This window comes from Solea senegalensis, linkage group LG19 (assembly GCF_019176455.1).
Source record: "Solea senegalensis isolate Sse05_10M linkage group LG19, IFAPA_SoseM_1, whole genome shotgun sequence".
Lineage (NCBI taxonomy): Eukaryota > Metazoa > Chordata > Actinopteri > Pleuronectiformes > Soleidae > Solea > Solea senegalensis.
In genome coordinates, this window is record NC_058038.1 from 19054162 (window position 1) to 19198340 (window position 144179).

At 40.7% G+C, this 144179-nt stretch overlaps 5 protein-coding genes and 1 long non-coding RNA gene across 8 annotated transcripts in view; 2 read left to right on the forward strand and 4 right to left on the reverse strand.

The window, feature by feature from the left end:
• Positions 1 to 4361: 4361 nt before the first annotated feature.
• Positions 4362 to 29446, reverse strand: cpt1a2b (carnitine palmitoyltransferase 1A2b). The gene is made up of 19 exons (XM_044050843.1): positions 29293 to 29446; positions 26612 to 26754; positions 26065 to 26204; positions 23952 to 24129; positions 23439 to 23540; positions 21766 to 21903; positions 20813 to 20890; positions 20474 to 20581; positions 19480 to 19567; positions 19081 to 19276; positions 16749 to 16937; positions 15917 to 16022; positions 15027 to 15143; positions 9974 to 10138; positions 9600 to 9728; positions 9309 to 9464; positions 7814 to 7927; positions 7593 to 7685; positions 4362 to 6992 (listed from the first exon to the last, which is right to left on the reverse strand). Exons 2-19 carry the CDS (start codon positions 26750 to 26752, stop codon positions 6864 to 6866), a joined length of 2367 nt encoding a protein of 788 aa, XP_043906778.1. The 5' UTR covers positions 26753 to 26754; positions 29293 to 29446; the 3' UTR covers positions 4362 to 6863.
• Positions 29447 to 30392: 946 nt separating this feature from the next.
• Positions 30393 to 54783, reverse strand: LOC122785173 (serine/threonine-protein kinase BRSK2-like). The gene is given in 22 exon segments (XM_044050844.1): positions 30393 to 35706; positions 35828 to 35917; positions 36288 to 36396; positions 36603 to 36704; positions 36811 to 36934; positions 37586 to 37634; positions 38267 to 38407; positions 38410 to 38463; positions 38466 to 38535; positions 40948 to 41008; positions 41098 to 41248; positions 41522 to 41619; positions 42090 to 42254; positions 42738 to 42769; positions 47338 to 47484; positions 48382 to 48450; positions 48637 to 48670; positions 49035 to 49151; positions 49623 to 49763; positions 50064 to 50149; positions 52860 to 52954; positions 53339 to 54783. Coding segments are annotated over 22 exon segments (2238 nt in total). The 5' UTR covers positions 53427 to 54783; the 3' UTR covers positions 30393 to 35491.
• A 5823-nt stretch (positions 54784 to 60606) lies between these two features.
• On the reverse strand, positions 60607 to 73465 carry LOC122785576. 2 transcript variants are annotated; one of them, XR_006362303.1, is made up of 6 exons: positions 73451 to 73465; positions 73211 to 73376; positions 69371 to 69579; positions 67822 to 67951; positions 61180 to 61304; positions 60607 to 60916 (listed from the first exon to the last, which is right to left on the reverse strand). It is a non-coding gene; the product is annotated as an uncharacterized LOC122785576 (long non-coding RNA). The 2 variants fall into 2 exon arrangements; XR_006362302.1 differs by lacking the exons at positions 69371 to 69579; positions 73211 to 73376; positions 73451 to 73465 and having other exon boundaries at positions 67822 to 68028.
• On the forward strand, positions 71651 to 73656 carry prl (prolactin). Its single transcript, XM_044051444.1, has 5 exons — positions 71651 to 71691; positions 72055 to 72167; positions 72820 to 72927; positions 73202 to 73384; positions 73468 to 73656. Exons 1-5 carry the CDS (start codon positions 71652 to 71654, stop codon positions 73654 to 73656), a joined length of 633 nt encoding a protein of 210 aa, XP_043907379.1. The 5' UTR covers position 71651.
• Positions 73657 to 75318: 1662 nt separating this feature from the next.
• Positions 75319 to 80339, forward strand: LOC122784938 (dual specificity protein phosphatase 3-like). The gene is made up of 3 exons (XM_044050381.1): positions 75319 to 75461; positions 78247 to 78479; positions 78565 to 80339. Exons 1-3 carry the CDS (start codon positions 75340 to 75342, stop codon positions 78771 to 78773), a joined length of 564 nt encoding a protein of 187 aa, XP_043906316.1. The 5' UTR covers positions 75319 to 75339; the 3' UTR covers positions 78774 to 80339.
• Positions 80340 to 90890: 10551 nt separating this feature from the next.
• The window catches only part of LOC122784937 (thyroid hormone receptor alpha), a 99511-nt gene continuing 46222 nt past the window's right edge, over positions 90891 to 144179 (reverse strand). The window contains exons 4-11 of one of the 2 annotated variants that reach the window (XM_044050378.1): positions 118205 to 118412; positions 103756 to 103817; positions 102218 to 102339; positions 98356 to 98503; positions 96222 to 96427; positions 94799 to 94945; positions 93053 to 93311; positions 90891 to 92579 (exon numbers count right to left, since the gene is read on the reverse strand). In XM_044050378.1, coding sequence (XP_043906313.1) covers positions 92329 to 92579; positions 93053 to 93311; positions 94799 to 94945; positions 96222 to 96427; positions 98356 to 98503; positions 102218 to 102339; positions 103756 to 103817; positions 118205 to 118251 — 1242 coding nt within the window. In that variant the 5' untranslated portion in view covers positions 118252 to 118412 and the 3' untranslated portion in view covers positions 90891 to 92328. Of the gene's footprint in view, positions 92580 to 93052; positions 93312 to 94798; positions 94946 to 96221; positions 96428 to 98355; positions 98504 to 102217; positions 102340 to 103755; positions 103818 to 107272; positions 107678 to 118204; positions 118413 to 144179 lie in introns of those variants that run through there. The other variant, XM_044050379.1, reaches the window with a different exon arrangement.

The window sequence follows — 144179 nt, forward strand, 5'->3', positions numbered from 1 at the left end:
CATGTAGTCACGTATGGTGTCAGATTTGTGTCAAAGGTCATGAGCGACGTAGAACGTGCTCACGTGCTCCTTGTGGGTGTGACCACGCGGAAAGTGACCAGTCATATGAGGACCGGTGCCAAAGTCACACACAAAATAATAGCATAATGACATATGAACGACAAGAACTCCAATGTGTTCCCTTTGTTTCACATTTAATGAATCTTTCCACAAAACATGAGAGCCCAATGTGGTCCCAGTGCAGCTGTGACTCAGGTTGATCGGGGTCTGAGTGTTAACTTCTCTCAACACAGGCAGAATTATCACTATGTTAAAACACACAGTTTATACAGAGGCGATAAGAATGTGCAACATAGAGTGTATTATATACTTTTTTTAAGCGCAACCTATGGGCAATGTGATTTAAAAAAAATATATATATATATATATATATATATATGGAAATAGATATAAAATTTGGAAATACATCACAGTTTGTGTGACTTTTGCACAATTATTGCTACTTTATTTCACTACTAAAAATGCGAAAGCAATCATGACTTTGACTCAACAACACGTGCAAAAACACTCCTAATATTTGCTCGGACCGCCTTTAGCTCTGATTACGGCATTCATTCACTGTGGCATTGCTTTGATAAGCTTCTGCACAGATTTATTTCCTATTTCCGTCCACATTCTTAATGAGGTTAAGGTCTGGACTCTGTGGTGCTCAATCCATGTGTGAAAATGATCTCTCATCACTCTTTCACAATTTGAGCCCGATGAATCCTGGCATTGTCATTTTGGAATATGCCCGTGCCATTCACTATAGTCAGCTGACCTCGTTCTTTGGGCACATAACGTTGCTAAACCTAGACCTGACCAACTGCCAAGACTACCAACAATAAACGGCTGCTGTAAAACTGGTGGCAACAGATAGAAGGCAAGAAAAATAATGGCACTTTTTAAAGCCTGAATATGTGACCTATAAACACACATACACAACCCCAGGAGTTGTGTATTATTCCCATTGGTGCACCTGTGGCACAGATCTGTTAAAGAGTTAAAGGGCGACCATGGAAAGGTGTGTAAATCAAAAGAAAGGTCATGGACCATAAATGGTTAAAGACCACCTTAACCACAAACACGACACACACACACACACACACTGCTCAGCCAACGTTAACAAAGTTTAGCCACAGACAGACATCACCAACCAACAAAGCTGTAATATTTTATAATAGTGGTTAAAATGGGTGTCGTCAACTACTTTGATAATCGATTTGAAGCATTTTTCATGATCTCAGACTGTTGCAGCTTCTTAAATGTGAATATTTATGTCTGCATTTCTTTGCTTCATATAAACAAAAGAATCGTTTTTGGTTTGTGGACAAAAACGAGACATTTGAGAAAACATCATCATTTCCAGGTTGGACACGTTTTTGTGACCAAACGATTCATCGATTACGACTGTGTGTGTGTGTGTGTGTGTGTGTGTAGCCTACAGTGTTGTCCGGCGGTCAGACGAGTCTCTGCGCGTGAACACCACGAAACACTGTGTCGACATCCGCACACTCCGTTCACACAGACTCACAGACTAAAGAATAGAATAGAGTGTGACAGAGTCACGTATGTCCAACAAGTGTCTCACACACACACACACACGCGCGCGCACGCACGCACGCACGCACGCACGCGTATACAAGTGAGAGCATCAGGACTTACCGTGTCTCGCGGCGAACGTCTGCTCTGATCCAAGGCTGCACACATTCTGCTGCGTCTCTCCAGCACACTTTACTTTCACTTTCTCTATTACTACGTCTCCTCCTCCACCTTGTTTCGGCGCATGTCTTCAGCTGGGATTTACCCCAGAAAATCCCAATCGAACAGCGGAGTGTGTCTGTCCAGGCAGGTGAGAGAGAGAGAGAGAGGGGGAGAGGGGGAGGGAGATCAGAGGAGAGGAGAGAGTAAAGTGCAGACTTGCTCAACAAGAAGGGAGCGGCCCCCGAAAAATGACTCACAGGCCATAATCAGGCAATCAGTCAGTCAATCAATCAAACAACTAAATGTGCATTAAAAGACAATAAAATAATCAAAGAGAGCAACCAGCCAGAAATATGGCTGCTATTGTGAGGATAAGAAGAAGGAAGGAAGATAAGGAAACAAAGAAACAACCTTTGTTTTTGTATTTGATATATTTTCTTTGAATATGAATATGCATGTGAAACCCATGTGTTCGACTGCCATACTATAGTCTTCTTTGTGACCCAAATGCTTATAATATGGGACAAATACAACTTATGTCCAGCAACAATTAAGGACGTAAAATGAAAGGAAAAGGCGAGGGGGGAGGGGCAATTGCAATCTGTCACATCCTACCACACAAAGGACATTTGCCTGTTTGTTCATCTAAGACTGCAAGTAAAAGTACTAATGTGCAGATGGTTTCAAATAATACAATCAGTATTATAATGTACCAAAAGTGTTCTATTAAGATTGCACTTTCATATTCAAAGAGCCAGTTTAATAACTATGCTTTGGTTGATTTTTTAAACTTAGATTCAAGATTCAAGATTCAAAGTGTTTATTGTCATATGCACAGTAAAGAAACACGTTTCCCTGTACAATGAAATTCTTACTTTGCTGTCCACTCAAAACACCAGCATAAAGTAAAAAGTAAAAAAGAGATGCTTTTGTAAAAAAAAAGTGTAAATATACATAAGAAAAATATAAATATTACAAAGAGACTAAAATAACATAGAACAGATTAACTTTAACACCTAAGCCTCAAAATTTCCGCCTGGACTTTTTTGCTTATTTTGATAATCTGGCAGATATTTACAATTTACTGCATGTGAAAATAGTGTATTAACAATTCAAAATGAAGAAAAACAAAACGTTCTAAGACACATTTAAAATAACATTTGTTTGACAAGATGCTGATTCGCCGGCTTTGTCGCGTAATTGCAGTAACACTTAAAAGTAAATGTGTTCTATGATGCGCTCAGTGTTAAAGGCTTAGCTCAGATATCTAAAGAAACCTAACCAGCTTCTTAAATGTGAATATTTTATGCTTTCTTTGCTCCATGAAACAAAAAAAATGTTGGTTTGTGGTGCAAAGAAACCAATGAACTTTTTTCAACATTTACATTTTATTTACTTAAGACTTTTAGACGGATTTATTGATTAGAAAGTTTCAGTTGCAGTCATTCTTTTTTCCTCGAGATCAGAATATGAAACATGCTTCTAGCTTATCCCCTCAAGTATTTCATTTTTAATTTTACACAAATAATCAAAATGCGATTCTATAAAATCATGTGTTTTTTTTTACCTTAATTTCAAAAAGGGATCGAGTGATGCCACTTTCTGCTTTTATGGCTCAAAGGTGTGGCGCACCCTCCGTCCACTCCTCCCTGATCTTTTCCTCCCATGTGACACAAATCAGATATGACCCCAGTAAATTCAGAGATCATCAGATCAGAATCAGACCTCATTCAAAAGAGGCCTGACTCTTTCTACTGGAAAGGAAAAGACTGTGGGGGGGCGACACAAGGGACCCACCTAACCCAATGTGTCTAACCAGTGCCGGCCCAAGCCTTTAGGTGGCCCTAAGCTGAATTTGATTTGGGGGAACCTCCCTCCCACCACGCGGAGTCACCTGTGCTCGACGTTTATTGACACAAACGTCACACTATAATGTTACATTATCAATTGTGTTGATACAAACGGATAATGAACTACTGTTAACCACCACCCTATCTGTTCAAGAGTGGGTACAAACGGGAAAGGGGGGGTGTGGGTGTGGGGTTCCTCCCCCAGAAAATTCTGAATTTGGTGGATGTGATTTCCTATATTCCGGTGCATTTTTGAGACACCTGACTTGGACTTGGGCTTCAGGGCCCCTTGACCTCTTGGGCCCTTAGAGATCACAGATTTATTTTGAACTTTCATATTCAAATTGAAGCATTAAAAGCATTTGTATTTGTAAACAAATGATCAGTTTAATGATTCGTTAAAGACAAACGTTAATATTGATGATCTCAAATAAACTACCTCAGTATTCCACTTTGTTTTTTTTGAAACTTTTACTGAAACTTCTCAAAACAAATGATCACAAACATTAAATAAATGATTTGCAAATGTGCATTAAATGAGCAACTTTCAACTACAAAATAAAACCAAAATAGACGAGCGTTAATATAATCAAAAAAACTAATAATAATAAATAGTTCAAATAAAACGTTATCTAATCAGTTCACCTTGGAGTCTGGCTGAACATTAGCACCACAGCTCACCGTGTTCACGACGCACACAATGTCTACGGCATCAGCTGTGACAAAAAACAATACAACGAAACAGAAGAGAAAAAAGCAGAAGCACTGTAGGGTCAGTAAAGATGTTTTTATTGTTTACAGAACTACACCTTTAGCATCTTTATAAAGTCCACATAAAGTTTCACGATGAAAAACAATCAAATAAAGTGACACGGATGTTCTGGAGTCTAGTCATCAAACAGTCAACCACAATAACAATCAATGCATTTTAATTGTTCACCACTATGAAGCTAAAACAGTAGCTGTACCAGGTAAAGATCAAAAGTGTAACCCAAAAACAAACAAGAGTATTCATATTGTATCATAGATTCTGAAATCTAACTGTAACTGTGCTGCTAAATGTTGGCAGACTCACCGTCAACACTATTGAAAGTTCAGAGGTTTTATGCATTAACGCACCCATGACTTGATGATAATAATGCTAAAATAACGTATTAGCAGTGAAACGGACTGAGGCACAGATCCGGTTTAACCTGTTTTATGGACTTAAGGCAGGGTGAAGCATAAACGAGACATTAGTGAGAATGAAATCACATTAAGACGCAATCCGCCGACTTTTTTTGTTTCCATAAACAAATTTACAAAAATACCTCTAAATTCAAAATCCATTTTGGTGTGAATTGTTACACTGATGCTGTCTGTCTCTCTCTGTCTCTCTCTCTCTCTGTATACTGTGAATGTGCCAATGACACAGGCTTATCGAGGAATTTAGGGGAAACTAATCTTTTACTAGAAACTCTATTGGCTCTTTTCCAGACTCCTCTGTTAAATAGTGAGATTGTAGTCATTTCCCTGGTAATTGTTGGAGATTAACCCACGTTTTTAGGATTGTAAAGTCTTTTTAACTGATCTTGATTCTTGAGTCGGACTTTTGCTCATGGCTCTTCCTGTGACGGCACGGTCACGCATAGTACCGCCTCAGCTCGCTATAGTACTTGGTACCTGGTACCAAGTACTATAATAGTGGAAATGCAACTTAACCGTGCCGTGCCATGACGAGGCGAGGCCACGGCATTAGTCTGTTTGAGCAGGACAATGCCAGACCTCAGACTGTTTGACAAACCAAAATGATTATCTTTTAATGATTTGTTATCCAGAGCAAAGAAATGAAGAAAATATTCACATTTAAGAAGCTTAAACAATCAGAAATCTTGTTTTATTCATGAAAAAAAAGCTTCAAAATAGTTATCGATTAATTTAGTAACCGATTAATAGATTAATTGTTTCAGCTCTGTTTAATTTGGGGCCTTCCACCTGAAGGACATTTAAACACAAATACTAACAAATGGAGAGAGAGGGAGAGAAGTGCCTCTGTGACGGCTACTCTGGCATCCAACAGTTCAGAAATCAGGCACAGAGACAAACAGAAGCCACTGAGGTCTAAAGTTGCTGATATTAAGGCATCAATTTATCTAAAAACAGATCTAAAGTCAGAGTAGACGGACTGGAGGGCCATTAATGCTCTCTGTCCAACGTTGCCGTATTAGTAGACAAACATAATGGAAATGTATCATGAGGAAATCATTCTGAATGTTTGTAAATGTTTTAGATTATTTATTAACACAAAGAGAGAAGACAGTTCAACAGTATTTTGTTACAAGGTTTCCATTAGGAATTGCATTGACTTAAATGTTGCATTGAAACTGTTTCACTGAACCAATACTTAAATTCAGGCACACACACACACACACACACACACACAGCTCTTAAAAACCCTAGCTTTAAAAAAATAAAATAAAAAAAATATAATGCTCATTATAATTCATGTTCAGAAACATGGTCATGACCTTTGACACTTTCATTGGCCTGCACAGACTCAGTGGTGTTAAATGAACCGAGTTTTAACCCTAACCTTTCAGGTCAGTCTCAGTCTGAACCACTCTTCACACCGAGGCCTCAGCTTCCGTCTTTTCTGCTTCATCATGACATTTTCCATTTTTAACCTTGAACTACAACATGACACTCTATGACCCGGAAAACATTAATATAAAATTGTAGTGGACTGCGTGCGCGGGATCAGCTGTACGGCTTCATTTCACACGTAGGCCTACCAACTTAAAAACTAAAACACCATTTCCCCTTCTCTTTTATTGAGATTTATGAAGTGTTAAACGTTACTGCGCATGCTGAGGAAACGCGTCTCTTCCCTAAAGACTTCCTTCTTAAGTGGTGACTCTCACTCTCTCTTTTTTCAAAGAAAAAATCACCACTGACAGATGTCATATTCTCAGAAAAAGAAGGAACTGCAAGCGCTTCGTATTGTCACATATTCAAACTGAGGAACAAGTTTATATCTTCATGCTGAATAGATTGGTTTTTATTTAAAAAAAAAAAAAGGAGAAAGGCAAATGGAATAATGTGTTTGAAGAAGAGTTCAGTCAGTGATCACAACATGAATGAAAGGAACATGTGGAACATAAGCCGACTGAGCTCTCCCTTTAAATGATTCGATTCACTCACAGTTACGCAGCAAATGCCACTTTAAAAACTGAGGTTCTACGTAACGCGGTCTTGTGTTTCCTAAAGGATAATAGACGCGTCCTACTGTATTCAGAGGAGCTTCTTGGCCTGTGGCTTCACGCTGCCTTTGGAGGACGAGGAGGACTTGGGGTCAACAGTCAGGACAACCATGATGTCTTGGAGAGCTTTACGTATCTCAGCTCCAAACCTGTGGGAGTCCTGTTACGAAGAAACAAATGAAGACGGTGGGAAAAAGTGAAGAGGAGAGCAACTAGTGTACATGTGGCATTCACATTTATAGACAGAGGAAGTGAGGACAGGAAGTGCAAAGAGAAGAAACGGGTAAAATACTGCTGCAGTATCAGGAAAGTCCTTACCCAAGTATTTTGTTTTGTTATCACTAGTGCTGTCAAACGATTCAAATATTTAATCGCTATTAATCGCATGGATGTCATAGTTAACTCGCAATAATCGCACATTTTTCGCACGTGACGCCGTTAAAATGGGTTTGCGTTGACGCCGTTAATAACGTGTTTAACTGACAGCACTGTTATGACTTTAGGACCTTTTCTGGCATAAACGGCAACCTTGTCAGGACCAGTATAGAAATCTGGTTTAAATCTAAGTTTGGGCTGAGATTTTAAATTGTGGTTTGGGTTAGGGTTAGGCATTAACTGGTTATGGTTTAAGTTTGGGATAAAGCTTTGTTTAGGCTGTCCAAAAATATGGAAATAAATACAGTGTCCTGTGCAAACCTGTGTGTGTCTGTGTGTGTGTGTGTGCGTGTGCGATTTGGTGGATAAAGTAGATTTTACTTACAGTCTCACTGCAGGAGTGTTTGGATGACACGTGGAAGTTGATCAACTCCTCGCCCACGATAATGTATGAAACTCCATATCCATCATCAGCAACCTGACATGACCCCACACACACACACACACACACACACACAAGAGACACAGTCTGTGTTCACAACCATTCAGTCTGCCAAATATGTTAAATATGCAGATACGACTACAGTCAAATGATAAGCTGCTCACAGGTCCAAATCCTCCACCCAGTGAGATGAAGTCAGGGTGATTCTTGATGTCAAACAGCTCCATCTGCTGCACTGGAGTCTGACTGGTGGAGAGACGCCAAGGCTCCGACAGAACCTGAAGCGTGGAGGGGGGAGAGAAATTAGTATCCTGCAAGAAACCGTCAACATAAACTGTGATAAATCACCACATCACACAACCTTTCTCTCTCAGGTTTTCCCTTCATTAATGTACAGTTGAGGTAAATTCACAGTGAACAGACGGAGGTCCACTATGGTCCTTATGTGCTGAGAATAACATATATTACCAATGACGACACCTGGACCTTTCATCAAGTCCACCATCAGGTCAAAAGTTTATTTCATCTAGGGCTGCCACGATCAGTCGACTAGTCACGATTACGTCGACTATCAAATTCGTCTGCGACTAATTAAATAATCAACGCAATCGTTTATTTTTGCGAAGCTTTGTTTTTCTCCGCTGTCTTGTCTGCCTTTCTGTCCTTGACGCACGGTAATCGGGGGTTAGCCGTGATGTCACTGGAAAAATTATGCCCAAAACAGTATCACGGCTAGTCGGCAACGGAGCACGAAAGTTTGGGAGCATTTTACCAAAATAAAAGAGAAGAATGTGCAATGCAAACTCTGCGAGGCGATGCACGAGCATCTGAAAGGGAAGCACGTTGTGGCTGATTCAAGTTCTGACAAAGAGGGACAGTTGTCTCGGTAAGCTAATGGCTAGTTAGCTGTTAAAATTAACGTCAACAGTGAGCTACTTAGCTACAGAGACGTTAATATTAACGATGACGATTTCTTTAGCCTTAGCACACATGTGTTATGTGTTTGCTGTAAAGTTATAACAGGGATGTCATGTTTGAATAGGAAGTGTGATAAGGCTAATGTTTTATAATATAAATTCATAGTGCATAGTTTTACAGTTAACATTTACAGCTAAAAATGTTAAAGGCCAGAGTTGTGCCTTCATTTTATTTTATTTATCACATTAAAAAGCTGCAAAGTTCATTAAAAGTTGAATGAACTATCATCTTAATTGTCTTTATTTTTAGTTAGCACATACCTTAAACACGTCAAGCTGGAATCTAATGATGGTTCTATATAAGTGCAGCTGCATGCTGCACTTAGCATATGATCCGATTAGTCGACTAATCGCAAAAATAACCGGTGACTAGTCGCTTATCAAGATAATCGTTTGTGGCAGCCCTAATTTCATCATATAGTTTTTATCATATTACCCGTAAATTTAATGACCGTGACAAAGCTTCACAAGTTTGTGTTTTGCACTCATTTGAAAACGCTAGTATAACATGACAAACTGAAACACTTGATTCCAACACAGAATAACTTCACTAATCCACCTCCTCTGTCTGGGTTCATGTTAAAACCATGACCTGGATTTGGATCAGTAAAGCTCAAACTGACAGGTGACGCTATATCTGAAACACCGACGACGCAACATGGACAAGTGACTGACAGCTTACCTCTTTCAGGAATGGTGACTCCACCCCCAGGTATTTGGAAACCACATACAGGCAGAAGAGGTGTCTGTCAATTCCAGCTCCAGTCATAGCCATCCGATAAAGGTTCTGGTGCTTCTCTGAAGCCAGTCGGAAGAGATGTCTGCATTGTTCCTCAGCCTATCAAAACAAATCACAACTTACACTTTTCATTCAATCACTTATTCATTCGTTATCCATCTAGCTTTTAGCGACAGGGTCTACAACACTTGACACACAAACGTCTGACTTGAAACAGACGACACTATTTAGTACCTCGCCGCCATCCAGGGCTTTGACAAAGGCAGAGCTTTCATTGGAGCAGGATCGCACAGTCTCCGTCCTGCCCTCCCTGAACAGACGTGTCATGGAAGCCTCGTAGGTCAGACAGAAGCCACCGCGATCCTGGGGGAAGGAAGAGAAATGAAGTTTTAAAAGGATGAAAGAGTTGAAGAGTTGTCGTAGTCGTAGTTTTGGAGGTTGAAATGTTGGTATTGTTTAGATATTCTGCAGGAATGAAGATTATAGTTACTTTAAAGCTCCAAAGTTCTACTTTGTGCAAAAGAAAAATCTCCCAAAAAATAAATTTTGTGTGTGTGTGAAAGAAAAACAGAAAGAAAGATTGAGAGGCACAGGGAACATTGTTTTACCCTGAAGTAAGCCAGCTGTAAGCTGATCTGTATAAAGGCATCCGGGCTGACGCGCAGCTTCTTGATCCGTCCTTTGCCAAACTCTCTAAAGGGGAACACATGGCAGTCCACGTCGTCTGCCAGCGTGCGGGCAACAGCCAGGGAACTTTCCGCCTGCGTCTGGACCTGTCAGAGAAAAAGAATTTGAAAAAAAGAGCAAACAGGAGCCATGAATGAATTAATTAGGGAAATATGTTTGATCTCCAAAGCTAATGTCCAGTAAGTCATTGTCTTTGAAGAAACAAAGCAGTGTTTGGCAGCTGCAGAGGAAACAGAGCCATTAAATAAGCTTTTACAACATAAGTAAATAATGAAGTCATATTTGGAATCAGAAAAAGGGGGATGCTGACAACGTTAGTGGAGACAGGAAATATGATAACAGGAAAATGGTTTTGCGGTCCCTCAGATCGAAACTGAAATCAGTCAAATCTGTCGATAGATTTGTAATCAGAATACTTTATTAATCCCTGGGGGGGAATTGTTTTTGTGTGGGGAAAACCAGTGACAAGAAATTCAGATATTCTGCCTCTGGTTCATTTGTTTCTACCTCTCAAACATTATAGAATGCAAACCCATAACTGCACTAAAACAACAACAATAATTTCACGAGTCAGTAGCTCTGATGAATGAAAGCAGCTAAAAACTCAGTCAGAGGTGAACTAAGCCCCTTCTGAGCAAACCTTCTTTCTATACTCAACCTCGGGGGGGTTTCATCATTTCCTAAAGAAGACTACAAGACACTTGATAACAACATCCTGCCAAGCACAGGTTACCTCCGTTTGGAGCCATTTCCTGTGGTTACTTTTGCAAGTCATTACGATGAAAAACAGAGGTCAAAACAAAGATTTAATATTATTTTCCTCACTCTGCAGCATCTATGACAGTTTGCCCAAACTCTACCCAATGAATCATCTTCTATTCCGTCTACAACTATCCACTTCAGCAAGGTTCAAGTGGATTTACCCACACTGGTGGAATGACCTAACAAGCGCTACCAGAACTCCTCCTTCTGCACTTACATCCACCTCGACACTCTCACCCTCCATCAGTCCACTGTTCCTGAGTGGAGTTCTTTCCAAGACTTCTTCTATGTAGCTTATTCCTCTCTTTTAAGTCGCTTTGGATAAAATTCTTAATTGCAAATTTTGTTAAATTGTTCACAGGAAATCAAGCAGCACTATAGAATCAAACGAGCAAAGATACTGATATAGTTAAAATTCATGTGATAGTCTAATGGAAATGAGATGAGATTTTTTTACGAAACAGAAAGTGGTCCACATAATTGTCCTACTTACTCTAAGCTTTTCCTTTCTCTTTTCATGTGCAGTACTTGTATACAAGGGAGCAGGGAAAAGCAATTATGAAACTACAATCTTGAACGACTTCAACCTTCATTTAAAAAGGAAGAGAGCACAAAGAAATATTGTGTGTGTTTTGTGCAGAAGCATCACTGAATTCTCTGAGCCTGAACTCATCTGAGATACATGTACCAAAGATGCCACAATACGTATGCATGCTCCACTTGCCTGTCTGCACTCCATACCTTTAGATTCCACTTGCAAAGCTGCAAGAATGATTAAAGAAAGTCTCATCTTTTGAAGTTTTTAAATTTCAAAACAGGAAATCAACAGGAATCTCTCTTTGAGGAGCTTGAGTGCCTGAGCAAAGATTTACGGTAACAGCCGTAAAGATCAAGGTAGTGGACCAAATCATGGTGGAGGGTTCCCAGTATAACTGAATGTGTTTTTCTTTAGCAGGGGCACATGACACAGCTGTAATGCACTGACGTAGCAGGTCATTGTTCACTGACTCTGTCTGTTTTCCATGATGTGCAGTGACAGTAACACAGCCAACATGACAAACCCAACGCCAAATAAGAGCTCAATCATTTTGTTCAAACCCATATGCACTCTACACGATGATATGAAGCAAACACTTCAAATGTTTAATTAAAGGGTATAAACTGTTGGTTAAGTATTATGGAATCATGTCAGTGACATGTGACATTTAATGAAATGTCATCAGTTTATCAGATAAACCTTTGTACCTAGTTTGACTAATTCATGGTCTTCCTGAGGATGTTGCTGTTTAAAATAGTGTCTGAACAGTTGCCAAAGCTATTGTGTTTCCATGAGGAATCGTACCATAATAATCAGCCCCAACCGCTCCATGCTTTAGTACCCTTCCCTTGGAGTACCACAGTAAAAATGGTACAGCACGGCCGGTGTGAATATCCCGTGAAGGTTGAGGCAAAAGCCCGCGGTTTATACCTACAAAAACCAAGCAGGACAAAAAAAGAGTTGCTGGAGACTGTCAATGCCATCGCTCATCGTTCACCAAGTAAAGGAACTGTTCTCAGCCCCAACACAAGCCTTGAACTGGGGTTTTACCATCCCAAACCGTACTGTACTGTACCACATCGAACCTTGCCATGATGGAAACACAACATTTATGGCAGGAAGGTGGGATCTTCGTTACTTGCTCTGCAAGTCTTTCCATTTTTAACATTTGTTTCCAGGGGTTGTGATAATGAAACCAACATTGGTTGGAGAAAGGCCAAGGAAACCTCACCCTTTCCCCTCCTGGGTGTTATTATTAATCTCAACTCAGCACTGAATAGGTGACATGTCACATCATTGAGGAGGACCACAGTATTTTGCAATGGGAAACCACCTTGTGGTTAATGTTTATACTAAGTGATACTCTCACTCACTCTCACCTCAACACACCAAAGTGTGTGCAGCTAATCTTCTACCTGATGAAATACATGTAAAAGGGTGAGAGCAAACAACAACATGCCGGATTCCAGTTGCCGAAAATAGATTAAATTCCTATCTTGTAGCCAAGGGGTGAGATCAATTGGTTTTAGCCCATTTTACACATTGAAATACCTGTAGATTGCCATTGCACACAATAACATGCAGTAATAAGTTGCCAAAAAGGGATTTGGGCTCCTCCATTGTGGCTGAGGGGATTTCTTGTGTGTCAGATTCACTTGGTTTCATTAGTTTCCTTCACTCCTCATTATTTTACTACTTTTTGTCTCCTTGTAATGAAGTCTTTATTAAACCCATATGGTTTTAAAGTCCCTCCGATGTGTTTATTTTATCTAAAAGCCTCTTCCAACAAGAATGTACTTGCTTGATGCATTTATTGCTGCTTTGCACCTTCGACACTACACTGTGTGCTGCTGCATCTAATGTGATGATGGTGCAGGAACTGAGCTGTGATTCTATCATCAGGCTGCGAACAAACTAATGTTCACCAGATGACTGACCTGTTTTTCTATCTACTGTAACACAAAATGAATCCTTGTTTAATCCCACATTACCTTTAATTAGTTTGTGCCCTCTTACTTACATACTAGATAGAAAAATACTGTATTGATGAAATTCACATTGTCTAGCAGCTCTTAAATATGAGTATAAAACAAGTATGAAACAAAGAAACGGATAAATCGTGGAAGGTGGAAACTAAATAGAAAGGACATTGTTAGTGGAAACGAAATAAATACTACACAGAAGCGAGTATTATGGCCCTTTTCCACTATGGTCCAGGCTCGCCTCGCCTCAGCACGGCTCGGGTTGCATTTCCACTACAAAAGAGTAATCACTGCACGGCTGTGTGAAACTGTGGTGACTTTCGTTTTACGTGTGACACACACAACCGAGTGACTTGTAAAGCAGTTGTTTACAGTGTAACTGAATCAAATCACTAGAATCAGTTCATTAAAACTATTTGTTCAGTACTTCCTCCGTGACCGGAGCGCACAGACTCAACCGATACGCTCAGCAGCTACAGACGAGAGTAGCGCTGCTGTTTACAGGAGTGGTGAGATTTGCCAGTGACGTTTATTAGTCAACGGAAGTGCCTTGGCGCTCTGTACAGCTCAGGAGAACAGTAAAACCCTGTGCTCTCAGCAGTGGCTGAACTGATTGTTATGGATTGTTAGGGCTTCATCGACGAGGTAATGGTACAGATATACTGTACACCCAAACGCAAATGGCCTCTTTAAAGAAATAAAAGCTTCCACTAAATGAAAAGGAAATTTCTATTTTTTTGTATGAACACCACTTGTGGAAGTTGATAAGGATTATAAATATTTGGCTCTCTGCATCAGGAAGTCAGACAGTGAGGCGGGGAGAAAAGAGACACACAAAGACATTCTGTCCCGGTTCATTTGTGTTGGTCCCAAAAGTAAAAGAAATGCTGTGAATGCATGATGATGACAGTGATGTTATTGTATATGGATCTACCCTCTTTACCACCTGTGCCCCAACAAGACTATGATATTCATGAAGTTGATCACCAAGGTTAGTCTTAACACTGACTTTAAAATGCAGAGATTGAAAAATGTAAAGCGTTTTTCCCCCGATTCATCTTGTTATTGTGTTTCTGTTTAATAGTTTATGAATAACTTACTTGCTAACTTACAACTAAATGATACATTAGCAGTAAATCACATTTTTAACTCATCAAAAAAGGGACATGTCTACTGGTCACAGCAGGAAATAAATAATGACATTTTTAATGATGGCTGAGTTCCAATGGGCTCATAGCACAGCAGCCATTTTGACAACAGCACTCATGCAAAAGTCGCTTGTGATTAATTACTGTGACCAGTCGGAACGGCTTCTGTGTGAACGGCCCATTTGTTCCCTAAGTTTAAGGGCACATGTCACTGTCACACGCTCCTGTCCTGACTTACTGGACAGAGTCACCATTAATGTGATAGTAACAATTATGCTTTTCATGCTACAATATGAAAGAGGCCTAAAGCACGATCAGGCATTTTCACAGTAATACAATGACACTCACTTTATCATAAACAAGGGGATCACAGTCACATGGAGTCCCTACATACCGTAGGCGTGGGACCAGGTACGAGCGACAGAATGAAAGCCCAATCATAAAAACATGGTATGTCCCACAACCATCATAAAACCATGTAGGTGGTAACAGCATCACATTTCAACAGAGACACATGTACACAAACTTTTCAGAATGCAAGTACCTCAGAGGAGATGTCCCAGAGAAGCCTCTGAGGGTGGGGTAGTGACCGGTCCACCTCGCCTTTACAGTGTCCATCCTCAGTGTAACCAAGCTGGAAGGCATCTGTGGCCAGCGTGAACTGAAGAGGAGGAAAAAACATTCTCACATTTACATCCAAATACACAACAACATCCATCAAAAGGCGGGGTCACACCCTGGACAGGTTGCCAGTCCAACAACAACATTTTTCATAAATAAAAATAGATAGTGATTGTGTTGTTGCATTATTGTATCGTGTTTTCCACAGGTTTCATGATACTTCTACATGTGCGTGTGTCGTCTATGGGCGACTTGGAAGAAAACACAGAACATATGAAGGAGCTACTTTTCACTAGACTGGGGGTTATTCTGGAAACTTCCCCCTCCCACCACCCCGGCAGATGTGACAATGTGTCTCTAAAAAGCGGTGTTTCATTAACCACTCAAACTCACAGTTCACAAAGTGGCTGGAAAATCAACCCCACGGATTAACTGGTGAACTTTCCGTCACAACTTTCACCCACAATATCAGCAGCAGCAGCAGCAGTCAGAAGAATGACTAAAAAAAATAATCTTCAACCCTTCTTTCAACTGCTCAGAAAACCGCTGTCTGTGTTCTTTACATCAGACATAAAAAAACAAACAAACAACCATTTGTCTGTATTTACTAAGTGTGATATAATCAATCAAAATCTTCAATCATACCACACTGTCCAGCTGTATCACAAGCCGTTATTTTATGCAACAACAGAAACAGTGGTGGCTCTATGTGGTTTTGGAGCTGTGGTGATTACACCAGTGTCTTAATTGTCTGTGCCGTTTCCGTTTCTGTTTTTTTTTTTAACCTATTAAGACAGACAGAGACAAACCCACCTCCCAAAGATGAGCAACAGTGGGTGCATCAGCCCACGAGTGCTCTGCGTTCAGTCCATTCTTCCCGTTCTTGTAGATCACAATGGAGAATGATTTATCAAACCACCTGGAAACAAGGCAACAGCATTACATCACAACTCTGCTCTAGGTAATGACAATTACAATGGTCTACCATCAGTGGGAGAGATTAGAGCAATTTAACCCATACTCAGATAAGCAATATTCATTTATTCATTTCCATCTATGCACATCTATTTTAATAATAGTTGGAAAATGTCCATTGAAAACAACAAATGTGCATCTCATGGTGGTCGTATGCCTAGATTTGTCATCATAGCTGAATGTTGCCTGTTGTTGATGTGACAATGTGCAGTATAGTCATGCGGGCCAAACACAGTTCTGCAGAACAAGCCCACACAGTGTCAGTACCTCACAATAAAAATGAGGATTGAGGACCGACAGTGATAAGACGGTTGTAGCAGTAGTGGTTTGCATATGGTGCAAACTGAAGGGAAAAAAGGCAGCATTTGTATGAATGCATGCATGTCAGTCATTCAGGCCTTCACAAAGACACCGAATACTGATATTTGTAGCTGTAACACTGCAAATAAATAACTACAGAACATGACTTGTTGAACTGAGACGCAGTTGCTTCAGGGGATTACAATGGAGAATGATTGACAATGTTTCAGAGGGTGAAAGGAAAAGTATGACCGAGTGAAAACAGCTGTTGGTGACCAAGAGAGACTTCATTTGTTGCATCTCTTTTTTCCAAGACACATTTTGATTAGTTACTATTACTGGGGCCAAAGATGCATCACTTCCTTCTCACCTGTCGTAACATTTGCCATGGAGCAGGGACTTGGCGTAGCGGTCGAGGTTTCCTTCTGGGTCGTCCCCCCTCATGCCTTGCTCTTCATCATCCAAAGTTACAAAGAAGGCTGCCCTCTCTATGGCATCCAGTGATCGCTTGTTGACACCAGAGCTGAAGTGTTGCTTCCTCGTTTGGGACCAAGGGATCCTGGGGAACGGAGTTGCACAGTGTTATTGCAACACTCATTTCCTACACATGGAATTGTACAGAAACGCTGCTAAAATCTAACAAGACATTCTCCAATTGATAAATGTCTTGAGAATACAGAGTCCATTTCAGAGGAGACAGCAGCTGTTACAAGACATTCCACCCAACTGAGAGAGCATCAGAGAGGTTACAATAGTGTGTCCTCTATTACTTTTCGTTTCCTTTTTGTTTTTTTACTAAACAATTCATTAGTAGGGTTCCTCCCTAATGTTAATACAATCAAAGAGGACTTGTGTTATTCATAGTGTCCAACCTCTTGATGTTTTTTGACAATGAAAGGAAACTGGAGTATCCAGAGAAATCCCACATACACATGGGGTTCAAACCCTGACCATGCTGCTGTGAGTGCTAGCCAAAATCCTGTTCCACATATGGTTTGTTAGTGTACCACACACTGGTTGTAACTCTGCAGGTACCATAAATTTTGCTTCTAGAGGCAGAACAATTCATTCATTGGGCCGATAAAATGTAGATTGGGGAGATGGATGGTTCAATAACTGGATAATGAAGTTAAACAATCCTGTATAAGTTGTTATCATTAAAAAGTTACTGTAATCTAACCACTAGGGTCATTTTTGAGTAATTATTGTCTTTAGAGCTGAAACAATTAATCAATTACTAAATTAATCGACAACTATTTTGATCATCGATTAATCAGTTTGAAACTTTTCTCATGATTAAAACAAGATTTCCGATCTTTTAAGCTTCTTAAATGTGAATATTTTCTTAATTTATTTGCTCTGGATAACAAAGAAATCATTAAAAGTTAATCATTTTAAACAACAAGACATTTGAGAACGTCGTCATTTCCAGGTTGGACGAACACAATCAACATTTTTTAAGATTTTCTGAGATGTTGTGGACCAAACGATTAATCGAGAAAATAATGGACAGATTAATCGATTATGAAAATAATCGTTAGTTGCAACTCTAATTGTCTTGATCTATACAAATCTTTTTCTACAGACTGAAGAGAACATCTTTGTTTCTCACACATCTGCACAAATATCACAGTTTTCAAATTAAAATGATAATAATGAGGTAAAAATTACCATTTTATCTGATATTGCAAATCATATCACAATCGCAATTCCTGTCAAAAATAATTACAATTAAACATTTATTCAAAATCATTGAGCCCTATGACATCGATATTTTCTGTGTTGGTAAAAGAAATCACATTTTGTAAAGGTACTCCACTTAAACAGACATTGGCTCTGTAAACAGAAAGCATGAGGTGAGTGTGTTCTGTGTACTCTGGTGCCACCCAGTGGCCACATGCATCTTGTGTCGACAATTCAGCAGTGATTTTTCCACACATGCATCTTCAAAATGGCTCTAATGTGGTAATTTATTCTCTTTCAATCTCAGGCAAAATTAGAAATAAAAAAAACACTGACGCAAGGACATATCAGGCTCAATATCGATATCACTATGCAATATTTGGAAGAGATTTCAGAATTATTTTGTTTGTGTTAAAGACAAAAGACCAAAGATCAAACCTAAGTAACAAATGTCATTCAAGTGAGAGGAACTAACTTGCACAGAATGTTTTACTTGCTGTTTTTTGTACTGAAAGCTCATTAAAACTTCTGCCTGGAACCCATTAGACTCTGATTTTTCTGCATGCTTGTCATTTCCAGCATTCACTTTTGGGTTCTTTAGCTGATTTTAATCAGAGAGCAAATAAACTTCTCTAAATAAGTAGTGTCCATCCATCCATCATCTACCGCTTTATCCTCCACCAGAGGGTCGCGGTGGGTGCTGTGCCAATCTCAGCTACAAATAAGTAGTGTATATCGATTTATTTCCTGAATATTTGCTGTAATTGTACAATTATTTTTTATTGTGGGTGTATTTTGATGAAGGCCCACTTGCAGATGTCTATGTTTAGTGTTTATTATATACTTGTTCAAAGTAAAATGATAAAAAAAATAGTCCACTTCAAAATGACTAACAGCAACCTCTTTAGTTTTAGTATCTGCTCATGCATTTAGCCACAGATGTCACTGATAAGAGATGTCATGCATCATTTAAATAAAATTCCACACTGGAGTTCATACACCCACACCACTCTTCCTACCTTTCACCAGCAGTGAGAGCCCCCAGTTTTTCCTCTCCAGGTTGTGGGGGTGAGGAGTCATCCAGGATCCTCTGGACCTGGTACTCGATCTCCCGAGGAGAGAGCAGTCGGCCCGCCCGGTACACCCACAGGCGGAAAAAGCGCCCCTTATGGTACACCGTCACGAACTCACTGTCCAGCCAATGCTGCAGTACATCTGGGGAGGAGAGGAGGATCGTTCTCATGGCTCAGCAGACATTTCATTCATCTGCCCTAACACACAAATTTGAATTCAGGAGTCAACTGTGCTGTTGATGTTTGCTAGTTCCCGATTGATTTCTAATTCTAACGTGCACAAAGATCTGCGGACACAATGTTACCTAATGAACGATGAAGTCTATATAAAAAGGTGCGAGTTACCCGTCTCGTCTCCTGGCGTGCGCGTTGTGTTGAACATCCTCTCACACTGAGCAGCACACAGAGGGATAACCGTACCTGGAACACGACTCTTGACACACAGAAACACAGGCGTTTCTTTTTAATATTTACACATTTTAAAGCTGGTGTCATTTTGGCAGTAGACTTATTTCCAAACTGGAAAGCAATACAGTGAGACAAAGGCATATACAATAACAGTTTTTGTCTGAATAGTTAGATAAAATATCTAATAATGTGCCATTATATGCTTTCTACAGTGTGTTACGTTCCAATTTAACAAGTTCATGTCATGCTATTACTGCCCAGTGGAGGTGGTGGACTATACAACTGTCTATAGTGTACCTTCTACATTCTATTTTAACTAATTTTTTATAGTCCAAGTGTTAATATCTTTTATATTGTAATTTATTTCGTAATGTATGTTTATTATTTATTATCTTTACTGTTTTCGCTGCTGTAACATTGTAAATTTCCCCACTGTGGGACAAATAAAGGACTATCTTATCTTATCATCAAATTCGACAAATTGGTTTCCATGGTGTTACCCTGACGTGGGATAAAAGAAAAAATTGCTAAGCATCAGTTGCAAAATTTAAAATCTACCATTATTCAACAGGGGGGAAGTTATTGAAGCAGAGTTAAACCAACTATACTTCCAAATGTGCTCATTGTTCAACTTCCTTTGGAACAGGGCACAGGAAATTCCTGAACAGACCCTTTGTTACTGACTGTTTATACAGATATCAGATACAACTGGACCTCAGCCATGTGTCCTTTGCACCCATGAATCGACTCCAAGTGTCCACTTATGTGCTAATATAGACATTATAGCTGTCTACTTCTGTCTGTCTACACCATTGTGTTTCAAACCCCTTTGTTAAACATCCATCTTACCAAAAACAAACAAAAAAAAAAAGCAAAACAAACAGTTCAACCCCCAAATCCATCACCTCTGCAGAAAAGCAATCAGTTTTACCGGTTTGAGTTCCTCTCGGTTTAACTTGCGGCGGTAGAGGAGCAGGGCAGTGATGGTGTTACCTGCTCTGGCAGCCTGCAGCGGAGTCGGGGTCACATACAGAAAGTCCTGGAAGGGACATCAAACTAATCAAACATAAACATAAACATAACTCAGGTAATTATTATATGGCTGCAACAATAGCAGAAATAATAAGAGGGATGAGGGTCAGGAGGGGACTACAATGCACTTTGGTTTCCATGGTTAGTTGGGAAAATAATGTATTTATGATTTGATATGCTTAATAAAAAGATTCTGCTTTTTTTTCTTCTCAGTGTTATAAAACTGTGCAGTAGTTACCATGCCATAATAGTTACTGTTGACCATGATTGGACTTCGGGATCTCAAGTAGACATATTCCTCCCACCAGTCACTCACCTGCAACAAAAACACAACATAAACTTTGTTCTTCTATTCATTCAAAATTAAAAATGAAGTACAAAAACATATATATATAATTCTAACTACTAAGGCCTACTAAATACAGTGTTTTAAACATATAATGCAGACAGAGTTCTCTGTTAAGTGGCGACATAAAAAAGCTCCAAATATCTAAATATGCTCAATATGTGAACAATGGAGCTAAAGGAATTAGATTAGATTAAATAAAGACTTTATCGATCCCACACTGGGGATATTCACATGTGGCAGCAGTTAAAGGACAGCCAATAGAAAAGAAAACAATAGAAAGGAAATCCAGAGCAGTTTGTTAGATTGTAATTCAGCATGTGTGCTTCTTCTGCCTTTCCTGTGGGTTTACCAGTCATATTTCATTTTATATGCATACTTACAAAAAAAGAAATACTGGTATAATCCACCACCTAGTGACTAATCCAGGGTTGTTGTTTTTTTACCAAGTATAATAATAGAAGAGGAAAGACTGAGGGGCATGTTTAAGGACACTACCCAGTGGTAATGGATCAAACTTGAGAGTGGGTGATGTCTGAGTCACACAATTGTATCCAAATACACAAACACTGCAAGAAATTTACACCGAAATCATTAAACATTGATAGTTTTTTAACGCTTTCCAACTACAAAACTTCAACCAGTGTGGATGACAGTGGATGGTCTTTTTATTAATTGTTGGTCTTTGTTTATTTGTGAGTTTTGTATGTGGATACAATGAATCCTTATGAGGTCAGGTTAAGATGAGAGAATATGGTCTGATATGAAGTGTGGTGACATGGTTTGCAAAAGTGTGAGTGTGTCCATGTGGATGCGTGTGTGTGTGAATGAGTGAGTGCCCTTACATAATTTGTGGCCCACAGAGCTTTAAGTTTCAAGTAACGTTGAAGACGGTTTCCCAGATTAGATTCAAACTTATTGGTCAGTTCAGTCATTCGCTCAAACTCTGGATCAGTGAGCAGTGGGCGCACGGACTCCAGGTGCTTTGGGAAAAGAGAGGGAGGAGAGAAAGAGAATTTACAATATGAACAGTTTAGACATGGATTTTGATTTAAAACAAACAAAAAAAAAGGATGTACAATGACCCATGATTTGTTCGAATAAGTGTAACACACACACACACACACACACACACCTCCATGAGTGCAGTTCTTTTTATTTACAAAATTACCTGTTGATAAGAACAAGTGCTCACAAATGTCACAAGCACAAGATACAGTACTTACAGAGAGTTCCAGGTACTTTGTGCACCCCCATGTATCTCTACCATAGCAGCTCAAACTTGAACTTCATACATTATGTTCAAAATGATTATAAATAAAATATTTTAAGACATTATGGCCACTTCAAGCTGTAATCAGAGGAACTCATCTGTTGCAATATATATAAAAAAAGCCTCCTGGTTGTTCTCAGCAACTGGCTTCAAGCATTGCTGAAATTCAGGGATCTCCAACCAGAAGTCCGCAAACTTGATCTTGCAGGGCGAGCATGCCTGCGCGACGTTGTTTTTAACAAATGTACATTCATGCATACTTTTTGCAGTCAAACTCTATGGACACAACTGAAAACACGATTAAGACTTAATACTTTTTAAGGGCCTTTATCTATCAACTTTTAATACTTAAAGACCCCACGGACACCCTGGAACAAGATCGTGTGTGTGTGTGTCTGACTCTCCACCCGCAGTAAGTTCAGTTAGATGGAACTTGTGCGGCAGAATTGTGCTTTTACGTCTCAGAAAGTATGTAGGTTTATGACAGAAAATTGGTAAATTTGTCGCCATTTGCTTTTTGGAAGGAAAAAAAAGTGGCCGGGGTCTGTAAAGTAGCTATATATGAACATGAAAATGGGACGAAAAGGGTTACACAACCATCAGTCAACATTCAGAGGTACCTCGCACAGAAATGTTCCACCTGCAGCTCTAGAACGTGAGCCTCTGACAGCAAAACAAGGAAGTGACCCAGAAGTCAATCAATAACACATGTGAGTATAGTATACAGAGTATACACATAGAAGTCTATTTTCCCTGTTCTTCCTCTAGAAGAGATCAGGGTCTAAGACAAAACTGAGCAATGTAGGGATTGTTTAGTCACTCTCAAGTAAAGCCACATAGCACTCATCTGAGTGCTGAAGTCAGACTCATTATCATATACACATACACAACAATAAATGGGCAGTTTGATGAGTTGTATGATGTGGTAGAGCAGAGCGTGTCTAATTTAAAGAAAGTTTATTCTTAACCTATTCCAGTCCTATGCCTATGTTTATTGCTCATCTTCAGTGTGGTGTGTGAGGGACAGGATGTGCATGGGGGGGAGGGGTTGATTGTGAGCTGACTGTTCAGAGAGTGAGAGAGAGCGCAGAGCAGAGATGATGCTCAAACGATATATCGTGCGGCCCTATTCAAAAAATAATATAAAGTTTTGACTCAAAGTGACAACCTTAGAAGATAAGCGAGACAAAAGGTGTGAAGTGAATGTGAGAATGTGTACAGGTGTGCTCATGTGTGTCCACTCACCCGGCTCAGTGTGTCTTTAATGGCAGGAACAGGCAGGTGAGGTAGCGACGTTTGATAGCTGTACAACAAGGGCTTCCTGCTTGACAGCAACCTCAACAGGGTCTGTGAGAAACAAAGAGACTTTTCTAGACGGGTCTATACACTCCATTATCTGTTCAGTTAAAAAATAAAAAGGATCAAAGACGTTGAGTTTTTTTAAACTCTGCTATACAATTCTTTGCAAATATACAGCTTGGAATTTGTGCCATCAGAGCAAAGCTGGGAAACACGTTCTATGCCCTGGAGCAGGAAAGAACACACGGCAGCCAACTGACACAACAATTAGGAGACTTATTATTAGCAGCAAACTGCAGTGATTGCAATGCGTTTGCCTTTTTTACAGGCTTCCTGAGAACTTTGTTGACGATAAACAATATTATATGTACGTATTTTGTGTCCAACCGAAAACCACCACTGCAGAGTGATGATGATGATGATGACAAAGCGGTGATATCATGTGGAAGCATATCTTACCACCCAGATTTTAGTGGTGTTGGAAACTCTGCCATGCTGTTCGAACATCCACTGGTGGTAGGAGAGCAGCAGCTTGAGGCAGAATCTGAGTGCGAGGATGAGGGAGAGCCACAGCAGCGTGCTGAACACCAGCGCTGACAACATAGTCTGGCCCTGGGCACTGAGGGATACGTGGAGACTGGACAGAGGATGGGGAAGTACATGATGTTATTGATTGATTAATGTTAATGTTGTAGGGATGTCACGATTACTTGATTTCACAATTAATCACGGTATTAAACGCTATGATATATTAATCATAACCTTTCTTCAATACCGTCAGAAAAGATTATGCCGGCAGCCCGGGAACCATAAAGGTAGTTACACAACCACCGTGTGTTACCGTTGTTTGTTGCTTGTTTTTGTTCCATGCAGAGTTGCAGAATAGAGCCGTTCCCGATTGTGAAAGTATGGCAGAAGAAGAGTTATTCCCTCCAACAAAGAGCATCAAATGCCATGTGGGAGTTTTACGGCTTCAAAACAAATGACCAAGGTGTCATCATGTTCGGCTTCAGTGTAACGTATTATAGATAAATTATCAAAATGATTCAAATAAATTTAAACATTTGGTAAAGATGACCATTGATGACTTAAATAATTTAAACAATTTTTCCTATATAATAGTGTAGTGTATTTGCCAAATTATTTTATTATGTTGGCATCAAAAGTAAATAAATAAATTAAACTTTAACATTCTGACTATAATCATACCAAGAAAAACTATAATTGTGACATCCCTAGTGTAGAGTCCTAACTCGACACTGTATATGTACATACTTATAAAAGCTATGGACAAAGTTCAGGAGGATCAGGTTTCAAATACCAGACATGCAGCATCTGTATCCTGTCCAAACCTATGCACAGTTGCAACCAGCAGAGGGCAGATAAAGCACATATTAATAGCAAAGAGACCAACACCTCTTACTCATACTGTATGTACATGGTCTAGTTAACTACTTGCTGCAAAACCTGTAATGTAAATGAGTGCTGTAATGCAGGCTGAGGTGACCAAGTCTCGATAACAATACTAACAACCAGAGGCCTCAACGCCCAAAGAAATAATTCAGAGCAGGAATGTTTTTTTTTATGAAGTTCCCCTTTTAGTTTAAAGTTTTCTTGCACAAGAAAATGGGTCAAATAAAATGCAACTGTCAGTTTCCATGTCTTTATGTCACAGACGTGTAAAGTATTTTGTTATGAACCCTGACACCAGGTTACACTGTTTGGTCCCAGTGTTCAGTTCCACGTTTTAAGTCAGTGCACTACTGTGTTAACTTAAGCGATGCTGCCGCTTTACAGTATCTACACAGAACCCATTCATTAAGAGTGAGAGTGATAACGAGGCTGCAGAACCCGTTTTTAATGTGGGACAACTATGATATGTAGATTATGTTAAGTGGCCATGATAGACTTATTCTCTCAGATAATTCTACAGGGGTTACTGGGGTGGCTGTGGATCAGGAGGTAGAGTGGGTCATCGCCATGAGTCAGTGATTTGTGTGATTTCATATGAAGAATATGAACTGTTCCATGTCTGGTTTCACTACGACATTGTACATCATTAACACAACAATAAAACACATTTTATTTGCATTTGTAATCACCAATTTAGCTGTGGGTGTACAAGGTAGAAAGTGTCGTAAAATATAAAAACTAACAATTAGACAATAGACTGGGAGGGAAGTCGGGTAAAGGTAAATTCCAGACACCGCACCCACCCTGAACAGTGATTCATCAGCTGTATATTTTCTGTGTGTTTAGATCAGTCAAACCCTTTTTACTGGTACTTACAACACTGGCCTAAAAAGCAGAGTTCAGATATAAAATAACAAATAATGATAAACCTAGACACTTCATAAGTCATGTAACCAACTGATGTTCAACTATCAGACACCATGGCCAGGCAACCAGACCAGGATTTACCGAGTCCCATTTTGTGTCCAGGTAGCACTATCCACATCCACCTTGATACAACTTAAGCAGCCAGTGTATAATGTGATGAACAAAAAACTGAACTGAAACACTGCTCTCTTGAAAAGTGCGTGTGTGTGTGTGTGTGTGTGTGTGTGGGTACCTGAGCGGCAGGTGTTGCTGTATCTTGGCGATGAGACCCATGCTGGGATCAGAGCGCATGTACATGGTGGCGAGGATCGCTATGACAACAAACAGCCAAGAGGAAGGGCTGGCGGGGTACACTCCCTTAATCACCCTGTTCTGTTACCACAGAAGAAACAGCAGACAACATGTAGTTATTGTTTGTTTTCATCTTTAAGGATGTTTCTTGATACGACAAAATCAATACATGTCTGGTACTTTAACAGTCTGTGACCTCGCCACATTCACTTGTATGTAATCATCGTGAACGCAGCACAAAAACACTGCACGTGCTCATATGAGCAGCCGCCAGCAGGAGGAAAACATGCATGTCAGTGCATGTTAGTAAAGACTCATCATTCCTAACCACTACACCTGGGAATTCACAGCTTATAATTATGGCACCTGCATTCAGGCCTCTTCACAGCTCACACATTACATTCCCTACACATACCACGCAAAGCTTAAAGCTAAAGCTTAAGACAGGTGTCAATATCAAATATGAGAAGTACTGGACTCGGGCTCACCCGTATGCGGCTGACTCGTTTCTTCCATGACCGTAAACCGGACAGATAGATCTGGTTCAGGGCCTGATAGGACAGCTGCAGGTCAATGCCCTCTGGTGTTATGGTGAACTGGAACGCCACGGCCTGGTGGGCTTCTGCCATAGCTGTAGGAACAAATGGTAACAAATATTTTAACAGTCACACTTCAACTTAGTTTTTTGTACATTACTTAAAGCCTAGTACTTCAAAATACTCATTAAATAACACCTAATAATGTGCAAAAACTTCCCCGTCACCAACAGCTGACGAACAGTTCATCGTGTTTGTCTTGAATAAACGATCTGTGTCTGTGAAGATTTCTGAAACCTGACAGAAAGCGGTCCTGCAGGCTTGGTTTATTTGTCCCTTCACTTCCTTTAGGATGTAGGCGAGTGAGAGATAAGATAAGTGGTCGACTGATATTGGTTTTTCAGAGCTGATATCGATGACAACTGATATTTTGAACAATATGCATTTACAGTAAAAAAAAAAGTCTTTTTCTACTCCACTTAGCTTGAATGCCTCTAATTTTCACATGACATTTAAATTAAAATTACTACAATAAATTAAATGTACATGGACACTGGGTAACAGATTCTAATAAGCAGTAAGAAACTCCAGCCACAGAAACACACTTGAATGACACAATCATATCGGGGATCGTTAAAATAAAACGCAGACACAGATAACAAATGACAAAATCCCTAATACTGGACCCCAATAATTGATCAGCCCATAGAGAAAAATCCTATTCTTGGGCTCTGAGAGAGAGAAACTGAGGGGTAAGGAGCTCTGAGCCCTGCACCATTAACAGGCATGGTACAGTATAACTGTTGTAGATGAATGAGGCCTGTGACAATAAAGTTACCACCAAACAACCTATAAAAAGTAAATCAACAACAATCCCTGTGAGGTCACTGAGGCCAGTGTCTGTGTGTGGATGTTTGTAGACCTATGTCATCACTTCTGCTTCTCTCTGCACAGCCAAGCAGCTGCTTATGTCTCACTTCACACACTGCTAGTTTATGTTTTGTGCACAAGTGTTTGAATGAGATGGAGGAAACGAAGGTTGGAGGAAAAGTGCAAGCAGCTAACACATACTATTGTGTGTGTGTGTACTTAAGGTCCTTTGAATCTTTAATCTAAACTATCACCCAATTATAACCAGTATGAGGACGTCATCATGCAGCAATGATTAGCCAAAACAACTTCCCTTTTCAAAAGATCTACACTGTTGCTAGGGAAATGCTGGACACATTCCAGTCTAATGCACCATAGACTGTCTGCAGATCTTGTAAAAACCTGAGATTGTTTCACAACGCTCACTGCTCCTCTGGCAATGTCATAGCAGACATTTCTGTCCTTCAATATCTGTATGCACAATGAATGACAACCAGTCTTTCAAGCAGGCAACAATAGTTTAAAGGGTTTTTTGAGGTTTCTGTTTAAATGCACAACTTGCTATTTGATTGTTTCTGTCATCAAGTCAAAGCCGGCAAACAGGTTTTACCTGCAGGAGCAGGTGAGGACACTCACCTGCATTCTGTTGCACCTTACCATAACCACCTCAAATGAATGTCAGACCCCAAGGCTAATGTTAACCCTAACCCTTGATCCAAAGCTTGACACTAAAACAAAACCTCTTTAAGTACTGTTCTCAAGATTGTGCTACTGAATTAACCACCAATAAAATAAATAACATATACGACAAACATAACAATATACATAGCAGCATCATGTTGAATATTGCTATTGAGTATGATTGTACTGCAACAAATAGTCTGATTTAATTATAGCTTAGCCATACCCACACACACACACACACACAGAGAATATCTGAAATACCTTGGTGTTGTGCAAACGTAAGGACTTGATCAAAGCAGACATTTTGGCATTTTAGCACAGGTGTAAATAATTCACGTAATGACTAGCAGTCATTAACGTGGTCACGAACACCTGTGTCAAGTCAAAGTGCGTGCTGTTCAAAAAAAACAGGTATATTGTTTACACAGTTCAGGATATTTACCTTTAACTCTTTTCGCTAACAAACGCATGCTCCAAAATAAACATTATACTTGGACTGAAAAGTGCGTGCTGTGCCATAAATGGCTTTTTCATTCTCTACCACTGTTGTTTTTTGCAGTTGTTGTTGTTGTTGTTGTTGTACGTACACGCTGCTGGGTACAGCAACAGGCTAACCTTACACGGACTAAAACCACAATATTATCCAAAGCTGGTTTCTAACAACGACGACAAAGGGAACTTTAACGAGCACAGACTAAAGGAGTTGTTAAAAGTGGGAATCAGTCCAAACCAGTTTATCAAAGAAAACAGTGTCTACGTGTGAAAACCTCTCTGCTCTCCATCACTGAACAGTCCGTGTTTGTGTGTGCGGGTGTGGGTGCGGACACAAACGCGACCACATCGCTACCGGACTCAATAATAACGCAAGTAAATCGTGTTAAAAAAAAGTGCGGTGTTTTATTGACTACGTCTCTTCCCATCAATCACTCCATGTTTTTTTGAAAACACACTGGTGCCCATTCGCGCTCACAGCACCGCGCGTTTCACGCACACATACGATGGATAAGCGTCACACTTATGAAGCCCGGGAACTGACACCCAAAGACGGCCAGGTTAAATGAAAGTGGGATAAAAATTACCTGGTGCGTTTTCCGAGCTGTTCAGACGCCGGAAAATCTGATACAGAAACAACTATTTGGACCAAGACCCCTCCCTGTTCTTCACGTTCGCCACGCAGAGCGTTTGCTCACTGAAAGCCAGCGCCGGTCTGCAAAGATCGATGGAATGTGACAGGATGAGTCACTCCACGCCCTGTTTAAAAAGCCGAAGGGGCCGAACGGTGGAAATGCAGGCGTTAACTTGGGAGTCTCGTGCTGAAGCTAGTCACACACACAACCACCTGTTAAATGACTGCAGCCATCTAGAAGAAGAAAGTGTACATGTTTACACTTCCGTGTGTAAACAACATACATTGAAATAATATCCTAATTATAGTCAAACTACAACTATGACGCATGAATAGTTAGGATAGCAACACATATACAACACAAGCAACACACTAGAATATCGTGTAGGCTATGTTGTATATTTATGTAGTAATTAATAACCTATATTTGTTTTGTTTGACTGAGCACTCGACTCAATTCTACTTAAAAAAAGGAAAGAACATTTGCTGACCCGTTATTAGATACCAGAGTAAGACATCTTACTTTTTGTTATACTCTCCGTGAAGGAAGCTGTAAATGACGTCACACACGGAGACCAGCCCGCTTTTTAAACATGGAGAGAGAGGGAGAGAGAGAATGCGTTGCTTTATTTTAGTTTTTTGTAGATACTGTACATTTTTAAGATATTGTGCTTCTCTTTACAGCCAACACACAACAAGCCGTCATGGTTACCTTTTCACATGGCCGCTTGTTTAATAAAATTAAACATAATAACAAAAACAAGTGTTTTATTTTCATAGAAGTAGTTATAGTCAGTATACATATATCTATCAGCCATATTTTAACCACTGACAGGTGTCATGTTACCATGGTACTATGGCACCTGTCACGGAATATATAGGCTACATAAGCAGTTGGCAAAGGATTTTGATTAAAAACAATGTGTGGTGACCTGGTGATGACCCTAATGCTAAATAGTTTTGTCATTAATATAATAATCTGCTCCATAACTTTAAAAATTGATTTTTGCTCACATTCCCGTGTATCATGAAACAGAACAGAAACAGCCAATGCATATTTCCATCGTTGTTTATTGGTCAGTATTTGTCACAGGCAATAATAATTGTTGTCATAATAGTGCACTTTTCCTTTTTCATAATTATACTACAGACATTTCTCTGTGTTGTCGTTGTTGTCATCATTATTAACTGTGTTAGCTGTATTCTCAACCCACCCTCCCCCTCCCACACACACACGCACACACGCACGCACGCACACCTCCCCCCCGCTCCACCGCTGAATATTTCCTGACATCATGAATTTCTTCAGAGTGAAAAAAAGAAAACTTCTTCTGTTGTGTGGAGTGGAGGGTCACAAGATGAAGGAGGGGGTGGTCATGGATGGATGGATGGATGGATGGAGGGGAATATGAGACAAGAGATTATAGTCATACAACTCCATCTGCAGAAGAAGAATGAGCAATAATGATGAGACGTAGAGTGGTACTGCGGCTATAATGCTGATAAAAGATAGTGAATGCTACGTAGATATGAATGGCATACAATGGTGACAGAGACAAGCATACAGTGTATACAAATATACAGCATCTGCATTGAAGTATATGGTGTATAAAATGTATACAAGGAGGGGAGGGGGTGTTGATTATATAAGGGGGCGAGATATGTGCGATTGGGACAAGGATGGGCGTGGCGCAGGATTCAAGAGATACAAAGAGATGATGGCGGGGGGGTAGCAAAAGTGAATGGGTGGATTGAGGGTTGATGGAGGGAGGGACGTGTGAGATTTCTTTCAATAGGAGAGTTTAGCGCACAGGGAGCATCTCTGTCACAAATGTGCTGAGGGCCCTGCTGTGTCTCAGACTGGACTGAGGCAGATTCTTTTCCTTATTCCATTTTTCCTTCCATTTTCTAACATTTCACTAGAATATGTGTCTCTAAAAGTGAATGTGGGTGACATTGTTGGCTCCGATCTTGTGTTAAACAAAACATGACATTTGATTTGTGTGTGTGTGTAAAGGTGTGTGCGTGTGTGACTTTAAAGTTACTGTATGTAAGGAAACATGTTATTCTAAAATACTAGTTTCACTGGTATCAGTGGTACAGACAAGTTTATTCATGACTTAAAGTTTAATTTGAAGCCTGCAAATTCTGTTTATCTTCATGTTGTGGAAAAGGGAGTTTGAGTGTAGCTCCTTGAAGCCTGTGGAATTGGTTCCTACAAACTACCGAGTAAACTTGAGTCCCTGGAGAGGAAGGGGAGGGAAGAGGGACAACGCTCTCTGATGAATTTCATTTAGATTGCAGGGGTTTTTAAATTCTAGTTGCATATCTTACATAAAGCCCATTTTAAGCTCCCTGACCTGTTTCTAATAAGTAGATCTGGATTCAAGATGTCAAATCCCAGCACACACAGAAGATTTTCCAAATGTCCTGTGCCACCAGATACCACGAAACTGTGAAGGGAGAAGCAAATAGTTTCTCCAAAGACTTCAGAAACTCATCCCAGGGCACAAAATGACATTCAGAACACATTACATTTGCATGTTTTGTCAACTGAGACCAGGGTGTTTCAGAACACCAAACACCAACCTATTCATTCTTGTTCTGAGTGTTAACGTTACGTGGGCAGAAAAGGTGAAAAGACGACCGAAAGTCAATCACGAAAAGTGTAATTAGGTGGGTCGGCGTTGGTTTACGCGAATAAATGAAACAGACGTTTGTGTTTACAGTTCATGAATTATTTGTTCTTTCTAACCAGGACTGAAAGGCTTTGAGCTAAAACACCAGCATGCTAACATGCCCACAGAAAATCATTAAGATGCTAATGTTATGCTAATACACTGTCTTAGCTTAGTGCCTTAACATTTGCTAGTTAGCTCCTGTGGCTACAATGGAAAATGTAGTTTATTAACAAACTCAATCCTTAAGTCAGGCTTTGCATCTGCTGGACAAAGTGGATTCTAAATTCCACTTGTCGATATTTCACTGGATATTGAGAAACGTTGGCCTGCTGATGGATTATTATTATCTTTTTTAAGTTTTTAAAATGTTACAAAAAGGGAGGGGGAGGGGGAGAGCTGCTTTACCCCCACATCTCAGAAGCAACGTCTTCCTCCTGCTGTTTTTCGTACATGAAAAGAAGTCACACCTTCAACAAACACGTGGAACATAAATAAATAGATAAATAAATACATTTTCAATAAATATGTGGGACAAATATATGGCTGCACTCTTGCAGTGATTTCAAAAAACCTTTTTTGACATTCACATGGTTTGGCCACACTTCCTTTTGTTTGTGCTGGTGGCACATAGAAAAACATTAAAAACAAGAAAAACAAACGGAAAGAAAAGAGCAGAGAAGAAGGAAATGGTGGCCAGCAAAACAAACTAAATGTCATTCTTTACATGTGGCTTGAGTCTTTCTTTTCCCCTTGCAGACATGTGTGGACAATTTGTATGACCAACGACACGCCCATTTTCCCCCCCCCACTTTTCTCTCTGTTTACTCATTTGTCGTCTTGTGAGTACAGTACTTTTGTTCATCTGTCCTTTCACAGCGGACTGAGGTTTTGTTGGGGTGTCGCTGAGGCCTGCATCACTCTGCATCTATTGTCATACTAAACGCAACACTGCAAGGGTTTTGATGGCCTAATTGTGGGTCTATAAACATTAAACAATTGGCTGTCGTCTTGAGTTCTACATTTCATTGAAGGGACAGGTTTGGGGTTTTTTTTCCAGGTCATTGTTAATATGCCTATATACACTGTACAAGCTTTTGGTCTCGGTAATCATTCTTCTCCGCATTTGCTCTTAAACATCCTGTAAGATGCAAAATAGTAACACATTCAAATGTCTAGCTGAAGGTAAAGAGGTGGTAATAACCGACAACGAGGCACGGGACGAGCCTCTTTCATGGCAGATATTTTGACAGATGACATTTAGGTGGAAGTAATTAACTGAATGATGTCTGTATCATCGTCACATTTTCACACTGTCCTGATTAAGGAGGGACTTGCTCGTACATGTTGCTTGGCGGCGAGGATGCATAGAGGCAGCTATCAGAGCACATGGTCCAGTGTTCCGGTTGAGAAGACGGAAAAAACATGGACGCAAACACGTCACATTGTTGGCGACACCTGTCAATAACAAAAACGAGTGTCTAGTCTGGTCAGTAGGGGGCGTTCAGGTAAAGCAACTGTTCAGTAGAGGTGAGCAATATGAGTTTAAAATTCTTATCTTAGTGTGTAGTGCTCCGACTTTCTAAGACTTTGCTGTAAGACAAAAATCTATTTCTCTACTTCTACAGCACACAACGCCATCACAGCAAAGCAACAAGCCCACAATGCAGTTGGGCAAAAGGTGACGCCTTCACTGCACACGTGCAAGTCCCTCTTTACAAAACCAAGAAGAGAGCCATCATTCATGTAAATCAGTGACACCTCCTGCTCAAACATGTCAAAATGGCCGGTGTGAGAGAGCCCTGACTCATTTCTTTGTACTTTTTAAAAAACAAAAGAGAACAAAAGCATGATTCTCATTTCTAAACAACAGTTTTTTTTTTCCCCGCAGTGAAGCTGGCAGATTTTATCATCCGTAGAAAAGCTATGATTGGACAGCTGCTTGAGAGAGGCGGGGTTTAGCCTTATGTTAACTTCAGCTCATTGATTACAGTGGGGGTTTTTTGTCTTTCACTTTTGTGGATTTTGGATGGTAATACTTCACAGCACACAGAGCGAACTGGAGCTCTGTCACTGTACAACATCAGTGTTGCATTCAAACAGAATAATCCTGACCAATGCAAAATAAGACTTCTATGACCACCACAGCTCAGGAGCACTGACCGTTGTAGATGGATTAGATCGACACGAGCAGGGAGTGTTTTTGTACCTTCAACCATGAAAGAGATTTTTTTTACTGTATCTGGGTGTCCTGCTCTGACTGACAACACTGAACCACATTTCTTCAGCTTTTGAAATGACATAACAAAAATGAATAATTTAATTTTCTGTTAGGGGGGGGCGGGGCCAGACTCGGCGTTATGAGGCACAGGCCCCCTGTAGGACCACGCCTGCTCAGGATGATTTTTGCAACTTTTTCTCTATTCCTTCCTTTTCAACCTAATGGGAATGTTTCTAGCTATCTTTTGTTCTGTGTCTATCTATTCATCACATCTCTCTTCAGTGGGAGTATTTACAGTCTACCTGTGGTGAGACTAGTGTCCTAAAAACGAGGCTAAATCTAACTAGCTATCCACTTTTTCTCCTCCATTAAAGGCAATACGGTATCATAGCTTTATCAGTGTAATTCAGGAATAATTATGGAAATAAATGTTTCTCATACACTCAAGGTCCCGTCCTGACTTTCGCCTACATGATGTAAACCACATCACACCCATTTTCCATCACTTCTCAGCTTTTTCCCCGTGTTCTGTGGTGGTGGTTAAAAAGGGCTCTGTGTGTGTTTGCTAATTGTCATTTTGTTTCCTTCACTGGAGAATTCGGATTTACTGCATCTGAGTGATTTGGCGCCAAGTCGAGGAGGAGGGCATATTTCTTGTCACGTGACTCATCACGTTGGGTCAGGTGGTGTTGAGGAGACTTGATGATCCAGTTGACCTTTGGCTGGCCAGGATATGAAAAATGAGAATGCTTTGAGGTGCATCGTTTATTGGCCAGTCTCTTCCTTAATTGTTTTGACTGACTGATGGGAGGTTTCCTGTTGGATTTGAACCACGTGTTGCATGTGATTTCTTGGTGGGAAGGCAATGTGCTTTGTTAAATCGTCGCATGTCGTGAAATTTCCATGGCTGTAAGCTTTTCCTATATTCCTCCGGAAAGATGGAAATGTTCTAATTTCCTGTCTTTACACTCGTCCCTCTGAGGCAAAGTTCTCCTTGAAGGCTGACTAAAGATCAGCACAACCTGTCCCCATGTCCCCACAAATATACATTTCTGCTGAAATCAGCCATTTGAGGGGAATTCTTCGTCATATCCTTAGGTCAGCTTCAAGAAAAAACCTCCCCCCTCCTTCATCCCATCGCTGAGGAGTAATGGCAGAAAGCAAAGGCAGAAAGTAAGGGAACGGGAAAGGAAACAATGTAGGAAGGACAGAGGGGAGGAAGAGAGAAAGGCCTCTCTTCCACAACATTCTTTTCAGGGGTGAGACTGCGTCCCATTGGACGATGAGAGGAGTCTGGTCTTGTCTTTCCCCGACCCTCGCCTTTGTAAGACAGTGCTACTGCTGCTGCTCCCACTCCCGCCGTCTGCCACGCGCTCCTTCTCTCCCCGATCAGAGCCACTTTCAGAGCGCCGAGAGTTCTGACGCGATGGAGTGCTGGGCTGACGGGAAAGCTGACCGTTCTTCTCGTCTGAGCGAGTGAAGGGAGAGAAGAAGTGAAACGAACAAAGCACATGTGCATGCAGCCGGTGTATGAACCAACGAGACAGAAACACTGTGTGTGTGTGTGTGTGTGTGTGTGTGTCACTCACCAGCCAGTGCCTGCACAGAAGGCTGATCATGAGTACTCAGCAGCTGAGCCTGAATGGTTTCCACCACTCGTTTGAATCTGCGACTGGGCCCTGAGAGGAGAGAGGAAACCGGCAATAACGTCTGTTTAACACTTGGAGGCAGTGTCAACAAGCTACGTGCTACAGTGTCACGCAACATTGTGTCCTAACAGGGGTAAATATAAAGGCCACTACATATATATATATATATATATATATATATATATATATATATATATATGTATATATACATATATATACAGTACATATATATACATATACATATATACATACATACTTGCATTCAAAAGTGCTACATTCACTCTCTATTTAGCAAAGAATTCAAGGTTTATTGCATCCTCTTTGGATGAAGTATATATATTTATAAATATCCAGTTTTGTGTCTCAATCTATTTATCTCCTTCAAAAGATATTCTTCTACCTGTTATTAGAGTGAAGGTGACGCTATAGATGCCCATTTCTCTTCTTCCTTCCCTCTCTGCTCGTTCTCTCTCACGTTCCCTCTCTCCTTCTGAAAATGCGATGTCCACCTGTGGCAGAAAAACAAATCAACCAAAAGCATTCTGCTTTTGTGGCAGCAAATCTGTATTTTCTCTATTGTTCACTTCACTGAAGCATTAAATCCTACATGCAATCTTTTAATAAAAAAACAAAAACACACAGTTTTTACAGAGAGTACAGAACTGTACACCACTCTGACATTAAATTCATGATGAGATGGAAAATGAAGTCATACTTGGAACTTGACAGGCTTCTGGAAGACAGAGGGGCCGCCTGAGGACTTGTACTCTGCCCGGAAACTGTTCTGAGACACAACGCTGTGGCTGAGGGACGGGATCTGCAGAGGCAGCAGAAAAAGGGTGACGCTCACACCAGAAGGTACATTTCTCAAAGATGTCATAAATGGAGAACGAAGTCATGCTGGTGGCCACTGAGGCACTCACAGAGAGAAAGGCGTGAACGATGTCAGCCTTGATGGAGCTGAGCGGCTTGTCTCGGATCATAACAAAGATCTGCTCCTCTTTCTCCAGGCTGATGAAGTTACCGAACCACGACCTCTTGGCCAGTCTGTAAATAAATCAGTTTTTCATGTAGGATTATCTGCTTGTAATAATCTAAAGTTATGCTGCATTTGTGTAAAACACTGCACACATGATTACGTCCATCCTTTAACCCTTAACCATTGTGTAATTTAACAGTGTCTTCCGGATGAGAGATTGCACTGATATTGATGTTTTCATTCTTTCACATATCTGTGTCTGTTTTTAGACGAGAAACTGAAACTTGAACCAGCTGAAAAGTAAACGCTAACTGCAGGTTGTTCAGAAGACTAACTTCTGTCGAGACCGTTGGTGACTGTTGGCGCATCAACGTCAGATAAAACAGGTCATCGCTTTAATTTAATCTGCCACTAGAAAACACAGTGAAACTGAAAGCTGCAGTAAGTGCTACAAACTCTGCAAACAATGGAATGTTACACATTTGACTCACTCACAAGTCACTAAATCTACTGTGTCTATATATATATATATGTATATATATATATATATATATACATATATATATATACATATATATATATGGTTTATAACTCCAGAAGAACTACTGAACTAATCTTGCTCTGAGACTGTTTCGCCAATTATCACAAGAAGCTGTTGAATTTTTGTTTTTGGCATAAAAAAAACATTCAAAAGGGAAGTGAGTCGTGTGTTTACTTACTCTGGACTGGACTCTGGAGTCAAACTGGACATGTCCTCTGATGTAGGGACTAAAAGACAAAAAGTCAATCTTCAATTTGACCGCGCTAAATGAAAATGATCACAGAATCTCACATTTCTCTCAACAAAGTCACGCTTTAACAGGAAAAGTCTAAGTCGATGAACTATTTTTCCTCCATATGTGTTTAAATGTAACGTGAAATATAAAAGCCCATGTGTAGGGTGTAACTTTACTTTACCGTGATTAATGAGGAGGACTCACAGTAAAGGCTACATCCACACTACTCAGTGTTTTGTTTGCTCTGCTTTGTTTGTTTTTCAGAAATCCTGCTGCATATACACCTGCCTGCCCGTCTGTCTGCCCATCTGTCTGTCCAAACTACCATGACATTTAAGAGATTAAAAAAACAAAAAAAACAAAAAACAGAGAAGTGTGCAAACACTGCTGGCTCATTCTCATTTGAAAACTCCAGGGCTGCATTTTAGTCTGGATGAGCAGAAACAACGGCCGTTGCCCACGTTCACTTTCTTGTTCCATTACCACTGAATACAGAAATCCCCATTGTTTATTTTCCTGGTTTTCCGATTCCTACTCGTCTGGATGCAGATGGATTTTTATCACAAAACATCATTTTCAAATGAAAAGTTAGTAGTGTGGATGCAGCCGTTCACATATAATCACCTTGTAGTTTGCGCCGATGGAAGCGCGGCGAGCCCAGCAGGTTGTTTTTGAATGAGTTGAGCCTTGTTCTCCAGTGGGCGGAGCTGGAGGAGGCCAGCCCACCACTGCCGCCAGGGCTGGAGGGCGGGGTCAGCGAGGCCCCCCGGCTCCGTCGGCTCTGGAAGAAGAGGGCGAGGAGGAGGAGGGAGGAGGGGTGTGGAGGAGGGGTGGTGGAGTTGGTGCACAGGTGTGCCCAGTGGGGTGGGCAGAGGTGAACCTTGCGGTGTGACCTGTGAAACAGGAGGAGGGGTGGGAGAGGAGTTAGAGGACGAGTGGGCGTTCTTGGACTTGAAGACAGATGGAGAGGGGAAGTTGAAGAAGCGCGGGATGGGGGACAGGAGCGGGGACGGAGACGGGGAAGGCGAGCGAGGGGTCTGAAGAGGGAGGGACTTCATGGAGTGAAGCTGGGGCCGGTCAGCCTGGCCCTTTGAGGGCAGGGTCTGTGTTTTTGGGTCAGGTGGCGGGCGAGTGGGCCGAGAGGTGCTGGCACTTCCTGGTTTTGAATCTTTGGAGGAGGAAGCGGTGGAGGAGGTGACTTCTGATTGGCTGAAAGTGAAGACCGGGCTCTGATGGACAGACAGAGAGATATGGGGAGGAAAAGAGGAATGGGCAGAGAGCAATGGTCATGAATTATGAGTCATGGACACAATTCTTCAACATGCCTCGATCAAACGCACCAAATGGAATCAGGATTATTTTGGGGTACAGTCCTGTATGTGTGTTCTGTCTAGGGCTGCAACTAATCGATCAATCCACCGCTTGTTTTGTCCATAAAGTACAATTATTCAGTTTTAATGATTTCTTTTGTTATTTGGAGCAAAGAAACCAGAAACTACTCACATTTAAGTAGCTGAAAAACCTGAAAACTTGAATTTAAACTTGAAAACGATGAATACATTTTCAAAATAGTTGAATTCATTTAGTAATCAATTAATAATCGACTCATCGTTGCAGCCCTAGTTTCATCCTTTCATCATTCTGGTTCTTGACAGCTTGTGTAGAGTGACTTCAGCAGGAGGTGTGTCCATGAAATGAGAATGTACATGGTTGATAAAGTTGATAAATGGCAGAATGATGAAGAGGCGTGACTAACGGTGACAATCAAAGTTACTGTAGAAAAAAGATCATTTTTTTGATGGCCAAAACTCATGAGTATATATTTAAATTGCTGAAAATAAAAAACAACAGACTATGTGACGTTTAAGAAACAGGACATCATTTCCATATCATCATAATTTAAAGGATAAAGCTGGAGCTGTTTTTTGAGTGTTGCATCATTTCATATTAATAATAATCCACGACCTTATCAGCACCATGTATCACAAATTACTAATCAGATTTAATGCTGCTTTTTATCTGGGACTATATTCAGCTGTGGACGACACACATTTTGTGTGCTACCATGTAAATGTTGTACATGGGATCTTGGCAGGACAAGTAGTCCTCATGGAGACCAAAACCTGGTCCTAATGAGCCAGAACCTCATTTCTGAGGAACTTGTTAAGTTATGGCAGGCATGTCCAAAGTCTGGGCCAATAATGTAATATTTATGGCCTGGGACAGAGTCAAACAGAAAATTGTGTCATCCGCATGGGTTCACAGCCCAGCTGTGACAGGCAGATTCATCCATTCACCTCCTATTAAGTTATTATGATATCTAACTCCAGAAGAGATGGAAAAGCACACTCTTGTTTGGCTTAGTTTTAGTTAGATTTCCATTTAAAAATGATAATTGTGACCATGAAAATCAGATCATTATAAAACAGTGCATTTGTGTGTAACTTTCACTGTTTCCCCTGAGTTAAGGGCGGGGACTTGAAGTGTGGTTAGGTTAAGGTCAGTTTCAGCACGTACACACAATAATAAGTTTTGCATCATTTTGGCTTTTTATCCACATGAAATTAGCATTTTGGGACCCGTAAAACATGTATCTTGTGACGCAACGCCTGTGTTTTCATGTGTACACAAACAATACGTAGCTTTGGGAGAACGCTGATGTCATAGCATCACCACTCTAACCGAACCCTTAACCGTGCTAGCTTTATGTACATGCTCCATAGGGGTGAGTCAACATATCAATTTGGTGATAAATCGCAGTCCTTTCTTGTGTAATATGATAATAGATACGTTAGTGCAAATATCAATATTTTAATTAACAAACGAAGGCGCTCTTAAGTAGTTTCACTCGCCGGGCGTCACTACTTCATGTCTCCTCATGGTGGCGCTGCTCAAATAAATGAGGGAAACTTGGGCAAGAGGGAGTCTACAGCAGGATAAAGGTGGAGAAAGCTACGCTCCATCCACGTTCAATACATAGACTTTATGCACTTTGTTCTCTATGTTGTGAATAAACAGAGAAATCCTGCACTTTTAACTTTTCACCTTAACGTTTTCTTTTCTTGTGATGTCGTCATGTATCACGTTATGATTTTCATGCAATATATTGATTATTACAGAATCCTTCAACTCCATTTCTAAAGTATTTATGTGGCAGCGTTACAGCGCCACTCGCAGGCCTGACATGTACCTACATGCCATATACTATAGGCGTCTGAGGACATTTCTTGAAATGTGAATTATTATATTACCTTATTCTTACAGTTCATAGAATTATGGATTTAAAATACAAATGAAGATCTTACCCTGGGGCTGCTGAGAGGACTGGAGGACAGACCTGTGGACGCTCCACTCACTGAACGGGACCTTTGGAAGACAACAACATGCAACATGAGTCCCTGAGGTGCTGGCTGAGAAACAGATGCCTGCTCATAATGCATGAGTTTTCATTAAACCTCTGGCTGTGTGCATTAGTGTCCAGGGCCCTGCGAGGCGGGGTGGGAGACCCCTGCTCTGTGACACTGAGGACTTCCAGGCTCTTCCTCTCTGGACGACAGCGGCCATGGCGCGTCAACATGGGGGAGTCCACACGCTTCCTGGGTGGGTCTTTGAGGAGAGAAATACAGGTTTAGGATTTTATTTTCTATTGTGCAACATTTGATTCCTCAAACATCTATGATATTTTGTTGTGTTTTATATTTTCTCTGTTCTTTCGTTTTATATTTTTCAACTGGCTACATAAATAAACTTAACATTGACTTGAGTTTAAATATTTTGTTGTTAAATAAAAACCTTTTTGAGGTGAAATTCTCAATAGTGAATAGTGCCATTCAAACGGAACATTTGTTTTTATTTGTCACGTTGTTTCTGTGTTCTCACCGACGTCATTTCTGGGAGGCAGGTCCTCGTCTTCACAGCTTGGGTATCTCTCCTTCCTGTCCAACAGGAGGTAGTAGATCATTTTCTCCTGGTTCTCTCTGCAGAGGAGAGAGGAGCAGAAGTCAAAGGTCGCGGAACAGCAGCAGACGAGAGTGAAGACGTCGATTGGCAGGAAAATGTCGTCACAAACCGGTAAAACCCTGATAACTGGTGTATTGTCTCACACAATTCTGAAGGTGTAAAATGCAAATAACATTGTATCGTCTCATTTTAAAGGGGATCCAAAGTCCAAAAACCAACATGTTGAATTCCAATGCAGTGTCACCACTGGTAGGGATGGGTCTAAATAGAGATTTGGTGATATATCGTCTTCATTAATCAATACACCAGGGCAAATAGAGATATTTTAATGGGCAAATGAAGGTGCTCATCACTTAGAGAGACATCGTGATATATATGATTGTCTTGCAATATACTGATTGTGACAAAATCGTTGTATCGTGACATCATGGACCATGGTGTGAGTGTGGCTGAATGTAACATTGAAGGCGATATTGTTTTTACTCACTCCTCACTTGTAAGGTCCTGTGTGAGTTTGACGCGGTCTCTGAAGCAACCTAAAGAGTACATGCTCTCCAGCACGTCGGGGTCCAGCTCCGTTAAGGACAGAATCCTCTTCAAACACACACGGCGAGGAGGCGGCTGCTCCGGGCAAGGCTCGTTACGGCCACCTCTGTCGGGGGAAGATGTCATTGTATGTCGTCAGCACGGGCAAGAAGAAACGTCAGACAGGTGTCAGAGTTTGCAGCAGGCGGTGGTAGAAAACGATGACCTACTTTAGATGGGATTATATCTTGGTGATAGGGATGGAATGACATGACTTTTTAGTACAAAAAGTCTAGCTCGCCATTATACAGTCCTAGGGATTTAGGGGGAGCCTTGCATCTTTCCATTCATTCCACAGCCTCGTGATTTATAATTTTCCAAATAAATTTTTTTTACTAAAATATTCAGTTTTAGAGCGATTTTAAGGTCTTAAAGAATATATTAACAATCATCCCGACAACATTAACATTAAATGTTGCTGTTTACACTCTTATTCTACCATTTCATTGGGAGACTTTATGCCTTTTGGTATTTATACAGATACATATATACAGTATACAGTACATGCATGCACACACACGTAAAATATGTAAGAAGATGTTAAACTTACTGGTACCAGTTGTGTTTCTGTATTGCTTCTAGCTGCAATCAACAACAGAAAAAAAACACACATTTTAGGATCATTAACAAGCGACTTAATTATGCATTCATCAAATAAAACCAAGCATCAAACATTAACCGATATACAGTAATGATTAAAGTGACAATAGGGTGATCCGATGTCTCCTGCTTAGGCTGCATTCACACGGCTACATTTTCTTTTTCAAATACAAACAAAAACAATCTGCATCCTTACTAACTAACTAACCTACAAACACATATCATGTGATCATTCAGGTACAGTGAGTACGACTGTGGGTGCAGCTCAGCTGACTCACTAGCTTAGGGCCTCCAAGTTTTTGCACTCTTCTTTCTTGTATTTTTAATTGTGAAATAAAAATCTTGACTTTTCTATATAAAGCTAACTGAAAACGGTGTAGGTGAAAAGACTGTGTGGCTCTAAAGTCCAGTGGCTTCTGCCCCATTTTGCTGGTGCTTAAGCTTTTATATCAATCTTGTTGCCAATCAAAATGCGTTATTTTAAATGCCATCAGTCACTGGTCAATATTTCCTTTTCTACGTCACATTTGCAACACAGTATGAATTTAGAATTTAGCAAAAATTTGAATTTGCATAAAGTTAAATTGTGTTCATAGAAAATGGCTGCAACAAAGACCATGGCGTTCTCTTATGAGACGACATGAAGCTGAAAGTAAGTTTTGATGCAGCTTTTTGCTCAATTGTTGAGCTCGGGACATTTTTAGGTTTGTTTGGTGAAATAAAGGGGAATTTAAATGACTTTTTTTATTGCTTTACTGAAAATATGGTGTAAACATTAACTAAATCGACGTCTAATGAGTAAAAATAAGTGATTATAAGAAGCCCTGTGATGGCTGTACACTGCCTTTTCACCCTATGTCAGCTGGGACTGGCACCAGCCTCATGTGGATAATAAAGCGGGAAAGATGGATGGATGAAGTAGAAACTGGAAAGTGATTGACCATCAGTGAGTGTTTTTTTGTTTAGAACTGATAGAACTTTCTATTTAGCATCTCATGAGGACACTTCATTGCGATATGATTCGCGACATCAGAGGGAATGGTCATTTTTACGTCCTTATTCTCATTTTAATTCAAAAAACCTATTTAAAATGATTACTGTGTGATATTAGTGCAGATCTGTGAGAAACAAAGATGTAGAATAAGACGTGTATCAATCAAGAGAGTTATTAATATAAAGGATAAGGACATTTTGGCTTTAACAAATATTGCGCCGCCTGCGATTTGAAAAATGCAGTAATGCAGTATTGCAGTATTGCAGTATTGCAGTATTGCAGTATTGCAGTATTGCGGTATTGCGATTTTGATAAAGTTTCGATGAATTGTTCAGCCCTAGTGTTGGGTGTGAAAAATGTGGCCCGAGCCACACTGTAGTCCAGACTAACTGTTATTAAATGATAATTAATTGACAGTGAATACAGTAAGTACACATCAGTGCGTTACCAATGCTAGGAATTGCCGTCATTACACAAGAGCAACGAGCTATCGGCTGTAGAATACTGTGCAGAAGTCCCGCCCCTGCATAAGGACGTCATGGAGAGACATGAAAACCAGGTGCAGATGTGAACACTGACTCTGCACACGAGCTCATAGCTGCATGAAGCCACAGCTGTGCATGTGAACACAAAGAAAAGGCCAAAATGTGAATAAGTCTGACTTCATTTTTTCCTCCTGTTCCGCTTGCTGACTACAAATATAGCAATTATCACTCCTGGCTCGCATGGTGGCTTGGTTTCCATGGAGGGAACAGGCAGACAGGCAGAGGCAGATAGAGACAGTCTGACCTGGTTTCAGGCTCCATTAATCAACAGCTCATCACACAAACCCACAGCTTTGATTAAATCTGCTGTGTTTTAGCTGAATGACTAACTGAGTGACCAGACTCTTCCGTCTTCCTCGTCTTTATTTCCAGACCGACCACATCATCCCAGCTGCCTCTCTCTTTCTGCCTCATAACCACGAGCTCATTTCTCCCCCACACGCCTGCTTTAGCTCAGCTTCCCTTCATAAGCTGAGTGCAGTGGAATTTCCTCCAACGGTCCTTTCACTCAGTCATCCTTTTTATTCATCCACTCACCCTCCCCTCTGTCTCCCTGAGCTGCCAGCCTCTTTTCAAGCTCTGTTTTCAGTATGGAAAGCTGGCATTTAGGTGAAAAGGAAGTGGCATCTTCCTCTCCCTCACCCTCCGTGCCTCATTGTGTCCTTCTGTTCAGTCACTGCTGGACACTTCATTTCCACTCATTAATCATTAATATCAATGTGCCATTGATAATTATCCCTGACAACCGCGCACAAGTGTGCACCAAAGAAAACATGAAGAAACTAAAGCAGTGGTTCTCAACCTTTTTACACCAAGTAACACCTTAGGAAATATTGCGCTCTCACAGTAACAACATTATCACCAACGTTAAAATACAGCGGTGTAAATAGAGTCATTTCAGACAAGATTATATATATATATATATATATATATATATATATATATTTTTTTTTATTATTCATTCAAACTTCCCTGGTATATACAGTAAAACAGTATTTCTGATTTTCCTCCAAGTACCACCAGAGGAAGTCTGCGTACCACTGGTGGTTACACAAACCACAGTTTGAAAACCATGTGTAACAAAGAGGCTGAGTCTGTTTTTATGTTCCTGGTTTAAATGTGTCAATCATACGCGTGTAAAAGAAGAAAAAATGAAAATTCATGAAACGAAAAGATAAGATAAAAAGTCTCTCTTTAAAGTTCAGGCTGGGTAACGGCAGTTGTGGCCAACCTCGGCCTCACGACGTGTGTCGCACTACTGCATACACAAACGTGTATTTATCATCTATGTGCGTCCTTACACTTATTTACATTGCGCTTCCACTGCAAACACACAAATATTTGCTCTGTAGTTTTTGCTTTGACACAGTTTATCTTCCAAAACTCTTCCTCACAACTCTTTCACAGTGTGTAAAGTTTGACAGGTCCCGTCTGTCAAACTAATTGAATTGAATTGAATTGAATTGAATAGAATATGTTTATCGCTGCCACATAATAATAATAATATTATAATAATAATAATATATGCACTGCATATGCTCGCTGCTCTTCCTCAGTCAGGTGTACACCAAAATAAATAGGACTTGTTTAAAGTGTCACGCCTGCTTTAGTCTTGTCCCAGGGATTACAAACAGAAGAAACAATGCTGTTTTTCTTCTGTGTATACACTGACAAGTGTTAGCTTTGACAATAGCATGTGATTGCTGTTCAGTGACGGTGCGTCCAAAAAGAAGACTGTGTTCCCTGTTTCCATTTATGATGGAAACTTGAGGAGAAACAAACATGGCTCACGGAGCGTATTTATGTTTGACTGGTGAGAACATGCTGTGAGGGACGAGCTCGTCGACGCACTGATTGGCCTTTAGAGCGACACCTCAGCATGAGGACGTACAGTATGTGGCTATGTTGTCGTCCATGCATACTCTCTGTTGTGGAGGACGTCGCGCTGCCATCTGTGGAGTTAACCCGTAGAACACACTGCTTTTTTTTCTCTGTTAAAAAGTACATACAGATACTTCTACTTATATGCTATAAGAATACATGTGCAACATAGTATCTTATATTCTTGTAACAAAGCCTGAAGACCTGTAAACACACACACACACCCCAGGATGTCCATATAAGGAGTTGTGTATTATTCCCACGGCAATTTGCCTGGGTTTGATTCTTGGTAGGGAAAGATTTAATTCCCAAAGTTTATCATCGATTACTAAATGAATCGACAACTATTTTGAAATCGGTTCAAAGCTTTTTTCATGATTAAAACAAGATGTCCGATTGTTTAAGCTTCTTAAATGTGAGTATTTTCTTTGTTTCTTTGCTCTGGATAATAAAAGAAATCATTAAAAGTGAATCATTTTGGTTTGTGGACAAAACAAGACAGTTTTCTGATATTTTACGGACCAAACGATTCATCGAGAAAATAATCGTCAATTGCAGCTCTAGACTATAGGATCAAGAAAAAGATACTACTAAAAAGATGAAAAGCCCTCCTTAGAACCAACATACTGGACCTTAAAATAAGGATTTGAAATAAACCAATAAGGATTAGAAAATCTCGTGACTACGTTCCACTGCTTAGGAATTGTGTACTATTCCCACGGCAATTTACCACGGTGTGTGCCTGCGGCACAGACCTGCACCGCGCGAGCACTAACGGTTAACTTTAAAGCAGAAGCTGAGAGTGATGTTCCTGGAGAAGGAGTGAGGAGTGAGGAGTGAGGAGTGAGGAGTGAGGCCACATACGTTTGAGCAGAAAGACAATTCCATGGAGCCGCTCGAGAGGGAGCGACCAGAGAAATGCAAGCTCATCTAAACATTGAAGAGAAATCCCACAGCACTTGGATCGGATGTAACTTAGCGTACAACCCCGATTACAAGGTGAGTGATCAAGAATATCAAAGCAGAATTGAGGACTTGAGACATCTGAAGCAACTTTAACATGATTGAGGCACTAAAATGGGGATTTTCATGTTACGGGGACTTAATATTTGAATCCTCCCTCTCCTCACCGTGAGTCTCTTGTCAGGATTGACCTCGATCATTCCCTTGAGCAGAGCCTGGCAGTCAGGAGGTATAAAGTGGGGCATGTGGAACACTCCGCTCTTCACTTTCTCCAGAAGCTGCCGCAGGTTGTCGTGGTCGAAGGGCAAGGCACCCTGGGAAAAGGATGGGAGGAGAAGGAGAGAGAAAAAAAATGAAAACTGAATACTCGCTGAGTTCAACACACAGTTGCTCAAGGAGTAATTCAATCCTTTGGGACACACTGAAGGCCCCTCCTTACTTCTTTATCTGCATAGCACTACACGTTTCTGCTGACGTGTACGCGGCAGCAGTGCCATTCACGCTAAAATGAGGGTCCACGTCAGTCGCTCTCACATTTCATTCCAAACAGCAGCGATTTCTCACCAGGTGTTCCCACTCATTCTTTGAGCGACGGGCTGAACATGCATGGAAAGCGGCGGATCTCCTCAAATAACCTCTCTGATTATCACCTCCTTCGCTGCCGTCGTCTTGTTCTTTGAACATAACAAGGACCGGAAAGTGTCGTGCTGCATGGAGCAGGCTCGGTCTTTGTCATCATCTGAATGCACGTCGTAGTTCTGCTTTGATCTAAAACCTCCATAAACCTTTTACTGAGGAGTTAATGGTCTAAATCACTAGTTTCAGGTCTTCTGTAATAGAACGTGATGTTGACTTTGCAAACTTTGTTCCCATTTAGAGGAACTTTGCAGGTGACGTCCGTGAATTTCCACTTGCACAAACCTCGAGGCTCTAAAATGTGAGTTTGTTTTGCGACAGGAAGACGACGTCCGTTTTTTATGTGCCGTCTCTCCGTCCTCAGTCTCTTGCGCGCGGAGCACAGGATACAAACAAGACATCAATTATCAAAATCGTTGCTCTGCGGTGCCACTGGTGACCAAAAACTCCATTAAGTTCCTTTAATACTTGATAATGACAAACGGTTTTGGCTTTCAGAGGAAAAAAAAAAACCAACACACAGCAAAAAGAAAGTGCCAAGACAGAATGGAGCAAAAATAAATGGACATTCTCACCACAAGAAGAGCAAAGAGGATGACTCCACAACTCCAAACATCTGCCCTGCGGCCGTCGTACTTCTCCCCCTGATACATGAACACAAGAAGGGCAGCGGGGCATTATGTACATGTACACACACACACACACAGAAGACATTAAGACATTACATTGACTTGTCCCCATAAGGAAGACAAGTCCCCATAACGTGACTGTGTAAACAGATTTAGGTCCCCATTGGCACACACACACACACACAGAGAGAGGTTACTTACCCTTATGACCTCTGGACAAGCATAATGTGGGGATCTGTAAGGACAGCACAGGTATATTATTACACCGTTTAAACAGATGCCAATGTACAGGTGCTCTATCTACGTGTTCTTATGTTAGCAAAAGCCTGAGAGCTTTTTTATTATTATTATTATTATTAAATATATATTATTATATGTTATTGTTATTATTATGCATGTATTTGACTGAGGTGAATCCAGGTGAGTGCTACATATTTCATCTGTTAAATCCAAGCTCCTCCTGATTAAAAAACGGTTTAGCCTCTAATCAGCAAAGCCATCGATTGCGTAAAAAGAGGCGCGGCGGGGGTTTGCGGCAGCTTTGTTTCGAACGCATTAAACGTACAACTTTAACCTACTGGTTACTTTCATCGACTCACCCACAGCTGGTTTCCAGCAGGCTGTCCCCGACTTGCAGCGAGGCCATGCCGAAGTCTGCTATCCTGATGTTGTTCTTCTCATCCAGGAGAAGATTCTCTGGCTTCAAGTCTCTGTGACTACAGACACACACACACACACGTATGTTAACTTGCAATACAATGCAATCTTGTAGCCTTTACATAAATATTCCTCTCTTAACTGGCGACATGTTCCGCGTGTACCTCTCCTTTCGCCCCATATGCCAGCTGAGTTTAGCTCCTTCCTTCCCTAAACCTTTCATGGGAGCCAATAAACATTAAACTCTTTTTTAAAAGGTTTAAGACTATAGGACTATAAGCCCTCCTTAGATTGAGTGTTTGATTTGTCCATTCTGGGCTACTGTACAAACACGGCACACTCTGCAGAAGAGGAACTGCTCCCCATTAATTAATGATAACATAATAAATATTGTATTCAATTTCTGAATCCAACATACTGGACCTTAAAACAAGGATTTGAAAAGCTTCTGACTCTCAGTCGTAGCAGAGAATCTCGCGACAACATCATGATATAAAACCACAGACCAAGATAAAAAGTGTCTCACGAACCATATGGAGTGGCTGTGGCAGAAGTCGAGGGCGGAGATGATTTGTCTGAAGAATTTCCTGGCCTCTTTGGGGGTCAGCCTGCCCTTCTTCACCAAGTAGTCAAATAACTCTCCGCCCGACACATGCTCCAACACCAGGTACCTGGAGACAGGAGATCACGCAAGTCAGAGAGGTGACGTGCGGCGACAGAAGCCATCTCCATCCACGCTCATGAGTCACCGCCGCCTCCTCTAAATATTAAGGCTCATACACACTTAAACACACTCTCACCACCTCGTATATCGTCGATGTCACACGGCTATTTAACTTCATCTCATCACTGTATGTTTCAAGGTTGTTTCTGCTCTGGCGGAGATCCAGAGGCAGAGAGGAACGATTTGGAGGAAAGAGGCAGAGGAGAGGAGAGGAGAGGAGAGAGACGAAAGATGAAGAGATACTCACAGGTATTTGTTATTCTCATAGACATCGTGCAGCTTCAGAACATGAGGGTGCTCTATTAGTTTAAGAATAGCTATTTCTCTCTCCACCTGGACAGACAGAGGGAGGGAGAGATGTGTGGAAAGGTTAAGAGAGAGAGAGAAAAGAGGAGGAGGGAGGTTAAAATGATGCAAATAGAAATGTTAGAAAGAACAGGAAGGTAAATATGATGCGGAAGCAATGACAAAGGCAGCGTTATTTATGTTTGTTTTAATTCTTTTAGTAATAACGCCAACCTTTTCTCACTTTTAAAACATATTTCTAATCATTCCATTGAAGAAAACATGCAAATTATGGCCATTTCCATTAACTACTATGAGTGCGACCACATCGTATGTAATGCCGTAGCTCAATGAGAGCCGAAATCTTCAAAACACAGGTGATACAAGGAGCTCTGGTGGATTGTTAGTGTGGATTCCACGAAGCAACAACATTTTTGAGCCACTGACTTTCTGTGCGTCATAGATAAAGCAGATACAGCTTTAACACTAGTTTCTTTTTGATGCGAGTCATCATTTATTCCAAAGCTGCCAAGTGGATACACATTTACTGCAAGATTGAATGCAATAACTCCTTATGTATATTGTTCAAACATAGTTACAGTAACTTTTTTAACTTGGGTTTATGTAAAAGTTTGGGTTTTGACTACTGGCTCACACTTGCTGTGATCTATTTCACGCCGTAGTACAAACTTCACTGTTTCTTACAGTTTCCAAACTGATGGCATTATCTGCTCTCCTTTATACACAGCAGACATTTTGACAAGGTTTCTGATGACGTTTTAGTTAATAAGTCAATAAAGACAGTGTTAGAGTTGGTGGGGGTTGTGTTCACCAGATAAACCCATTCGAACGTAATCTCTTGCAATCACGTAATCACAACCTTGTGAGAGGAAAGTTTCTGAAAGCTCCGAGTCACCAGTTACAATGTTCGCGCTGACGCTTCCCAAAAATTGTCGAGCCCCTAGAAGTGAATATTTCTGGTAGATTCTAAGTTAAAATATTCTTATTTTATTAATATAAAATTCAGAATTATTCATTTTGTCAATTCCCCAACTGACTTTTCATCGAGCAACATTAGCCTGCTAACCGTGTTCTTTTTCGCTTTAAAAACACAGGTTCACAAGTCACATTTCAAGGCCCTGTTGGATTATTCACACCTGTACTTTTCCTACTGTCACATGTCAAATTGTCTGCCAATAAAAAAAAAGAAAAGGTCAAGAGGAGCTGGTAAACATAGTGCAGCTATTAGCACATAGCGTGTCCTTCAGGAGCTGGTTCAGACCAAACCAAAGCTAAAAGATGAGAATATTACTCTAACATTTTAGTGGTTTGTCAGAGAGACACATTCCATTGCATACATATTGCATTTAGCTATACATTAACTTGCTGACATTGTATTAAAGTTGTTTCAGCCTCTTGTTTTAGCAAAGAAATGAGCCTGGTGTGGGTTTAAAGTTACGTCAGTTTGAAGCATTAGGCCACGCTAATATATCTGTGGTGTGATGTTGTGGCACCAAAAAAAGAAAAAGCCGCACAGGAAGTGCCAGCGTTAAAAAGCAGCTTCAGTTCCATGCAGTTAAATATGCTTTCGCTGTTTGGCCCTCGCAGCTAAAGCTAGCAGACAGCAGCCAGCAGCACAGTTACTGCCAGTTAGCAATGAGCAATGGGCAACTTTCCAAAGCAACACAACTGAGCAGTACAGTACGGTATTTATAAACCGGGAGATTTTTTTTTAGTAAACTTTAAGTTAACTTTTAAGTTAAAGCTGCAGGATGTAACTTTTTTGTTGTCGTTCTTCCTCTGTTTGGTCTCCGTGAACAGAAATGATGGAACAGCAGCTTCTTTCTTCTGAAAACGGGCTCTGTCAAGCAAAACTATCACATCTGACTTTGGGTGTGTGTGCAGTGGCAGCTCAGTGGCAGTAATCCCATCTAAGTGCTGAATTATGGGGTGAGCAGAAGACTTCGCTTCTGAAACAGGGCGCGTCTTTTGGCTATTAACTCTGTCTCTCTTGACATAAATCGAATCATTCACTCATTCATTCATTCATTCAGCTGACCGGTCGCCAGTCCATCACAGGACCACAACCATTCACTCTGGCACCTGTCAATTTAGGAGTGTCCAATTTTCCTAATCTACCAAATCTACATGTTCTTGGACTGTCAGAGGAGAAACCACACACGACCTCAATCTAATCTGTGTTTGAATGTAAGAGGCAAATATTGTCAAAGTTACTCAATAAAGTTTAAAAGGAAGAAACCAAAACTTGACAGATTTAGGTCAAAAACCTGCAGACAGTGGTTTTTAAAACAGCCTGAGCCTGGTCCTCCACAGGTTTCTGACTCTTATTAAAGAGACTTATTAAATGACAGCTCAACACAGCCTTAACTTTTCCCCCGAGCAACCGGCTGTAGTTTTAAAATGAACACACTGCACAAAGGCTTCGAGGAGTCAGACGTAACCGAAGCACCGGCGTTTCCTTTTAATATCTGTATTATCTCAGACCGGTGTGTTTCAGCTGCAGTAGCTTTCATCGGAGAGCTTAATTAGCAGACTGAAATCATCTCCATTGTTCAGCGTATAGATGCAGTGCCCACACACTCAGCACCTCTGAATTACAACAGATTGACACTGGGCTTTTCCTGACAAAAATAAAGAATCTATTTGTGTAGGTAGGATACGGCCACAATTACAGGCCCAGCAGGTGCAGTTAGTACACTGTATACACATATGCACACGGACGGAAGAAGCGCTGTACCTTCATGAGGACAGATTCAGACAGTTTCTCTCGGTTCACAATCTTTATGGCCACCTTCTGTCCCGTTATACAGTGGACACCCAACTTCACCAGTCCTGCAGAGGCACAGAGAGACAGGGAGGAAGCAAATGTTTCAACATCACAAATCATCAGTGTGAGAACTGGAAGGGGGGGTGTCATACATAATTCAAGAGGCTTTACTGACATTGTCACAAACAATGAAAAATCTCAGGTTTAAATATGGATTGCTGTTATGTCTTCTCCCTCCTCCCGGTATTAGTGTTGCCTTCTAATGGATTTCAGGACACTCCTTAAGAAGATTGCAGCACAATAAACACCAGTGTAGATAAGAAGACATGCAGTGAGGATTAAACCATGAGCTCTGAACATAATAGGGATTTCAATGGGTTTTAAAGAGGGGTTTAACACCGTGGAATAAGCATTACTGCAAGGACTTGGACATTTCTGGAGGTCCCTACCTGTCTGTCCCTTCCCGAGGGTCTTCTCCAGCCTGTAGGGCCCCACATACTGGGTGGACTGGCCCCCCGTCAGCTCCTTGCTGCTCATCCTTCCCGAGGTGAAATTCTCTCCAGAATATAAGGCCGATTAAGATAGGGCTCGGTTCTGCTCCGTGCGTAATCCCGTAACGCACATCCCAGGCGGCGGCACGGCGGAGAGTGGAGAGGACAGAGGAGAGAGGAGAGAGGAGGTGGTGGTGGAGGAGGAGGAGGACTGGTGTGGTCGTGATCTAAAGCCGGGCCCTGCAGGCTACTCCCATACACTTGTTTGTCATGCGGTCAGGTCTGGGCCCTGTTTCCTCTCTTAGAATAAAGTATTCTCCAGGATGTGTCTCGCTCTTAATGCAGCAGCATCATCCGGACAGAGAAGATGAGCAAGAATGGAGGCGAACGAGGTCTGTTCACAACTGAGTGAATAGTCACTTTCAAGCCACTCCTGCTACAAATACCAGTGGTTGGAAGATTCTGCTGAGCTTATGGTGGTGGCCCAAAACAAGTGGAGCAAAGGAGAAGAAAAATCTCCTCCAGACGTGGACAGGAAGGCTACACTTGCCACAGGATTGATTTCTGTAAGAGCAGAGTCTCAAATATCCGAAGTCAGAAAGCCCTGATTGCGTCCCTGCTCTGATCGATATCAAGGTCCCCCCTCCAGCGCCACCTCAGTCCCGGCCACTGCTACCATCCAAAAAAATGTTTCCACAATAATCCTCCCAACACGACACATTCCCCTCCTGTGAAGACCAGGCCTCGCTTGGTCAGGATGTGCCTCCCTGTGCAGACGCGGCGTTGTCCAGATAGTAATCTATTATCGTAACAGCATCAGCAAGAAGAATGGGTTTTCCAATATCCGGTGCACACTTTGGCTCACCCCCTCCCCGGCCCTGCATCAGGAAATAGAGGAAGAGGGGAACGAGCATTAAAAAAAAACACACACACACACACACACAGGCAAACAGCCTCGGGAAGGTCCGGGCCGGGAGCCGCTGCAGCAGCAGCGCGGAGCGGAGCGAGGAGCGGTGCGCACGGTGTGTGTGCCGCAGGAGGATCAGCGGCCGCTTCGGCCCGGTGATTAAATCCTGCTTCTAGAAACAACAAGCATCCTCAGCTGGCTCTGTGGAAGCTGACTCTCCCTCCCTCCCTCCCTCCTTCCCTCTCTCTCTCTCTCTCTTTCTCTCTGTCCCTCTGCCGGCTGAGCTCATCATATCATCGCATCCTTTAAGGTTTGGTCAGTGAGCGCAAAAAAACAACAACAAAAAACAGCCACTGAGAGAAATAATCATGAAAGAAAAATCGCCTTTCACTTCTGAATGTAAGGTGTCAGCCTGGTTGTCAGAAGTGAACAGTTACGCTTCTCTCTCTCTCTCTTTCTTCCTCCTCTTCATCGGGCAGCATCAGCATCCGGGTTCCTCCTCTCCCCCTCCATCTCCACCTCTCTGAGTCTCTCCTGCCCCCACCCTTTTTTTACTACAGCAAAGTTCCATATCAGGTGATTGGCTGTAACTATGGAATGGGACAGTATGTGATCATTTTGCGCATCGTAATAAAAATAAACATATTATTGTGATGAACATCCATGATTCTTCTGCTTCTGTAAAGAGAAACAGGCTCATCATGATGTGTCCTTCTGTCAAGCTTTTAAACCGCGTTGCCATCGAGTGGAACAGTTCAGTTATATACAGTATATATATATATATATATATATATATATATACTATAGTTTAGGTATATTACTGTATGTATTTTTTTGTGTTTCCATTAGAAATAGTACCAAAATAACCAGCAACAGCAGTTCCATTCTTTGGCACACTTCCCGGTCTGTGTACTTAATGGGAATTTTCCTTTTAAGAAAATAAAACCAAAATCAGAAGACGAGACGTTTCTCGATTCCCATTTACAAATGGGAACATCCATCCAGGCGGCGGGGGGGGGGGGGGGGCGAATCTCAGCTCAAATGGGAAAATGAAAAACGAAAATCGACAATAATTGAAGAGGGAAAACGACAGAATGATGTGCAAATAAACATAGCTTACTTTGTTGTGACCCAGAAACTTCTCGTTATGACACTGTTGCACTGAATGGGCATTTGCCTGCAGTCTAAACACGTCTTTACACCAATATAGTACTCCATAACTGAATGGAAAGTGTTTCCCGCTATAAAACTAGTACATTTGTGTAAAGACAGCTCGTTTTCTGCTCCTCCCACGACAGTCAGCTGATAGGGTGAAAAATGTGTTTATCCCATGGAAGTCTATTCTCACACAAACTTGACGTCATGTTGAAACAAACGGCCACAAACCGCACAGGAGCAAATATAGCTGCTGGATCTCTGTTGTTCGCTATCGTCGCGTCAGTACGACGTCACGCTACGCAGCCATCGGGCACAGCCCACAGTCCACAGCCCGCCTACCAAGCAACGGTACTGTTCTCAGTCGAAAATACAAGCCTGACGCCAGGGCTCTACCGTTCCAAACTGTACCGTACCATGATAGAAACACAGCATTTCACCTGACTGAGGGTGTGTGTAGACAGCAGTAGCGCACGGTCGTGGGCGGGGTCAAGAGGCATTCATACAGACATGGGTCGACCCCCGGCTTGTGTGGCTGAAGAAGGCCCTGGTTCGTCCCCGTTGGGGGAGTGTATGGGGGAGGACTTTGTTGTCTCCAGTGCGTGATGGGCTCTGTGGGGGGGCCCTGGGTATATGAACTTTGAGCTTTTCAGAGTCTGTCCGTGCTTCGATCATCGCTAATCCTCTTAGGGCTGGCCCTGAGTGTGGGGGGCCGCCCGCCTCGTGACCCTCTGCTTCGTCTGTCTTTTTTGGGGGTCTCTGGGATTGGTGGCCTTGGGTCTTTCCTGCTGGACAACCAGACATTGAGTGAATATACACAGTCTGCTCTATGATGTAGGTTAGTTTGCCTTTTCTTTCTTGTCTATAATGTTGTAAATGAGTGCTCGTGCTCTCACATAAAACAAACTGAAATAAAAATACACAAATAAACATCAGCGGGGACGTGACAAATGACAGGAGAAACAACATAATTACTTTCAAACATTTGCCACCTTCAGACTACAGGTTATACCAAACTAAATGCAACAAACTGCCTTGAAATGAGCAAATATGTGTTTTCCTGCTTATGAATCTTAAGGTTTTAAAGAGGAAACAAATAGGCTTAGGCTTAGGCTTAAAAATAAACACATAAAATATAGTGTGATGATGAATAAACGATAAACTGACTGAACCCAAAATAAGCGGAACTCCAGATCGTTTTAGGAAAAAAAGGAGGAGCTAATTCATTTACAAAAACAAACAAAATCAAGCCAAAGGGAAAAAAACACAGCTCTCCAAGGAACACTTTCTGTGGATCCAGAAAAATATCAGAAGTAAATGAGGAGATGAGTTGCAGGTGAGTGGCTCAGAAGCCCCGCCCCCAACCAACCAACCAGCCCGCCTCCTGGCAGAACACACTACACAGGGAGACAGGAAACCAAGAAGTTTAATAAAATAAAGGACAGGAACTGACTCCATGACATACAGGTAAGATAATTATTATTAATAATAATGTGGTGTCTGAATGACTAACTCCTGCTTTTTAACGTCTTTGAAGGGTTGATGTAGCTGATAATGTTGTGTGTCCACACATGACAATGTCTCGTTAACTCTTACAGCATTTATATGAAATCAGAAACATGAACATGACTCAAGAACATGTTAAAGTCTCTGGTTTGTTCAGGTCAGTAAAGTTGTAGTGTGTGAGATGTACTGTAACACCACATGATGGTGCTGTTATGCTTCCGCCCTGGTGTTCACCTTCAGCAGGTGCAGATGAGTTCTCATCTCAAGGACAGTGACAGTGAGACGTACACGGCATTAACTCTGACATTAACGCTGCAGCTTCACGTTCACTGTCAGTGCAAGAATGAAATAGTTTTCTTACAAATGTACTCTCTCTCTCATCATACATGCTCAGTGTAAGCTCCTCCTACCAGCAGTGCTTTTAGTTGAGATACGTGAAACTTCTAATAAGATACCACACTCGATTATTAATCAATTACTAAATGAATCTCCAACTATTTTAATAATCAATTATTCGATTGGAGTATTTTCTAAAAAATTAAACCCAGTTTCTGTGGTTTTTCAGCTTCTTTAATGTGAATATTTTCTTAATTTCTTTGCTCCAAATAACAAAGATATCATTAAAACTGAATCATTTTGGTTTGTGGATCAATATTTTTCAGGCCTTTCTTTTCAATGATTACTCGATTAATCGAGAGAATAATGGACAGATTATTAATCGATTATGAAGAAGACACAGAAGACACAACTCATGTTGTTGTACTTCAGGGAGACGTTTGTGCATTAAAGGTTTAACTTCCTCATGTTTCTGTACCAGAGGAATCACTACACTTTGTTCACTGGCTTACAATCATGTGAAAACTGAAGTTTTCAAACCATAAACATAAAATTACGCAATAGAGGTGGTTGAGACATGGTTTGATATTGTTAGCAATCATGTGTACGACACCGGGAGTGTTTTGGAGGCAATAAATCAAATCGAGCATTCTGGAAGGACAGGAGAAACAGTTTGGGAGTCATTTCAGATGCTGGATTTGGAAATAGGAGAGAGTTTGATGTAATTAAAACGACAAAAACTGGGACTGGTGTTTATTTATTGCACTCAAAATCTGTTTAGTTAAGTTTCAAGCACCGTTACTCGTCAGTTCTTGTCCAGATTTCTACTGGCTGGTCTTTCCAGCTCAATGCTCCCTTCTGGAAAGGGTGACCAGAACAAGTACGGCGGGCACAACTCGACTGTCTTTCTGAAGGTTTATTCCACATACACAGTTAAGCAGACGTCAGTTAGCAGTTAGACAGTTATCAGCTTGAAGTTATGTAGTTAGACAGCACCTTGTTAGGTTGTAAAACCGACAAGTCGTACAGGTTCTGATGATAGATACATTTACAAAGCTGCATACGAAGGCAATATATAACAAAACATGGCTTTGACAATGCACCTTAAAGGCTCTTTAAAGGCAACGGTGCTTTGATACCAATTACAACAATGAACAAATAAATAGAATGAAAGACAAGTGGCTTTGCCTGATAGAAAGTTCTACAGTTCTGACAGCTCACTTCATACAACATGGGAACTTTCATCTCAGAATTTAAGATGACCGTTGAATTTGATCATCTATTTTCAGTGTCAGTGGCTGAACTGATCTCTCTAGAGGTCAGAGGAGTTGAACTTTCACCTCCACCACCAGCGAAGACCTCTTAAAATGGGATCAGTCACCTTTGACCCTAAATAATGGATATAACTGCATAAATAGTGTATATACACATTAAAAATGCTGTTTTTTTTAGAAGTGTCCGATGTGTGTCTCGCTATCAATAGTTGTAGTTATTCTCTTATAGATTGCTGTGTATTAAACACATTGGAATAATGACGTGTTGTGTTTTCATGAACAACTTCCTCCTGCTTGTTACTCACACACGCAGAACCCTGATAACCACACAGTGGTTCAGTGCAATCCAATTCCTTTCAACCCTTGGCCTTTAAGCTCTGATCTGCAGAGTCAGGCAGGAGAGCTCAACACCCTCCCCCTCTCTCCCTCCCCCCCTCTCCCCCCCTCAGTGGAATCTGCCTCAGGCATTTACACAGTCACCATGTGAAGCAACTGGAGGTGCTAGTGTACTGTATATCTGCTGAGTGTTGACAGATGCCGAGTCGGCTCAATGTAACCGCAACATGTGCTGCCATGTGCAGCTCTGTACTGCATGTCTGTGTCTGTGTGAATGAATGAATGAATGAATGAATGAATGAACCGGAGGAAGGTGGGAAGTGTGCAAAGCTCCACCAAAGCACCAAACATTCACTCCTTTATCTCACACGGTAAAGAATGAATTAAAAATGACCAGAATCAGCATGTGAATCATGAAACATTTGAATTAGTTCTTCCTTGGACGATTCCATTTGAAATCTCTCTTTTTTTTATTTATTTTTTTGAGTTATGCAGCTCATAGACAAACAGATTTGGATGGATTTGGATGTATGGATTTAACGTGTGTGTGTGTGTGTGTGTGTGTGTTTTGGGAACATGGTTTCTCCTTTCACATGTTGATACCAGTGGAACATTCCTGGAACCATATCACACATGTTTGCACCAGTCACGTATGCTCACACACACACACGCACACGCCTCCATTGATGTTTAGGGAACACATTGTTCATTAGAACTGTATCATTCCAAAAAACTAAATGTAAATGAAGACTTTAGCTCTGGCGCCCTCTTGTGTTCACTACTGGTGATTTAATAAAGTGTGAGATAAAATATTACAACTGTTCTTTGACAAAGGTAAGGAGAAAAACTAGATCTTAAATACAGTTGTCATGTTACTGGGTTTATGAGTTTTAATAATAATAAAACCTTTCAGTACTTTACATTACGAGTGATTGATTATTGAACCGTTCCAGGCTTTAAATGCACAGATCTGACAGCAGTGACAGTTTGTGTAACAGTCGAGAGCAGACTCATGTGGGTGTGAAGACAAAAACTGTCCCATTTCACCCCCCCGGTGCTGAATCCGAGCAGCCAATCAGAGTCCGTCTGTCTGTATCTAAGGTCAGCCACGCTCTATGTTCACATAGTAAATTCCAACCACACCTATTACTAAGGCTATTGTGTAAAATACATATAAAAAGGCTTATTCTAAGACCATAAAAATGATTCTAATTTAAAAGCAATAATAAACATGCAAATACACAAAGTACATTAAAGCGTGGTGTCAACCATTTTTTCCCTACTTGGTCAAATAAAGAATACATTTAAAATCATTACAACTCAACTGTTTAATTAACATTCTTTGACCAATTTTATTAGATTTTTTCCAGATCTTTTACCCATAAAACTTGACAGAAACACAGCAAAGAGCAGAGCTTTTATTTTCTTTGAAGGAAGTGACTTTGACATCAACTTTGTCAATTTTATTTATTTATTTCAATCCTAACATGCTCCATTTTTGTGGGAATGAGACATTCATCTCAGGAAATTAGTAAAAAACTGTATATTTTTTGGGTGAAATGGTCCTTTAAATTAAATGACATTAAATCCTACTAAATGTAATTCACTGGACCAAGAAAGGAGGCTTCACTGAGCAGGGTCAGAGTTCATGTTCAAACGTCATTTGTCCACATTCCAATCAAACACCAAGGCCAGAAATCACAAAACATGCATTTATATCAATATTCACTTTTATTTCCATTTATAAGATTTCATTTCAAGTCGACAATTTACATCACAGCCCATCGGCTCTCTGGAAATGTCACCCATGGAGGAGAAGGGTGGGGGGGGACAGAGGGGTAAGACTGAGGAACACGGGGTAAGTTTAAAGACAGAGGAGGAAACTGGTTTACTGCTGCCAGATCCCAAACACCATGTGCATCACTATCATCATCAGCATCAGCGTCATTGTTGTTTTCGTTCAGTCCAGTGCTGTTGTGCAGAAGGGAATGCTGGGAACTTGGAGGACTCAGTGCAGTGGACCTGGAGGTGAGCGGAGAGGCGTGTTAGAGGTTTCATTCATTCATTCATTCATTCATTCATTCATTCCTACAAGTGTAACACTAGTTCATTATTTCCTTATTCATTTGCTTCTGTTTTGGAGGTACAGGCGCTTTAAGAGCTTCTTTTCCTCCGTATCAGACACGTGTAGCAGAACACGAGGTAACCGAACACAAACTTCCGCGGCAAATTTAGCTTTTTGAACAGAGGTAACAGCAAAACAATAAATAGCATCAATGAATCACCAAATTGAGGGACATCGGAAGTTGTAGAGCAACTTCCTCACGACGTCGCCTCTGCTGCGCTCTTCACACAAGCAGCGAAGGCCTCCATCAGATCCTTGCAGCCCTCGGCTCCCTTCTCTGCCACACTGCAACAAGAAAATCCACGTTTAAATATGTCATTAATTTAAGGACAAACAGTGTAACGTGCTACTTATTATTAGTCAGACCCTCGTCGTAGTCCGACACGGAAAACATCAAGTATGGAGAGACTTTAAAAAGTCAGCAAAAGTCAGTGTTGGTCATGTTTGCTGTGGCAACACCACATGCACAAGAGCTCCACGGTGTTGCTTTAATATTTGTGTAACCCGACCTGGCAGACGGACAAACCTGCTGACAAAACACATGCTTGTTTCGTGTGTAAACAGGTTTTTTTAACATCATTTCAGTGACAGTCAAAAAAAAAAAAAAAGGAGTGAAAGAGTGGAGGCTGCAACACAACAGGATGAAGAGTGAAAAAAGAAACAGAGCCGAGGCTGAAAACACTGTCACACTGCATTAGGGTGATGGAGTGAAAGAGGGAGAGAGCGAAAATAGGCAGAGGAAGACGGAGTGAACGCGAGGGGAGAGTGATACAGAGACCGTTTGATAGGACACTGCATGATAACGTAACAACACGTCACAGAGGCAAGAGTGCACAGGGAGGGGGAGGGGTTTCACTCTTCCACCGGCTCCACCCGTCCACATCATGACGTCTCTCTGCTCGTCCTCCAATCCCCTCCTCAGCTGAGCAGAGGACCGGAGAGCAGGAGCCTTCTCCTAGAATAAATACATTTGTGGTGATTTCCCACCACGATGGTGGAGTAATCTCTGTAGCACATACCAGCGCATGAGGGATTTAGAGAGAATAAAGCCTGCACCGACCATCACTACTCACTGTTACGGCTTTTTATTTGATCTCATTTGACATCTGTGCAGCTGTAACAAGAGATCATTCAAACAGAATAGTCCTGGTTGTTGCTGCCTCACACTGAAAATTCACCTGATAATAGAATTTCCTTAACTGTAATAAAAAAGTTGAAATGTACAGACTATAATCTTTCATCAAAATGGTGTCTGAAAAGCCAAAAAAGGTTCTACAGCCTGCATGATTATCCAATCCACTTTAATTATAAAGCACATTTATAAGAGATTGCGGAACATAGGAAACTAAAATACAGTAAGACATTAAAATACATGAAAAGACATAAAGACTAAAAGAGACAGAAGTCAAGGAGAAAAGGTGAGTTTTAAAACTAGACTTTGGAGTCATGACATGAGAAAGAAGCTCATGCCACAGTTTGAGTGGCAGGTCCGAGACTTTGTCACCTCTCAATCTTTCCACCTATTTTAGGAACGACAAGGAGAAGCTGATATGCAGACCTCACAGTCCTGCAGGGAGTTAACCACTCCAAGGAGGTCTGAGACGCATTCAAGGTGTCGGAGGTGTGCCATGTTAGCAGATGCTAATGTAGCTCTTCTACCAAGAGAAATGATTTATCGTCACAAAGAAAATCCATACTTATGTCTTTGTTATCTTGAAATGAACCTTTGATATATATTCAGAGAAGTATATTCTGAAAAAAGATGAACTGAGTCAAAGATGAGTTTTAAGACCGTAATCTCTTAAATGTGACATTCTTGTCAAGAGTGACTTGAAAGATTAGAATAAAGTAGAAAGAAAAACCCTGGTATTGGCTGATGATGGGATGTTTTGGTCCAGTAGTCAAACCTTTTTAACATGATAAACTCGGTCACCTCTGCTACTTCATCTCTGATATTGTGGCTTAATGCCCTTCAGTGATGTAACTCACAGCTGGCAGCTGCAGATTATCTCGAGGCTGGAGCGATGAAAAGTGGGAGCCACCGAGTGTGTGTCACATCATCATGTGCTTCTTGAGTGAATAATGCACCAACTTATTTCTGCGTCTGTTACGTTATTATGTCGTTACATCTTCCGTTTACCACGTGCAATACCATACAAGTGTTATTTATATTTATCATAACTATCAATACCACAGAAAAGTAATCGCACCACTTCATTCTCCTCTTCCATGCATCGAGCTTATATTTTTTTTATTACATTTTTCCCCCTTCATTGTTTTAATTTTAATTGAATTTATTTCTTATGCACCAAAGGAATTGCACTGCAATTTCCTTGTATGCAATCAAATGACAATAAAGGTAATTCTATTCTAAATCTGAGCAACTGGAAAAAAAAAAAAAAAAAAAAAATCACTTTTTGCACAAACGTATGAATAAGCTACATGATAATAAAATGTACATTTTTATTGTCTATCATTTTATTGGTGTGACAACTTCAAAAAAAGTCATTCTATTCTGTTCAAAAACCTAAATGATATAATTGTATTGAAACAAATATGTGAAGTAAAATGTCACTTTCATGTGGAGGAAATAAAAAAAACACCTCACCATCTGTAACTTATAAATAATTTTCAGTTATTTTTGAGTTAAATTGTGCCAAATTATGTTGCATTGTAACAGGGGCGAGTCGATTTGTTGCTTCACGTACTGTTTGTTGCTAAAGCATCAATATCTGTCTCACATCAGCCTCACTGAGGGAGAAGCACATACGTGTACATCACATGTAGACGCGTACATCACATGCAAACAGAGCGGCGACGCTCGCATGCACAGAAGGCGGGGGGCGGGGCAATGACATCAACACTATTAGAGCCATCACGCAATATCCCAGGAGAGAGCCCGACTGAGCCAGGTCATATTACAGGGTCATGGGGTGAGGCCCAGTTGTCATGGCAACCATGAAGCGGGTTCTCAGCTGGAGCCTAATCATTTGGCCAAATCCAGACTCAATCTACTTTATGTTCCATTTAAAACAACGATGATTCAATATTAACACATACAGTCAATTCTTCCCGTTAACGGGTCAAACGCACGCAGCGCGACGTGGAAACGTCCGCTGATCTAAGACGGTCGAGCACCATCGTGCATCGTCAGCACATTCAGCTCGGATTAATGACGTCATCGTCACATCATCGTCGTCAGGAAATGAAGGCTGAATTATTTAGGCCTGAACGAGCTTTAGAGTCGATCCTCTGAGACAGACATGCATAATAGATCACCGAGCAGGTGCAGCACGATGCAGAGGCCAAACATTAGTCAAGTGATCATGTGATTAAGGCCGAGTGGGCCATAGTGCTTGGTAACTAATAATCACTGATATAATCTATCCCTCTGTGCCTCAGTCAGTGAGTCCATGTTTCACTGGCCTGTTACTGCACCTGTGTTTGAGATCATGGAAGGTTTTATCACCTCCAGCCAACACGTTAACTACAGAAGAGTAGAGAGAACATACAGTACTGTACGAGGTAAACATTAGCTCAACAACTTATATATGGCACTGTACTGTATACATTTACACTTTGGTCAGGTGACTCATTAGAAGATGAGTTCAGTGCTTCCTGCATGACACAGACACTTGGGCTGCAGCATCATTTGCAGTGTCAAAGGGAATGGGAACGTTTTTACATCATTTTTCTTATTTTCATTCAAAAAAACATTTAAAATGATTAGTGTGTGATATATGTTGTTCCCTTCAGTCTGTAGAATGAGATGTTTACGACTAAAAGTCACTAAACGCACCAGACTTCTGTTAAATATTGAGATTTTAGACGTTTCGTTGAAAAATATTGGAGATTAACTCGTGTTTTCAGGTATTTTTCACTGCCCTACAGTTCACCATTGTTCTTGGATTTTACTACTAGAAAACTACATTCACTGATTCAACTCTACTGCATTACATGTGAAATGTCTAAAACTAAAACATGCATTTATTCACTTGTACAAAGAAAAGAAATCAAAGACACACGCGTTACCCTCTTGCAAAAGCTCACTGTACGGCCTGGTGCACACATTTACTAATGTGACCTTGACAAGGTCATTACTACTGCAACTTTTTAAAGAGAACAATAAAAACAAAAATGTCAAAAATGGATCACGTCTGAGGAAGATGAAGACATGAATGACCACGACATGAGGGCCTGAGGCACAACATGGCCGTCACTATGTGTGTGTGGCTGGGTAACAGTAGCCGGTGTGAGGTGCAGCAGTAACGTATCTATAGCAGGGAACATGTCATGGTATCCTGCACATACAGTCTCACCCATGGACTCTCCTGTCTGCGGGGCTTTTAAAAGGTGTCTATATATACTGTGTGTGTGTGTGTGTGTGTGTGCGCGCTGGTGTTGATTACACAGCGTCAGCCATGTACAGTTTGACTGGAATTAAATACAGCGTGTCCAGACTGAGCCGCCTTCAAACATATGTACAGGCATTCATCATCACACAGGTGGTGAGAGGAAGAAACTGCGTACTGTACAAGAATATTTGAAGAGTTTTGACTTGAATAACGAGACAGGAAACTTGCATATACAGTAGTTCACTATATAAAACTTAAAAAGGAAATAAACTCCCAAGGGTGACTCAGTTATGGCTGTCATTTAATGTCTTACTACTACACTTCTTAAAGAGGAAGTAAGTAAAGTAGTGTTCAGGTTTGCAATGATAACGATCACAGCGACACAGATCTTACTTTACATTTAACTGTTCGTGGTTCTGAACTGCTCGTTTGATACTTGTTTGACAAAAGTGTAACAATAGTGAACGTTATTTGCTTTATTCTGCTGTTTTCATGAAGTTCAGTGAAAACAAATGACAATTATACAAAAATAATAAGTAACGGCAAACAGATTATAAAATAAAGGTGATTTAACATTTTTAAATCCAGGATAAAAACACTTACGACTGAGCTCTTTCAAAGCACTTAAATTAGAATCTTTCATTTTCACTGCATGTACTTTTAATGATGTGGAAGCAAATCATTATTTTGTGCTGCAACCTTATTTAATTTCACTCTTTTTCCATTGTTCTGTAACTTTGTTTTTTATTTCTCAATTGTTTTTATTTCTCAAATTGCATGTCTTAATATTATTTGTTTCCAATTCTTACTATTACATGTTTGTTTCATGTAAAGCACATTGAGTATGAAATGCACTATATAAAAAAGCTAATTTTATAAGTAAAGTTAATAAAATAAGAAAAGGAAACATCAGTGGAGACTCTTGAAAATCACCATTATTATTTTCTATAATAACCTGACAATTGTGGTTTTGGTGGCTTAGAATGAGCCTTTACCTTTAAATATACAGTAGGAGTTTGTTTCTACAGAAGCCCAGAGTGGACAAACACACACACACACTGTTGCTTCTACACACATGGAAAGAAAGGACTGTCCGTTATGTAACGATGCAGATACATGCAACTCAAACCATACACACACACACTTATAGAGCCTATAGTGTGAGGGGCCACTATGGCCCTCAGCTTAGCAGCTGCCAGCAGTTTAAAAAGTGCTGTGAGCTCCTGCTTGTGCAACCTGTCAAGGTCAGTTTCAGCTCACATGATCAAACCATGACACACGACACGAGTGACAGGACGCCTTATCAGTGAGAAGCCACTGTTGTGCACTTCTTTGACAACCTAACTGTTGGTCTGAGGTCTCAGTGGAGACCAACTTAGACTTAAACAAGCTGCAGATTAGACACATTAGTTTATGTCAAACTAACAAGTCTGTGCACTAAAAATTAAATACGAGTGGGAGAGTAAAAGTTAGAACATGCTGAGGCCCCGCCCTCCCTCCCTCCACCCACTGCCTTATCGACAGGTTTCACACTCATGACGACACCTTATCAACACTTACACACACGCTGAGAGGACAATCACTCCTCCCCTAAACCTGACACTAAAACTGAGCAATAATTTAATTTAATATCAAATATGTTAATATAACAGAGTTATAATCAAAATACTGTATCACAGTATGTTAATGCACTAAATATTGACTGACTGCTGATGAGATCTGAGGCCATAACGGCTCAGCTCTGCCTGATTCCAGCCCAAAAAACACTTTAATATAGAGAAAGGTTTAATATTTAAAAACACACGCACGCACACAGTGAGCGCGAGTCGTCATCCACGAGCTGTTGACTTAACACCAGGCGATGGGAGATGGCGGGGGACTGAGGGACCAAGCCATCGCAAGGTATTGTGGGAAAAAGGAGGCTAGTGACGCAAGCGGATTCCCAGACTTCATCCATGCGTGCGGATGAGAATGAAACATCGCCCTCCTGCCACTAATCATTAGCCCTCACATCATTTTTTTTTACCCCACAAAGAAAAAACCCTGGTTTTCATAACCTTTGCCCTCTGCACCAGGATTCAAAACATCTCAACAGTTTAGGAGAAGATTTTCCTGCTCTAACCTCCAACAGTCACCAAAGAGACTCCATTTTAGCGTGGCGTATTTGGGATGCTGTCGTCCTCCAGTTTAAAAACCGCTGATCCCTCCCTGAAAAACCTGTGTTTTAAAGTTAAATCTGCTCAGGACTTTAAAAACAATCTGAGCTCCAAGCTTGGACCATGACGCCGTCTTCATTTGTAACGCTGAAGCTCCTCACTGCTGACAGCTTCTTTAGAAAGAATGAATATTTTAAAAGCCTGAGAACTTGTGACACATGCAGTGATGGAGCTCCCTGAGAGTCACTCTTTCATTCATTCATTCATTCATTCATGCACACCATCACCCACCATTTGTCCAGGTCGGCCTTGATGCTGGCACAAGCGGCAGGGACGGGGGCCTCGGCGGGGGCGGCGGCGGTCTCAGAGTCCGACATGACTGCGGTGCTGCTGTGCGTGCGTGCGTTGAGGGTTGCGTGTCCTGTCCGGTTCGAATGCCAATGGATCCCAGCGCCACCAACAGAGACACAGAGAGAGACAGTGGAGATGAGAGTGAGTTGGTGGGAGGAGAGGGGAGGGGAGGTGGGAGGAGATAAACATGTGAGAGGGCAGCACACGTGCGTGCAGAGCCTGCAGGGGCTGCAGGAGGAGGAGGGGGGGGCAAGAGTGAGGCCAGTGACCTGGACTGAAGGTCAAAGGTGGGAGATTTTTTTGAGGGTTAGGAGAAAACAGAAGGAGGGACGTGTGTGGACAGGTTTGTTGCTTTCAGTGACTTCAAACAGTTGGTTTAAAAGAAATAGAGCTGCATGTTATGTGCAGGAAAACAAAAAATCATTATTTTAACAGATATCATGAGAGAGAAATGAGCCATAAGTGGTACTGTTGTTTTTTTTTAATCAAAACTGACATGTTATATAGTTTGAAAAACCCCAAAAGTCTCACCTGAAGAGCAGTGGATTCCTGCTGCTCTGCATAACACCGTTTTATCTTTATCAAATAATTCATATCACAATTTCAGTGATGTAATATCATCTTAAAATTCTGTGAAATAAATAAAATTAAAGACTTCAGTTTACTTGATCTGGGTGGTTTAATGTGTGTGTGTGTGTGTGTGTGTGTGAGTGAGTGAAAGAGAGGCGACATTATCAACCGTCCTCTGAAGTCTGCCACCTAGTGGCAACATCTGGGTACAACTGTGACAGCACATGGCAGCCAGCCATGCATCAGAGGTCAGGGAGTGGAACTCACAGCAAACTAAACAAAACCCAGTGAAAGTACAACAGTCACGTGTTACTGTTTCTTATAGGCAGTACAATATAAATTTATATATTTTTATCACTTAAATATAAGTGAAATAGTGGCTGCACTGAGCAGTTTGTCCTTGAAAACAAACTTGAAAGTCACACTGAAAACTTTTTTTAAAAAAAGAAAAAAGTGCGATTACTTTCACTGATTAATTTGCTGTAAGACGATATTTTAGTTCTGCTCTTACAATTTAAGTTATTTGTTTCATTAAGTTATTCATGTTCCATAAAGAAGGAAAAAGTGTGCAGGGCCTAAATTACATTAGCATCAAAGGTCAAGCAATTAACTCCCTGCAGGAGGAAGAAAAAAAACCCCCCAAAAAACTCTTCGTCATGTTCATGCATAAAACAAAAACAGCAGGAAATAATAATATAAAGCACTAACACAGTGTCTACATCAGACAGGTTTTTATGTTCAAAAAGCAGATTATCTGTCAAGTTAATGATTGAATGGGAAAGACAAAGTGAGTCCCATGTGCTCTGGGACGAAAAGGAACATCATGTCCTTTCAGAAGCAGCAGTAGCTTTCATGTGCACAAACCCCCCCAGCACATGAGTCTGGATCAGTCAAAAGACAAAGTTTTAGTCATTCCTACCGATGTACAGGTGCAGGTGGGACGTCTCGGTCCTGGTCTGGAGTCTCAGTGTGTGCAGGAATCACCAGAGTGGGCTTTCAGGGTCCTGTGAGCTGAGTGTGCTCTCTCTCTCCTTGAAAAGGGGGTGTGTAGCTCCGCTTTACAGCTGTGTGTGCGTGTGTGTACATGTGTGTGCATGTGAGCACACTATGTACGCACACATGTATGGGCTGGAGGTGAAAGGCAGCGTGGGGGAGGGGAGGGGAGGGCCGAGGAAAGAGAGGAAGAAATAGAAGGAAGTTTGAGGCAGGAATGCAACAACTATAGTGTTGAATGTATAGTGGACACAGTGTGTTACTGTGTGTGTGCCTGGTGGAGGACTGGGGGACATGTCTCAGTGTCTCAGCTGATAAAACACTGACTATGCACAGAATTGTCCCCTGCGTGTCCCATTTCTTTCTCCTTCGTCTTCTTCTTCTGACTCTGCACACACACACACACGTTTGCCCTTCATTCATAGTGAGGACCCTCATAGACATAATGCATGGTTCTCAAACATGGTTCCCCGACTCTCACAGAATTGTAATAATGTGTCAAATATTACATTTATTGAAAGAAACATCAATATTAGAACAAATGTTTCACTTTTCTGTCAATAATTTGCTGTGTAAATAACATGTTTGCTTTAGCAATACAGATAACCTCAATACTGCTTCCTGAGAAAGCAGTTTTTAAATAAAAATGTCATTTTTTAAACAATAAATACATTTCAATAACAAAGAATACCTTAACAAGATCAATAATGTGCTGTGCAAATAACATTTTTTCGTTTTAACTCCTCTTGTGACCGTGTGTGGTTTCCTTGTAGGAAGCTAAGAAGCTAGATTTATTTTGCCAATGTTTTGAGACACAACCGTGAATCCAAGACTGAGCTATGCGTCGTCGTATTTTCTACGTCACTAAAATGAGTCTGGGTTACCACGACACCAAAAGTTAGTTAGGACTTAAAAAAAATCCAAAATAGAACTCGCGCCCCCCCTGCAAAGCCTCCATGCCCCCCCAGGGGAGCCTGCCCCACAGTTTGAGAAAGGCTGCCCTAACCTTAACTATCACAACTAAGTGTTAAACAGTTCTTAACCTCGTTAAAAAGCCCTTTAAAAAAAGGGAGGAACCAGCCAAAATGTCCTCACTTTGACCAAATGTCCACTTTCCATATGATTTATACCATTTTTGGTCCTCACAAAGCCACAAATACAAGAACACCAAGTTGTCTTTCAGCAAGTGGGGATTTAAAAAGTTCATCATCATCATCATCATCATCATCCATGGCTGAAGTTGTAAGAAGAAGAGGAAGAGGAGGAAGTAAAGTGTGATCAAACGCCTGCGTCACAAGCATCAAACCGTCGGACTCAAGTGATGCGTCTTCACATTAACGTTGCGTGTAATCTGCTCGTGCGACAGATTTTAATCAGTGTGATCACATGGTTATGCATGAGGAGATTACACTGGAGAACGTCCAAACAAGACGGACAAGTTCCAGACCTTTGTGTCCTCACATACAACCTCTGTCTGGCCTTCGGATGGAAGGATGGAAATCAACTAATAATGTAGGAGTCAGCCCTTTAATTCCACGTTTAAATGGTTCAATAATGAGCTAAAAGCTGCAGTAATTCTGCCTCTGTTTGGTCTTCATCAACAAACATTCTGTAACGTTATTTGTACACTGTGTCCTTCATCTGAAAACAGGCTGTGTCAAGCAAAACTATCAGACCTTGTGTGGGAACAAGACACATTTATCAGCATCTAAACCCGGCTACACTGAGAGACACGGAGAGAGTCAACATAGTTCCACACTACAGCTGAAAATAATGTCATGTGTCGTACACTTAAGATACAGATTTATATGAAGGAAAAGTCTTGGAAAGAAAAAGTGATCAGGTGTGTCCTGGAAATCAGCCTTCAAATGATGTTGTAATGAATTCAGTCACATGGCGCCAAGTCATTACAAAACACTGAATTTAGGTATTTTGATTCATCCACTCTATTAAGGAGCGGAAGGAACTTTACACACACACACACACACACACACACACACTGCTGCATCAATTCAAGTGGACTTGATCATGTTTCTCATTAAGAGAACATGTTCAAATAATTAGCGCAGCGTCATCCCACTGCTATAAAAACAGAGGTAAACTGGAACAGGGGAACAAAAGAGTGAGAAGGAAACCAAGAGAAGACAAATAAACATCAAAGACAGACAGACAGACAGACAGACAGACAGAGAGAGAGACAGAGAGAGATGGCTCACAGGACCAAAGGAAGCAAACTCTTCATCACAGGTGAGATCATCCACTGAGCTAAAATTTAAAACATTTAAAAAATACCTTTTTTCAACATGAATTTCTGAACCAAACTCCTTCAATATGAATTCAAATTTCAAACCAGAATCTAAGTCAATGTCGTTGTGTCAGTTCAGCAGTATGTTCATGTAATGATCCTGAAACAACAGATAATAAAGTTCATCTTCAGCGTTGTTGCATTACTTCATTATTATACCAGAGAGTATAGTGTCGTGACTTCGGCCTGTTAGCGCAGGTCAGTGCTGTGACCTGCGCTGTGGTCACTGTCATTCTCGACAGTATGTTAGCGTTTTGTTAAACTGTTGCTGAAATGATGGAGAAACTGATGTTCATGTCCTGCAGTTCTCTATGTGGTGACATCATGCAGCGCCGTCCCCATCAGTGACCTGCTGGACCGCGCCTCTCAGCGCTCTGACAGGATGCACTCACTCAGCAGAACCCTCACCCACGAGCTGGTCAGTACCTCTCTGTATTTATATATATATATAATTTATATATATATATATATAATACATATTTATTCTTCTTTTACGTGCAGGTATTAGCCAGGGCAGGGAAATGTGACGCACGTCTTCTCATGTCTGCTTGAGTCCAGCTCTGGTTCCATTGAAAGTAGACTCCCAATCACATGATCTGGACGTGATAGTCTGACTTTGATTCAGCCAGACTAACATCCCTTTATTTTGTACCCATTTATCCTCCACATGAGGGTCACTGGGTGTTTGCCCGTCCGTCACAGGGTCACACATAGAGACAAACAGCACGGTCAATTTAGAGTGTCCAGTTGACCTAATCCCCATATTGCATGTTTTTGACTGTGGGAGGAAGCTGGAGAAAACCCACTCACACCCTAACCCTAACCCTGCCAGACTAACATGTGCAGCTCCTTTTATCTCTCTCTCTCTTGAGAATATACTGGCTGGGATTATTAATATCCAATTAACAATAAACAAATGGCAACCCTCCCCCATTTTAAGTCAGACTAACAGAGTAATTCATTTCTTAATTAATATCATGTAAACATATTGACTGTATAATCTGTGTTTTGCAGAAATGTTGGTATCTGAGTGTTTCAGAGATTATCTCGCTCTCTCTCTTCCCTCCCAGGACTCTCATTTTCCTCCCATAGGTCGGATGATGAGCCCTCGTCCCTCAATGTGCCACACCTCGTCTCTGCAGACACCCAGCGACAAGATGCAAACGCTTCAAGTCTCTGTGAGTGACTCTGTCTCACTTCTCTCGTATTCTCACACGCTTGTGTTTTCAAACGTCTTCACGGCCGCGGTCACATGACCGATCACGTCTCATCTCCAGCTGTTTGACTATTGACTATATTCCCTTTCGAATAAATGATCAAACAAGTTCACACCCGGCTTCGATTACAGCACTACGGTTTTGTATAAAAACAAAGTTTATAAAGTTTAGAAATAAATAAAGTTAGAAACACTGTGTAAAATCTGTAATATTCACTGTTCGACTCGTCCCTCAGGAGTCCGACCTGTTGTCTCTGGCTCGCTCTCTGCTCCAAGCCTGGCTGGACCCTCTGGTGGTTCTGTCGGCCTCTGCCAGGACTCTGCCGCACCCGGCACAGAACGCCATATCCAACAAGATCCAGGAGCTGCAGGAGCACTCCAAGAACCTGGGAGACGGTCTGGATATCCTCTCTGGGAAGGTAGAGATGAACGACCTGTCAACTGATTTTTATTTAACATTCAAATTACAAAATAAAAAGACGTACTTCCCTTCCACTTTCAGATGGGTCCGGAAGCTCAGAACCTCTCCTTCCTTCCCTTCAGAGGAGGGAATGAAATCGGCCAGGACCGGATTTCCAAATTAGTCAACTTCCATTTCCTGATGTCCTGCTTTCGACGGGACTCCCACAAGATTGACAGCTTCCTGAAAGTCCTTCGTTGCCGAGCAACGATGCAACCTGAGTTGTGCTAAAGACAGGGGTGGTGGTGGTATTGGTGGTGCAGGGCAGGGGGGGGGTGGGGGGGGCGACCAGTTTGACTCTGGGGGGAGATTAGTCTGAAAGCTTGTACTTGCTACCAACAGCATATTCCAGGAATCGACCATCTGAGCTAATGTCCTGGTTGATCAGTAGAAGGAGATAAGGATGGTCATAGACGGCGGTTAATCTGTCTTGTGACTCCTCCTCCTCCTCCTGAAAGCTGCGTCCTCCCAAAGTCAAGCTGCCGTAGGATCGATTGATGCAATACCACAAGGTTCTCTTCATGTTGGGGATCCGGGGCTGTCTGGATAATAACTTTCTCTTCCTAGCTTATGTGACCGTTCGCTTTACCGACGACAAACTGCAGCATTTGTACTCGATACTTGCTCAAAGCATTGTGAATGCAAACTGAAACAGTTCTGTATGTCAATAAAAAATAATCTCTTGCACAACTATTCTCTCGAGTGAACCCTGGCTAATGCAAACGTGCACGAAAATGTACGAATTAAAACTATTTCCAGCCAAAAATGAGATTAATTTAAGTAATATGTCAACATTTGATCTACTTTGTTCCTGTGAGTTTGATGCAGAGACAGATGCTCATCCCAAGTCTGTCCTGGATCATGACTTTTAGGGTCTGGTTTGTAAGAAATGGTGACATCTGCTGGTGAGACTGCAGATTGTAACATGTGCCGCTTTTCCACGACATGGTCTGATATCAAACCGAGTAGAGCTGAGTCGTGCTAGAACTGTATCATGGAAAAGCATCATTTTATTTACATAATTTGGTCATACTGACAGATCTATATATACTACACTTTACGGTAAGAGCGTGCAATTTCAAAATAAAAGTGACAGATGTGGTATTCCAAAATAAAAGCCCTCTGAAATACAAGAATTGACCTATATTCTACCTAAATTTATATAATTATAAAAAGGAAACTACGTGTTTCCACTTCACACGGATAGTAGACCACCTCACAAATATCAGACCATTCTGATGTGGCATTTCAAAATAAAAGCCCTCTGAAATAGCAGAATTGACCTATATTCTACCTAAATTTATACAATTATGAAAAGGAAACTACGTGTTTTCACTTCACACGGATAGTAGACCACCTCACAAATATCTGACCATTCTGATGTGGCATTTCAAAATAAAAGCCCTCTGAAATAGCAGAATTGACCCATATTGTACCTAAATTTATACAGTTATGAAAAGGAAACTACTTGTTTCCACTTCACACTGATAGTAGACCACCTCACAAACATCATACCATTCTGATGTGGCATTTCAAAATAAAAGCCCTCTGAAATAGCAGAATTGACCTATATTCTACCTGAATTTATACAATTATGAAAATGAAACTACGTGTTTCCACTTCACACTGATAGTAGACCACCTCACAAATATCAGACCATTCTGATGTGGCATTTCAAAATAAAAGCCCTCTTAAATAGCAGAAATGACCTACTTTTCACATCATCTAAGTGACCTGAACCATTGACTGAATATGCGTTCGTTTTGTCCACCACCGAGCAGTTAAAGGTACAGAACAAGTGTTCTCTTCTCCTCTGCTGGTGAACTGGACACCTGTCCACCTCCCTCCTCCTCTGTGTGTGTGTGTGTGCGTCACGTCTCTCTCTCTCACACACACACACACACAGACTCCGACATGTCGAGCTTCGAGGTTTCTCTCCAGCAGCTCAACGACCTGTTAACAGACGACAGCGGTTTTTACAGCTGGCCCACCAAACACTTCCATGAGGTTTACCCGAGGATTTACGTGGGGAACGCGTGAGTCTCAATGTTTATGTGTATGTCATAATAAACATTGTTTTTAATTCTCATTCACTCGCAACAATGTTTCTGTTTACCTTCACTGTCACACTCCCATTTAAAAACAAGTGTCATGACGACATTCATCACATTACCTCGTTACACACTGTTGCCATGGTGACGTGTGGATTCCCAAACAATCGCATCAAATCGATAGAGTTATGAACAGATGAATAAATATTAACTATATGGAGCCTGTTCTATTATTAATGCCATTGAGTATTATTTTAATATGGGACATTTATGTTTTGGGGCCACACGGTGGTGTAGTGGTTAGCAAAGACCCGGGTTCGAGCCCCGGTTGGAACAAGGGCCTTTCTGCATGGAGTTTGCATGTTCTCCCCGTGTGTGCGTGGGTTCTCTCCGGGTACTCCGGCTTCCTCCCACAGTCCAAAAACATGCAATGTGGGGATTAGGTGAATTGGACACTCTAAATTGACCATAGGAGTGAGTGTGAGAGTGAATGGTTGTTTGTCTCTAGTTGTGTGTGGCCCTGCGATGGACTGGCGAACTGTCCAGGGTGTACCCCGCCTATCGCCCGATGTAGCTGAGATTGGCACAGCACCCCCCGCGACCCTCTGGTGGAGGATAAAGCGGTTAGATGATGACTGACTGACATTTATGTTTGACTTATATATCAAAAGCAGTTAATTTGGATAAATGTTGAGGAAAAAGGGTGAAATTGAGCAGGAGGAAAAACAATGGGGACGACGTAATAACCTAGCTGACAAATTTTGGTTCCCAGAACGTTCTGAGAACGATCCCTGAAAGAATACAACCTTTAGAGAACGTTCTCTCGAGGTTCCCAGAACGTTCCCGTAACCACTTTTGGCACAATCTTCATACAACAGTTTAATAGAACGGTCTATGATTGAAAATTGGGACAGATCTGCATGTGAGAGACAGAATAATGACACGGAAGAAGCATCTTCACTCGCCCATTATTAAAGAATAATGATTCTTATAAACAAGTGCTGCTTTCAAACACTGATGATATCTGATATATGCAGTATAGTAGAGGTGGGAATCACGATACACGATACCAGTGACATCACGATACAACGGTTCTGTGATAACCAATATATTATAGAAGACAATCATATAACGACACATGACGATATCTGTGTAAGTGAAGGAAACAAAACGTTAACGTGAAAAGTTAAAAGTTAAAAGTTAAAAGTGCAGGATTTCTCTGTTCATTCACAACATAGAGAACAAAGTTCACAGAGTCATGTATTGAACGTGGATGGAGCATCTCTTAACGTGGCTTTCTCCACCATTATCTCACTGTAAACTCTGTCTTCTTCAGCCATTCATCAAAGTAGCAACTGGCAGGGACTGTTTACTTTAGAGCGCCTTCATTTAGTAATTAAAAATTTAAATATCTGGTGTATCGATTATTGTTTAGCACGAGGAAGGTCGGCGACATATCCTCAAATCGATATTTGACTCACGCCTACAGTACAGTGATGGTGATGGTGATGAAGATGAGAAGATAAGGTGATGAGGTTTCACTGATACATTGACCTGAAGCTGGAGTTGAACTCTTGATCTTCCATCTACTGTCCTCGTGTCTCTGCAGTTATGTCTCAGACATGTTGGTGAGCCTCAGTACTCAGGCTTCAGAAGATTCATATCCCTTTGTTGTTGTTGTTGTTGTTGTTGTTGTTGTTGTTGTGTATGCTCGTGTCCTCTCTGTCCCTCTGTGTCTGTGCCAGACACTTTCTGTGGAGGTTGCGTTCAGATTTAGCAACAGTGTGTATCAGCTCTATTTTTAGCTCTCTACGTCTGAAAAGGCAGGATGTGCTCATCGCCACGTGCGCTTCCAGGCGAACTGTGTGTGTGTGTGTGGCAGAATAACGTCTTTTATGTCAAAGCAGAGATTCTGCTGTCGCCAAATTTAGATTTCTGTGAAACACTTTCATCAGCAGCTGAATAATTAGTCAAAACATCGCTATTTTTAATCAGCTGGTAAATCAACTGTTTGACTCATCACAGACTTGCAGGTATAGTATATTATTTCTCACTGACTGCTTGTTTAACTTCTCTGAGCTCTAGAGAGCAGCTACTTAAAGCCCCAGTATGTAACTTGTGTTGCCAGCATTCTGGTCTAGCAAAGATTCACAACATCAACACACACACACACACACACAGAGTTTTCATTTCTCTACCTGCTACTGTGTGAGTCCTGGAGTTCCACAGTTTCAAAGATGTGAGTAGTAGATTTCCAATGTTTTTTTTTTCCTCCTTCATCTGACAAAATATCACAGTTAAATAATAACAAATGATTCACAACATTTCTTAACTTGAACATTAATTGCACAACACGTATCGTCTGTCGCTCTCATCTGCACTGCAGCACACACAATACAATACACACAATAACACAAAATAAACAAACAAGGCAATCAGAGATGGCAGACTGCACCCCATTCATGCAACAAGCCTCTGGCGCCCTCTGTTGGTCACGTTGACAAGTGCAGACAGACAGACAGACAGAGCCACCAAAAACAACTCTGTGGGAGTGAAGTAATAAAAAACAACTAAACTTTGACAAAAGGTGCAAACTTACATGTGTAATAATTCCCTTTAGGGTAATTAATTGATAATTAATTCATTACCTTTAATCACAATCGTTCTGGATGATATTAGAATATATTTTCACACTAAAGATCAGTAAAGATCTGTTGATTTGAGTCACAAAAATGCTGAAAATTGTATTTTTCTTACCAACCTGACGCAGGTTTGTGGCGACGAACGCGCTGCGTCTGCGGCGCCTGGGCGTCACGCACATCCTGAACGCAGCGGAGGGAAACTCCTTCATGCACGTCAACACCAGCGCCGAGTTCTACGCCGGCACGGGCCTCCTCTACCGCGGGATCCCAGCCAGCGACACAGACCACTACGACCTCAGCGTTTACTTTGAGGAGGCGGCGGACTTCATCGGGAAGGCGCTGGCGTACAAACACGGGAAAGGTCAGAGATGGAGGCCGAACCCTGGCGCGTGAATCGCCGTTACTAGAATCACGAGACCATGTGCTTTCCTCCTCCTCCTCCGCAGGTAAAGTGTACGTTCACTGCAGGGAAGGCTACAGTCGCTCACCAACCTTAGTCATCGCCTACCTGATGCTTCGCCAAAACATGGACGTCCACACGGCTCTGGCCATGGTGCGGCAGAAGAGAGAAATCGGGCCCAACGACGGCTTCCTCCGGCAGCTGTGCCGGCTGAACCAACGGCTGGCGGCCGAAAGAAAGTCCTGGAACAAGTGAGGAGTGAAGAGAGAAGACACGTGAGCCACGTCGCCTCCTTTGTCTCGGCTTTAAGCCGCGGGGCTGTGAGCGGAATGTTCCACAAGTGAGGGAAGAGGATCACCGTGCTCGTAATGTGTAGTTTAGTTTAGTGTGTTTACATAGTGAACATCATGAATGGTACATTTTGCAGTCTTAGGACCAAAAAAGTTGTTTACTGATACTTTAAAATAATACGATTTAAATGTTTTTAAATCTCACAGTGTCACTTTAACACTCGTTAAATCTGTTTAAATCTGATTGTTTTAGTCCAGTTGGAGCTGACGAGTTCCTCGTGTTACCGTGGACCTCACGTCGTGTCAGGTGTTAAATATTCATATTTGTCCGTGTCCCGCGTCGGTCGGTGAGTTTTGGTGCTGTTCGCTAAAATATAAAGTGGATATTATGACACATATACGTGTATGTAAGTCTGTGTACACTGGTGATGCTTTTTGTCTGAGGAAACTGTCGAAACTGTGATGTCTAATATGTTGAGTTCAGTTCAGAGACCTCTCTGTGTTGTTATTGGGTTTATTTGGACATCGCGTGGTGTTTAAATAGCTAAACCTGTGATTATCCATCATCAAATAATCTGGTGACTAATTGATTATTATTTTTTTTTATATTATTAGAGATGATTCACAAAGGTGAAATCCGGATCCAAGAAACCAGAGCATTGTGTGAGTAATTTATCGAGCTTTAATTGATCATAATCATTTCTTAATTGTTTAATAATGGAACAGTTTTGAATTTTTAAGGACCACAATTAACATATATGAATGTACCATCACTGAACATGAACTTTAAGGCTACTTTCCATTTAGCTTTAGGACACATGCTGGCCCAAGCGTTTCCTGCTAAAGTCAATCAAATCAAATCAATCTCTGGGAGAAGATTAGTAGATAGATTTGGCCTGACACAGGATTTATGCTGATGGTAAATAATCTGTAACTCTTGGTCCAAACAGAAACATGTGACCTCACCATGTTTGGTCTCAGCTGAGTGTGATATAAACACAGTGTTTACAGTGTTGTGTATCTGCAGTGTGTGTATTGTTAGTGTCGTGCACGACTCACGACTGAGTGTGAGTCGTCGTGCGTGCATTTGTAGGATGGGATGGAGCCTCAGATTATGACTCTGCTGCTTCTACAAAGTGCACTTTATCTAATGACACTGGTGATTGTCGTTGTTTTTCTCTTTTCATACGTTCAGTAATAAACTGGGAACAAAAGACATCAGAGTAGTCCACTGTGCCAGGTGTAACCATGTTGTCCTGTAGAGGGAGTCGTTGGACTGTTAAAGTGACTCCATCTGCATCTCAATACTGTAAAAACACCAGTGTTTCTCCCACAGACTTTGATGATGTCATCTGTCAAGTGTAAGACGCTCAAAATGACATCAATTTTATGCTAAATATTGACTTTGCTGATTCCCAAAAAGGTTTCTTTCTTTGAGAGTTTACGTTGTTTCCCGTCCGCTAACTCGTGCATGGAATCCTCGTCCCTTGAATTTATTTTAAAAGTGGAATAAAGGAGGGAGTTACTGTGAGCTTGCACAAATACAAATAATACAAATAAATGCAGGTACATGTACATTTCTTACAAAAAAAAGTTTTAAAGTCTTATCATTCATCTACATGAATGAAATGAATACAATCTGGAAACTACAGTATGTAAAGTAGTGTATAAAGTATATGAGGAGTGGGAATTACCAGAGACTCCACGGTATTTTTAAGTCACGATATGAAATTATTACAATATTGCGATGTACTGAGTATTTGCAAACTCATATATTGCGACATACTTACACAGCAACTCCAGGGGGAGTGAGCACCATCGAGTGGAATGACAAAAAGTTTAATGTTTATTTGAAACACAAATCAAAAAAATTGGTATGCTAAATAAATTTTGGTGTCTCAAAACATCGCAATATTTCACTGTATCGATTTCTCCCATATATATATATATATATATATATAAATATATATATATATATATATATAATATATATATATATATATATATATATATATATAGGGTTAGGGTTATATATAGGATATATATATATATATATATATATATATATATATATATATATAGGGTTAGGGTTATATATAGGCTATATATATATATATATATATATATATACATATATATATGTATACAAATAAAATACTTAGTTCACCATCAACACAAGAGAAAACACCTCTGAGTTTACAGTAGTACTCGTCCCCTGTTGCCTCCTTATTTCCTTTCCTCCTGTAAACCCTAACCATGCAGACAGCGGACACAGACTGATGTAAGTGTGTGTGTGCACATTCCACAGGTTTAGGAGGCTGAGCTCCATGGCCGGGCCTCTCTCTCTGTCCCTGATGTTTTCTCTGTCTCTTTTGCCCTCTCTCTTTGTGTGTCCATCCTCTCTCTCTCTCTCTCTCTGTGTGTCTTTGTATTTTTGTCTCTGTCCTGGTCTGACACGTGGAGTTGATGCAAGGACATGTCTGTTAGGAGCTGAGGGTAAACTCTTACATAACAGCAGTCTGCATGAATGAATCCGTGGGGGAGGGTAAGCCATGTGTTTCATGTGAGTCAGAGGCATGTGTGTGTGTGTGTGTGTGTGTGTGTGTGTGTGTGTGTGTGTGTGTGGTGAGGTATGAATGAAGCATCGCGCTCCTCGTCTCGCTCCTCAGTCTTTCAAACTATTTATTTATACCGGCGCATGCAGTTTTAAACTCTAAAACCCGAGTGCATGTTGAACAGCTACCGTACATTTAAATTTAAGCATCTGAGCATTCAGCAGACGCTTTGATCCAAAGTGACTTACAGAAGATGAATCAGCTGCGGAGAAGAAGCCTTGGAAAGACGTCCACTGGATAGGAACAGTGGACTGACCGAGGGTGAGAGAGCAGGAGTGGATCCAAGTGCAGGGGAGGGGGGAGGGGGGAGGGGGTAAGGTAAGTGCTAGGACAGAAAGATGCTCTTGGAAGAGCTTCTTGCAGACAGACAGGGGCGCCCCTGTTCTGGTAGCGCTCGGTAGGTCGCTCCACCAGCGGGGAACGACGCGTGAAAAGAGTCTGGATCGTCTTGTGCGGGTCTGTTGGCACCGTCACACGACAATCCTTTGATGAACGGAGTGGTTGAGGGGTAACACAAGCCTTTAGGAGGGCATTTAAGTGGGTGGGAAGCACTTTGTAAACTAGCATCAGTGATTCGAATGTTATGCAGGCGGCTAAGGGTAAGACAGCGGAGCTCGATGAACAACGTGACCTTTCAGGCTGAGTGAAGACCAGGCGCCGCCGCCGCCGTGTTCTGGACCATCTGTAGTGGTTTGACAGCACAGGTTGGGGACGCCTGTTAGCAGAGCAGAGCAAAGCCGCCGCTACTAGGAGCTGGGTAGACTGTTGAGGCTGCCGAGCGCTAACAGAACGGCGGTCTGCAAGAAGCTCTTGAAGACCCAGCTCTTCCAAGAGCATCTTCTGTCCTAACACCTACCTGGACCATCTCCTTCTGCACTTGGATCCACGATCTAATGGAGTTCTTTCCAAGAACACTTCTATGTAGCTTACTCCTTGCTTTGGATAAAAGCATCTACTAAATACTTAATACTAAATGAAAGAAGACGAAAAATGTAAGATGCCCAAAGCTGGGTAACCTGTTGAGTTAGGTACGGCCTGATTTTTCTCAGTAAGGGCCCGACTACACGGAAACAGGTTTATTATATCTGCAATGTTTACGTCTTTTTCTGTTTTTGGTGTAAAGTTATATATGTACTGCAGCCCTTTGAGTCGTTGCGTGTGGACGACGGCGTCTTTACGTTTGGTGCTGCAAAGGCAAGAGTACAGGTTGGAGAATGACGGAGTTAAATTCTTCTGCTGAATAAAACCCTGGTCATTCAGCAGTTTGAGGCGGTAGATGCTTCTCGACTCCACACAAACGTCAGGGCTGATAGTATTGCTTGACAGTCTGTTCTCAGATGAAGGACAGATTCTAAAAACGTTATGTATTTTTTGTTTATTTAAATAATTATATCAAATTGATTAAATAATAATATTAAATATAATATTAAATATTAATATGAATACAGAGAAATCAACACAACTTCCTTTGTTTAGGGCTCGAGTGAAAAAGTGGATCTGAGAGGGTTTAAAGCCACTAAAAGCATCACTGCTGACAGCTTTTGTCCTGACATGGACTCAGTATTGATCTCAGAACATGATGATAAATGACATATTATGTAATCATGCCACACGCTCTGAAAGCAGTGACATGTGAATAAACAATCATTACTACTTGTGTGTGTGTGTGTGTGTGTGTGTGATTTTTGACAAACGTGCAAAATGATTACAACTGAAAATAAAGTCAGTGAAATATTAGCGTCATCAAAATAATCGGGACAATTTTTCGCTGCGAGCACTTTTCCTTTAGTTGAGGGGAAAAATCTGTAATGGATGTCCCCGTCTGTCAGTCTGTCCACACACACACACACACACACTATCCATGTCAGCGTGCAGCATGTCTGCTCTGCACCAGCTGTGTCCTTCTGTGTGTTTTGGACGGGGGAAGGCGGGGGCCGAGCGGCTCCAGATTGGTCGAGAGCAAAGCTGCTCATTGTTACATCATCGCCACTACAACAGCGCTCCAAAAAATGTGGACACTGGCTCTCACGCGTCTCAGAGTGCGTAATAATTTAGTGGTTTGTTTCCAAATTTAGCAGCAGCGCATCAAGCAGTCGAGAAGCCATTCAGCCTGTGCATGTGCATGTATGACTCAGCGATCCAGGCTTTTAATTACAGGAAAAATGACCCGAAATGTGCTAATAATCAATCACAGGTTAAATATCGATATTGAAATATCAAAAATATTGATATTTCAATCACTAAAGGCTCTGTAAAGTAAACAGTAAAGCGTTTCACTCACCAGGTGTAGCTACTTGATGTCTCCTCATGGTGGCGCTGCTGAAAGAGTGTACAGCGGGATAACGGACGAGGAAAGCTACGTTAAGAGAAGCTCCATCCACGTTCAATACATAGACTTTATGCACTTTGTTCTCTGTTGTGACTAAATAGAGAAATCCTGCACTTAACTTTTCACTTTTTGTTGTCTTCAGTTACACAGATATCGCGATGTAATCGCTGTATGATTGTCTCGCAATTTATTGATTATCAACGAATCGTTGTGTCGCGATACAACGTGGTACGGTCCAGCTCTCCTGCAGGTTTTACTGGAAATAATGAACGTCTGACTCCAGCTCAACTCCAGTGTCGTGTGGAAACAAGCCTCTGTCGTCAGTGATCATCATCTCGATGTTTGATTAACATGACTGATAACTGTTTACATACAGGATAAATACAATATATATAATTAAAAAGTAATGGTAATAACATGGTAGTGAGGTCTGATTCATTCATTGATTAATCGCCGTGTTGCGACATTAACACACGTAGCTTTTACTGAAAATCTACAGATTTGTGATTCGTGAAAATACTCGGACGTCACCTGCAGCGCACACCATCGCGTCCACTCGTACACGCTGTGCTTTATCGTCTATTTTTAAATAGGAACATTCACTCATTCATCGCCTACTGCTTTAGCCTCCACATGGGGCCTGGTGCCAATCCCAGCTGACATAGAGTGAAAGGCGGGGTCAGAACCTCTGCATGTTTTTAGACACGTGGGAGGAAACCGGAGCACGCGGAGAGAACGCACGCACACACATACGGGGCGAACATGCAAATAGAAAGCTATGTTAAGAGAAGCCCCGCCCATGTCTTAGACTCAGGATTTAAATAATTGTTCTGTAAAAGAAGAGCTGGAACTCGAGACTGAGATGATTAACAGAAAAATATTCAATATCTTTTTAAGTCAAGAAAGAATAGAATTCCATTGAAATTGAACTCTTTTTGCAAACATGAGCGTCGCCCCCTGGTGACGAAGCGCTTTTTCCCTACAAATGCGTGCGACGCCACAGAGAAACACCGCGCCCGCGTCTGCACGCGCGTCACAAAAAAAACAAAGCGGAGCCACGTTGATATCAAATCATTTTTTATAATGCTGAAAATGAATGTCACATAGCCACAAACACAAACAGCTTTGAGCCACTGAGATGCCATTCTCTGATTGTGCCATGAATGATTTGTCACAGAAATCAAGACAAACAACAACTGTGCCCGTTACAAACCCATGACCAGCATTTTTTCAAAACACACCGTCAAATTCTCCACCCGGGGGTCGTTCAAACTACATCGCACTCTCAGCTTTACATTCAACACTGTGCTGCGCCAAATATTTATGGCTGCTTTCGCAAGCAGGAAACGGCCGACTGCTCGCGCAGGGCCTCGAATGATGTCACTCTGATTGGCTAATTGGGGCCGACTTGTGTGCTTACTGCATAGGTCAGTGGGAAGGGGAGCTGCAGGGAGCAGCAGTATAAAAAAAGAGGGGACATTTTGTATCAGGGGAATAGTCGTCCGGGACAAAATGTCCAGAATCTCTCTCTCTTTCAAAAGGCACAATTTACTGGCCTGAATTTAAGTACAATGGTCATCAATACAAGTGTGTAAGTGCATATTTGCACTTGAGGAGATGTGAAGGCTTGAGGAGGCAAATGGCTCTCCTCAGAGCTTCAGGGGAGCGGGAGCAATTTTTGAAATTCCTTTCCGCCGGTGATTATTTTGAGAGAATAATTTAAGCTTGCGCTGCATTCGTCGTTATTCATTTGGCCAAACTACATGTCATCTGGTGTCCGGATGAAAGCGTCAGTCCTCTCTTTGTTAGTCAGGGCAGAGCACACATAGAGAAGGAATAAATATCTTTTAGCTGATGGTAAATATTCAAAGCATGGCTTCATATTGCATGCTGTCACTTGCTTATAGATATAACATAGTAAGTGCTGTAGTTTTTTTTTTTTTACAATACTGTCATCACAACGTGGACAGATCATGTAAGCATTTCATCGAGTTGATGCACACTTTTTACATTTTCAATGTATTTTTTTTTTTTTCCTTTTTTTGTGTGTGTGAAGTATTTCATTTCAGGGATGTGGAGAGGATTTGGCCAGAAGCGACTAAACTTTCAACTTTCTCTACAGAAACTCTTCCAGCCACCAGTTTTTAATTCAAAAAGTTTGGGGCCACGTTTTTTAATCTTCCTGTGACCACAGTAAGGTCCATATTCTGCCAACCACTGAATTTCCATGCTTGAGACTGACCACTCCCCCTCCCTTCCTCTGGCACAGATTGATTAGATGAGGTATGAACAGTTGTACTTTTTTTTTTTTTTTTGGTTTACGATTTTGTGATCTTTTTTTTATTATTATTGTATAACTTAATGTCTTGAGGCTTATCTTCCATCACAAGCATATTTCTTGTTACAACACTGAGATTAATATATGGCAGATTTATATATCGCAGGATGAGCCCTGATCTAAGGATCAGGATGTTCTTCTTCTTTTTTTACATTGACCCAGATCAGGGTTAAGAGCAAACGCCCAGCTTAGAAAGTGATACAGCCCAAGCAACTGTGGAAAGCAGGATTCAAGTTCATTCACTTTCAGTTCAGATTTGAAAACACACCCGGGAATTTCAGGGACCGGAAAAATGTACTGAGGAGGTGAAAAGGTTTTTCTTACAGGGAGGGTTGTCTGGCTTTTTTGGAGATTTATATTTTATTAATAAATGACCTTGTTTATAGATGACAGAAAAAGAAAATAACAAAGTAGAAAAAAAAAAAGACTTTAGTTAATAATACCTAATTTTTCTGCGAGGTAACAAAATATACAGTCATTTTTGAACAGTCCCTTAGAAGAAACATATTGTTGGATTTTCAGCCCATTGGTGCGACAAACAAATACGAGAGTGGCAGCAGACATCAGATCTAAGTAATGTGCATGCTCGGCATTTACTGTGCATTTACTGTACATAAGTGATGCAGAATATATCAAAAATAGAAGTAAGTTTTGGGCTGGCGAAATACTGGCTGCGAAATGTGCTAACAGAAAAACCACATAATCATTTAGTTTTCGAATTTACACGATTGTATACTAAATACATATATATGTATATATATATATATATATATATATATATATATATATATATATATATATATATATATATATATATATATACAGAGAGAAAACTGTGTCACATTAGCCGAATGCTAGTCAGCTAGCTGCAGTGAGTGTTCTCTGCGTTCAGAATCTTTGGTGTAATGCTAATTACTGAAATGTGGGAGCAGATAAATTCAGCTAACAACTAAACTAGCCTACCACATTCTGTGTTTGACGTGACAACACTCTACTGGGCTGTACTGTGTTATTAGGTTGTCAAGACGTCAGCTAGTTAGCCTTTAGCTTGCATTTCCTCTATTAGGCGGGAAAACCCAAATGTAGGTTTAAAATCTTGAAAACTAGCTAGTTGGCTAATAAATAAAAATAACATTTCATGTAACTAACTGCAACTGTTTAAATATGCCAGTCAATTATAATAAAATTAAGATAATGTGCATAATTATATCACAATGATGCATATTAAAGTGCCAACATGCACACTACAGAGCCACAACTCGCAATGAAATGTGACCAGTGGGCCGGTTCCTAAATCTTATACTTACGTTGTGTTTTTTATTACCAGAATTAAGCAAGTTGAACTGAAAGTGAAATAAAACCTGACCCTTGGGTGATGTTATAGCACTAGCTACCACTGCACTAATGATGGTCTGAAAAGTGCATATACAGCCATTTTCTCACAGTAAAGCATCAACACAGATAGACATTCACTTACCAAGAACATCAGATGCAACTTAATAATGACATCAAACAATAATCATATAAAACCAGCCTTTTCACCATCCAAAAACAAAGTCGCTTCATCTTTACATCGCTCAGGATTTTCAGTCCTCACACATAACAAGTCTTTTACAACCACACTAAACAAAAACAGAAAAGAAAAGAAAAAAAATAAAAGACATATCAGTAGCAGTCTATCACACGATTGGAGTTTTAACTCCACCAGCAAATTCATCCACCCTTGAATAAGCAGAACAACATACACTTGGTGCACAATTAAAGTAACATCAACAACATCTAAAACATAAGTGTGGGACGTCACACCGTGTCTTTAATCGTACAATGTCAGTATTTTACATTCCACATGTGGACATATTGCTCCAGGGATTGTCGACTTTCTCCACCAAAGACTGCTAGAATGAATTAGGGTAGGTTTGTCTGTGTGTGTGTGTGTGTGTGCGCGTATATGTATATGTGTGTGTGCGTGAGGGAAGGGAAGGGAAGGGAAGAAGACAGCGCACACTACTGAGAGGATAGTGGGATTTTAAGTTCTAAAAAGAGAGTGGAATGGGAATGACGGGGGAATGGAAAGAAGAAGAAGAAAGGACGGTGAGAGAGAAGTGAGGAGGTGAGAAAGGATGCTTCCCTGGGTAATTAATGAAAATAGTAGGAATATCTCATATAGAAGAGGTAAAACGAGTTGTTGAACTGTTTTTAGAGTATCTGTTGGAATTTTGCTCCATGTTGCAGTGGCAGAGCTTAGCATTAAATTCACATTTTGAATTGTAAACGTAACGTATATGTAAAGAAAAATATTCTGTCTTTGACTAGGAAGTACGAGAGGCGACAGGGCAGTAATCCAACTTTAGAAGAGCTTTTATCAAGCGGCAGGTGGCTCTTCTGTTTAGCCTGCAGAACTGCCCTGTGTACCACCTACTGAACCATGCAAAACATCCATTCTTCTAGTACAAGTATGGATAAAAGTGACACAACCAAGGCCATGCGAAGAGCAAAACGTGTCCAAACCTAAGCGTAAATCTGGTCAATTAAAACGTACACAGTTAACAGAATTTTTAAGTAGTAACTCTGCCTGGTTAGGTCTGAACATAGCGTTACCGTAGTAACACTAACGTCCAGGTAAAATGGCTATTTGGTGAGGAGAATGTTTCACGGACTATACTGGTCTGTCTCTCAGCTATGCTGGTGCAACTGAACTGAAGGCAGTGTGCTCTGTGGTGCTGGTGTGGTTCTCTTTTTTTTTTTTTTTGTTTGTTTTTCTTTATTTTTAAAAGGACAGCGGGAGGAGTTCTCCGTTGATCATTTGGCTGAGTGTGAGAGAGCAATAGAGACGTACAAAGAGGCTGTGCTTCCAGCTCAAATCCCAGTTCATGGAGCCGTGCGGACCGGAGACCAGATCCCATCTTTGTCTCGCATACACATATTTCTGTTTCAGGTCATTCTTGTGCTCCTTGTCGTGATCTCGAGGTATGCAAGCAGCAGCTAGACCAGGATGGTGAGCTGGTCGATCACCACAAGGCAAACACCTGAAAACTACTGGTAAATATTACTTTACAGATAGTCACACAGGTGCGTAAACTTGAATTTCCGACACCATCCGCTACATGACCGAGCTGGAAGCGTTATATTCAGCCACTGGTCGCTCCAATGCCACATAAAGTGACTATAACCTTTATATATTGTATATACTTTGTATTATTCTGTATTTATATAGTGTATATTTTGCATTACTAACCTCTGTGAGGCACATTGACATGTCAGAATTACTAAGCCAGTGTTTCCCTGTCTGAGCCATGACCTGGTTGCAGCATGGCTTTCATTCACAGTGATCGTGAGCGGAGTTCGTTACAAACGCAGCAGACCTGGATAGGGTTTGGTGGGTGTGAGACTTTCCTGCTTGTGCCTGCACACAATATTGCTGTGTGTGCACGCTGCTGCTTTTTGTGTGTGTGTGTGTGTGTGTGTGTGTTTATATCCCTGTATAATCAGCGCTTACTGTTCTATTTAAATACCCTGCAACTTAGATTAGTAACACTGAGAGTGGCGGCACCTTTCGGCCATTGTCACAGTCCAGGTAATCAAGAGATGGAATAACGGACCGCGTGTGTTTCCATGTGTGTGTGTGTGTGTGTTACATATTTTAAAAAACTATAGTTAAGACTACTTCAGACAGGCAGAAAGAGGAAAAGATGTGGGGGACGGGGCTAAAGGAAGGGTTCTGAGCTACTAAGGGATACAGACATTGTGGTTTTAGTGCAACAGAAAAAAACCTGATCGTTATTTTAAGTGGATGGCAAGTCGGGATATGGTTGGTGGAGCTTGTTTCATGTTGCGTCTGGGATAGGACAGTCAGTCACAAAGTCTTTTTAAATGGCTTGATTGATGTCCATTTCTCCTGTGACGGTGAGGGAAGGATCCATTGTTGAACTGTAGATGTGAGAAAAAGGGTCTCTTTCTTTCTTTTTTTTTTTTTTTTTGTGTGGTGGTTTGCTATTGGCTTGGCCTGAGTCACATGGTTACCCACCACAGTTGTCCGTCCACAGTTTCCCTCCCGTTGGCCCAGATGAAACTATATCCAGAGGCAAAATACTGCTGACTCACTTGCTTCTTCTTTTTTTTTACCTCTCAGTCACCACCAACATAGTCCGTTGGCCAAAATGTCTTCCACTGGAGTCCCAGCGTGTTTGAATTCAACGGGCAACACCACAAACTCACCACCGCCCTTTTTGTCATTTAAGGTACCTGAATAAAAAACAGAATCCCAAGTGATGGTTGGTCCCATGTGGCGTATGGTACAAATGAGACCGGGGGGGAGAACATGACAGAATCTGCCAGGTCAGCTGACAAATGTTGATCCATGGCCTATTTTTAAAAGACCTGTTGTACACCATCGGTGGAGCAGCACACTCAACAGGTGCACGTTGGCAACTCTTTTGTGCACGTTGTCCGTATGTGTGTTCACCTATGTCGGGAGGTGCGGCTGCACTGAGACGAGAAATGAGAGGTGAGGTAGAATCTGTCGGTTTTAAGCGGGACACGGGAGGGAGGGAGGGAGGGGGCCTGCAGGAGTGAGTGCCATCCCCTCCCACCACCGTCTGCGAAAACTGGACAGCAGGGAGGTGGGGAGGCGGGGCAACAGTTTGGGACGCACGGACATGAACACGCACAAAGGCAGGAAGTGTGGTACAGTCCAGCAGTGATTAACTCGTGAGGAGGAAGAGAAAAAGCAACACAACGACCGAGGTCATACATATACATATATATATATATATATGTATATATATAAAAAAAAAAATATCATAAAAGATGCGTGAAATATGTATGTGTGAGGTAATAAAAACAAGAGGTACGTGTTGAAGAGGTATTCTAGATATAAATAATCTAGATAATATATAAATTATTTATATTATATGCTATTATTGACATTTAGTTTTGTGGATTCCATAAATTTAATCTCCAAGCACAGTGGGGCGAACATATAAGATGTTAATATAAGACTCCTTTCTGTAAACATATGAACTTACACTGTGTAATCAATGTTTATACACAGTATACATGTAAATAAACACAGTGATTATTGGTTATACTGACACAGGCTTATATATACTAATATATTAATAAGTTTCAAACACTCATCACAAGTGAGGTTGATGGTAATACAAATAAACTAAGATAAGCTAAATTAGCCAGGCTAAAATTACCTTCTCTAATTCTAGTCTTTGTGCTAAGCTAATCTAATTGGCTGCAGGATACGCTTTACAGTATGTTTACAGAAAGGAATACAATCATACTATCTTATAACTATATTACTATTAATATGAAACACACACGCAGGTGTGTGTTTGTCAACAATATTTTCAGTAAAATAAATCCCACTGTAGCTTCTATCACGAGCTGAGACGTAAATGGACAAATGAGAATGGTTTCTAAATAGACTACAATATGATAATAATTATAATAAGAATAAAAAAAAAAGGACATACGTTATACAAGGTATGAGGTAAACGTGTGCGAGTGTGTTCTGTGCATGTTCAGACGGAGATAGAGAGGTCCGGCGTGTGAGGGGAGGTAGGTTGACAAACACTCACAGTGACCTCGGCGGACTGAAGGGGCGGGACTGCGCGTGCAGATGATGGCCGGTCACCGTCGCAGCGAAAGAGACGCAGAGAAGGAGAGCTGGCTGTGTGGACAGGGTGGAGCTCTCTGAGGAGCAGCTAGTGGTCAGGTCCCAGAGATTAGAAGGACTACACTGTTCTATACTGAAGGGTGTGAGGAAGGAGTAGAACCATAACCTTAGTTTGCATGAGTTGCAGGAACAGAGTGCAGCTGTTATTTGTTTCCACACGGATGTAAAAAGGAGTTAAATGTTGATGATACTTTGTGTTTGCATATAGATATTCTGCAGTTTCATGGCACTGTGTTTGGAATTGAACCCTGTGAAAAGGCTGACTATTATGCCCCCCGTGTGTGTATCATAGACCTCTCAAAATGACAAAGAGTAGCAGTGTGTTTCTCTCTGGTTATGTTAATGTGTTTGCTGGTGGTAGGTGGTGGGTCTTGTAGGTTTTGATAAAAAAAAAAAAAGGGGACAAAAGTTTTCAGTTCTCACTGAAGACGAATAAAAAAACAAAATCTGGTTTGTTTTCTCCTTTGAACATTGCCAAAACATTTCCTCCGACACCACAGCCACCCCTTTTTTCTTTTACTTCTCTGTCTTTTCTTTACTTCTGTGTCTGTGTTACACTTCCTGGTCCTCAAACACCTCAAGGAAGAGCGGGGGAAAGAGTTCGCTGGGACACTCCACCTTCATGTGGAGGAAGCGACTGGCATGGCACGCTCCGATCATTCGCAGGTCTGTTACCTTCATCAGCAGCTTGGGCCAGAAGTGGCGGATGTTGTGCTTGCGATGGTTGATGTAGTGTTCGAACGCCAGCAGGTACGCCTCTTGGCACTGCTCAATCTTTTCTATGCTGGTCAGCCCCGAGCGATCTGAGTGACAAAGGAGACGGAAGGAATTCCAAAAAACAAAAACATTTATTCAAATGAAGTAATTTTCAGCATAAAAGGAGGATTAAAGGCAGATTAGAGGAGACTGTTTTCAAACAAAAACACAATACTGGATTTACTGTTCATGTCTTGATTGTTTATATCCTGTTGTGATATGCGTCACTTCCTGTCACAGTTTGATTTGGCAACTCATGTGACTCAGGCGTCAACAAAGTCGTGCAAATTTTGCATAACATGTTAATTGTGGATGGAAAAAGGTGAATTCCATGAAGCTGTTCAACAAGTTGAGTGATTCGATTCATTCAGGAGCAGCAAAGCCTTTCAAAGTATTATTCCTGTGCAAATTATGAAATATTTCACTAAAGCAAAACATCTGTGATGCAGTAAAATGAAAACTTCAACAGGTTTTTATTGTCTTTCCACAAAAGAAGCAGCATTCTGATCACTGTACTCACCTGAGCTCATGAGTAGCACAGCCTGCATCAGCGCCACCTCCGTGTCATCCAGGTTAAACTGAGCCAGACTCTTGCCCAAATCAAAGATGGCGTCCGAGACCACTCCCAACCCGCCGTTCTTCAGCTGCTCGCGCTTCACCGCCATCTCACCGTTCAGCGTCAGCGTCTCGCTCTCTGGGTCGTAGCGCACGGCGGCGCGCAGTGACATGATCTCCATGCAGCAGCCTTTCAGCAAGATGATCTGGTCTTCACAAGGCAGCTGGTAAACACCAGAGAACAGGAAGTGACGTGAAAATGTAACCACAACAAGTATAAACCAAATTAGCATTTTTAAGCTAATTGTTTTGGATTTATTGCTGGATTCCAGCAGCACAGATGAACGTCATGCTGTCCTGCTAACGATGCTCCACATGTTAAATGCAGAGAAATAGGTTGTAATTCACACATAATTATGTAACTGTGAACTCTCTACTACATATACATATATATATACGCAGTATATATGAGTTATCACATCATAGAGAGAGGGCAGAGACAGAGAGAGATGGAGGAAGAGGTTGATTATTGTTTGACATAATGACAGCTAAAAATAAGCATGACAAATTGCTCCAGACAGGAAGTATCCCATCAACAGGCAAAAAAGCTCCTCAGTCATTTTACACTGTTTATGACACAAGTTTGGAGTTAACAAGCAGGAAGTCATGCACCACCGACAAGTCACACAAGAAGCTTAGTCCATTTATCTCTCGTCTCCATGCGGCTTTTACTCGCTTCACCTTTTATTCATGTGTTCAGCGACAAGGACAAAAGGAAATCACAGAGTATATAAACTATCTTCTCCTGGCTTTGACAGAAACTGCAGTATTTACAACATGCACAACAAATGTCAATATACATACAGATGTTATACGTAAAGGGTTAGGATATATAAATGAACATCAACAAGTATGTGTGGTCATTAATTAATAAACAAGTGCTGATTTTCGACACAGCCTTGAAGAGATTTTTTAATATTATCAAATGAGATTATATAATGCAGCAAAGGATAGATTTACTAGACTATGCAACTCTTTTACAGTGAAATGTGGACTAGAACTTTAAACAATGGCTCCTCGATTTACAGCAGAAAACCAGAATTTCTACCCGTGCGACGGTAAATATTGCTAACTGGATTAGCACTGTTAGCACTAGCTAGACGGATAATCCAGCTAACGAGATGGTTGAACACAAAGTCAGGGGCCGACACAAAAACAATACTGTAAAACTAATAAAAACTAGTTTTACAAATGAACTTAATGGCTACAAACATGTTATTGCACTACAAAACTAGGGGCTAAAGCTAAAAGCTAACAAAGCTTTTTTCAGTTATCCATGAAGGATAAAAAGAGGAACAGAACTTTCACTGCAGCCATTTTGACACGAAATAGAAAGTAAACACATGTGCTATGAATCTAATTAACATCATTAGTGGCAGCTGTGAGTACAGAGCAATGTCAGACATATTTCAGGCTAACATGAACCTGCTTCGCTGCTTAATAATGTGGAAAAGACGTTGGTAAATTTATGTTTTAATTTGACCATTAGCAGGGATCAATATCAGCGCACTTGGCAACAAAGCCTATATGCTTAGTAATACAAGGTACTCTGGATTAAACACCACATGTAATCTTAATCCACTATGTACACAAACAGGAACACACACATTTATTTGTTGAAATAGATTTGAGGCATGCAAAATGTACCCACCTCTGAGAACATGGGCAATTTCTTGGCAAAGTCAACGACACGTGTGATGGCGGGTGTCATTATCTTGGTGAACTCACTGAAAGCTTCCAGGTCCACTTTATCACCATCGGAGGTGGGAACCATCGGACCTTGGCCGATATCATCCGGCTAAAAAAATACAAAATAAAGAACTTTACAGGGTAATGTTCGGATAATTGAGTCATGAATGTGTAATGTGTTATGTGGCAGTGTGGCAGAAAAATTGATTCATAAATGTGTTCTGTGATTTTTTTTCTTTTTTCTGGCAGGTCTTTAAAAACTGTATTTTGACAGATTGTGTTGCCTGGTAACAGCCGTCTGACTTCTGTCTCAAGGTAACCGGCGACAACGTCGACACGTGTATCTGCATGTGGCTCCGATCACATGGGATGTGACGGAGCGCGGTGCGGATGAAAAGGAGCGCTGTCAAAGCGGTTTCTTTGACTCTTGATAAAGGGAAACAACTCTCACACTGTGAACACAATGTTTTTGAAATAACGACAGATTCAACACGTAAAACTAAGATTCTCATGAATGAAAATATGACTAAATGAATACGTTTATTGGCACAGAGTTACCCTTTAATTGATTTATTTTATATGTTTACATTTTGCATTTAACCCATGTCAGTACAGGACATATTACCAGATCATTTATATCTATTTTAAAACTGCATGTTTTCTGTATTTTCGGGATGATATATATAAATAATGATATTTTAGATAGCAGCCTCTAATTAGACCTTCGTACAGTGCTGTACATCAATGACAGCAACTTAAAAATTCTCAGGCAACTTCTGGGGTTGTAAGGAGAGTCTTTTTTCTTTTTATTTCTTTGACTTATATGCAGATTTATCAGAGTTATTTGAAATGACTGGAGAGATAATGAGACTGAAGACAAGCCCCCTGGGAAGGCAGTCGGCCAGTTTTGAAAAGCTCTGATGTGCAGAGAGGAAGAGAATCTGAGGCTCGTGCACTATGGAGATGTTCATTCTGTAAAACTGATGAGCTGAAACAATGAATCGATTATTAATCGACTAATAAATTAATCGACAATTATTTTGATAATCGATTAATCGGTTTGAAGCTTTTTTCATGATTAAAACAAGATTTCCGATTGTTTAAGCTTCTTAAATGTGAATATTTTCTTCATTTCTTTGCTCTGGGTGACAAAGAAATCATTAAAAGTTCATCTTTTTGGTTTGTGGACAAAACAAGACATTTGAGAACATCATCATTTCCAGGTTTGATGAACACCGATCTACATTTTTTAAGGTTTTCTGATATTTATGGACCAAACGATTAATCGAGAAAATAATCGACAGATTAATCGATGATGAAAATAACACAGAAGAATTGCATACATTTAATACCTACACACACCAAAGCCACTGACATTGACTTACCATGAACTTGCGCTTCTGTTTCCAGCTGGATCCCTGGGCGTTGGTGTGCCGGTGGGCCTCGGTCGCCATCCTGATCAACTCCCACTCCGCTGTGTCCGGCTCTGGCCTCACCTGCAGCGTCCGAACCATCTCCTCCTTCTTCCTTTTCTCTCGGTTTTCCTCGATCAGACGCCGCTTGGCCACTCGCTTGGCCTCATCCAGCACCACTGATGGGTAGGAGGAGAGAACGCTCGTTTAGCTGAATTAAATGTGCACAGTGTGTAAGAATTAATTCCACCGGCTCGCCTCGCCTCATCCACGGTTTAAGTAGCCTGGTGCCAGGTACTATGCGATGGTGAGTAGAGTCGGTGGAAATACGTCATTAGAGACTGAAGAGTGCAACAAATCGACCGTGTCAGGAAACTACGGTGGCCTTTGCGTACTACAAAGCATGGAAACACTCCTCTACTTTTCCACTCTCTGCCATTTCCTCGTACCAAGCACATGTCCACGATAACGACGTTCATTTGAATATAAAATTGGACGACATAAACAAACTCAACTAGAGCTTTTAACCACTCTCCTGTAACACGTCATCTTTTATTATTCACTTTAACCTGACATTTATGAAAAGGAACGAGGACTGAACATGTGACTCTCGGCAGAGTCGTCCCTGAATGAATGAAAAGAAAGGAATACTTGATTTAATATTCTCAGAAGTGAAGCTGGATGACCTTGAAATGAAGGTTACGAGAGAGTTTATTACCCGTGTGTGGCAGAAAACCAAAAAATTCAAAGCTGACAGGAAGCATATGTAAGTATTATGGTTAGATATTCTTTACTGTACCGCCGTAATTGCTGCAAACATGTTTCAAGGGGAAATGTGGTAAATTCAAAAACTACACGTTCACTTTAAGACTATTACAGACACTGTGTAATGCCCGTGTAAGTTTGCTGGCTATGTGTAAAGTGTTTGGTGTATTATATTTATCTGTGTATTCATTAGCCGGCATCCACGGCAGAATATTACAGCAAGACAACGGCAGCTAAATCAACATAATTAAAGTGCTGTGGGAGAAACACACAGACGCTTTGTATTCAGTAAAGAAAACATTTCCTTTATCCGGGAAAGCAGACGTGCTGCTAAATGAATATTACTCCCAGAACACGATGAGATAATGTAATAGAAAGGCACTGCGCTGTTTTGAGTGTGACCGTGCTGACATCATCAGTATGCTCACATCGTGGCAGCACTGATGGTGATTAAGCCAGAATGCTGATATTTGGAAAATACAATTTAATGTTTAATTAGATACGGCTCCATTAGAGATATGTAACTGCAATTTTGCTGATGGATATTGCAATTTAATTGTAATTATAAGACTATAATTTCTATACTACTATAAAATCTGATATGATCCATAAACACAGATTAACAAGTAAATGCTTCACAAAAGCATTTACTTTACATGCCATTGACTCCTAAAACATGAGTTTTTGTGGACGAGACAAGAATGGACGTAAATGTTAGTGGGTAGTCTGTTGGACGTTCCAAATGCAACACATTTCTGCTTATTGTGCGTTTAATCTGTCAATTAAAAACCAAAAAATTCCTTCCTTTTAACTAAAACTAGACCTTTTTTTTTTAACTAAAACTGACTAAAACTAGAATCTTTTTTTTTACTGAAACTTGACTTCATTTTATGAAAACTAACTAAACCTAGACTTTTAAAAAAAAAAAATAAAACTGTCTAAAACTGCCCTTTTTTTTACTGAAGCTTGACCTTATTTTACTAAAACTAACTAAAGCTAGACTTTTTTAACAAAACGGACTAAAATTAGACTTTTTTTTTACTAAAACTGACTAAAATTTGCCTTTTTTTTAAAGCTAATTGTCGATCTAACAATTGTAGATGCTTGTTTGTACAAATGTATAAATAACCTGGAATAAGCCTCTTACATGTACAGTCTTACACTGCCATCTCCCTACAGCAGCCACAGCATGGGTTAAACGACACTAACACAGGAGAACAACTTCCTTTCTGACATGTCAAGGCCACCGTAGTTCCCTCAAGTGCTTGGGAAAGGTAAAGAATGAGCTGCATATTAGAGCTTATTTAAAAACCAGCAGTGGTGGTAAGAACAGATGACTCACAGTCCATGGCCATGCCCACAGAGATGCACTTCTTAAAGCGGCACAGCTGACACTGGTTGCGGGTGATCTTGTCAATAATGCAGCAGCCTTCATATTTACAGGAGTATGATGGGTGGAGGTTTTTCTGGATGGTTCTTCGGAAGAAACCCTGGGGAGAGAAAGGAGAAAAGAAGAGAGAGCATTCAGTGAGGGGGATCTGCAACACCATAGCCTCCAAATTAAATCCAATTAAATGTTTGAAGCAGCAGAACAAGTGCATGGAATGCGTTGAATCACATGGCAGGCTGCTGATTGCATGGTCAGACCCTGCTTTACAAGAATGGGTGTGTAAGCCATGTTCGGGAATTGTGAAAAACACACACACACACTGAAAAGCTTTTAAAATAAACTGCACAGCAGGTAATACATTGAGAAGCATCACTCAATAGTACTAATATAACAGGGGTACGGAAAAAAAGCATGTACTTTTCCATAATGCCCGAGCGAAAACGACTATTTTATTTGCACTTTTCAACGCCACACAGTGGGATTTCAGTTTATTTCGTCTCCAGTGGCGAGAGACGGCGGACAGGCTTCTCTACGGGAAGCCAATCATCTGATAATCAATCTCCGCTCAGCGGATACAAACACCCACATCCACCACGGAGGAACCTACACTGGAAAAAAAGGCTTTTTATCTTGTAATAGGAAGTTCTCTTGGTAAGATTTCTTGAAATGAGACATTTATATTTAAGCAAATCACTCTTTTAAGAAAAGAGTGATCTTGAAATTAGCTGGGAAAACTCATTTTTTGCTATATTTTACTAGTATTGTGATGTTTTGTGTCTCATAATAAGTTGTGGTGCTCAAAAATAGTATTTTCCCCTCAAAAGTAGCATCTTTTTGAGGCGTACTTCACTAATTTTTAGTTCTATAATTGTCACACTGTTCTAGATGTAAGTCCAACACCTACTTGAAATTAGATTAGAAACAAAATGTCTTGAAGTTAGCATTCCTGACTCGTGTTAGGCAGCGTAAGAAAAATAGCCACACACGGCGCTGTGCGTTGTGAGTTGGGCATGTTGACCATGCCGTTTTCAATAAAGCAGATTTGTTGTCTCAATTCAAGTAAAGTCTATTTCTTGAAACAAGACGAGATATTTTGAATAGAAATTAGACAAATATACTTTATGATTTTGAGTTTTTGCAGTGCACTGCTGTGACACAGATTTTTGCAGTGCAGAGGGACAACGAGGATCCACTTTTGCTTTAACAAACCCTGTTGTGACAGCATTGATTAGCACATTTCACAGCACGGCAAAACCATATCCTAAGCACACCAGTGATTTTTTTTTAGTCATCCAAATGTGTTTTTTGCAACTTTTAGGGCAGCTGTTTGCTTTCATTTATATTCATTTATAGCCTGGCAACTGCTCACAGCCGAGTCTACAGTATGTACATGTAATGTACATGTACTGTATGTGCTGAGCTAAACAGCTGTGTGATGTTTTGTCTGAAACTCAAATACTGTACATGCAGCAGCACAATAATCTATCAAGTATCTTACAAAAAATGGAGAAATGCAGATTGTTTTTCTTATTACAAGATAAAATATCTCGTATGAATTTTGTTTTTGCTTCTTTTTGGAGTGGCCTTTTTTTCCAGTGTGTTGACGAAATCACATGAACTCCGGTGCCTCAGTACTGACACGGCAGCAGGTTCCTCCGCGGTGGTTGTGGTTGTTCCGCTGAGCGGGGATTGATTATCTAATGATTGGCTTCCCGTAGAGAAGCCTGTCCACCGTCTCTCGCCACTGGAGACGAAATAAACTGAAATCCCACTGTGTCGCGTTGAATAGTGCAAATAAAATAGTCGTTTTCGCTCGGGCATTATGGAAAAGTACATGCTTTTTTTTCGTACCCCTGTTATATTAGTACTATTAAGGGATGCTTCTCACTGTATTACCTGCTGTGCACTGACATGTTTCGATTATTTACTTACTACTACCAATAATAACGAATAATATCAATAATCAATGATACCGATTTGATACTGGGCTGATCACAGATTTTAACAGAGCATATAAATGAGCAGCGAGACTCACGACTCTAAAAACTGAACAGGATTTTATCACCAACAAGGTGCCGGTGCTTTTCTGTGTCTAATTCTATTATTTTGTTGTGCTGATTCGTCACGGTCAGACACTGGTGCATTAACTTGATTTAAACACGCTGCTGTTTTGCGCAGATATTATGGGCTGCTACAACAAGAACAACTGTGTCTTGCAACCATGCCCACCTAACAGACAGGAAGTGCAAATCATTACACATTAGAGACGCCGTCTTTGTTACATTAGCATCTTCAATTGATCTCCACTGATTTGAGTTTTGTAAAAAAAAAAAAAAATGACTAGGCTGATGCAATTTTATTAAATTAAACCACCAATGACAGCAGGCTATTGATGCCCCTTTAACATGTGCCCCCTTAACTCATTTAAGTTTAATGTGACACTGGCATTTAGCTTTAGCAAGGACACCTAATTAAATAAAGGTTAATCACTGTAAAGAAGAACCCCATTCTCCCGAACACAAAAGACTGTTGTGGGAGCTTTTGATTAGTTAATCAAGCAGGAAAATGAAGTGAGCCACAGAGAGACTGAAGTGAGGGAGAATAGTTAACCATGTACTTTCCTGCACTCCCTTTCAACTCAGTTCAGTGGATGGTATGCATTTATAATCTCTTTTTTTGTCATGACCTCTGTAGCTGCTGTGAGGATCTTCAAGGTCACGTTCATTTATTTTGTATGTCCAGAGCCAGGTTCAGTCCTGTGAGCTCCGCAGGAAAACACATCGTCTCATCACAGCGACTGCATACGGACAACATTCATATGCAGCAGTGCCAGCTTTGTATAAAGCAGCTTCAACAGCTTACATGACTGTACACATGTGATGAATTCCACAGCTTTCAGTGTGTTTGTATGAGGACTGACTGTGCTCTGTGCACTCCCTGTGCAGACAACACACGGGAGACAGGCAGCAAAGAGAAGGCTGCTGGCCTAAAGATGGCTAAAGTGATTTTAGCCATCTCATAAAGTCTACGTCAGCCATAAGTGTACAGTATCTTAAGAAAACTTCATCGCACTGTTAAAACGGCCTTTTTCCAAGAGGAACCTGATGTTTGGGTTGCTTTGTAAACCATGTCTATTTATGAGATTAAAAGTAGCAAATCTACGAGAAAAAGTTGAAGATTTATGAGATTAAAAGTAGCAAATCTACGAGAAAAAGTTGATTTATGAGATTAAAAGAAGCAAATCTATGAGAAAAAGTAGCAGATTTATGAGATTAAAAGTGGCAAATCTACGAGAAAAAATAGCAGATTTATGAGATTAAAAGTAGCAAATCTATTGGAAATAAATCTGGTACTTTTTCCTTGTAAATTTGCCACTTTTAATCTCATAAATCTGTGACTTTTTCCCTCGTAGATTTGCTATTTTTAATCTCATAAATCTGTAAAATGAAATATAGATATATGTATTTTTTTCATACTTGGCCCTAATACGCCGTCGTAGCGGAGTGAGCGGTTAAAGTGACACAAACTTTTTAACTGTGGGATCATGTGGTGAAAATGGTCTAAAGTTAGTGCAAACTTGGATTTTAGTGGACGAGCCTTGTGTTGAGTTCATCTTGGTGTCCCAGGCCTTACTGTCAGTGTCAGTGTCAGTGTCTGCCTCGCTACTGCAGCTTGTTGGCACAGTGCAGTGCTGAAAACCTCTACAAAACTCAGACTAAAGATATGTAACGTGTTTCAGGCCCGTCATGCAGGTTTCCTAAAGTCTGGAAACTAGATAGTTTACAACAAAAAGGTGGAGATGACTTTACTGTACCTTGCATCCCTCGCAGGTGATGCAGCGGTAGTGGTAGCCAGTGGCCTTGTCCCCGCACACCACACACGGCTCGTCCTTCTCCAGGTAGCTGGGGATGTACCCTGGAACAGAGACGCTAAGAGCTATAGGAGAGGAAGAGGAGGTTGAAGAGGAAGACAAGGGTGGAGTGAGAGCCGGGCGAACGAGGAAAGGGCGGGGGGAAATAAAGGAGGAGGAAGATGCAGGAGAGAGAGAGGAGTGATGGAGGGAGGAAAAAGGGGCTGAGTGTTATAACAGGGGCATCAACAAGGCTCCAGTGCATTTGTAGGATGGAACATGCAGACTGTAGTCAGTCTGCTCTGCATGCACAGCTTATATGAGGTCACAAGCCCTGAAGTCATTAGATATGCTTTTCATCTGGACTTTTTATTGCCTTATTTATTTCTCCGAGAGGAGACAGTATTTCCTGTTTGTATTTGTGTTCTAATTCTCTTCAAACTCTGAGCTCCGAGCTGTCACGTCGTTGCGTGAGGACCGACAGTCACATGATTAGAAGGTCCTATGTCGAGTCTTTGAAGAGCAAGAAGTCGAGGAAATACAAAAGTCTGTCTGTGTGCTCTTATGTTGTTGAGGATTGAAGAATTAAACAAAAAAGTGAAAAAAAGCATTGGTTTAAACCTTTAGCATTTGGTAACTGAATACTAAAGCATTGTGTTTTTTATTTTACTGGAGTTTTTATTTCATCTCTGGGACAATTTCATTCATTTCATAATTTCAAAACTAAACTAAACTAAGGTCAATAATTTCATTTCAAAATTTTTGAAACTGGGGATATTCAGATAGAAACGATACCCAGGACTATGACAAAAACCACCAGCAAGAATAATGTGGGTGACTGTAGATAAAAATCCTTCCAAAGAACTTTGATCTCCAAATCTGGCTCTTGAGATTATCTGTAAGTAACACCAAGCTCAAACAGCAGACAACATGCTCACTTCTTTGTGGCAAAGTCTGCGATTTACACATACACAAGAAGATCATCAGTATTTCGTCTGAAAATGAACACAAGGACATTTTATACACTGAAAACAAGTGAAAAACAGAAATAGATCCATCTTATAATAGCCATGTTTAGAGTGTGAATATAGCTGTATTTCTATGCTCAAGGAAGCAGGATTTGTCACAAGTGATGGTCATGTGAGATGAGCAAGAGAGCGTCCTAACTCTAACCCTCATTCACCTCTTCTTCAGTGGCAGATTTCAAAGTCTTCTGCACAGATAAACCTGAACCTGGACCAGTTCTGTAAGGTTGTATCTGGTCACCTAGGTGAGCTAATTTGTTTTCAACAAAGCCTCCGAGAAGAAAGAAGACGATGTCAAGGAGGAGCTTATCATAATAACGAGTACGAGGAAACCATTCACTGCCCGGGGGAGCACGCTGCAGAGTGATGAGCTACGCTAAACAAATCCTGCAGCACATCGAGCGACTGAATATCGTGAAAGAAACCTGCCTGATTGGTGTTCACCGGGAGGTGACGACAGAGATAATGAATCCTTACCAGACATACTCTTCACCGAACACTGGCTGTTCTTCCTCTTTCTCTTTGGCACATCTGGCCACCTGGGGAGGAGCAGAGAAAGAAAGAAAGAAAGAAAGAAAGAAGAGGGAGAAGAAATGGATTCATTATTCAAGTGAACACTGAATGATGTGAAAACCTCATTTTCCAAAAGAGAAATGTGTCCAAAACAAATTTGATTTCCGATTCAACTAACGATGATGTCAAAGAGAGAAAAGCTGCGCCTTTGTCGACTGGAACAACTTTCAGTAACACACACACACTTTTCAGTCGATGAAGCAGTGAGTGAGTGAATGCACATTTATGACATGAGTGAGAGTGGATGGACTGGTGAACTGTCCAGAGTGCGACCCCGCCTTTCGGCTGGGATTGACACGAGCGCCCTCTATGACCCTCATGTGGAGGATAAAGCGGTAGAAGACGGATGGACGGTAGTTCCATCACTTCTGTATGTTGAATATTTGATGGTGAAAAACCACGGTCGCCAGATGAAGCATCCAACGCACATTCTTAAATGAAATAAAGTAAGATTGAGTTCTGTCGGCCACATTCAAAGGACACGACAAATCAAACTGAAATGGGACAGCATCCTGTAGGCGAATGAAAACTCTGGAGGACGCAGCCCATGGATTGGGACATCGCTATAGTCTTCAGGTTTGCAGGGTGGGTCTAACCAGGAAGTGACACTTTACTGAAGAGCCACCAGGGGGCAAAAACACTGGTTGAAAAAGGAAGTGTATGGGAAAACAATGCTGTGTCTCACACATTCTCCTGAAGAGTCTTTCAGCTCTTCTTCAACAGGACATGATGTCCGTTTGGAGGGAAATGGAAGACTTTTTATACAGAGTCTTGAATATTTCCCTTTAATAATGCATTTGAATCAGTATTCAAGTTATGTATTATAATATCAACACCAAAGAGCTTACAGACACTCTTGCACATACATCATCCGGATTATTATTCAGACAATTCCTTCATCTCACACCTCCTATATCTCCTCTCTACTCTTCTCACTCCTGGCAGCAGATTTGGATTTACTGTCTCGTCCACACTCGTGTCTGACGGGTGGCTCTTCAGCCCCGCCCGCTTCCATTTCTGCTCCGCCCAATCGACTTTGGTAACTGCCCATTTCTGTCTGTCTGCTCCCTTAACTTTCCTCCCAGTCATCCCTCTCCTCTCGTCTCCTCTCCTCTCCTCCCAAAACTTCCATCAGCAGTATTAGGTAACACCGCTCCCCTCCCTCTCCCTGGCTGTCAAATCCACTTCCCTCTTCCAGCTAAAAAAAAGAGAAAGAGAAAGAGAAAGAGGGGTGGGGGGGCGAGTCCTCTAACGTCTCTCTCCGTTCTTGCAGCTCTTCACGCTTGAGCGAACGTATTCACTTTATCGCAGTGCACATGGTCAGACAGTCACACGTTGGGAAGGCGTCTGCTTGCGCGGTGAACCACCGCAACAACCAGAACCTACACCATCACTTCCACTGTCTGTCCAAGACAAACCAAAGCTCGACTGTGTGCCAGTGCCGCCGCGTCTCCGTCTACCACAAGCTTCAATACGAGATCAACTACTCAAACAGGCGCAACAACTGGAGTCAAACTAAACAACATCGTCAAACTAACATCATACTGTAAAAGAATCTGACAAATGATCAACACCATTTTTTCCCGGCAGACAAAAACAATCGTTCTTAAGCCACTGGGAATATGTGTGTGTGTGTGTGTGTGCACACACTCTGAATCCTCATTTTCACAACAACCGTGTCGCTAAAAACAGGCTCTCTAAATAACTCTTATCAGCAGCTGAAATGCTAATTATCTCTATCAGATTTCAAGTTAATTAAGCTAATGTAAGCTTTGTGCGTCGGTTGTTCGCGCTGTAAGGTTTTTAGTCAACTCCTTGATGATAATCGTGTGTAGCGCTGTGTTGAATCAATCTCTTACAGAGCCTCCTGTGTGTGTGTGCGTGTGTGTGCAGTCGTACACCGTCATACTTTGCTTCTTTAAGCGGCGATATACTGCTAAACAAGTACGGATGTAAATGAAAACGAGCGACACGGTCTATGGTTTCTCCTCCCGTCGGCTCCCTCATATTATTTTAAAAGCAGATTCTCCCTCTCCGAGTGCAACATCAATGTTAATGTTATAAAGATGAAATATTTAGTCAATTATGACGAGAGAAAATGTGTCACAGTTAAGTTTGTGGTTTTTGTGAATGTTGACCGTTTTAAACATTTCTGTTTAATAGAAAACTCTGACGTTCCAGAGTTGTTTTCAGAAAATGTTTAGGGTTTAACTCTTTAACTCTTCCTTTATGTCCCAGTGAGCTAACGTGAGAGAGCAACAGGAGAAGCTCTGAAGGAAGCACAGCAACATTCTCCTGCTGCACAATTTTAACCACATTTTATTATTTAAGCAAATGTTTTATTGTTTTGAGCAGAACGTGAACTTAATCACATGGTCTTCTGAATCAGGGGCGTCAAACTCATTTGAGTTCAATTGCAGTACAATTTGATCTCAAATGATTAGATTCTAATCATAATGGGACATTTGGACAAATTCACCCTAAAGGGCCGGATTGGACCCTCTGGTGGGTGCCAGTTCTGGCACATGGGCCGTAGATTTGACACCCCTGGTCTAAATAAAGAGCCATTGAGAGACCATTAAAAGTACATATCATAATATTAAAGTGCCACTATTCATGTAAAATCAATAAATTGACAAAGCATGGTGCAATAACAGAGACTTGTTGTGGCTGTATTGTGTACTGATGTTATTACTGTATACATTGATGTGTTTATGAGGTGCAACAACCTGCCTAGAGGCTACAGATGGATACAAATTAGCCCATGGCTACGATCTGGCGGCACATTTGAATGTGAATGCGTGTGAATGGTAAAATGGTCTGTATTTACTGTATACAGTGAAACTACAACGCTCTGCCACTGAGCTACACTTTCATGTCTGTAAATGGCCTCAGGTCCAGTCAGCTGACATGTGACTCATTAGTAGGGCCATTGTTTCTTGGCTGTTTCTTACAATCATTAACACGCATTGACGGCTGAAAACGACCTGCATTTAAAAGACAAAAGACACACGGTGACCTTTAAAATCAGCTGATTTCCAGGTGATTTTTTTAAAGTCACCACCGTGTTGTTTTCAGCTGTGTTCAGGAAACAAGAATATCTAATATCTAGTCTTCTCTGGAGTTTGTCAGTTTATCAGAGGGTCAGACACATTCAGTCATTCAGCTTCTGCTGTATTTTGCTCGTGCACAGTGAACTCTGATGGCTTAAAACTGGTGCCAGTCGTTTTCTGCTGAAGCTTTTCCACACTGTCATGACAGCAGGATAATATATTAGTGTACAAACAGGGAGCAGAGGAGTCGACCTTGTTAACGCAGTGTTGTTGTAGACATGTGGTGCAGGATGTGGATGCCAGCACTGCACGCACACACACACACACACAACACTAGGAACGAGCAATATCTGTTCAAAAACACTAACCTGTTGATAAAGTATGGCTGTAAGATATGCATGACGCTGCCTTTGAAGGATTATCAGCAGAAGAGACGGTGAGCCGGCAGCTCTTTCTGCTGCTACAGCCTCGCTGTGGTCCACAGGAGCCGCTGCACGTGCAGTCCCATTCACGTTGAGCCAGAACAATAACAATAGTTCCACTTCTTCCTCTTCTTCTTCTTCTTCTTCTTCTTCTTCAGCAATGGCAGCTAAAGTGTGACCGAGAGCAACTTTGGGTTCATCTGCAAAGCAACATGCTGCACTGGAGGAGTGGCTGAGTGAAGCACTGTGTGTGGACTGTGGAGCGGAGCGGAGCCTCAGGTTGCTGCTATCAGCTGAGATATCAGAGGCAACCCTATCTGTGTGCCTCAGACTGACTGCTGGGAGGAACAGCTACTCTGTTTATTCTCCTCCCTCCCTCCCTCTTTCTCTTCCACCCCTGTAATTGCTCTAGTCCAGCCTCCTCTCAAACACCTCCCTCCCTCCCTCCCTGTCCGTGTGTGTGTGTGTGTGTGTGTGTGTGTGTGTGTGGTTTGCCCCAGTGGCGTGTTCTCCGTCAAAACAAGACTCTCGTCTACCTTATCAATCATATTTCTTCTCTCTCTCTCTCTTGTCCGACCTGCGTGCCGTCGCTCTCTATCCTTCGTTCATCCATCGCCCCCTCTCTCAGTCTGTCACCTGTCATCCTTGTTGACACTTCTATAATTGACTCCATTTCACTTTGTCCATTCTTTCTGATTTCCTCCTCCTCCTTCCTCTCCTTGCAGGAGCAAAGAAAAACAAAGAAATTGCCGCCGCCACTCACTCTACATCCAAATTCACTTAAGCTTTAATGCCGACTTGATTGCATAACAGGAGGCTTGACACGGTCTCTGTAAAGTACAGTTAAGTGAAGTCTTGTGAGGACACGGAGTGAATTGAGACGCTTCATGATCTCTCATCTTTATCACTCTGCTGTTCAACATTCATTAAAAAAAAGACACGAGTGAAACCTGTGCTATGATTAATTACTCATTATCTAAATGGATCAGTATCAACTACCAGATTAATTACAGAGGATTGTGATGATCCATTAATCAGTTTAAAATATTTTGGTGAATATTTCCTGGTTACTTTGCTCCTGTTTGACTGTAAACTGTAAATTACAATTAGGTTTGTATAAGGTCGTATAATTACTTTGAAATAAAAAATGTTTAACTTTAAATTAAAAAGGCCAAGCCCCTTTCTTCAGACTTCCCTCCGAAGCCCCGCCTCCAGCAACAAACACAGATTCACGAGCGCTGTGCAGCATCGGTAACTTTCGGTACTTTTCTGTTTTCGGATACATGTTCAAATGACAGCGTGATGATGAAAAAACAACAAATTAGATCTGAAACGATTAATCGATTACTAAATTAATCGACAACTATTTTGATGATCGAATAATCGGTTTGAAGCTTTTTTCATGACTAAAACAAGATTTCCGATTGTTTAAGCTTCTTAAATGTGAATATTTTCTTCATTTCTTTGCTCTGCATAACAAAGTCAATCATTTTGGTTTGTGGACAAAACAAGACATTTGAGAACATCATCATTTCCAGGTCTGACGAACACCGATCAACATTTTTTAAGGATTTCTGATATTCTGAACACCAAACGATTAATCGAGAAAATAATCGACAGATTAATCGATTATGAAAAGAATCGTTAGTTGCAGCTCTACGACAAATACTCTCTCTGGATTTAGCGAGCTAGCATAAGCTCTGGCGTTGTCTTCTGGGCATGTGCGATTAGAGCACGAAGACGGGTACGTGCATAGAAGAGAGGGAGGAGATAGAGGGCAGTTTGATTGATCCAGTTCATTAGTTTGGGCCGTTCAATATGACTGGATGGTATTTTTACAGACCCGTCCGTTCCACAGATGAAATCCCACCTTATCTTTAAGTGCAAAGGCAAAGAGGAACTGTAAGGACAGAGTGAGGACACAGACATTATTCACAGAGACACAAAGCCTTTGGTGAATAAGTGGCATTTCAAAGAAAAAGCCCTTATTATAGTTATTATATGTCTGCAGGACTGGATAGAAGTGCAGCAGTGGGCCAGGAAAGCTAGCCGTAACCAGACATTAATAATTCCTAATCCTGTTAGAGCTAAATATGCTCAACATGTCATCCTCTCATCTCCTCATGGCGTCTGTCCAAATTGGTTTATACATCACAGACTCCCCGACACGCACACTGTACAGCAACGTTACATTATAATAAATAAAAAGATGTATCTTCATCCTCAGGGAGAGTTTAACGTGACACTTTCATGTAAATGGTGAATATTTCATCTTATATCGATCTCATCTTTGTTATCGCCTCTCCTTCCATCACTCCCCGCAAACGTCTCCTCCATTTTACTGACAGCGTCACCTTTTTGTCAGACATCGACCACGCACAAGCGGTTTTAGCAGCACCTCGAGGTAAAGTGCACAGTGTCGGCTCTCCGTCTGTCGGCTGCATCGCTCGCTGAGGGGCAGCCGACAGAAGAGAAGGGAGGCCAAGCTCTGCTTTTACATTTGGATTCCCACTCTTCGTCCTCAGGCCTGGTTCAGTATCATGTCCAAAAAAAAAAAAAAAGTCACAAGACTGTTGTCAAGACACATGATGCAACCAGCCTCAATTATGCTCCCTCATTCATGAGGTCATGTGTCTGTGACAAGCCTGTGATTCTGCTCATGTGGGGTCTGACATCTTGAGTTTCATGCAGTGGTTAAACAACAACACAAACTTGTTTTTATATCTTACTGAGGTCTCATCATTTAAATAATATATGCATTCCCTTACCCTAACCTTAACCATCATACCTTAAACTCAATTCTAACCCTAAAACCTAATGCATTTACCCTGAAAAAGCCCTTTAAAGTTGTGGTGCCCAGAACAAAATGAGCCCTTAAAGATGAGGTGTACGGTCTTTGGTCGCCACCAAGATATCAACACACACACACACACACACACACACAGTGTTATGTCATCGTCAGTGCATTTCTGTTGCACAGTGCCCAGACAATTATGTTCAAACAAGAGTTTCCTAGATTGCAGTAATTGCAAAAATGAAACGCCACAATAGTCATATCATCCGAGTGCAGTGGATCACAATCTCACGTGGCAGGACACGAACAAACCAGGTGCAATAACACGGTTAAATGTCCACAGGGTGAATTCTTTTTAAACCGAGTGCTTCAAAGCTCTTCAAAGTCCTCAAGATCAACAGCTTTTGTTGTTTTTATGTTGGTTGCACAGATACTTTTTTTTTCCCTCCTCTCCCAAAAATGTCCAAATGCATTTACACTACTACTGCTGATAGTTTGCACTTAAAGCTGCCATCAATGACTCGTGGTTGAGCTTTAGGCTGAACTCATGAGCACTAAAAGGAAATCTACGTCACTCTAGACCGGTGAAAGCTGTCAGAATATAAAGCTATTTAATAAATGCAGCTTTAAGTGAAACAGAAACTCATAAAAGTCAGAAAGTGAAAACATGAATATGGAATGTGCTCACCTATTTACTGTACGTGGATGGATCGTTTTCTAATGGAAAAGTAAATGGCTTTGCACACTTAATTGTCAATATTTTTCTAAAATCTGCATAAATTAAAGCACGCTCTTATATTTTATATCACTAGTAGAGTAGTAGATCTTTAAGAGTCTTAAGACCAGACCATCTGATTCAGAATTCACTGCTGTTTAAAGCGGAATTTTTCAAATCTTTGCGCCTGTAGCTCCCCCTACAGTTTTGGAGTAAGCATTTTTTCGACACCATCGTAAACTGCTTTATCCTCAACAACCCCCTCCCCTCCCCCTCTCCTGGCCATGTGCGTTTGTTTTTAACAGAGTACAGCCGTGTCCATGCTGCTCTGAACTGACCATCGCTCGGTCGTTTCCTGTGTGTGTGTGTGTGTGTGTGTGTGTGTGTGTCTTGAGGTTTTGAAGCCCTGGAAACTGCAGCCAGGATGTTCTCCATAGCACAGCTGTAGAAAATCCTCATAGTCTGTTGGCCTGAGCCGGATTTCCTGGGCTGCTTTAGATAATAGACTCGCAGCTGTGCCTCCTTAACTACAGTTCTTGAGTGTAGAGCCCACGACAGGTTCTCTCTGCCGTGCACGCCCGAGAACTTCAAAGTGCTAACTCTCTCTTTCGGCCTCTGTTAATGGAGGAATGCGTCCTTTGTAATCCACCACCACCTGCTTGGCTTTACTGATGCGGAGGGAGAGGTTAGTGTGTGTGGCTGTGGGTGAGTGATCCGGACACATGTCCTCGCTCACAGTCAGAGGTCCAAACATGGGAGATAAAAGACAGAAATCACCCAGGGTGTTTACATGCATGTTAAAAGTCCGATTTTAGTCGGACTTTTTATTAAAAAATCCAGCTAGTTTTAGTCGGACTATACCTGGATAATGTGATTCATATAGAGCTGAAACGATGAATCGATTACTAAATTAATCGGCAACTATTTTGATAATCGATTAATCTGTTTGAAGCTTTTTTAATGATTAAAACAAGATTTCCGAATATTTTCTTCATTTCTTTGCTCTGAATAACAAAGATATCATTAAAAGTTAAGCTTTTTGGTTTGTGGACAAAACAAGGCATTTGAGAACATCATCTTTTCCAGGTTTGACGAACACTGTTTTTCTGATATTTTATGGACCAATCGATTAATCGAGAAAATAATCGACAGATGAATCGATTATGAAACACAAATGATAACATTTACATCGGCGTAATTGTTTTCGGTCTTTGTACACGTCACAACAAAGGTACTAGAGCTGAAACGATTAATCGATGAAACGATTATTAATCGATTACTAAATTAATTTACAACCATTTTGAAAATCGATTTAAAGCTTTTTTTCATGATTAAAACAACATTTCCGATTGTTTAAGCTTCTCAAATGTGAATCATTTATTAATTTGTTTGCTCTGGATAACAAAGAAATCATTAAAAGTTAATCATTTTGGTTTGTGGACAAAACAAGACATTTGAGAACATCATCATTTGCAGGTTTTAAGGTTTTCTGATATTTTATGGAAAATTAATCGAGAAAATAATCGACAGATTAATGGATTATGAAAATAATCGTTAGTTGCAGCTCTAAATGGTACGTTTCAAATCTCGCTGAACCAAATAGCAAATAGACCAATAGACTAAGTCTTTGAATTTGAGTAGTGATCAGGTCCTTCATATGGCTGTAGCTGTAAACTGGAGCACATTTGTCAGAGAGAGAGAGACAGGGGGAGGGGGAGGGGGAGGAAGGGAGGGAGATTCTACACATGTTTTGGAGAAGCTAAATAAAAGTGTGAGTGTTACCTAAATCATTACGTTAGTTTGTCATCAATCATAAACTTAGACACCTGGAACCTCAAAGAAGTCTTTTTTGTTGTTGTTTTTAACTTATAACTGTGTTAACTCTGATATTATAACTCTGTTATATTTCCTTACCTTGTGAGTCTCTCGATGGTTTAACTTCCTGCCCCCTCATGACTGCCTGCCCTGCCCTAATGTTTTTCACTCATAACCAATTATCCCTGTCTCCATTGTGTGTTTGGTTTTTGTGCTCCTTGTCCTCTTTTGTCAGTTGGCCTGCTCATCTCCCCAATTTGTCCCTGTGTTGTCCGTTTGTCTCCCTCATCGTCTCATGCTTCCGCGGCTTCTCATTTCTGAATATTTGGTGATGTTTCTCTTTGTTTGCCTGCCAACTGAAAAATCTGCAAGCCTTGCTTTTTTTTACATCAATTATCTCTTCTTTAGTGAAACTAGCTGCCTTTGTTTGCACTTCAGCTTTGAGGTACAGATAGGGTTAGATGGGGGACCGATGTGGGAACTTAAAACAATTAAGGCTGGAATCAATCTGCGGTTCCACGACATTTAATATCGACGATTAAAAACAAAAAAATACTTCTTTTTACATGCAAAATCTTGAATAAACCTGTGGGATTACATATATAATCCATTAATCTTACACTGCTCAGCTAGATGTTTGGTTAACAATGAAACAATTCATGAACATACAGTAATATATCATTTTTTTTAAGTAAGTTCCAGGATAAATGCTGATCTTAATCTTTCTTTAACATGTTTGCAAAACTAAACTATGACACACACATTTCACAGAGTGAGTGAAACAAGTGTGTGTGACTCTCTGCTCTACAAGGAGCTGCATTAATGCTAGATTAACAGGAACGAGTGTGTTAGAGAGCAGATTAGAGAGCGGTCCTGCTCAAACAGAGAGGGTTTGGGAATGCTAACTGGATTTGCTGAGGTGAGTTTGTGAGTGACGCTGCAAAGCAGAGAGAGTGAGCGACGTGAACGGTGACACTGTAACATCACAATGCATGACAAGAGTGAACAGTAAGTGAAAATGTGATATAAAATGACAAGAAAAACACTAAAAATAGATGTTTGTGAAGTGAAAAATAAGAAATGTGATCATAATAATGATGATAATGATCATCCCCTTTCTTCATTATTCGTCTCTGTCACAGACAAAATTAGCCGGTCAAATGCCCAATGGGCTTGTGAATGAATGAATAAACAGCTGTTGTTGTGTTTGCGTGTTTGCTCCATCAGACTCCATGTACAATTACACTGAGGTTATCTGAGGACGAGAGAGCGCAAGACTGGGCTTTAGAACAGGACTTGTGAGAGGAATGCAGGCCTATTAGTCACCAACAGAGCTGTGACATACATCTAAATCAATCTGGGTCAATATCTATATATATCTATATATATATCTATATATATATAGATATATATATACACATATATATACATACACACACATATATATATACATACATATATATGTATATATATCAAATAAAGGAATTTATAAAAAGAAAAAGTGCGTAACAAACTCAAATAAAATAGTACAGTAGACAGCATCATGTCACAAACAGCTTCACATAACTGTGTGCTCTGCATGGAACTTGAATAAAATTGGGTCATTTTCAGGAATAAGGCTGCGGCAATACTATTGGGACGGGTTTGCGTTAACGCCGTTAATAGCACTAGTTTAAATGCACGTTCCTTTACAGAAGTAAAGGAACTTTAATCTACTACTTTAATCTGTGAATACACTTCAGCTTTGACAGTAACTTTACTTCATGAACAGTGCATCTGTGGACACTTTACACTTTTAGTTCTATGGCAAACTAATTCTCTCACTCGCAGCTGTGTATAGGAAAGAAAATATGGCGATGTATTGCAATAAATCAGGATACTATAAGCAAGGCGATATATTAAATTGTTTTCTCCCTTAATATTTTTTTGTATTTCTATTAATTTGTCCTTTATTTATCCATGAAGGTGTCCTGGTCAAGATAGCAGCAAGGATAGTACAAATAGTTACAAAACAATTTCAGATATAAATCCCACAACAGAATAAAAAAGCTGAAGGGAAGTAGTTAAGGGAGAGTAAAAAAAAAAAGAAAAAAAAGGGGGAGATATAATAAAGTAAAGTACAGAAGTACAGGCCATACAATCAATGTCCTTAATCCAAATCCCTCAAAAACAACAACATGTTTCATGGCGCTCCATCAATCGCCTCTGAAGATGTTTAAAGAAGCCAGTGAAGTTTGGTTTTGCAGCTCATTCCATATCCATGCTGCATAGAAGGAGAGTAAGATGATGATGTATGATGATTTTTGTAATAATGGAACATAATTCGTGGCTAATTTTGACAAAATGACTCACATCCACACAACAAATTCTGTGTCAGTTTCCTCTTCCCCAGGCAATAACAAGCTCTGCAGCATCTCTGCGTGTGTGTGTGTGTGTGTGTGTGTGAGTGAGTGCTAATACCCAGAATGCTCTGTGACTCAGATCACACAGAGGGGAGGGGTCGGGGCATGAGGCAGCACTCACAAGAACACGTGCGTGGTCAGTGACACTGTGTGAGCGGCACAGACGCACATGCGCACAGACGCAAAGCGACAATCCCCAGTTGATGTCACATACTGAGGCGTCCTGAGCTGTCCTCTGCTTTCTGTGGCTCCATCTGCCCTCAGTGCTCCTAATCCAGCTCTCTCCTCTAATCCACACGCGCACACACACAGGGATACGACAATACACACACATACATGTACATTGTAAACACGCACATACTGTGTATACAGCAGTTGGCAGAAAAACACACACATGCTAATCACACACACTCGGAGAGGAGAGGCCTCCGCCAAAGCCCAATTATCTTCCCAGGTAGACGCTAATTTAGAATCACACAGAGCTCGCACTTGCTAAACATGGTGATGTGACACCAAAGGTCATCGGGATCAGGGCTTCTCTGCTGCATCAGAGTCAGGAGGAACAGTCAAAGCCTGGAAGTCACTTTTGTGATGAAAGAAAAAGAGTTGTCATCACTATTGTTTGGTCTGTTTGCTTTGTGATCACTCTGATGTTAAGTCCACTAGACTCTGCACGATTCAGCCGCTCAGAGTTTGCTTTCACACTTTTGCACTTCAGTCAAACAAACTGAACCTTTTGAATAACGCATTCCCCTCCTGGCCTGAGGAGGCGCTGCATCAAGAATTAACGAAGGAGAATACGAGACAAACGATGAACAAGAGAACTGGCTCACAACTTCTGTTTTCTGCCACATAAGAGCAAAACATGGAGCTGCATCACATCAGTCTGGGGTTTCTTAGTTTGTTTTATGCAAAAAATACTAATATGAAATTATGAGATAAATTATCTTATAATTATGACTTTCTATCTCATAATTTCAACTTTTTTATCTCAGAATTATGACTTTATCTCATAATTCTGACTTTTTATCTCATCATAATTATGACTTTTTATCTCATAATTATGACTTTTAATCTCATAATTATGAATTTTTATCTCATCATAATTATGACACGCGACTTTTTATCTCATAATTATGACTTTTTATCTCATCATAATTATGACTTTTTATCTCATAATTATGACTTTTTATCTCATCATAATTATGACTTTTTATCTCATCATAATTATGACTTTATCTCATAATTCTGACTTTTTATCTCATCATAATTATGACTTTTTATCTCATCATAATTATGACTTTTTATCTCATTCTAATTATGACTTTTTATCTCATTATAATTATGACTTTTTATCTCATCATAATTCTGACTTTTCTCATCATAATTCATTTTTATCTCATAATTATGAATTTTTATCTCATAATGACTTTTTATGACTTTATCTCATCATAATTCTGACTTTTTATCTCATAATTATGATAATTATGACTTTTATCTCATCATAATTATGACTTTTTATCTCATCATAATTCTGACTTTTTATCTCATAATTATGACTTTTTATCTCATAATTATGACTTTTTATCTCATCATAATTATGACTTTTTATCTCATCATAATTATGACTTTTTATCTCATAATTATTACATTTTATCTCATAATATCATGGCTCGGTCCAGTCTGTCTCCGTTTCTGTTATTATGTTTAGTATATTATAATAGTCTTCTTCTCCATTTTTGATGTAGCGTTACAGTGCCACTCACAGGCCTGGCATATGTGCTACAGTGTTTTAAGCCGTTTTGGACAATATCTGAAACTTTGCTGTGTTTATGAGTGACGGAATAAAAACATTGTTTACATTTCCGTGTGGATATACTGTAGCCTTAGTTATAGTTTTGTGAACCCTCTGTCGTGCATGTTGTAGATGTTTCCCTGCTCCAATACACCTGATTTAAATGATCTGCTCGTCAACAAGCTCTGCAGAAGTCTGATTTGAATTTATATTTATATTTATATTTATATTTGAATCAGGTGTGATGCGACGTTGTGTCCTTCAGCTTCACAAACCGCAAATGTTCTTTTCATTTCATGTAGGAGCAAAACAGAAACCAGAATATATTCACAATTAAGTAGCTGAAATCACAAAAAAACATCAAGGACAAGCACTGAAACCCCTTTTTAAAATAGTTTGTGATTCAATTATATTATAAATAGTCGATTATCTGTTTCTTTGGTCTTCAGTTCAATAATACAAAGTAACCTTACTACTTTCAGGTGTTTTTGTCTAGTGATCTAGGTTTTTAAATCCTTAGTAGTCTGTATTTTCATCGTAGTTTTATCATAAACTGAATCTCAGTTAAGCCCCAATTCTCATATGCAATCATTCAGTGTGTCTATATGCAGCCATATTTCTACCACACTCATTCACACACAGGAGCAACGTGGGCTTTAGTCCAATGATAAATGTAGAAAAAGAAAAAGTGTGAAAATGTAATGTACAAAGTGCAATTATGATTTTTTTTAAGGCACCCACTGAAAAAAATCATATCACTTTGGAACAATAACAGAGTTTTTATCAGGATTTTGTTGAGTTGAGTTGGAATCATTGTGACATGTTATTGTTTGGACACATTTCATGCGTCATGTGATGACGTACTTTTCAATGATGTACTTTAGCGTTTAGCATTTTGCCCTCGCAGTGGGATTTAACTTGTTCTTTATCGCTTCTGAACTGTCGCAGTGAATTAAGTTAATAAAGCGGTCGGGGCACAGTGTGTGTGTGGGTGTGTGTGTGTGTGTGTGTGTGCATGTGCTGCAGAAACACAGAGGGCACAGATGGCAACGTGACAGACAGTTCCGTCTTCCTCCTGTTTACTCCCCCCCTCTTTTCCTTCATTTTCTCTTCAGACTATATTGTTTTCCTTTGACTCCAGATTCATCCACACTTCAGCCAAAAAGCTGGTTCAGGAACAACAAGAATGTTTGAGTATGGAAAAAAAGAGGGAGTGAGTGCACTTCTCTGTCTTTCATCCATCCATCAATCCACCCACTCATCAAAGCCTGCAGCTATTTTCTCATCAGTCACTTCTGTCAAACCAGTGCTTCCCTTTCAAGCTCACATCACACACACACACGCGTGTCTGTCTCACCCTTTATCGTCCCCCTCAGACGAGTTGCTATCCTGCTTGTTGGACATTGGCTCGGTTTAACCTCGGCGTGGTCCAGCGGCCAATCACAGGACAATGAGGCGGACCATAATCTCGCCAGCCTGCTCAGCATTCGCCGCCGGCGCCTTCAATAGAGAGGGGAATCTAGGTGGAGCATAGTGGGCGGGACGTCGGTGGAGGCCAGAGACAGCTGGAGGGAGCAAGAGAAAGAAGACGTGAGCATTTGTACAATTAAACATCACACAGCATTAGAGTTAATGCTTATTTCAGCTGCATTTCACCTTATTTTCATATAAATGTTTCATGTTAATGCTGTGTTTTCGTTCGTTATTGTACTGTACTTGTATTTGTTACCTCTTTGGGAGCTTTTCTGGCATAAATACTTACTAAAAGTGAGCTTTGTTACAGTAGTAAAGTGACTACAGCTGCACTGGTAATGTGTCGGGGTGTCACAATGTTGCCATGAACACAGGATTATATCATCATGTCAATGTCAATCTCAAAATCTAAGTGTAAAATAGCAACACAAGGAGTTCTGTCTCTTGCATTGACGATCATCTAACGGACAAAATATGTAAATAACAGCTGAATAAATACATTTACTCAATAGGTATTCACATTTTCATGTCAGTGTTGTGTTTTTAAATACAATTGTTGCTCTAAATTTACATTTTAGTGCCGCTATTACTTTTATTACTGTACTGTACTTCTCTTTAGGACCTTTTCTGATATAAACACTGACCATATCACACTGCTGCTTTTGAGTGTTTCTGTGGCAGTGTTGACAGGTAAGAGTTGTCTCAATTAAAATGTCAATAATGTTAAAAACAATTCAAATGAAATAGTATTTCCAGGCTACTACTCATTTGTGTTGCCTGAAATTGAACCCATTTGAAAAAAGAAAGCAGGGCTCCACTTCTGCAGAGACGACAGTAGATGGCATCAGAGTGTGAGAAATCGGGTGAACCTCAAACTCTTGTGACTCTTACGAACCAACAACAGTCTGATTACACTGATTACAATGTATACACACACATCCAACACAAAGTACATCCTAATAAAAACTATACTGCGGAGCAAACAGTTACTGTGATTGCCGTACGGTCACTTTTATTACATGATACTGTACATGTGGTTGTGATAACCATATTTACATCACGCAGCCGTGATACGGAGCGAACACGTTCGAGGTTAGGGAGGTCACGGTGACACAGTTCATGTTTAACACACAGAGTCAATAGTTACTCAGCGTCAGGAGTCGATAACGAACACAACTTTATGAACACTGGGCTTACAAAGAGTCGTAATGAAATCTGCGATACAGGATTTTTTTAAATGATGTCTGCGAGGAAGCGAGAGAGAGAGAGAGAGAGAGAGAGAGCGCGAGAGTACGATGTGCTGAGCAACTCACAGTGACACACACAAACACAGCTGGTGTCAACACCATGTGGGTCAATGGGTCAGCGACGCACATACAGGACGGATCGATGTCCTGTCCGTTAACGACAGACACACCAGTGCATTGACTCTGCTGGGGAACGTACTGTACCAGTCTGGAAATAGACACTCAGCTATGAAGAAATCATGCATGAGGATTACAACACACACACACACACACACACTGCTATTTCACCATCAAACACAGACACTTGAGTCTCTGTCAAACATATTCACTTTGGCAAAAACCACACCCTGGTATGAGCAGACCCACAAACACTCTCACGTCTGTCTGAGTCTGTAGGAGGGAGGGATGAAAAGAGGGAGGGAGCTGATTAGATGGAGAGAAGCATGACAGCGTGATCAAAGATGACTGTTTCAACCCAGCATCTCCAGCTCCTTCTCCCCAGTTTCCTTCAAATCACTTCACTATCCCGCATTCCCTCTCTCTCTATGTCTCTATAATCACTATCAAGGCAGAGACGGATAAATAAATAAAAGTGCAGACAAAGGGAGGAGACACAGACCAGATTGTTGAAAAATAACACAATAAATCTGGCCAATACATACATTTACAGTTCATAACACAACTTATTACTGAGCAATGTTACAAAAACAAACATAAATCAGAATCTTATTCACTCATTCATTCATTCATTCATTCATCGTCCAGCACTTTATCCTCCACATGAGGGTCGCGGTATATACAGTATACGGCTGCTGGTGCCAATCCCAGCTGACAGAGGGTGAAAGGCAGGGTACATCCTGCAGAGGTCGCCAGTCCATCGCAGGGCCACACAGAGACAAACAACCATTCACACCTATGGTCAATTCAGATTGATTGTGCAATTAACCTGCATGCTCTTGTGTTGTTTCTAATTAAAGTTAATTCAGATTTCCGTTTTCTTCAATTTAGCTTAAAACCTAACATGAGAGGAGTGAGAAGAGGCTACTAAATAACCTCTGGCATTGAACTCTTGTGTCTGTCTGAAGAGAAAACCTTGAATGTCGTCCACTGTACCACATATTTTCTGCTGGATTTTGTGATTTTGGTCCTCACATATGTATGTGTCTATATGTATATATGTATATATATATATATATATATATATATATATATATATATATATACATATATACATATATATATGTATATATGTATATATATCTATATATGTATTTATATATATATATACATACATATATATATATATATATATAAATATATGTATATTTGAAACACTGAGGAGTACATGACACATTTTGTCTCGTAATACGTTGAAAGAACAAAGTCTCGAGTCTGGTGTCGAGCAAAGGGAAACGTGAAGACGAGCCAAAAAAAGTCTTTCCCAAAATGTCACATGGTTTATACGTTGTTGGTCCTCACAAAGACACCTATACCAAAACACACACGCACACAAAAGCACTATGATTTTAATGCCCTGTCTCTCCAATAAGCCCCCCCTCCTTGAAACTCTTGCAGAGCTTCATAAATATCATTCCATAACTCAATGAACTGCTTTTGTTTTATTATTATTATCATCTGCAGCATCGGTTTATTTCCCAATGTTTTTTTTTAAAAACAATAAGATCTACAATCCCAGAGGACAAGTCGTCTTCTCTGTGTTCTGTGTTTTCCAGCGTGTACGTCGCCAGTATTCAATTTCATGCCACAATTACATTTTCTCTCTTTCACAGAACCAGGAGTGCATCAGGGAGGCGAACCGCGACACAGCTTTACTCTCACATCATTTTCTGTTGCATTGTTTAACATAAAATGTGACAAGACACACTTAATAAAAGCATAATAATAATAATAATAATAATAATAATAATAGATTTAAAATTCACATTCCAATAACCGACTCACGTGAAGTCTGCTCTTGTGTCTGCGCTCTCGTCTGCATGCAGAGGCTGGCTGACGGTTTGTAAGCACATTATGACAGCTGACATGCGGCTACCTTTCAGTTCATCGGGGGCATGTTAAATATGGGCCTTAGAATGATCCATGATAGCACTGGAGTTTTTTATAGCTGAACATATATCACACAAGCAGGCCAGCCACTGCATGTATGTATGTACGCATGTATGCAGGTCTGACTTGGGTTTTTTGTCCATGGGAAATGTTTTTTTAAACATTGGGAAGTTAAATAGAGTTGGTAAATAACATATTGTATCATAACCGTGTTTATAATTTCACAAATTTACTGGGAATTTTGCGCCCCTTTGTAACCCTCGTTGTGACTGAGCCACATGAGGACACAAGCAGGACTTGGTGAGTGAAAGGTGGGGTAAAACCATTAGGATGTTCTGGGCTTAGATGGTTGCATGAGTTCAAGAAGGTAACGACTGCTGTGAAAGTCCCGGTCTGTTCCTTTAATCTGACCCGGGTCACACACACAGCATATGTAAACACTTGGCAGCGACTTGCACACAAGCATGTGTGTGTGTAACGCTCGGTGCCACTCGATCAAGTCCATGTTGAAAAGCAATAAACGCGACCTTTAGAGAACTGCAAGAGGAGAACTTCAAATTCTGGACTGATCGTAAGAGGAGAACATGTTTTATTTAACTGGAATCTATTCAAAGACATAATAGATAATCAATTCATCTGTGGGTTCATTTCTCAAATGACAACATCCTCAAATGTTCCCCTTTGTCAACAAACCATAACATATTCAGTTTATGAAGATAAATGGCAATTAATCTAGTAACCAATTAATGGCTGCAACCCGATATGCAAATGTCATAGTTGATTGTTGATAGTTGATAGTTGAATGTCAGGATTATTCAATTACAATTCAAAAACTAGATTGAGTTCTAGAGAGAGAAAACTCCCTCGAGTAAAGGTCGGGACTAATAAGTTGCAATAAGAAAGTTTAATGGGAAATAATGATTTCGACTAGAGCTGAAACTATTAATCTAATCGATTAATAATCAATTACTAAATTAATTGACAACTATTTTGATTATCGATTTATCGGTTTGAAGCATTTTTCATGATTAAAACACGATTTCCGATTGTTTAAGCTTCTTAAATGTGAATTTTTTTTTTCATTTCTTTGCTCTGGGTAACAAAGAAATCATTAAACGTTAATTATTTTGGTTTGTGGACAAAACAAGACATTTGAGAACATCATCATTTCCAGGTTTGATGAACACCAATCAACATTTTTTAATTTTTTTTATCGATTATGAAAATAATCATTAGTTGCAGCTCTAATTTTGACAAAATGTTTTGTTGAGTTAAGTTATGATTAATTTTATATCATCCTTTTAGTAGTGATATTAAGTAGCAATAATTGTGCAGAAGTCACAAAAATAGACTGTTTTTCTTTTCTTTTGTTCCTAAAAACGAGCCAAGTAAACTTTGAACCGGATCGATTTCACAAATTTGATCCTATCTGAAATATTTTGAGTAAAGATTTTTTTTCTTCACATTGCCTCTAGGTTGTGCTGAAAAAAAAGTTAAGTTTAAGTTAGTTTTTATTAATCCCCTTAGGGAAAGTATTCCTCTGCATTTTGACCCATCCTAGAATTAGGAGCAGTGGGCTGCCACACTGAGTGGCGCCCGGGGAGCATTGGGGGTTGGGTACCTTGCTCAGGGGTACCCCAGCCCTTTTTGGCCGGGTGGGGATTTGAACCGGCGACCCTCCGGTTACAAGTCAAGTTCCCTTTCCCCTTGGCCACAGGCTGCCCAAAGGATATAAGACACTGCACAGTCTTAAAGCCTCTGTATGAAGTGTACGTTTATACATAGTGATGGAAAACAGCAGCCGAAATGCTCTGCGTTCTAAAGGTTAAAGTGTGATTCATTTTAAATTAAAACAAAACAAACAAAGCAGTGTAGGCTTCATCTACAAGGAAGTACACAAACAAAAAGAGCTGAGTGGCAGAGTGCCAACGACGTCCTCCGCAACACAGTCGACAATTAAAGACACTTCACAGCACAACTCCACACACACACACACACACACACAGCTGTATTTGTGTTGTATTTTCAAAATGTGAGGTCACATACTCAGGGTATGAATATGACTTTTTATATGTCATTAACCTTGTTCTTTCTCTCCCTAGTCTGTGTCTGTCTTTCCTTCCTTCCTTCCTTCCCTCTCTCTCTCTCTGTATCCTCATCTTGCAGGTTGCAGGATCCAGATCCAGTTTTCGAGGCCATTACTATCATACATATCATCACCATTATTATTATTATTATGCTATAATTAAAGGTCGATATCAGTAGCATTTTTATCAACACTCTCTGCTGCGGCTTATATAAATTACATTGTATTGCTATAAACATGTCATCGTTGACTGTATACACTTGGAACTTGATACAATTGTTGTGTATCTGCTCCTGGTCTCTCTCTCTTGTGTGTCTACCTCATCTCCCTCTTGTCCTTTCTCCCCCTTTTCTGTCCCCCATTTTCCTTTCACCCCAACCGGTCGAGGCAGATGGCTGCACATTTCAGGGAGTTTTTTCTCTCCACTGGAAACAGTAATTTGACAAAACTATAGTCAAGACTCTTTTGTAGACCACATGATGTGGTCTGCATGAAACATGCAGTCTGAACTGACGGGGCTGCTTGGTTGTTATTAAAGTGTAATGTGGCCGTTAGCTGTACGATTATAATCACAACTTCATTATTTACGTTTGAATGAATCAACTTGTCACGTCCATGTCTGACTGCCGATGATTTATGGATGTTTATGTCTCACTGGAAAGAGTAACTGGATTCCAGACAAACAGTATGTATGTCATCAGAGAGAGAGAGAGGGAGAGAGAGAGAGAGAGAGAGAGGGGGGATCACACTTGAGTGTTTGTAGGTCAGTGTGGAATTATTGCCGCTGTCAACCTTTATATTCCTCCCGTCATCTCTTCCTGCTCACTCTTTACCTGATGGAGTAACCACAGCCTCTCTGACGCGTCTACATAAAACAAAAACCAAAAAAAAAAGTTCCTTCTTCTGCCAAACTGCTCCGAGCATGTGGGGAAATAGTTAGTATAAATGTACTTATTAATATTTCAAACTGACACAAGAAGTGGAAAAAAAAACCAAGTGAAAACTGAGTTGCAGATCCATGTCGTGGGTCTTTATATCACGCTCTGCTGCTCCTCCTCCTCCTCCTCGTCTTGTGCACTTGTTATTTTCCGATCCCCGTTTCCCTGTGTGCTCGTGGCACCGTGTCCTCCTCTGTTCCCTCTTCCCTCACTTTACATTCAGTCTTTTATTTACAGCAATCCTCTTCTCCGGGTGCATTGTTTCCCCCCACTCTCATTGACTATGTATGGCCGCTGTTTTCTCTGCCAGCGACTGTAATTATGGCGTGTGCGTGGATGTGTGGGCGTGTGCGCGTGTGCACATCCATGTGTGTGCGCATCTCTCACATAAGAGTCATTTCTGTGACATTGTGTCTGTGGTGTGTCTGCACACAACTGTGCGTGATCACACGCGCACACACACATACCCTTGTAGATCACTTTTGTGTGTCACAAATGCAAATGTTATGTCCGGGAACATTGTCTGCTTGTTTTTTAAAGCCACAACATTTATTTATCGAAGCCTCCGCTCAAACTCACTTCTCCACTTCAGGAGTGTCTGGGTTAGCGCTCTGCTGTGTCACATTTAGGTCGGATTATTGGCAGAAATTGGAAATACGACCCATGAATATGTTAATCTACGTGTACAATCCCTTTTAAAATAAAAAACCTTTGCTGTACATTATATATACATCACCTGAGCACACTGTCGTCTGACTGTCCATTAGAGTCTATTATTATGCTCTATTTTCATCTGTTTTACTTCCATCTCCGTCACTACCCCACATACCTCTATTCGTCTTGCGCATTGGTGTGGACGTTACATAATACTTCCTCTGGAGGGCAGTGCCGAGCACCGAGTCGCAGGCATCAACAAACATGGCGACCATTTTATTGTCCAGAAAAAAAACACACAAGCTGATTTCGCAGCGGTGAAATCTGAATGTAAGTCGTCCCATTGATGGAGAATTGTATTTGTAGGTGTTGTCGTTTTCCTGACTGATTACTACTGACTATACTATACTGCTCTGGGGCTCTGGGGCTACAACTAATGATTATTTTCTTGATTAATGAAGTACTTGTTTGGTTTGTAAAATGTCAGAAAATGTTGACCAGTGTTTAACAAACCTGGAAAGTATGAGTTTTAATGATTTATTTGTTATATGGAGGAAAAAAAACCGGACAATAATCACATTGAAGAAGTTACTCAAATAATGGTTACAGCCATAATACATGATTTCCAGTAGTTGGTATCACTCTACTACAAATGCTACGAGCAAAAGGCCAGACGGAAAAAAAGGGCTGAACAATTTTGAATAAATATCTAACTGCCATTATTTTGACAGGAAACGCGATTGCGAGGGAATGCTATCATTATTCTCATTTTCATTCAAAAAAACACATTTAAAAGGATTACTGTGTGATATTTGTGCAGCTCTGTGAGAAACGAAGACATTCCCTTCAGTCTGTAGAATGAGATGTGTAATAATAATTCATCTAAAATTATATTTTGACGCATATTTCGGCGGTCTCCTGCGATTTGAAAATTGCAGTAAGCTGTGTTGCGATTTCTATGAAATTTCGAGTCATTGTTCGGCCCGAGACGAAAATGAACGCGAAGTACGGACGCAAGGCTCCGTCCATCTCTGTCTTTTGTGCAGAGTTTAAATTGACAAATTGGAGGGAGGTAGCAGTTAGCCACCACCAGGGGGCTGCTGACTGCAAAACAAACAAGGCAAACAGACTTCAGCCCATTCACGCAACAAGCCTCTGTCGGCCTCTGTTGGTCATATTGGCAAGTGCGGACACAAAAACAGACAGACAGAGCCACTAAAAACAATACTTCACTCCCAAATACGAGTTTGCATTAGAGCTGCAACTAACGATTATTTTCATAATCAATTATTTTCTCGATGAATCGTTTGGTCCATAAAATATCAGAAAACCTTAAATAATATTGATCGGTGTTCGTCAGACCTGGAAATGATGATGTTCTCAAATGTCTTGTTTTGTCCACTAACCAAAATGATTGACTTTTAATGATTTATTTGTTATACAGAGCAAAGAAATGAAGAAAATACTCATATTTAAGAAGCTTAAACAATCAGTAATCTTGTTTTAGCCAATCGATTAATCGGTTATCAGAATAGTTGTCCATTAATTTAGTAATGGAATAATAATCGATTAATCGTTTCAGCTCTCGTTTGCTTCTTACTTGGTTTATATCATCAGTAAACATTTCCTTGAAGAGTTAATGTTCTCAATCACCAGTTTCAGGTCAACTTCAATAGAACATAATGTCAATTTTGTGACCGTTTAATGGGAGTGTGACTACAGGTGAATTACCAGTGTTAAAACACTGAAAAACCACAAGACTACAGTGCTGTGCAAAGGTCTCAAGGCGCCACCTGCTGTGTTGTTTTTCTCTCTGTCAAATTCTGTGATTGTTGGCATTTGGATTAAAATGACATAACTGGAAGTTGGTCTCACAGTATATATTAGCAAAGTGCCAAAGTCAGACAACACGTGTCTGTAATGCTCAAGCACGTCTTGAATAAATAATCAACCTTTTCTAAACATGTTTTTTCCCGTAAGAAGAAGACGCAAACCACAGAGTGGGAGAATGGAGAGAATACATTCTTTCCAGTATGTGAAGGTCACCGCAATTCCCTTTGCTTATTGCGCTCTACTTTCTCTCCATTAGATGGCACTAATTCTCACACTTGACCTTCAAACGTCATATTTAACAGTCAGTTTTATCTTCTCAACACCTGACAACACCAGAACCACACAACTGCTCACAGCCCTGTCGTCTTTTTCGATCCCTGTCAGCTGTTTTTTCACCGGTTTTGGTCATTTTAACAGCTGTTTGCACACAAAAACATTATTGGATAAAACTGTCAAGTGTTCAGGCCTGACAGCAGTTGAAAGGTTGGTGGATCAATAGGAAACGGAATGGCACAAAGTAAAATGGAAACAGACGAGGCAAATCAATTTCGCCATACACTAAGAAAAGAAGAATGGCAGCAGACGAGAAGGTCAGAACTTCCTCAAATGAAGAACACGGTATGTTAATTACATTTCCAATTCCTTGCTGCTTGACTGTGATTTAACTGGGGCACAGTTAATGATGCAGTGGTTCTAATGGAAGCCTGGAAACCAGACCAATCACAAAGGCTCATGTATATTCACATTGCGGATGGATCTGGCTCAAGTCCCATCCCAGCTGATTTCCATCTGTCCTGAAACTGGCAAATCAGAAGTGCTCCTCTGACATCAGGAGGCTTTGCATTGATGAACGGCACCCAGTGGGAAATACTGCCGATGTAAAGAACCATAAAGATTTATTAAAACGCCTTTTTTTTGTACATTTTAGTAAGACGTGAAGACGAGAGGACATTTCCTCTACAAGAGCAAACAGCTCACTGTCTGTTCTGCAGCCACTGATTGCACCCCATGGACGTTGGGAATAAACCAAGAGGTTCTAAAAGTCTGGCAACACCAGACGAGTGTAACGGCACCCGCCAAGACAATTAGCGCCACCGGCTGTTAATTTTAACGCTCAACTCCTCATAGCATAACAGTAATGGATGGAAAGGTGCATTCATTTGCATTTCTCTTTAGCAGATTCTCTGGAAATGTAATAAACATCTGCGCTACATGTCGATGGAAACCGGGGCCCGCGTCTGCCAGAGCACTTCACTCGCATGACCCGGAGCCTCGCTCATACCTGATGAAATTAAAAGCACCATCAGTGACTTCATAGCGTCCACACGACAGAAGGTTGATTGCTGTACCAGACGAGTGCATTGAGTTATAGATTTACTGGACTTTTATTAAAAAAAAAGAAAGAAAAAAATGCTATTAATTGACTCCACATGTAATTCACTCACGGAAGAAAGTGAAGTTACTTTTTAAGCTGACGCCGTATAAAGTGAAATGTCCTTTGTTGCCTCTTTGCATTCATTCTGTGATTTCCTGCCCTCTGGTGGTGGCAGCAGGTCATCGTCTCTGAGAGCTAGCTCGCCTAAAATGTGCCGTTGTAATATTGTTATTCAAATTTCTGAAGAAGAAATGTGTGCACCACAGTAGAGCTGAAACAATTCCTCGATTAATCGATTATTGATGATAACTGATTGATCCGTCCGAAGCTTTTTTAACTATTAAATAGGGCTGAACAATTAATCGAAATTTTATCGAAAGTGTGTCAAAATATAATTTTTGATTAATTATTGTCTTGATCTATACAAATCTTGAAGAGAACATCTTTGTTTCTCACACATCTGCACAAATATCACGGTTTTCAAATGAAAAATGATAATATTGATGTAAAAATTCTCTCCGATTTCCTGTCAAAAATAATCGCAGTTAGAAATTTATTGAAAATCGTTCAGCCCTATTATTAAAACAAGATTTCTGATTGTTTCAGCTTCTTAAATGTGAACATTTCCTTCGATTCTTTGCTCCAGATAACAAAGAAATCATTAAAAGTGAATGATTTTAGTTTGTGGACAAACACAAGACATTTGAGATCTTCATTATTTCCAGGTTTGACAGACACTGATTGTCATGTTTAACGACATTTAAGAACCAAACGATGACTCCAATAATCGAGAAAATAATCAACGCATTCATCGATTATGAAAATGATCGTTAGTTGAAGCTCTACACCACTGGAATAGAAACGGTAAAAACACAATGGCTCAATCTTTGGTGCAACGGGACATAAATGTATGCAGTGTCACTCAAATCTGCCTAGCAATTTGTTGCTATGGAGACCAGGAAGATGCAAATACAAAGAAACATCTCTAATTACCAGGTAGCTATGAGTCAAAACAGAGAAAGTGACGTATTAAACGTGTATCCGGGTTTCTGTCAGGTTTAAAACCACCAGAGCTGACATTAATATGACAGTTAATCAGCTTCCCTCAGCTCTCTCTGCACTTCCCGAGGATTTAATAAAAAAAAAAAACGGTGAGTCATGTGACAATGAGATCAACTCTGGGTGAAAGAAGACTATTTTTTCTGCATTCTACTGTATAAATTATGGGAATACCAATTCCAACAATCAATTTGATAACCGGGTAATTGCTTCAGCTTCTTTTCTTTCTTTTTTACACCCAAATATAGAGTGGATCTGGTTTCTCCACTGTGAGGATTTGCTCTCCATCACTGTTTTTTATTATTTTTAAACTGATTATGTACAAACAATACTGGATTGCCTTGATTGATTTCCGGAGCTCTGATGGAGCGTGCTTGTAATACGATTTCCGAGGCAAATTTATGGACGCTTTTAGAGACGTCCTTGGAAAACAGAAGTCACACTGAATCTAATTCTTCAGTAAATTGCGTTACCTTCAAAAACGTGCATACATTGCACTTCATATATTCTATAAAAAAGCGTCAGGACAAACGCAAATAATGCACAGCCAAGTGGGTGGGACTTGTTGAAAATAAGATATTTATCCCTGAGCATTCAGCAGCATGAGGCAGAGAGTGGAGACAGATGAAAAGCCTGTTCAGATGTACTCGTTTCTGTTTTCTAGGACAAACTTCAATGTTTGTGTGTGTATATATATATATATATATATATATATATATATATATATATATACATATACATATATAGATACATAGATATATACATATATATGTATATATATATATATATATATATATATATATATATATATATATATATATGAGATGAAATCATTTGACAAGGACCACATTGTTCTGTTCTGTTTGTGCAGCATGTGAGGCGGAGCTGTCACGCACACGTGTGGCACTCAGGGAAAGTTGGGGCACACACACACACACACACATATGTATATATATATATGTGTGTATACATACTGTAGCTGCAGGACGTCCATATTTCATATAACATATATGAAATATATATATCTATTACAACTAAATTAAAATTGACCTTTTCATTAATTATAATTTTAACTAATGATATAAGGACACCACACACACACACACACAATGATGTGAAAGCCAAGACTGACCTTCTGAAATCAAAGCACTCCACTCCCCCCCCCCCACACACACACGCCCCCCTGCAGTGTCTCCTCCTCCTCCACCTCGCCTGCTTTGTCTCGTTGCCCTCCCTCCTCCCCGTTCTCTCCCTATATAATGCTCATACAGTGTGAAGGCAGCCAAGAATGTCGTCCATGGCTGACCTTCCCTTCGCCTCTCCTCTCCAGTTCATGTGCATGAGCTGGCACATCTGCACTACACCCCCCATCCCCCATCCATCTCTCTCCATCCACCCCTGATGTTGATCATTCTGCAGAAGCTGCATAATTGACCGAGCCTCTGGAAACATGTAGGAACAATCATCCTAATCTGATGGCCCGGCTGAATCTGTCTTATCTACTACAAATATTGATGTTTCTTTATGTCGGGTTCAGTATTAATTCTCTTAAGCGCCCGGGGTGTGACATTTTTATTATTCTAATAAAATGGTGCAGAAAGCCGAGGCAGCTGAAGGTGATTTCTGAGGAATCATTATATTTTAGTATCTCTTTGTGTTTCACATGGGTTTATAGTTGTGTTTACATCACGGTACAGTACGGTACGGCCTACAAAGTGTCCCACCCAGCCAGCATGTCCATGTAGGCCCCATAAGGCTTCTATTTGAGCTGTCAACAGGGGTCACAACGGGGTTTGTCCACGGTTTCCATGATGGCTCCACCTGCGTCTTCTTCACTTCAAGCACATGCCCACCAGGCTACCTGGTGTACTAACTGGTCATGGGCTCAAAGTGGGTCAGTTATATGGTTTCGAGTAAATAAAGAGCACGAAGAATGATCAAAACTAAATATTGCCACAATAATAATTCATGCTTATTACTAAATTAATCGACAACTATTTTGATAATCGATAATCAGTTTGAAGCATTTTTCATGATTAAAACACAATTTCCTATTGTTTAAGCTTCTTAAATGTGAATATTTTCTTAATTTCTTTGCTCTGCATAACAAAGAAATCATTAAAAGTGAATCATTTTGGTTTGTGGACAAAACAAGACATTTGAGAACATCGTCATTTCCAGGTTTGACGAACACCGATCAATATTTTTTAAGGTTTTCTGATATTTTAGGGACCGAACGAGAAAATAATCGACAGATTCATCGATTATGAAAATAATCGTTAGTTGCAGCTCTCATCCATCTCGGCTGGAGCGATGCATCTGTCATGTGATCTATAAACATCATCCTTCCTTTGCTGGATCTGTTTCCATTGCATTTACCTTACATATCAAGTCAAGCTGTTAAATACATGCAACCTCACGCAGATATTTAGTGCCTGTATATGTGTACAACCAAAAAGGATGGAGGTCTCAAAAACTGAGCAGAGCAGCGGCGCAGAACAACAACTCCATGAACCCGAGGTCACAGTGTTGGTGGTGGGAAGAGAAGCCTCCACTGTGCTCTTATTAAACGGACTTAATAACCTCCAGTCTAGCCTCCGTCCCTCTGAGCTCCACTTCCTCTTCTAATCCCTTCCTCGAATATGACCTCTAATTCCTCTCTCAGCTCCTTGCCAATCCAATCTAACACACACACACACATATATATATGTGTGATACTATCAGTTTAAAGTCATTCTGAAAATTGAGCTATTGGAAGTGAAAAAGAGGGGAGAAAACTAGAAGCTCACGGCTGAATCGCACCCTGCCTGCAGGTGTCCTTTGCTTCTTTTCCGGCCTCGCTCTCTTTATCGTAGCCAGACGCTTTTTAATTTAAAAAAAAGAATCTCAGCGTCTCAATTATAATCCCACCGCAGTCTGTAGGTATAAAAACATATTACATCAGCTATAATGTAATAACACACAAACTGCTCAGGCGGAAACTGAAATGAGACACTAAAAATATATGTACTTTATGAACCAGTGAACGCCGGAGCTGGAACGCTGCATGGTTTGCATTTTTCTGTTCAAACTCAAGCCCACGAGAGTTCCATCTGAGCCCCATCTCAACCCCAACGCAGCCAAAACGCAGGCAACGTAAACGGCACTGTGCGCTACCTTGTCCGTTACCGTGGTTACTGCTTGTGCAAATAAGACGTGTAAATAAATAACCATGAATACACACACACACACTGAATTAAATAAAAAAGTATTTATGGCACAACACACTCACACTCGGCATTACTGAACCAGACCCTGGTTCAAGAGCGCTCGAGAGCAGTCATTCATCGAGACTTTTTTGGGTCAACAAATTCTGTCTGGGCTTTTTTTTTTAACTCAAAACTGTTAACATTAAATTTTTAACAGCAGCAAATGTCTGTTTTTAAACCATTGTCAGACGAGTTCACCCAAACGCTGATTGAATCAGTTCCACACAACTCTCTCTCTCTCTGAGTTTCCCAGTACAGCAGGTGTTTTGTGTGACATGTGTTGTGTATGATTCATACTCAACACATGGTCCCCAATACCACGATACAACCACGATGAAACAATTACTCGTTTATTAATCGATTACTAAATGAATCAGCAACTATTTTCATTGATTAAAACAATATTTCATAATGTGAATATATTATTTGTTTCTTTCGCTCCATATAACGAACACATCATGAAAAGTGAATTATTTGGGTTTGTGGACAAAGTTTGACAAACACTGGTAACGTTTTCTGACATTTTATGGACCAAGCGACGACTCGATTAATTGCGAAAAGAATCAATTATGAAAAGAATCGCTCCACATACAACGATTCTGTGATAATCTCCATATTGCAAGACAATCACATAGCGACACATCGCGCTATCTGTCTAAATGAAGAAAACAAAACATCAGTAAAGAGTTGAAAGTGCAGGATTTCGTAGAGAACAAAGTGCATAAAGTCTGTGTATTGAACGTGGATGGAGCATCTCTTAATGTAGCTTTCTCCACCAATATCCTGCTGTAAACTCCCTTTTCTTCATCCAGGCAACTTCTATCTAGTCAATATAATAGTAAAACAGTAAAACATAGCAACATTTGCTCTTGTCACCACTTACAGTGAGAACTGGGTTACAATATTTAGCCATCATTTATCAGTGAGACACACATAAGGCTGTCACAGTTTAATCCGAAATATGGATATCCATTCTAACTAGGAAAGGAAAGTGAAGAGGGAGCAGAGGGAGCTGTAAAGGCAGCTTGGCCTGTATCCAGACCGTCTTTGCTCATCAAGGGAAGACAACAGTGATGTTGCTCTGCGGTGACAACAGAGGACAAAAACGAGCAGAAATGTGTGAAAGCAGAGTGTGGACGTGTTTACGGTTGAACACACTTGATGGCAAAGCAATGAACAGATCTGTAGACTCAGCTGTCAGCAGCTAACGGAGTCAGCGACTGCATCGCACGTATAAAACGCTAGTGTTCATATAAATCTGAGAGAAGTGCTACTGCTCTAGAGCCCAAAGAAGCTTTAATCATATGCAGTCAGTGCTTAAATCCTTATCATCTACAATCCCCACTGACAAATTTACAGAAGAGGATTAGGGCCACACAGGGGAAAAAATATTTGAGTTCTGACTTTGTCAGAATTTAGAGTATAAAGTCAGAATTCAAAGTATAAAGTCAGAATTCTGAGAATAACGCCAGAAATTCTGAGAATGAAGTCAGAATTGTGAGTCAGAATTCTGACTTTAACTGTGTTTAATTTCAGAACTCAAATATTTTTGCCCTGTGTGGCCGTAACCCTCTTCTGTACAAATTAAACAATAAAAGATGCCCCCCAGGCTCTCGATATGGAGGGTCACTCAGTGTGAAGTCACGCGAGCAGCTGTGCGGGTCTCTCCTCTTCAAGTGGGAGGGTGTAAATAAACAGTTAAACTGCAGGACACGGTCACCCTTTTAAGAGAAACATTAATCACCATGGCCACTGTGATGCCGCACACTGCCAGCTGTTGAATGACATTACACACGCTGTACACACAGTACATTTCTCTGCGAGACGTAAAGCACTTAAAAGGGATTGTTACTCTCGACCTTACGTTACCTCACTTGTCCGACGTTTTCATCTGTAAAAGGTTAAAGGTCTTCGAGTGAAAAAGAAATGGAAAAGTTAAACTTGAGTTTTAAAAGAAGAAGAAGGAAAAACGGTGTTGTGACATGTGGCCACCTGTTCTCCGTACTTGAGTTATATTCCCGCGGAGGGAAAAAAACAGCAGAAGTGTTCATTCTAATTTTAATGAAATGTAAATATATGAAAACATATGGTTGTGCCACCTGACAGAAGGAAGGCTGGAACAATTACAACATTATACAGCCCTTAAACACTGTAAATCATTCCTATTTTCATATCTCATTTGCACATCCAGCATACATGGTCTGGTGCTGCCCAAACACACATCTGTCGACAGAACCACCTATTTTTAAGCTTGGGCTTTCTCCATGCTTTTGTGTTCTTCTTCTATATTCTTCTTTGTTACAGGTCACTGCTGCTCCAGTGACTTCCACTTTCCAACAAGGATCCATTTAACGTAGGGTGGGAGGGAGATTAGAGCATTTTTTTACTATATTACTTAAAATCCTCTTCACACCAATTAATGAATGCATTATCACAGAATTAAAAAAGATTCAATCACCTGTGGAACGGACATGCCTGTAAAAACACCGTCCAATCTTATTGAACGGCCCAAACAAAATTAATTAGATCGTGATGCCATGTGCGCCTATGCGCGTACATCTCTTCACTCAGAAGACAACGCCAGGGTTGGGGGCTGGCGCCAGCAACTATTCCCCAAGCTAGAAGTCCCGAAGTTTTCACTACAATAGAGGATTTTGAGAGAAATCTCAGAAAAGTGGAAGAAGAGGCGGCTCCAAAGTATATCACATACAAGAAACAACCCAATTTCTGGGAAAAGAGCACCCCGGGTTTTAGGGTTAGGCATGGAGAAGAAGTGAGGTTCCGGTTAGGGCCGAGATGACCTGGTAAGGCCATATAAGAAGTAAAAAAATGTCACGGTAAAGGCTATATCTCGCAGGCGTCAACAGCCATATTGTTCAGGGCCTTGGGCCTTGGGCCTGCTTACTACAGCCCTTAGTACGTCACTTCTGGCACCACGGCCCTCGGAAAGATCACTGACCCAACGCCAGAGCTTATGCTAGCTTGCTAAATCCAACGAGACAGTTGCAGCAAAGTTAGAGCCAACAACAGGTGTTCGTCGCAAACGAAAGACGGTTTTTGGGAAAAGCTACTGCCAAGAAAAAGGCGAATGCAGAGCGATCCAAGACCAGAGTGAACATTGGTAGTCTTTTGAGAGTATTTGTTGTTTTTCGTTAGTATCCGGAAAAGGTTAGTGTCACCGAAAAGAACCGAAAGTCACCGATGTCGCGCATCGCTCGTGAATCATCGTGCTTGTTCCTTTGCTCTGGAGGCGGAGCTTCGAGGGGAAGTCGGAAGAAAAGGGGCTTGGACCTTTGAATTAAAATGTTGCCTGATCTAACAGTTTTACCAGGATCTCCGACCCCTACCTTTAAGAGGCTGTAGTCTGTGGAGTCACTACCCATTATTACTTGTGTGTCAATGGTTTTTATATTGTATATTTAAAAAAATGGACATAGTATTCCGGTTTGAAAAATGAAGCTTAGGGAGTAGGTCGTAGGTTTAGCCACCAAGAGGGAACTCCATCTACTACATCTGACAGGTAGTCGGTCTATGGGGAAATGAGCTTCAACTTTATTCACTCAATCACTCAACTACTCACATTTTCCTGAGGAGTTAATGGTGTCGATTGGTCCTTTCAGGTCGTCTGTAATAGAACGTGACGTCAGTTTTGTAAATTGCCTTTCCATTTAGAGGAAAATAGGGTAACACTTTATTTTGACAGTCCATTGTTGACTCTCTATCAGTCATCAACAGGTATTCAATGTCATGTCAACAGATTCAATTCACTTGATAAGTGACATAATACAATTAACTGGCAGTTGTGCTTCAAGTGTTTGTCTACAGACTTTAACACTGACACTGTGGAACATACTGTAAATAGCATGTTTGCAGTGTTTAACCACCATTTAATTTCTTTTCTGCAGATTGTCTCCGCCTCCTGTTAGTCTCAATCCACAGGATCATGTGTGACACATTTTTAGTGGTTTATGTGTTTATTTATTGTCAAGTAAACGTTAAACCATACATTAGTTTACAATTATCTGTCGACAGTCGATTATCCAGCGCCACACGTAGATAATAACGATAATTGTCAACTGATTTACTGTTGACATGACACTGAAAACCTGTTAATTACTAGTAGAGAGTCAACAACGGACTCTCAAAGTGGAGTGTTTCACAAAATAGACAATAAAGCATGGCGCATACAAGTGAGCACCAGCGTGACAGGCGGCTTGTACCTGATTCCAGGTGAAGCCTCTGAATTTTCCAATTTCAAAACCCGACATGGTGCCGCCGGTCCATTTGCGAACTCGAGGCTTCACTTTGTTTTGCAACCAGGAGACTAAATGTCAACAAGCATCTCTAGTGTTTGCAGAGAATGGTGTGAAGAGGAGAAAATATCCAGTGAGCATCTGTTCTCTGGGTGAAAATCCGAGATCAGAGGACAATGACCAGACTGGTTTGATAGAAAATGATAGAAAAGCAACTCAAACACACCGAGTGCAACACCTGCCACGATCGCCCTTGTTATAGTCCTGTGTCATTAATATAGTGACTGGTGTGTGGGTGACGCTGGTTAAGGAGGAATCAGCAGCCAGGAGATAAAGTGCTAATCAACCTTAATGGCTGGATATAAAACAGGGCATCTCCACGGGAAAAGAAGGCAGACGGACGAGGGGGAAGAGACAGAAGATCCATATCACATAAGCACCTATCGACCTAATGTATATCTGCTCCTGTTTCTCTCATGCTCCGGTGTAAAATCAATCCATGCTGCTCCTAAAATAGGGTGATTTATTAATCTGAAAACTTTACATCTAACAATGGGAGATGACCTCATATTTCAGAACTTAGTTATTCAATCATAAAGTCTTTTGCACAGTCTAATCAAATTAACTATAGAGTTAATCAACCTTAAAAGTGTTTGGCTGCTTCAACACAGATGATATAATATATATATATATAAAAATCTCTGTCTCCTGACATTTGACTGCTAAAATGAACAAGGTGTCAAATATGAAGAATTCATAAAGACGGGAGCATTAAAACTGTGAAATGTCATAGAAAATAATTAAGTGAAAGTAATGAGAGTGAGCGAGGGATCGACTCCGGCGGCTGATTAGTGCTCACTGGGATAGTGAACGCAACGACAGGACACGCTTATACACTGAAAATGGTTTAAAATCTCTGTTTAGAGACAAAAGTCCTGATACAATGTGTGACAAAGAATATAAAAACCACAGAATAGAGTCGTACGTGATTGTTAAAGTATGGCAGAGGAAGAGTTATTCCCTCCAACAAAGAGCATCAAATCTCAAAGAGTTTTACGGCTTAAGCACCCGTCTCAGTAACTGGGTTAAATGACGTTAATGTTCAACTAACGTAACACTGAACTGGTAGGAAATGAAATGTTAGCGTGTCATTTGCAATTGTGTACGACACGTGTAACGGGACGAGTTAAAAGGCACGTTGCGTTATACGCCATGTGATGCGCGCTTCATTTAGTGCAATTGTGTCATTGTAATTTAAACATGAAATATAGTTATGTTTTTTATATCTGGCCATACATTATTAAAATGATTAAAATTAACTTAATCATTTGGTAAAGATGACAATTGATGACATAAAAAATTCAAACATTTCCCCTTCCTTTTCGGTTAATTTGCTACATTATTTTGTTATGTTGGCACCAAAAGATAAAAACAAATGAAATTTTTAAGACCTATAAGCAGTGTCCATGTGATTTTACACATTCATAGTGTTGTGAAATCAGTTACCATATAATAATCCTAATAATGTGATTAATTCTCTGACAATAATAGTACCAAGAAAATCTATAATCGTGACGACACTCTCGCTTGGAACCAGGTACCCAAAACAAAAACAGGCACCAGGTACTTTGAGTCGAGCTGAGTAGTGCTAGAACTGTACAATGGAGAAGCACCATTATTCAAGCCCACTTCAAAAAAACCCTGAAGTATTACTTTAAGTAGTATAGATAATGGATGAAGGAAGGAAGGAAGGATGCATGTGTTCAACATTATTTAACTGGAGCCACAACCACAACACACAACTAAAGACATCCAACGCAAACTGCACAAAATGGCACTAATGTACCCAACCTTCATGTCAGGGTTGGCCCCCAAAGCTGCGTCTGCATTCAGGACCAAAATAAAAGCCTTGGGTGCAAAACCGCACCTGACAAGCTTAATGTATTTACTGTGTAGCAGGGTCTATAGGAGGACGGCCGACAGCGTGGCCTCAGATCATGCTGACACACTGAAATGAAGCCTGCCAAAGGACTTACTGTCCATCCAAGTTTCGATCAATGCACCCTGTAGGAAGGCCAAAAGAAGAGATGATGGGGAAAATTGATAGAAAGAGAAAGAAATCTGATGGTTTAGGAGAGGATGATGGGAGACCCTGAGGGGGTGGGGAAACGAACAAGGTAAAGAGAGCGTGAAAAACTGTGGCGTCAACAGGGAGACGGGCGGCGAAGCGCGGCTGAGGAAGAGAGAGACCAAACGAGACAGACAGTGAGTGAAGGAGGAGAGGAATGATATGAGTCACACAGAGAAAAAGGAAACAATCACAAAGAGGGATAAAGAAAAAGAGCATAATCACTGCGTGTACTTATATGAACACGTGTGCAGGAATGTGGGACAGGTTTGTGCTCCGTTAGTCCGTTTGAACTCGGTAACTTGACAGCGGAGCGTGAGACAGACGACAGGTTAAATGGCCCATGACATCAGTCAGAATCCCCCAACATGTTAAATTACATGAATTACAAATTTGGAATGTGTGGGGTACGAGTACAGATCATCACAGAGTGCGGCCCGTCTGTGGAGACTGAAGGTACTGAAGGTACTCTTCGTTTTATATTTTTGTTTTTACCGCCCGCTATGGTCATAAAAGTTAATGTTGTTATTATAGAGTTGTGTACAGACTCTGTATTGCTAAAGGGTCTAAAGGATTATTTATTCTGTCATCTGTGAGGCTGATTCCCATCCCTGGGATTATACAAATGCTGGTAAAGATTTATAGTTCGATTGCTTGTGCTCAATTTACAGCTGCCACTCAGCGCTATATCAACAGTATGGATCGGCCTCCGTGAGTCCAGCTTTTCATAGACCGCAGTGCAGTTAGTCTACTCCACACACAGTAAGTAGTAGAGGTGTTTGTTTAGTGACGTTACATACAGCACACTGTCCAGGTTCTACTTTAAACGCATCCTTTCCGGGTTTTCATTTACATTTTATTGTCCCGTCCGAGCTTTTAAAAATGTTTTTAACTCCGTCTCTGTCGTTTTGGTCTTGTTTTTGTCTGCTTTGATGTGAGATATTTTTATCCCTGAGGCGCGCCGCACAGCTCAACTCATACATGAATTAATAATGAGAGTTCTTTATGTGCAACACAAAGCATGTTATGATGTTATGTGCTTCAATGTGAGGGATACAGAGAGACTTCCTCCTTTTATTTTTATTAATGTCTTCATGTTTACAAAGTGCTTTTAATGCCAAATTGAAAAAAATAATTAATACACTGACATTAAGGCCTGGGCCAAGCTGTCGTTTGCTTCCATTGATAAAGTCATAAACTTGATGAGAGGAGAATATTCTTTAACTTCTATCCATAAACATGTGACACTGATAAAGATAATTCAGTCTTGATCGTGCTGACATTTGAGGACACTGGAGACACTGAAATGGACGTGGAAGCTTGGAGGGAGTCCAGTTGAGAATTTGTGGGTGAACTTAATAGGTTTTGACATTGCACTAACCCCCGCTATAATGCTTGTTGCAATCAGACAATTAATTCATCAAATCAACAATTAATTGATTCATCCATTACTAAATTAATCGTCAACTTTTTTGATTAATCGGTTCGAAAAAAAATGTCATGATTGAAACAAGATTTCCGATTGTTTAAGCTTCTAAAATGTGAATATTTCTTCACTTATTTGCTCTGGATAACAAAGAAATCCTTAAAAGTTCATCATTTTGATTTGTGGTTTGTCGTCATTTCCAGGTTTGACGAACACAGATCAACATTTTTTAAGGTTTTCTGATATTTTATGGACCAAAACGATTAATCGAGAAAATAATCGATATATTAATTGACTACGAAAATAATCGTTAGTTGCAGCTCAATGGTACTTAAAGGTTGTGGGTTCGCTCCCCAATTTCATGCGTTTTTATAATGACAAATAAAGGCTATTCTATTCATGACTCCCATGCAATCTGAGAGTTTGATCGTATTTCTCAGGAGAATGTGGAAAACATTGTAGTAAATCTACGATAAAATCGACTTTAAGTTAATGATGTGAGACTTTTGAGAACATTTCAGGGGACGGTACCAACAACAACACATCTAAGATTACTCTGGGACGACACAAAGAGACAAAAGAAAGTGAATTAGTCAAATTGGTGCGACTGAGAAATTTGATTTCATACAATTTCTAGTCAGACTAGCAAGAATTTGATTGTTTTTTTAAGTCATGTACACTGTTATGGAGCTTAAGAAAACAGTATTAGTCTGTACACAAATGTCTTTTTTTTTTTTTTATTAAACCACTATGTTAATCTGACAGATGTTCAAAACAGAGCCACCGCTTGTGACCACCTACGCTTTCCTTTTTCAAAGACGCACACAGCGTCTGTCGCAAGACTGAGGTGATGCACAAAGTAATTAAAGCGTTTGAAACCAGATACAACAAACCATCTAAAGTATTAACATTTCCCCAGAAGTTTGATTCTTTAAGGATCAAAAAACTCCTAAAAAGCCCTGAAGCAGCTATATTAATTCTACATTGAGACTGCACTCATTTGCATTCCCATGTGACTGCCAATGTGTGCCGTGATGCAAACCGATTATTTCATAAAATCTGCTTGCATTTACGATGTCTTTGTACTATTTCCTCACCCTCTGACAGCCGTTTCCAACAGGAGAGTGGAAGTTTGTAAAACCTAGTTCCCTCTCCCACAACAAAGTCCAAAGAGAAAGTCAGGACACTGGAGCTGCCGGGGCTCCGGCTGCCGCGTTCAGCAAGCATGTGGAACTTACGTAAGACCGATCAAAGGATTTCAAACACTGAAGCCACGCAATAAAACATCTGACCTTACGGATGGAGGGATCAACACTTCCTGCTTCCATGCTGTGATGTAAAATTGATCATTTTCCCTATGGAGTTTGGTGTGCGGGGAAAGAGCACTTCACAAAGTGGCATTAACTTAACTTTGCAGATTCATTAAGAGCGTTTTAGTAAAGTGGCGTACAAGAGCTCTCCCTTTAACAACTTTAAAGTCCTCTGCATGTCGACGGCGAGCTACGGAACAATGATTTATAATATTCCAAATTTAAATGTTAATTTCTTTTGTGTGGTGCGTCAACTTTGATTGATGAGTGAATAAGTTCACTTAACGTAATGAGTGTTAAACGACTGAAACTGCGAGGTGAGTGTGGATGAAGATGAAGATGGAGATGATCATGCGCCGCATGTCTGACTAACTCGTGCCCGCACACGGACAGGACCAAACAATTCCTTTAAAAACAAACAAACTAGTGAAAAACACAACAGAGACGAGCATTTTAAATGAAAACATATTCAAATGTTCTCAATTCCAGTGCATGAGAGTGAGTGGAAGTAATGCAGGGTTCACGGCGTGTTGAGCTAGAAGAGCAGCGAACGAGATGCCTTCAAAGATCTTGGGACATTTCTGTGGGATCGACAGCGTCTACGTGTAGAAATAACCAATCAATCAATCAGTGTTATCAGTGATTTAACATTTTTTACAGTTTTGTCTGTTTAACATGACGACAAACAGTCACATTAACCGACTCTTTGTAATCAAACGAATAATCAAATCGTCAAATGTGTAATGTAATTACATGTTTTAATAAATGTTTGTGTGGTAAGGTCTATGGAAAATTCCTGTTAATAAATTGGATTACAGACCACTGGCTTAGATCACACACACACACAGATGTCTGTTTTAATGACGTAAAATAACATTACATGGACTCACCATATAATTACCATCAGCTATATCGTCTGGAGACAAATTAGCCTCTGGGGGGGGGCAACAGCCAATTTTTTTTTTAAGTTTTCCTGCATAGAAAGCAGATATCTGGGCCAAGACTTCTCTTTTCCATTTGGCAAACAGTGTTTACGACAAGCAACAAGAGGAAGACGAGGAGCGGGGTTGCAGTAGAGAGATATCTAAAACAAAGCCTGCTGCAACATGATTTGGTCAAACTGGAAACAATTCCAGTCCAAAAATCTGGTCAATCGCCTACAGAAAGATAACCCTTTAACTGCCTTTATTATGCTTTAAGGTTTTTTTTTTTCCACTTTCCTTTAGTAGTAAAATGACCAAAGGCCAAAGCACAGGGCAATAAGAGAGACAGCACCTGAAAGGCCTTTCTTCCATAAATCATTTACATCATCAAGTGACATCTGTTGCCATGACATTGACAGGATCAAGTTTGGTGATGGAGATTGTTGCATACAATGGTTTGAATGGTCAGAATGGACAAGAACCATAAACCAAAGACTGCTCTCCCATAGACACCACCTGGAAACCGTAAGAAAGGCCGCCCCGAGAAAACCTGGTGGTAAACTAAAGCTGTGTTCATTTACACTGAGTGGAACGGTTTGGTTTGGCACAGTACGGTTCTCCAACCGTTCCATTCTTTGGCACCCTTCAAGCCTGACCCAGGGCTTTACCATTCAAAACGATACCAAATCAAACCATGACGGAAACACAGCATAGGATGACTGAGCTGAAAGAGATGGGTCTGACATGGGGGGACAGTGCCAGATGGAGGCAGATCATCCGTGGGACAAAGAGGACAGACGGACAGACTGACGAGACGAGAGTGCTGTGACTTTAAAAACTGTAAAAGGATCTGTTTTGCGAAGGTGGTTTCTGACGTCCAATATTTGTTTTGAGCTTGACTCGGTAGGCGAGGACTGACGCTATCGTTACCATGGCTACAGGAGATTTTATAGCTGATCAGGAAGCCGGTAACGGGTGTGAATTTTCCGAGCAGTTGAGCAACTACAAAAGAGTGGGCCAGCTGACCAATCACAGCAGACGGCGCTCAGAGTGTGAAAAGGGGCGTGGCAGACGTGTACGACATGAGATAATTTAGAGAGCGCTTTTAAATGACAGTGTTCCACGAACCACACTTCCAGGAAAGCTGGAGGGACACAGAGAGACTTTCAGTGTTTTCACTGAACAACTTCATTTTAGTTCTTTAACATAAACACATTTTGAAACTGGTGCCTTCAATCATCTGGGAACAGAAGATAAAGTAAAAGAATACAAGTCCATTCCTGTAAAGAAGGACGGACAGTCTTTTCATCAT

Bases quoted from the DNA above. Each gene is read 5' to 3' on its own strand.
- cpt1a2b (XM_044050843.1), bottom strand. From the start codon at position 26,752: ATGGCAGAAGCCCACCAGGCCGTGGCGTTCCAGTTCACCATAACACCA. The intron at 26,205-26,611 runs GTGAGCCCGAGT...CTGTGGTAACAG, and splicing joins AACGAGTCAGCCGCATACGG to AACAGGGTGATTAAGGGAGT. The intron at 10,139-15,026 runs GTACTTGCATTC...TTTCTCTGACAG, and splicing joins TCTGGGACATCTCCTCTGAG to GTCCAGACGCAGGCGGAAAG.
- prl (XM_044051444.1), top strand. From the start codon at position 71,652: ATGGCTCACAGGACCAAAGGAAGCAAACTCTTCATCACAG. The intron at 72,168-72,819 runs GTCAGTACCTCT...CTTCCCTCCCAG, and splicing joins GAACCCTCACCCACGAGCTG to GACTCTCATTTTCCTCCCAT. The intron at 73,385-73,467 runs GTAGAGATGAAC...TTCCACTTTCAG, and splicing joins TGGATATCCTCTCTGGGAAG to ATGGGTCCGGAAGCTCAGAA.
- LOC122784938 (XM_044050381.1), top strand. From the start codon at position 75,340: ATGTCGAGCTTCGAGGTTTCTCTCCAGCAGCTCAACGACCTGTTAACA. The intron at 75,462-78,246 runs GTGAGTCTCAAT...AACCTGACGCAG, and splicing joins AGGATTTACGTGGGGAACGC to GTTTGTGGCGACGAACGCGC. The intron at 78,480-78,564 runs GTCAGAGATGGA...CCTCCTCCGCAG, and splicing joins GGCGTACAAACACGGGAAAG to GTAAAGTGTACGTTCACTGC.